Source organism: Tetrao urogallus (genome assembly GCF_951394365.1).
Source record: "Tetrao urogallus genome assembly, chromosome: 3".
NCBI lineage: Eukaryota > Metazoa > Chordata > Aves > Galliformes > Phasianidae > Tetrao > Tetrao urogallus.
The window spans coordinates 41,739,264-41,866,737 of NC_136815.1; the positions used below are offsets into that span (position 1 = coordinate 41,739,264).

Sequence of the window (127,474 nt, forward strand, 5' to 3'; positions counted from 1 at the left end):
GTGAAGTCACCATCCCTGGAGGTATTCAAGAAAATAGTGGATGTCACGTGGCTTGTGGACGTGGTAGTGATGAGTTGATGGTTGTAGTAGGTGATCTTAGTGGCTTTTTCCACCTGTAATGATTCTCATTGTATCCCTCATACTGCCAGCCTGCCTGCAGGACCCCTGTAGCGCATCCTAAGTTATTAGTGCTTCCAGAAGTGCACATGGAGGAGGTGTTAGGAGCACTATTAATGACTTCCGGGGACAGGATTGTGAAGGTATTAATGCACCTATTTCACTTGGTGTTACAAAAAAAAAGTAGCATCATAGCCAGGGTGAGGTGATTATATATGGATTTCCTAATGCTAGTCATGGAAAATCTGATGCAGCGATGCCCTTTTCTATAAGGTATTTACATCACTTTGTATTATGCAGAATGAGTGCTGTTCAGTTCAATACGGTAGCTCTTCAGTTCTTCAGAATTCAAGTAATTCTCTAGTAAATCTCATCTGTTATTCAGAGAAATTTCTACTGAATCCTCTTGGTTCCATGCCTGTTATCTACTCTGATTTCTACTGCTCATGGTGAGTCTGTGTGGTCTAAAGGGTTGAGTGTGAAGAACCAGAAATTAGATATTTTTACAGGAGGAAAAGTACATAAGTAGGATGTCCTTTCCAGATGCTGAGTTGGGGAATTTCATTTTGCTTAGCTAAATTCCCTTTGAAGTTTCTGGTAGGTGCAGTGTTCTTCTTTATGTTCTGCTATAAACTTGTCTTCTGCTGTTCACTGCTGAATACTTACCTCAAGCTATAGGCTGCATTTCAATGGCCGGTTGAGTCATGTTTGTTTCTGTTTCTATCTGTTTGTAAATGCTCCAAAGGCCTTCTCCGTAAAAGGTGCTGTATAAAATGCAAAATGTATTTTGTGCACTCTCATTTGCAGGGGGTAGTTCTCATCGTAGTCCATTGGCCTTCAAATCATTTCACCCCAGGCTGTACATCTGAAAAATATATTTCAGATTTCACTTGGTGCGTAGTGCCTCTAATACCTACCTTCTTCCTCACTTTTCACCTCTTTGAGACTGTTATTTGTGGTTTGTGAATCACAGCCGGACTTCTAGCCGATCCACACTGAATGTGTACCAGAATTACTCAGATTAGGAGCGGAGGGTAATGTTGGTGTTATATAAATAACTAAGGCGTGACTTCCTTTAGTTGTACACTGCACCGTTATACATATACATGGAATGTATGTGTGAAGAATGCTCTGAAATTAATGCCTTTTATTTTATTATGTTGGTTCATGATGTCAGAGGCAGATGGTGGTGGTATGGCACTTGAGGTTGAATCTTCCCACCAATATTCCAATATTCTTCCAATAAAAAGCAGCTGTGCAAAAGTGCAGTGAGTTAGTGTGTTACACAAGTGCTCATCATCCTTTAAATATGTCAGCTGTTTCATATACTGGTGAAAGCATCGACTCTACTCTGCCTATTCCCTGCAACAGTCACCATGAAAATGGGAGAGAGATTATCAAACTGGAGCAAGTTCAGCCAAAGCCAACAGAATGGCCAGGGTTGGAGTAGTTGTCCTGTGATAAGATGCTGTGGGACCACAGTTTGTTTGGCCTGGGGATTAGACAGATTCAGGGGACACCAGTGGCCCTCCATTACCTATACGGAAGTTACCAAGAAATCAGAGATGGGTTGTTTATAACAGCATATGTTGAGAAGGAAAAGGCAACAGGCATAAGTCAAAATCAAGCATCTTCATTCTGGACATAAGGACAAAAATTTCCTTGGGCATGGAATGAGAGAATAGTGCAGGCTGCCCATAGAAATTGTGGAGTTACCATTCTTGAAGATTTGTAGACCAGAAAAATCTCAGCTTAACCTGTCTGAAGAAGATTGGACTAGAAACATATTTTCTAATTTATCCTACGATCCTGTGGGCTGTGCAGAAAACCTCTTCCTCATAGAAGTAATGACACAGCTGTGTTAGTAATTGTGGCTAAATAGACACATTGTATTTATAAAAACTTGTCCAAGGTCAGGAAATTACAGAATAATTTTCTTTCTACAGCACCTTTTTGTGGCTTCAGCAAACCTTCTAAGAAGAGTTCTCCTATGGGATGAAATGGAAACTGTTAGGAAATTGGTTTGCATAGGAAGAGGGGGGCAGTTAGAAGAAAATCAAGCATCAGATACTCAGCAGGTACTAATTGGGTGGTTAGTTGTGAAGAAACTGCTTCCCCCAGGTGCTGGGATAACACAGCACAGAAATGACTTGAAATATAGATGTGACCCAATACCTCCCTTCTAATTCAATCTTTTTCCAGACCATTGTTGGAATTTACACAACGTTTTATTGACTATGGTATCAGAAGCTATCAATTTGCTGCAGCCTCATAAAAATAAAATAGTGATACAGAAGAGAAACTGCTGTGTCAGACACACTTCAGCTATTCCCAGCTTTCCTCAACCCCTTCCACCCTTTTCTCATAAACATCACTATTCTTTTTGCCTCTTGCTTTCTCCTAATCGTTTAAACTGAGAAACAAAACATATAGTTCAGAAGCTGCTAATACAGGACCCAGGAATGTGCCAAATATTCGACCTCTGAAATATTTGTTTGCATCAATAAGTCGGAAAGAACAAAGCAAGCAAGCAGCATCAAAACAGGTGTGTCTGCAGGGAAGAGAGATGAAAGCAAGGCAACATATTTAAAATGGTGCTAGAGTGTTGAATCATACCATGATCGCTGTGGTAATTACCAATTTTAACGCATATTAGTGCAAACAGCTGTGCAAAATTCATGTGAATGTTGGAATGTAAGTAATACACTTCAATTAAAAAAATTACAAGGTTGGTTCTTGGGTTTGGTTGATTGGTTTTTTTGTGTGTGTGTTGTTTTTTTTTGTTGTTTTTTTTTTTGTTTTGTTTTTTGGAAGGCTGAGTATATTTTGTTCATCTTGCTTACCTTTCTAACAAAAGGCCTCCTAAGGAACAGTAACAGGTGTATAGAGTAACTGTTGGTTACTCTCCTTCTGGTTGAATTGCACATGTATTGAAAATACTTTGAGCAGGTTCTGTAGTGTGTTGGAATGATACCTTCCTTTTGGCCCTGGAAGTCATAGGTCTTCTGCAAACAATACTATGTTTATTGTACGTTATGCATGATCACCTGTCAAAGTACCCAACAAAACATAAAATAGCTTGGTTTTGAGGGAACTATGATACTTCTGTTGTGACCAGGAAAAGTGGATCTGCTAGCAGGACAGTAGCAGGATCTGCAGGCATTCAGACTAAAGCTGTGGCCCTGAGTGACTTGAAGCCATGAAGAACCATGATGTAGCATTTTCAATAAATAGACAAAAATGTTTAGGAAAAAACCTGATATCAGAACATAAAGGTGTGATCTTGACCCTCAGGGAAGGATCCTCTGTAACCTCATCACCCAGGTGTGGGCTTGCAAACTTTGCCAGGAAGTTGAAAGCATTTTAGTGCACACTTTTGCTGATGAGAGTTGTTCCCTTAAGTATGCACTCAAAGAGATTAACTTTATGCTGTATGCCAACTTTATGATGTGATAAAAGTTTGTGTTTGAGGTACTTTACTGATTATCTATTAGGTGGAAGAAAAAGAATAAAACAACCAATTAAACAGTAGCTCTCATATCTGTATCTTAGCTAACCTGGTAATTGAAAAATGGCCCCCATTTTTCCCTCCCCCACCCACTTCCTTGTAGCATTTCAAGAACTCTGTCCAAGAATATCACTATATGAAAAAAAAAAAAAACCACCATCATCTCAAAATTATTAAAATCTCTGTGGGAATTCATGATTAATTTTAAGGCCTGGCAGATTAAAATACATTATTATGTACACTCTAGTGCATCCTTTCAGATATTTTCAGAATCTGATTTTGCTCTCTTGATACACACCAATGATTCTACATGTATCTAGTAGATTGCAAGGAATAGATTAGCATTAAAGAGGCAGCATTGTGTTGTTAGGTTGTTATGTGTAACTTGTGCTCATACATTAAGAAAAATGTAGCTGGCATTCCCTTGGACATGACCAGACCCCTTAAAAAAAGAGAGAATTATTAATAGTTGGTTGTAATGCATTTGTAGAGCACTTCTGAAATTTTGACCTTTAGTGCTTTAACTAGCTGTTTTTATCCAGCTCCCAGGCAGAGTAAGATCTACAGTAGCCTGCCTAGGAAATAGAAGTAACGGGCATGTTAGTGGGACTTGTTAAGCCTTCCTCTCCTGAACAGTGTCTCTTCTACCCTTTACTGCTGGACACAGCTTTGCAATGACTCTGTTGTGCTAATCAGTAGCATTAACAGCATTCTACTTCAAGAAGGTAGGAAAAACACCTTTATTCGGGACAGACTGACCTAACTGATGATTACTGAAAAGCCATCCATTCACAGTTTAACTCTGTAAATGTTAAGGCTCTAGCTTCAGCCCCATCGTTTGATTCTTCCGTATTTCTAACTAGAGAATGGGGGACCCATCTACCATCAGTTTTCCATCCTCCACAAACTTCTTTTCCCACACTCTGGCAAGGTAAGTAAATAGACCTCCATAGGTGTTTATTCTTGTTGTTTTCGTTGTTGTTGTTGTTGCTGGTTTTTGTTTTGTTTGTTCGTTTTTTAATTAAGCTGTATTTTCTAACATTTTTTACACTCTTTTGTGGTCCACATACAGCTTGATATCAATCTATCTGAGCCATGGGCACAAAAACACTGTGATGACACTGACAAAGCCAAACTTCTCTGTTACTGCACAGCCTCCTGTTCATACACTCAGTGACTGCAGCAGATGTCAGGTCACACTGGAGCTCATGCTCTGCTGACCATTTTTTTAAGTGCCTGTTTTATTAAGGAGACATCCCCTCCTTTTCAAGTATTTTTCACCTGAATGCTGCCTATACTGAAGCTGTTTGTGCCATTGTCCTCGTAATCAGACCCTTCTGTTGCAGAGATCTCTCCAGCTCATTATTTAACACGGCCCCAAATGTCACGTTATGTCATCTGCAAACTTTATCATAATTATTTTATGTTTTCTTCCATGTCGCTGATAATGTTAAATGATATACAGCCAAGAACCAATCCCGGCAGAACTCTATCAGCAACAAACGCAGACAGTGGCAATTGGTATTTATAATTACATTTTGAGGCATATCATTTAAAGAGTTGTAATGTATTTGACGTGTGCCACATCGTTTTTGTATTGTTCTATTATATTAACTAAAGTGCTTTGAAGTGCCGTACCAAATACTTAACAAAAAAACAGAGAGTACCACATCAATATTATTATCAACCAAACCAATAATTTCATTGAAATGCTAGAAAATTAGTATTGCAAGATGTATTTTCTGTAAAAATGACACTAATAACATTATATTCTCTATTAAACAGATCCTCTACCCATGACCCTATTTCAAAACTCTGGTCTGACATCAGAACTGAGAGCAAATGGCATCATCACATTCATTTATTTTTTTTAATACTGGCCTTTCTGTTCTACTCTGCAACATCTGGACTGTTTAAAAATGTACTGAAAAGTGATGCCAGTAATCTAGCAGGTCATTGGATAGCTCTGAATAGAATGTGTATTTGACATAATGGTCTTCAGTATCTAACCTTAGCAATGGCTGCCTATATGCTGTTGGATAGTTATGGGAAATATTTCATCAGCAGCTTCATACCATCTGAAGGTAACACATTTCTTCTCCATGTGTATCATAGGATCATAGAATTGCTCAGGCTGAAAAAGACCCGAAAGATCATCAGTCCAACCACAACCTAACCATACAACCTTAATTCTAAGAACGCTTCACTACATCATTTCTTGAATGCTTCCAAGATTTTGTCACATATTTTTATTCTACTTTATCCATTTTTTTCCTTAAAAACATGATTCAGTCAGAACCCCTTTCAAAGTCTAAAAATAACTTTTTTTAAAAAAATTATCCCTTAGATCTCTTGCTGTACATTTCCTCTTGATGTCCGCTAGCTTTATAATTCAGTTTTCTGTATTTTCTTGCTTTTAAAGTTTGTTTGTTGCTACTGACATCCCATTCATTTAACTATTTTTTTCCTTTGGTATTTATAACTATTTCTATTTTTATGCTTTCTTAGTTCATGCAGTCTTTCTTCTGGACTTATATGAATTTAGTAGCATAACTATTTCTCAAATAGTTTATAGTTATCATTCATATTTTTCTGCTTGCATTAAGTGGCTCAGATATTTAAGGTTGTGTAAAATAGACCCCTTCTAAAGAACCAGATGTATGTATTGAGAGTTCAGGTTGTGTTCTGTTTTCACATCATAACATATACAGCCAATTTACAGTCTTGAATGGCTGTCAGGCTTTATTTCAGGCATAATTTTCTGTTTTCTGTTCGATGAGCTCCTGCATAACTTTTCCAGTGTTGAATATGTGTAGATTTTGTTTTTTTTCTTTTTCTGGAACTTGTGATATCATCATACGCACTTTAAAGAAAACCCAAGAACCTTTTATATCTGCCAGTCAGAGATCACGTCAGTCAGATTGAAGCCTGCTTCCCTAACATAGCTGTTTTCCCCCTACATCAAACTGGATATGCTGTTTTCCTCTGTGACTTGTTAGACCAGAGGTGTGAATTATTACTTCATCTTGTTCCTTATCTGCTATATCTTTGGTAATCAGCAATTGTTATCACCTCTTTCAGAGCTGTCAGTTACCTGGAAGCAAGTACTGGCATAAGTGACATAGACTGCTTTTATTTCTATTCTTTAGCTCATCTGGTTATTATTTAAAAAACAAAAACAAAAACAAACAAACAAACAAAAAAAAACAACAAAAAAAAACCCAACAACAACAAAAAGCAGCATGCCAGACATGAAATCCAGTCTATTTCATAATAACCACTATGTGAAATAAAAGAGCTATATGATTTTGAGAGATGACTGGGATTTAAAATCATAAGGTTCTGTTGCTATTGATTCACAGAATTTTCTCTACAGCTTTACTATTTATGGATTCAAGACATTCCCAAACCAAAGGGGACTGCACAGTTTGTGTTTTGGTCTCAGTGCACAAAGATCTAAGAAGTAACAAAGTGAAAGACAATAGAGATTGAAGTTAAGTGAGAGTAAATCACATCATGTTTCCAAAACTGTATCCCTCTGTGAGTACTTCAGCCCCTGACATCTGATTGCAGCATGAAGTATCTGCCCTCTCAGGCACTGTACACCTCGTTCCCACTGTAGTTCATTAAGGTCTCTAAAGTGAGAACTCTTGGGCTGGATTTCATTACCCTGTCTCCCCATTTTAGATGCCCTTGGGATCAAGGTCAAACATCAGCCATGTGAACTCTACCTTCATTGCCTATCCATGAACCCCAACTAGAAACCCAGAAAGGAGTCTGTTGTTAGTGTGGCTATTTTACTTCCCTTGTTTCAGTGCATCTGTTTCTACAAAGCAGAAATGGGGATAACAGCAAGTGTAGGGAGACAACCCCTACAAGTGTTCAGTCATCTGAAGGGGTCAGCGCTATAAAAGTGTGACTATGGGACGTGATCTCACAGCTCCAGCAGTACCTTCTGATAAATGTATGATGTCATCTCCTGCTGTGAAAGCTAGGAGAGCCAATAGCACTTAGTACCTTCCAGGAGCTAACCTATTGTTGCCCATTATATTTACATTATATATATATACACTTCTTTCTTTCTTTCTGTTGCCTACGGTTTAAATCATGTCTGTATCTTAACCATTGCAGCTCTGAAGAAAATCTCTCCCTCCTCTGCCTTTTCAGTTGCCTGAATCTTGGAATTCATTGAGGTAGCTCTGAAATTTTGGAAGATCCTCACATCTAAGCAAATACAAGGGGCAGAGCAGCTTTATCTTCTGTTTTCCCCTCTCACAGATCAGATTGACTGTACAAGCAAAAGGAAATAGTGTACAGTTCTTTAATAAGCAAAATAATTTCTATATTCCTGAACAGGAGTTGAAAAGGGTAGTCTGTAAGGCATCAGGTTTTGGATTAGAAAAATTCATGACACCGCGCTCACTAAGCAGACCTGAGACTTGCATCCTTACTGTAGTCATTAAATGAAAGACTGAACAGCAGGTTGATGTGCTGATACAGTATCCTGAGCCCATCTCCTCACCAGCAACCACAGGAAAAAGAGCCAAGGAAAAGGCTGAAATGGTAGGGCAGTGATATAAGGTTAGTTTAGGCACAAGTAGAAAAATGGAATAAAGTCAGTGAGGAGATGTAGTGGTCACTTCTTTGGGATTTGTCTAAGGGTTTGATTTTCAGGTATATTGCAAATTGTGAAACTCCTGTTTTTTTTCTGCTCCTGGCTATGTGTGCCAGAAATGGGTCAGACACCACAGAAGTACATGCAAGATTTTAAAGGGGACAACAGAATGTAATCAGTAATGAAATGGAAACAAATCTTTGTAAGAGAAGCACATGAAGATCCACCAGTAATGCTTACAATCTCTTTGAAATATATATATATAGACATAGGTAGAACGTGTCATTTGTTCTTGATACATTTCAAGAAATATTTTTTATTTTCTTTTAAAAGCAATACCAGAAATCATATGTTTTTATAGGCAGAATCCAAAGAGTAGGCAGTCAGGATTCTTTCCTCCACAATTAAAATGGCTGAGATTTTTTCTGTGTAGGAGAACACTAACCAAAATACTGCATCATTTCTCTGCTATTTCTCTAGGACTCTCTCAGTTCAAACAGAGCTCCTCTTCCTGACAAAGCGGTGAGATACCATCTTCTCCACCAACTTGTCCATGCCATGGTGAGAGGTACTGTCATTTTATACTATTGCTTTGCACATAAACTGAACCTCAGTTTCATCTTCCAGATGGGAAGAAAAAAGTTTAAATATACAGCATCAGCAGTGACTCAATAGGTGCATTTAGTGTTTAGCATTTTAAATATCTCCACAAGGAGTTTCATCCTGGGTACTCATCTAAAAGTGACCCAAATGGCCTAGCGAGGTGGGATTTGGTATGGAGGAGGTCAGGGGGTGGAAGTTATGGTACTTGTGTCAGGAGGTGATCAGAAAGCTGATGCTGTGCACTTTCCTGCTCCTCAGTGAACTGATTCACTTTGAATGGTTCATTTATTTATGTGACCATCTAGGGGGAAAAAAGCCTTTAATTGCAGGCTCCATAATGTGTTCTTCACATTAAATTCCAAAGTGCTGATTTCAGTTGATTCTTTTTAGAGGTCCATATAGTTTTGGTGGTGAGCTATTCTTATGCTTTAATTCTGATTTTGGTGATATCATATTTTTTATAACAATACAAACCACACGTAGCTAAATACTGTTAACCCCTTTGTATGGAAAAGAAAGAAGGTATAAAATTAAAAAAATTAACATAGATTTGCCCCAGATGTACTGTGATATATATATAAATAAGAAGTGAAGTCTTTATTATTGAGCAGAGATCACCTTCTTAAGCCCTAGTGCTCATGGAGGAAGATCCATATTTAGGCAAAGGAAATATATTTCCTTCATTTTTCACAAGCTTGGGCACAATGCAAAAGCCTTGATTCTCAGAGGAATTCTGAGTTTGTTGCTTTGAGATTTCCTCCAACGAGAGCTTGAATATCCAGAGCCATGCAGCGGTGTTTTCTCATCCCTCTTGTCATCCTCTAGCAAATTGTTCATCAGCTCTCCAAAGAAACTGCATTTCCACGTGCTCCTGCAGCTGTTGTTACAATAACCAGAAATGCTTGTGCAAAAAGGACATCCAAATGTCTGCTTTCTTTCACTGAAGCCAAATATCAATTTCCAGAATGAAGAGAGACCTCCATGAGGAATAACCAGCAAAAATCAGTCCTTGCTCGGTGTTAGATGTTAGTTCTTCGGGAAACAAAAACCCACAAGGGATTGTTTTGACACAAGACTGTTTATTGATAAGCAGACTCACCCACAAGTCTTTTATAAAAACCTAAATGTTATATATGAAATGGGACTCACTCTTAGTGAATGTGAATTACATTTAACCCTCTTCCCAAAATTCTAAACTCAAGGGCAAGAAACAGCAAAGTGATTTTGCTGTGCAGCTCAAGATTTTAAAAACATAATAACTGTACTTTTTAGATAGTCAGGACTTAGTGAACCATTGAAAGTGACCCAGTTCATTGAGCAGAGCTGAACAGATGGAATTCCAGCCCTGCCATGCTTGGGCGACTCTCTGAACAATACAAAATCTTCTTTCAAAACGCTCTCCACCAAGCTTCCTGTCTCCTACACATAACATTTTGGGATGTTCTGATCACTTTTCAGTTCATTTCACCACGTCTTGGGTAGAGCAGTCGGCAGACTCTTAGCATCGAGCTATTTTGGGGGTTTTTCATTAGAGCTTTTATAACTGTTCCTGTTCTGTTCCAGATGTAAAAATAAAATCCTGTAGAATGTTCTCTGTTCACTGGAAAATGTCTCACCATGCTCTGGCCCCAAAAATACAAGTTATTTTCGTTTCTTCTTTCAACTTGCCTGCTACGAAACAGTTACAAAATATATTCAATGTGTATTTGCTGTTTTCAGCAAGCCCTCTCCTTTTCACAGGCTAAACAAATGACAAAATTCCCCTCATGTTTTTGTTAACCTTCTAATTGGCTTTTTATCTACTATATTAATCAGTTTCTACTAGAATGTTTCTATTTGGGGAAATAACAAAGAGAAAAATTACGTCATTTCTAATCTAAAATATTTCATCAAAATATTTGCATGGATATTCCCCATATTTTAAACAATATTCTTACATGTTTACCAAAATCTGTGAGCAGTTTGGATTGCCTCATCAAAAAATATGTTCATTGAATTTAATATTTGACCCCATCTCATGTTGTTTCATTAAAATTTTAATAAATGTTTCTAGAGTTGGAGCATAGTGTGATGCTTTTTTAAAATGAAGTGATTTTAAAATAAGTTCAATGTTTGCTGAATAGGTAACTGTTAAGGAGGAATTCAGTCTTTTCATTTTAGCAGGGTTAAAATTTAAGATTTTTTTAATTTGCTCTAAAAAATTTTATTTCATAAATGTAAGAAAAAAGAAAAGAAAAGATTACAAGAAAAAAATGGAAAAGAATTACAAAAGGAAATTAAAGAGGTGCAAATAAGGACATTTTGGATTTATTGTAATTGTTAGTAAATTGAAAGCAAGTTTTTCTACTTTATCGGGGGGAAAATAAAATAATTTTTCGCATAGTCCTAATTTAGAAACCCGAAACAAAGGCTAAAATGGAAATATGCCTTATACTTTTCCACCTCTTCTGTGAATGTGTAGCAGAAGACCTCCCAGCAGTCAGGGTGATCTGGATTCTCAGATGACACCCACCACTTTAAAGCTGAAAACATAGTCATGTTGAGCTTGGGAATAGTTGTTCACATATATGTAGAGAGCAAATAAATTGCCATAAAATTACAGTGCAAGTGAGAATCAAATTATGTTTCTACAATCTTTTATGAGAAATCATAGAAAAGGTCCAAAAAGTCACTTTAAGATTCAAGCAACTTCATTGGTTTCCCTATCAAAAGGTGCTTTCAAAAGAATAGTTTATCAGAGTTCTCACTCTTCCCTGATAAATTTCCCCATCAAACAATACAAAAGCAGTAGCACTTATCAAAAGATTGCAGCCAAAGCAAATCACAACTTCTGTTGCTTTGGTCTTAAGCAACTCAATTGAATTATCATGGTGCTTATATTGCCTTCCTTGACTGCCAGTTGAATGGTCATCACGGGATCTCACCCCAGCTCTGCATTGCCTGCCCTGCTCCCTCACTTGACAGTGTTCTCAGATCAGCATCTCCGAGAGACATGGCTGCCCCACAGCTGCTAAGCAGAAACTGCCAGCACCGGCTGTGGGCTGGCTGCCACAGTGGAGAGATGAGGGGGAAGGTAATGTAATTATGTGGAAGGTATGGATAAATGTGGCTGAAAAACTGCCATAACATCCTATGAGGTCAGAGCAAAGAAGATGAATGGAAAAGTTTGGGTAAGGTATTGATTTAATAAGAGAGACCTAAGCATGGCAGATAGAGACCTCCTCTGCAAACGCTCCTAACAGCAAACAGTGCAGGGCTCTGGTGTTCATGGGCTGACAGGAAGTGAGCTTGGATGAGGCAGGCTTCAAGCTAAGTGCGGGAAGTTGTGTACTGAAAGTCTGTAAGGATTTAATCCTCCTGCATGCCTGAATAGCTTAGAAAACTGGCTCTATTTTAGATTCACTTTTAAGTGCCCTTAGCAATTTCTTCACTTCTCTTGGTTAGAAAAGTCTTGCTGTTTGTATCTTTGATAGTAAAGTGGGAGTAATTGATTAGATATGATTTGGTAGGAGAAGGATCCTGCATACTGGTACACCAGAGGCTGTTTATGAATAAACAGATTGTTGGTGCCATGCAGCTTGGAACATACCAGAACTATTAGCTGCGGCACAGACAGAAAACCAGTCACACAGCTGTGCAAAGCAAAGGTCTTCTGAAATAATCTGAAATAGTGAGGTAACCGAATACCAAAAAAAGGAGCAAAGACCAGACAGATCCAGAACAGGGTTGGGTGGCTCGTTAGGAGAATGCAGATCATGTGGTATAAGAGACCAGAAGGTACTCATCTCTGTAAAAACCAAAGCATCCCTCTATCCACTGTGGAAAAAAAAAAAAAAAGATAAACACTGGGATGGAGAAAGGCTGTTTAGCCTAAAGGACAGTATTCAGAAGCACACATGGGTATAGGCTGGTCCAGAGCGTTCCTGGCCAACTGGAAGGTCATTCTGACCCACTGGATAAAGGCCACTGCCTTTGTGCTGAAGCAAGCAAGGCCACACAGAGCTCCATGGGTTTATCTGGCACAGCTTCACACAAGAAGAGACTGCCTGACCTAGGAGGCCTTCCACACCAGTCCCTGAATAAAGATGTGTACAGCTGTAGCTGGCATTTGGCATTTTTCCCAGTTAAGAAGTCTAGAAGAAAGACAAAATCTTCCCACTCTTCCACATTGGCTGGGTGGCTCAGCAGAGGCGACGCAGACCTGATTTTGATTCTATCCCTGCTATATCCTTGCAGGAGACAAAGGGCTTCTCACCTGCGTTGTACTCGCAGTTTTTTTATTAGAACAGGTCCCTGAAGTCTGTCAATATGGTAATGAGAGATAGCTTAGATACCTGTAACCTAATTAACCCCAGTACCAATAACAGTTGCTAATAACCATGACTAAGTCCTTGACATATGAGCAAGCTCCTAGCCTCCTGGAAAGGTTTTAATCAGCTTGTGTGAGCATCTCCTTGTCCTGCTCCGCATTCTGTGTGCAGGGCAAGGTCAGAGCTAGCATGCAGGTGGCTGCAGCCACAACTGTGCTGCACCATTCACACAACCCAGGCCAGCAGCCCCTCCTCGAACAAGCACTTGGTGTTGAGTCTGGAGCACATCTGCCCTTCTTGGGGTATTGGTAGGGATACCCACCTCCTGTCTGAACCAAAAAGGGAAATTAAATGTAGTGAGCTTATTGACTGTTAAAGCTGGTAACTCACAGGAGGGGAATGCTCCTCTGGTGGCTGTCAGCTCAGATTGCAAACACAGAAGGATGCTCAGGTGGCTGGGTGAGACTTGCATTCATCCCTTGAGCCCACCAAGTGCTCCTGTGTGGGGCACTCAGAGATTTACGAGCTCCAGGGGCAGTCACACCACAGCCCGGTGGTAAGTAAGGATCACAGAGGTTTGTAACACACATAGCTCTGAGGCAAAGTTGCGAGTGATGTGCCCAGCTGGGATGTCCAGAGGCTGGACTGCCTGACTGCACCCTTGGTGCCCAGTTTTCTCTCCTGTCTGAACCAGGATGCTTGATAACAGGCTGTCCTCGCTGCAGTGGGACCCTGTGGTCTGGAGGGTGAGGTATCACCTCCGTTATGCTTTACCTGTCAGGCAGAAGGAAGGGGTGCATTGCTGGCCATTCCTACCCAGAGTCCCTACCCATCTTGAGGCAATAACCTTTGCCAAGCCTCTGCCCAAGCCACAGTGGCATCCATTTAACTGATGGAGAGAAGCAAAAAGCAAACAGTTTGCTTGATCAAGGACAAGGAGAAACCATCCCCAGTATATAAATGCTGGCATGAGTCTAGTAGGTGTTATAATTAGGTGGCATTAATTAGTGCCGGAAAATACTGTCATGTCTTATAGCAAGCCTTTGGGTAAAAGACAGGAGCAGAATACCTATCCTTAAAAAATTCCATGTCTATTTTCTTGTTTTACTAGTAGGGATTTTTAATCAGTTGAATGAACTTGTATGTACTAGTTAACTTTGCTGGAGTTTAGTGGTTGTATTTAAAGCAGATTTTATCCTAGAATGATATTAATTTGATAGGATCCCTGATCTGTAAAACCATTGGTTATCTTGGTCTCTCCTGATAAGAAAAAAAAGTGCCGAGGGTTTCCAGTTGGTGAGCACATTTGGGCAGAATCTTTCACACGTCACAAATTGCAGATGGGAGGCAGTGATCTCGAACATGCAGTCACATTGCGTGACCATCTGACACCTTCCATTTAGAAAAATAATACTTTCCTCACAGCATACGCTCCCTGCTGCAACCAGCACCAAAAATTATGCCTGGGAGAGCTGTTCCTCCTAGACTAAGGTCTTAAATATTTCTTAGGCTGCTTTTAAAAGATTCATGCAGCAGCAGCACCTCACTCACATCCTGCTAAACCACAGAAAATACTGAAATTCTTCCCCAGACAGTGTTAATCACAAAATAGCTGAAAAGAACAAAAGGGGGAAAAAGACAGCAGGAAAATTATATACTCACACTGGCGACGTGAACAATGGAAGGCTCCTGTTGTATGTGTAATTCAAACATGCCCATGTAAAACACCGCATGGAGATATTTCCTACTGCTACCAGTTCCTCAGCTGCAGAAAATCCCACAGCTGTGGGGAAGTTCAGTCTCAGGCACCCCGCTTTGTGAGTAATTCCTTTTGACAATGTTGTGTATTGACACTCGTTCATTTGAAATAGTAATGACCATTTCAGGGTGTCCTTTGCTATATATTGAGGTGTCGGTAGTGATAAAAAAATATTTAATGTGTAAGGACATAACTATGTGAATTCAAAGGCTGACATCCCATGCTAGCTTACTGTGTCCTGCTAGTTACCATGTCCTAGAAAATACAGAGAATAAAAATAAACCTACGTGCATTCTTTCTACCCAAATTACAAGACTATCATGGATGCCATTTTTTAACACATGAAATTATCGGCAGCAGGCTGGTGTGACCCAAAGCAGGAGGCAGCTCCTGCCGTCCTATCTGACCTTACCAAGTATAGCTGTCTTAAAGACCAGTCCATGTTTTCCCACTCACCTGCCAAGGAGATGTGCCCCAGCAGCCAGACCAGCCAAGCGCTTCATTGCTGCAGTGCACCATCTTCTCCACCCACAGCCTCATCACTGCAGGTCTGCCATGTGCAGCACTCTGCACACCCCAGCAGGGCTCAGCCTGCACCCAGCACCCTGGCAGACCCCACCATCCCTAAGGGTTTTTTAGTGACACTATTGTTTCACTGTAAGTTTCTGCCTGCCAGGGCTCACCTGAGCCCACTGAGCAGTGTTACAAATGCCCATCATCCACAAATAGCAATTAGTGTCTGTGACTCTGGGCCAAGCTTGACCTCGTGAAACAGAAGAAAAAAGTTCCATCTTCTTCTATGCCCTCTGGCACAGCCTTTCAACACCCCAAGTCCTGGACTGGCTGCCAGTCTCTTTGAAAGCCAAACTGTGTGAAGACTTCATGCTGCTTCCACAAGACACGTACAACATCTGGGCACCATGTTACCCCTTCCCTTACTCCAGTTGAACTCATGGGATGGCAAATGAGAAAGTCTAGTCCTCCCTAGTGGCAGTGGCATGTGCTGCACCTGACTTGCATGTTCACAGCACTGATTAATCTATCCTTCTCACAGAGCAGGGGATACAATTTTAGGATGCTGTGAAACTGACTGAAGGGTCTATAAGACAACATTTTTTCCCTTGGGGCTGAAAGTGTCAGGTATAATGTATCTCCCTTTTGGGACATCTTAATCAAACATTCAACGGTTTGTTTTCAGAGTTTGTGGGTACCTACTGAGATCACCGCAGCCCACAACTGCTGCCTAATGAGGATTACAAGCCTCAGGTTCAGATCCTAAAAGCAAAAGAGACCAAGAATTCTCTCGGTGATCCTAATGTTTGTCAGAGGAGAAGAAGACCTTATGTCTTCCCAGAATGAGCCTTTCCCAGCCTCGTGGCTGACGTCTTCCTTTGCAGGAAGGCTCCACCTGAGCCCTCTTTGTAGGTCAGGGCAGCCTACGTTACCCTGGGGCAGGATACCTGAAAACCAGACTTAGCCCTCTTGAACCCTGCATTTTTGACCCATTCCCTTAAAAGCTGTGACTTGCTGCCTGTATCTCATCCTTGTGTCTGCCAGGAGTCATTGCTGTGTCTGCATCAGCAAGACAGAGCCAACTGGTGAACTTGTCTCATTATCTCCTTGCCGAAAACTTACAAACCGTTACTTATTCTTGGATACTTGTAGTATTTATGTTTTTCCTACCCAGAAGATTAGCTCAGGCATAGCAGAGCTCAGAACACAAACCCATCTCTTGGCATTATCTTAGCCTGGGCTGGCTGTCATTTTACAGTAGTTGCACAAAAAGAGTAACTAGCAACAACATTTACAAATCAGAGATTATATTGTATTGGTTTAGCTGATATTGTTTGCCTTAAATTTATATTGTGCTTTAAATGCTAGCCATTAAAATTATTAGGACAAGGTTTGCCCTCAGTTTACAGCCTCTCTCCCCAACAGCTCATAAGAGAAGCAGTGGTCCTGGTCTCTCTTTATTTTGTGCTGTAGAAGTCACAGAGAGTATCCAGAGAGTCATAACACAGCCTGGAGCTATTTCACTTTTTCACTTCCACATGACATTTGTGATTGGAAATCCAGGTACAGAACTAGGGAATGGGCTTTAGAAAGCTGCATTTCGTTTGCTCCACTTTCTCACCCCACCCCAATCCCCACCCCAAATCCATGGTGTATTCTGGGTACAGTGATGCAAAAGGGAACAGGGATTAAAAAGACCCAACTTGCCTTTGGCAATAGATTCTTTGGGGTGGCTACCTCAGCCTAAGGAGGACCTTTCTTTTTTCTGGGAGACATTTTCATTAATGTATTCTTTTTGACTGTCATTATTCTCTCTCATGTGTTGCTTTGCATTTCTCTAGACTGTCCTCACATTTCCTGTAAAACATAGTTTTTAAATAGCTTCAGTCATGCATACAGAACTTTCTGTGGATGTTCTTAATCTGTGGAAACAAGATTTGTAGCATAGAAACTAAGACAGTTTTAAGCACAGAGACATGAGTGACACTTCTTCAGGGCCCTTAAAACAATGAATATGATCTTATTTTGACTTGTGACAAATCCTAGCGATGAGATGTGAACAGAGTTTGCTCAGAAGTTTACCTAATATGGGCAGTGCAAAATTAACCTTTTCCAGCCCCACTACCAGAACAGAACACAGCTGCTTGGTCCTTTTGTAAGGATCAAACAGGCAGCAGAATCTAAAAAAGACATGATTTTTTTGAAATGAGGCAGAGTTCTTCATACATGTCTGATGAGAGCAATTGCAATCTGTCCTGAATTCCTCAATGGAAGTTTGAACTAAAATCACAGCTATTTTATAGGCTCAACTACAACATTACATGTGACCCCAGATCTTAATAATAGAATCAGAGAATAGCTTGGGTTGGAAGGGGCCTCAAAGCCCACCCTGCTCCAACTTCCTGCCACGGGCAAGGCTGCCACCCACCAAACCAGGCTGCTCAGGGCCCCATCCAGCCTGGCCTTGGGTGCCTCCAGGGATGGGGCACCCACAGCTTCTAAATGTGTGAGATACAATTGGGCAAAGTTTCCTCTGGAAACTTGAAATATATCTCATGAAGTAGTTCCCCAGCTGTTCATTAGCAGGGCACTGGGTGATCCAAGGCCATAATAAGGAAAAAAATTCTTTATTCAGAGGGTGGTGAGGCCTAGAGAAGCTTTGGTTGCCTCATCCCCGGAGATGCTCAAGGCCAGGTTGGATGGAGCCCTGGGCAACTGAGCTGGTGGATGGCGGTGCTTCCCATAGCACAGGGTGGAACTGGATGGGCTTTGAGGTCCCTTCCAACTAAGCCAGTCTGTGATTCTATGATTCTATGCACAGCAAGACACAATTCATCTCAAAGAGCAGTCAGTGGAAGAGAAGATAATATCTCCCTTCTGCTATATTGTCAGCTTATGTTGAAAATTAAACCTGTGATGTATGTTATATCACAGTGATGACAGAAATGTCCATGAAAGAATAAGAGAGTCTGCAAGCAAGGAGTGGATTGCCAGAGATGCATGGGCTGGTGGGTGGTGAGATGGCACAGAGGCGAATGGTAGAAAAGCGTCAGTATGTCCTTTGGGAATAATACAGCAAAAAGGACTATGAGAAGATGGGATTTGGAGATTCAGTTGAAAGAGAACCATGGAGGTTTCTAAATGAGGAGAGCTGATGGTGCGCCTGCAGGAGGCAAAGCAGCAGGTGGCAGGGCTGATGGTCCTACCTGAAGTTAAGATAAAGAGGCAAGTGAGAGAGGGAGAAGGCAGAATGTTGTGTGGAAATGTGGATGGGAACTTTTTGTTACTGCAATAGCAGAAATGGCGTATTAATGAAAGAAATGGATTTTAGGAGTATCTGAAAGGGGAAGGAGTAGAACTGGTCCTTGCATGGGTCTGGGGGAGCAGAGAAAGGACACCGCACACTTCTGCAGTAGGGATGCACACGGCATCAGCCCAGGGATTCCAAAGAATATCTCTCTGCTGTCTCGTGCCCTTTGCAGGGGATGGAGATGGAGCTCTGACAGTAGCTTCGGCTGGAAACTCTGCTGGAAAATCACCGAGCTGCTCCCATACTGCAGCAGGAACAGCTTGTGAAGTGTGTCACCCTGAGGTCAGGCAGCAATGGGAGCAGGGGATGCCTTGCACAGAAGAGGAGAAATTCAGGAGGCAGGAAGCCTTCTGCAAAGCTGATGTTTTATTGTTCCCAAATAAATTAGTTATAAGGCTGAATTGTAGGAATAGGCCAACACTGAGCTTATTTAGAAACACCATATATGTGATTCTAGGTTTTGTTCCTTTTTTATAGGCTCTGTCTGGGGCAATGAGGAATGCTAGCTGTGCCCAGGAAGCTGTGATGTTCACTGCACTGGTAAGGGAAAGAAGCATTAATCAGGAAAAAACTGCTTAGAAATTCAGAGTTATTATTCTGGCTTGTTCAGAGACTTCATTACAGCATCACCTTCTTTCTTCTTCCAGATGTGCTGAGCAACTTCTGTTCCTATGGAATTTTAGAGCAGGTTCAGGCATCTAGTCACTTTGAATATCATGCAGTATCACACTCCTTGTGTGTGCCCTGTCCATCAGTGCAATACAGACACAACTGCCCTATGCCTTTTGACTGAAATGCCTGCTGAATTAAACACAACCATTAAAGGTTGTTTAGGTATAGGCTGTGTCTCAGCCCATGCACTGGCAGAATGCAGGTATTTGCAAGTAGGATAAGGCATAAAGCTTCATAAATGATGCAAGACAGAATGAAAACTCAAAAAAGTATTGAAAAGAAAGAGAAAAATAGTAACAGGAGAGCTGTCAAAGAAAGTTGGTACGAAAAGCAGAATGAGTATATTGGGGAAAAAAAATGCCTTAAAGGGAATGGAGGTCAGAAAAGGGGCAATATGGTACTGAAGGTGTCTGCCTAAATGTCTCCCATACCCCTCTTACTCTCTGAACGTTGATGTGGGGTTGAATCATGTGGCTGGCAGGCAGGACAGGAGCAGCAGACCCCAACATTGCCTGATAGCTGTTGCACCAGTAGTGCTTCCAACTGGGTTGAGGTCAGGTTCTGTATATCAAAAATGTGCAAGCAATACAGCCAGCCGTCTTTGTACTATGACATCATGGGAAAAAAAAATGTTATAAAAATGTTATTAAAAAAATGTTATACTAGGCACAGAAGGCATCTGGATGTTTCCTGCCACTACCTTCCCTCTTTCCGGGCTTTGCTTTAGGTTTCAAATGTCCTTTACATAGAGAAAAACCATAGTCTTATTCCTGAGGCTTTTGAGCATCCAGACTTCTCTCTCCTTGCATTTTGGCCACTGGTTGTGCTCCTCGGAGGCCATTTGATCATGTTGTAAGGTAAGACAAGGCTGTGACCCAGATTCCTGTCTCTTGGGTGCTGTGGCTCAGCTGCATATGCTAGTGTTGCTTGGGGTTTCACTGTTTCCACCCTTCCTACTGTTCTTGTAAATTTGATTTCCCACTGCAACACATAAAGAGCAATAATACATGCTCCAAGGCATCAACTCTCACCTCTTCCTCTTCATCCATGAGCAAACGCCCCTTTTAACAGCACCTTGCTCATATTCCTTTGGCTTCTGCTCCTTTTCATATCATTTAATAATTTAACTGTGTTTTTTTTGTAATTCTTTCTGTTAGATTTTAGATAAACCGCAGAACACTAAGCAGAGCTGCAGCTGTTTTCCAGGACAGTAAAAGCTATGGGTCAAAGGAAGAAGAAAACATCTCTGCATGGTGGGCCTATAAAATGTGCATTTCAGGGGCAGTGCAGGAATCTGTGGTACACACTTCTGGCTAGCAGCTGGTTGCCACGTCCTACAAATGCTTTTCCTGCTGCAAGCACATTGGAAGTTGTTTTAAAGCCAGTGTTGACAAAAGAGTGTTGGCCTGGCAGGCAACTGAAGGACCACAGGGCCATTCAATACCAAAGGTCCATTCTGTGTGCAGAATAATTCCTGGAGAAGGGGCCTATTCTACTCCATGTATTCCCCGGAGTTTCATAGTGCTCTGTAAGAAATAATAGTACATTATATATCACAGAATCACAGAACCATGGAATGGTTTGGGTTGGAAAGGACCTTAAAGACCATCCAGTTCCAACCCCCTGCTCTGGGCATGATTGCCACCCACTAAATGGATTACCTTACATTATTCACCAGTTTCTTAGAGGGACACTTTGTAAGATAGGCTTGAGGAAGGATCAGAGTCTGCCTCTGTCCCTCTCTACATGTTTCCTTGGAGGCAAGTAGCTGGAATCAAACCCCTTGCATCTTTTTGCTGCTTTCTTCCTTACAGCACAAGAGAGGCTTCTGAATGTGTGCATCTCGACCCCACTAATAATTTTAAAAGACTTCAAGGCTCCCGCCCAAAACCTTCTCAGCATGCAATCCTTCATACAACCCAACAATACTTTGCTAATATTTTTATTGAGATCCCAGTGGCCATAGCACAACTGGCATTCAGAAGGATGCGAGTTCCTGGGCTGCAGTGATGGGAGGACTGGGCTCAGCCCCGGGCATGCTCCACAGTCCTGTGCCCTTGCAGGCTTTCTTCTGCTGCTCTCCTTGGAGCTGCCCTTTGCCTACAAGTTAAAAGAAAACCGAGGCCACATTGCAGGGCCAGCAGCAGGAAAGTACAGTGCAAGAAGCACTTGTCACCATGAATAAACAATGAAATGCATTTCTTTTTAAGTTGCTAATTCCACTTGGCATTTCTGAGTTCAGCATTGCAAACATCCATCTTGTTAAAAAGTGATGTCATTTGCTACACTAGTAGCATTAGAAGAGATTGCAAACATGTTCTCAACCTGTTTTAATAATGATTTAACAACCAGGAAAGTAGTCAATATTTTAGGGAGAAGTTTTCCACCATGCCTCCACCAGACTCCATCTGTGCCCACGCAGAGCAGTGTCTATGGATATGCAGGTGAAATTACCTGAGTGCATGTGTCAAACATGTGCATGTGGAATATTATGCTGGCAACACTTAACGTTCTGAACTGAATTAAAAATCCCTTCATCTTTCTCCAGTCTCTGATAAAATCAATCCCACCTATTTCTCCAATGAATCTATAAAATAAACCTTTATATCTGTTTTCTATTACATATTTTTGTGTTTAAATCAACACAAAATTGGGAAGATTTTGATAAAGTACAATGTGTAACACAATGCACCTGAATGTCATTTACCAAGGGAACAGGATGAGATTTGCATTACACTCCCTGGTCACAAAATGAGATCATGGCGTTCAAAACTGCTTGTGTAATTGTCGTGCAGACATATTTTTTTTTTTTAAGTGGCTAAGTCTAAGCTAAAGGGAGTGGGGAAGGGAAGGGAAGGGAAGGGAAGGGAAGGGAAGGGAAGGGAAGGGAAGGGAAGGGAAGGGAAGGGAAGGGAAGGGAAGGGAAGGGAAGGGAAGGGAAGGGAAGGGAAGGGAAGGGAAGGGAAGGGAAGGGAAGGGAAGGGAAGGGAAGGGAAGGGAAGGGAAGGGAAGGGAAGGGAAGGGAAGGGAAGGGAAGGGAAGGGAAGGGAAGATCTCAGGTTTCTTCCTTTTGAAAGCTGATTCATCACAGGTCTATGTCACTGAAAGTGTAAGCTTTTGAAATGACTTTGGGTTTTCTGTTTGGTTGGTTTCATCATGTTCAGCGAATTGTTCTTATTGTTCTCCTATGCAAAAGAAATATTTTTACAAGGCTTTTTAATCATAGGCAAAGTTCTTGAAAATGTCACAGGTAACTGTGGAATCTATGTCATCCTTTTTGGGGAGAAATAGAGTAATATTTTCTGAAGTATAATTAGATCATCAGTTGTCTTAAGTTAAATTCTTTGTTGTATTATTTTTTGTGTTTTTTTTTTTTTTTTCTTCTTCTAATGAATAGATGCTCTGAAATTTCCAAATCTGAGTCATCTGAATTCACTACTCCTCTCAGAAATCTTGGTTCTGTAGGAAAATTCTATGTACACCCTCATTTCCCTACAGCTATTTTTAATATATCACCTGGCTCAGGATCAGGAATGCTCATGTTACTATTGATAGTAAGTCTTACTGACATTAACAGTCATATAATGATATTTGTTCACTTATAAGAAGTTTTAATTAAACAGATTATTTTCAATAAAGGATATCCAAAGGGTGATATTATGAGGGCCTTATTCCATGTATGTTCAATTCACTGAGTTACATTTTCACTTTGAAGTTAACAGGAGTCTCTACCTATACCACTGTAACATTTTGTCCAAGACTGTGGGCACCATGATATGGATGAAGCACTTTTTCACCCATTTTCTACCAGAAAATTTGGCTGTGATATTTTAAATGGCAAGTTTTCTTTTTTTTTTTTTCCTGTTTTATCTTAGAGAACATGTGATAACCACAGTTTGGAAACATGCTTAGCTCACCTGCATCTTAGTCATTGCCTGTTATTAGTGGCAAGGCAATTGTACCTCACCAGATAGAGACTACCTTGAACTACAGACTATAACTTGATGTTGCATACAATAAAGTGTAAAAAGACCCAAACGACCTTCTGATTCTCTTCTTCTTCAGACCATGGTTTGGAGGTTGACCAGGTGTCGTAAAATGCAAATGATGAAGAGAAGATCTCATGGAAAGGCTGCTAGAGTCCAGACCTTAGGATACTGAGAAGGAAGCTTGTCACCTTGAGGGTTGCTCTCTGGCCCCGAGCTTCAGGGAGCAAAGACACTGCATGCCCCTCAGTCACTGTGATGTGGTTGGCTTTGTGAGAAAGTTCAGTGGAAGGAGAAGTCCCAAAAAGCTAAATATTTTCTCATTCCTCTAGTCTGTAGCCTAAATTCAGTCTATCACAGATTTCATCTCAAACAGGAACTATATAGAGAAAAATCTCCTCTTTTCAAACTGTTCTCCAGCTTTGCTTTCACTGGGATGACAGCTGTGACCCTATTAGTGTCTCAAGATATGATTGAGCCAGGGAACTTGTGTGCCTGCATACATATGTGCACATGTGTGAGCGGTGTTGTGAAACAGTCTATACTTCCATCTCTACCATGAAGCACCAACCTCGTACTTCTAACCTAACTTAAATCTGAGAATCTGTGAAGTAAAGAAAATTTTTTCTTGAGTGTGGTGCAAAGAGAGCGTTTTGGGAAGTACAGAGCTTTAGGTAGGATGTCAGAGGTATGAAGACAAATGTTTCAGTCATTCTTCTGAGCCTGAGTTGTACTGTTGCAAAGAAATACGTTCTAAACCTGAAGCAGGCAGTGACACTTGATTCTGGCAGACAGGCTGGTGCAGCTGCTAGGAGGTATAGATGGTCCCTGTGCCAGTCTGTCCTACTGCCTTTGGATAAGCAGCCAAGCTGAGCGCCCAGTCCACGCTTGGATGGGAGATGACTTGGGAATCCATGTTGTATTGTGATGCTGAGGAAGCTCCAATTTACTCCAGATGGGAGAGGGATGCCAGGTGTTGGGTGTTGTCTTGGTGGGCTATGAAAGCCATGCACAAAAAGGAAAGACTAGATCTTGGCTCTCCACACTGTGTTGGAGGGGCTGTCCAGCCAGCTTAACACTGACGTATGATGTGCCAGTCAGCTGGCAATGGTAAAGTCTTATTTGTCTCCCAAGAGCCCTGGAAGAAATTATACTGGAAAGGATCTGACCAAAACCTTCTGCCAGAGCATGTTTCCATGGGAATATATTACTTCCATGAGTTGGCATCCTCCTGTGAAATATACCCCTGTGGTCTTTACCAGTTTTTACGCTTTAGTTTCTGAATGTGTGAACTCACAGGCTCCCGAAGTTATCCATTTCCCTATGTTTCCTCAGTCCAGCAGGTGAATCACCTGCAAAGCACTTAGCCAAACAAGGGCTTTCAAAAAATGTATCCTCTGCAAGAAAAAAAATCCCACACTCCCATTTGGGATTTTTCACTTTTCTTTGAAATAAGAAGTACTTTGAATACGTAAGCATTCCTGCATCGCTCTATTACCAAGTTGGAGGAAAATAGTTATATTTTTTGTGTCTCTATTTTTATAGTCTCTATCATGCATGTGTCCTGAAAAAGAGGAGCATCACATCACACAGATCTAGCGATTCACTGAACAGCAAAGAATGCTATGGAGAAGAATATACAAAAATAAGACATTTATAACAGGCTAAGATTCAGGATGGGCTCCTTGTGGTCTGATTTTATTTAACACGTGGTGGGCCTCTGTAAGCCTGAGAAGTACAGGAGCAATGACAAACAGCTTAATAATTATAGGATGGTACATCACATCACATGCTCTTGGTCATTGACCCAGCCCAACTCTTGACCTGTTCTATGACTGTAAACAAATTCTTTTATTGTCGCAGACCAACCCTGCTGTCTGCATCCAGGCAAAACAGTCACTGTAATAAAATTCTGTCCTGCTGTATGTTTTATGACTAATCACAATAATGTTATTCCCTTCCTCTTGCCTACAGCAAGATCTTCTTGCACCATAGCCCCCTGAGGGACAGGGCTAAATGTGGTACGATTTGGCAACAGGCTGTGATCAAAATCAGATCTGAACATCAGTATACAGCAGTAGTGACCCACTTTCTCTCTTTACATCCTCCTCTCATCCATGGTTCTCAAAAATCACTTGCCTCTAGCATTGTCTCTTTTAACTCCCAACCTAGAAGATCTGCTGTGCCAGAGCACCCCATGACTCAGAGAGATCCAAAAAGCCTGAGCTTAGCAGCATGCCTACTGAACTGAGACAAATAAGATGAGCAGGTCAGTCTGACGAGCTAATCAGAACTCTCCTCTAGGAAAGATTATGCTTTCAGGACATATTCCACATATTGCAGAAAGCATGTGGAATAGAGCCAAGGCAGAGATACCAACTCCAGCATAACCCACGTTCTCTCAGACTTGCATATCCTCAAGGACAGTTTGTCTTTTGACCTAACATTAAGAACCCTTAAAAAGTAAAAGATCTCTACTCTTCCCTTCCTTCTTAGCAGAGATGTTTCTTATCTAATCACTTTCTCTACTTAATTTTGTCCAAAAAATGGGGATTTTATAGCCTCTGAAAAATTGTCTCCAAGTGCCAAAACAGAGTAGGTACAAGAGTCTACGAGATTCCTCACATCTCCTCCATGTGAATCCTCACTGCCTGCATTTATGACCCTTGGAAGGTTTCTTAGCCATGGCAATAGGTTTGACACTTATGTCTCTTCTCTACCTTAGGCAGGGACAGCCCATTTTGTGGCAGAACAGCTGCAGATGGTACCTACTGCTTTAGCTTCACAAATGTGTCTTCAAATTCGAGTCCAAAAATATTACTGCTAAATGCCCTCGAGCCTTAAATTCATCACTCATCTACATTTTTACACACCCTACAGCCTTTTTCTCCATCTTAAATGCATAACAAAAGATCTCTGTTGAAGAAGTAGGTAAGATACGTGTGTTTTCTGAACTGAGCTCCTCTTATCTACACAACCATATCAACAAAGTATTTTCCAGTAGTCTCAGTCAAGTATCAGAAATATAGCATATTAGCTGAATGGCACCCTGGGAGTGGCCCTCCGTTCAGACACGCTGGTGGTCATATCCATTCCACGCACGATTCAGTCTTCAGTGGCTTCAGAAGAATGGCAGATAGCTAATGAACAGCAGCCGCCTCTGCCACAGCGTGTGCTGATCCACAGCTCTAGCCACAGCCAGCACATTCATGAACTCCTTTAAAAAGCAAAAATCTTACAGCTCTTCTAAGAAAAGCCATAGTACAAACTCCAAAGGTTGCAATTTTGCTTTGAGGCACAAGTGAAACAGCTTTTTTTCATTTCATCATTCTTTATAATTTTTGCATTGAAGAGGAGTAGTAAGACTTTGCAGATCAATACATACATGCTAAGGGAAGACCTGTAAGAAGAACAATGCAGTTCTTATCTGCAATATGCTGTTTTAATAAGAATTACCCACCACTGTTCTTCATACTTGTAGCACCAAATTCACATGCAGGGTTTAACATCGAAAATAAATAAGCAGTGACTTACTCTCTGTGCACGTGCCTGTGTGTAGTATGGCAGATACTGGGGCAGATCGTCAGCTGGTGTAACTCAGCCTAGGTCCATTGACTTTAATGGAAACGTGCCAACTTACCCCAGCTGAGAATCTGATTATTGTTTTGCAAGTTCTTGCATTAAAGATCAGCATTCACATTCTGCTCTGTTACACTGGTGTAAGTGGGAGTAACTTCGCTGGAGTCTCTGGAGTCCTGCTTCATTTACATTATCAGGAAGGCAGAATTTAGTCCAAAATCTTAATGACAGTAAAGCAGTTTTTACTTCCACGGTGTTTCATCTCTTTCCTTTTCTTTAAAACAAATTAAGAAATAAATAATGGAAAGAGTGAAAACGAAAGAATATCAGGCTGTCATGGAAATTCTCAAATAAAATCTTTTTTTTCTCTGACTCTCATTTGCAAGCTTTGTGCAAGTAGTTTATTTGATTTGACACCTATTGCACAAAAGGCTTCCCCTTCTGTTCTATCAGGGCTGGTATCAAGAAAAGAGAGAAAAAAATAGCACAGCTGGTAATACAGAGAACCCAAAAATATACAAAGACGTACCAGAGGGAATAGTCATCAACATAAAGTGAACAAGCACCCAGACTATTGATTACATGCTGCTCACAGAACACCAGGCATTTCTGCCAACTTCTTTCCACTCTTACACTGAGCTGCAGACAGCATGTTGTACTTTGCATCATCAGTTTTGATGAATAATGCACTGATAAACACTGCAGCCAATATTCTGGAGGAGCTGAGAAGCCAGATGTCATCTGGACCTCCAATAGTTTTAACCCTGGGTCTCTGACAGACACAGAAATAAATACGAGACATGCACCACAGAATGGGAGATTCCTAAATGTGAGGCTAGGTATAGTACTAAGCTGGCAGGAATGTGGAAAATGGATGGGCACTGTATTTCTTTCACAAAATACTTCCACAGGTGCTGAGAAAGTGAGAAAGCTCCTGCTTCATCTGCTTCCTGGAAAGATCTTCCAAGTGCAATATCCAATTTGTGGTGCCCAGACAAAAGAAACAAGGTTATTTTCATCAACTCAGTCCTACATGGCACTGCTAGACTCCATGAGGAGGGGAAGGCTCAGTGGACTCACCACCTTGCAGAGTGAGGACCGCATTTGGAAGAGTGGATACATCCATCCCACAGCCATGATTTCAATGCTGCGTGTCTTAGAGATACAGCAGATCTTTTCTTTTCATGGGCAGCCATTTATGGCAATGTTTCTCAACCATTGTTTGAAATACCGTTTGGTATTTATCTCGTGGCTTAAATACCATTTGGTGTTTATCTTGTGTGTTTCCTCATCAGTGAGGCCTGGCTTTTACAAAAACAATCTGTGGGCCCACTGGCTCTACCCTGGTTCTGAGGTCAGTGCAGAGGGGACCTCGGATTCTGGAAGGGTTTCAAAAGTGAGTCTTATCAGCACCAGCTGCCCTTTAAAATCTCATTCAATTTACCAATATCATCAATGAAATTATGCAATTTGTGAAGGAAGCTATTCTACCCACCCCAGTAATGTGAGGTCTCAGCATGCTATATAAGAGTAAAATTTACTCTTTTAATGAATGAGAGAAAAGGCTCTTCCTTCCCCAGAATTATACTGTAAAGGGCTCATTGCTAACTTGAAATCCTGTTTAAGGAAGATCTGCTTATATAAAAAGCCAAATTAGGCTCTCAAAGGCTCAGCGTATGCCTAAGCAACGGAAGAGCAGTTTCTCTCTGCTGGCAGTGCAACATTGCTAGGGTCAGGAAGCCCCCTCATGGTTTGCTCACCAGGAGGAGGGATGTATTATTTGAAGCATCCTAAATGTTCTGCTTTATTTTACTGCCAGAACTTCCCAAGAAAAAACTACATGTAGAAAAGAATATATATGACTTAAGTATTGAGGAGAATGTTTTCCCTCTATTTACTTTCTCCACTTTCTTTTGCACCTGAGTAATCATTCCTGGCATAGCTAGCAAATGTTCTAAGACATGCCCCTCTCCTGCTTTGAGGGGAAATCCAAAAATAGGTAACACACTCCTTATACATGCTATTACTTTTCCATTCAGCTTGTCAAATATCTGACAAACGTGAAGCATGAATAAGGACCTCTTAAAGGTATGAAACAGTCCAAAAAGAAAACTGGGAAGTGCTTCAAACAAAGAAATAGATCGGGAAATGCTTACATAGACAAGGGGTAAGTGGTAAAAAGGCAGATGCAGTGACTACAGTGGAATTTCAATTATACTGACATTGATGGGCATAGCAGTAGTGGAATCATTAAGGATGGATGCGCGTTTCTAAGTGTGATACCAAACTGTTTTTTCGGTTTGAGGAGCAATCAACAAGACCAGGGGCTATTTTGGACTTAGTCCAAGGAAATGAAACTAGGTGAAATGAATAACACAGAAGATAATAAACCCTTAGGGCCAGGTTATAACATCATCAAATTGCAAGCACTTCTGAAAATATTTGTGAATGGTTATAAAAGTACAGTAATTTTGAGGACAGAATGAGTTGAAGAAAGTTGATTGGAATCAACTGTTTGTGGACAATAATGGAAAAGCATGCAGTATTTAAGAAATGGAGAGACTGCTATTTCTGTTCAGTTTATTAGAATTGAAGTCAAAATGATAGCAAAAACAAGCTAATGTGGCCTCAAAAAATGTAATAAAGGTATCAAATGCTTTCCTTATTTAAAAGGCCAGGCATCCTTGAAAAATGGGAAGGTTTGGCAGTTTGAAAATGAATGAGAAAAACATTGTGAGAATACCAACGATGAATAATATCCATTAAATATTTCAATCAAGACTGAAGCCAAGTTGCTCAAGTGTATGCATGCAATGTAAATGGTAAAAAAGAAGAATAAAAAAAGAAAGAATGAAACACGGAGCACTTGTTCATATCTATTTCCACACATCAAAGGACAAGTGCTCAGACTACAATTCCCACAGCAGTGGAGGGACAATACAGTGTGGTTCTCCGCAAGGAGTGGGCCATTAATGGAGTTGACGGCTGATGGGGACCTGCATAACAACTCTTGTACAGTAAGAATCTGATCCCACTTTTGTGACGTTGAAAACCACTTAGAAGTGGCCTTGTAAGAATGCGTGGTCTACACTGGCAACGTGCTAGTTATTATCACCTGCCATGACAACCTGGGAGATGAATGTGAAATTGTACTTACTGATCTATACGAAAGAATCCAGTGGCACAATCAAGTGATCAGAGAGGTGGATCAAACCCATCCATTTTAATTCCCTGAAAAGAACCTCCTACACACATAGCTGAGTTCTCTGCCTCAGCTGGGATAGCCACAGCCTCCAAGTGAGAGGGGCTCTGGAGGACTTGCTTCTGCCAGCAAGCTACCACAGTATCTTGTGTTTTACATGCATTTTCAGCTGACGCTTCCTGGCAAAATCTTGATATCTTCTCCTGAATGCAAATTAGTGACACCAGAAAGGGCCAGAGTTACCTGGCAGAATCTTACCCAGGGAAGGAAACCAGACATTACTTAGTAAGAGACTCTTCAGGGAGGTGAACAGGCAGCAGGATCTTGAGAAAGCAAGAGGCAGTGTGATTGGGAAGGAGAATGTGCTGAAGAAGTTACTTTGCGTCATCTCGGGAAGAAGCAGGATGTCCTTGGTGAGCGTGCTGCAGTCAGCAGTGAGCCTGGCCAGCACAGACGGGGCTGGCCACACCTGGCTGAACAGCAGTTCATCCTCCCGTAGGGACATGTTGTTCATCTGGCAGCATCTCCTGCTGCTGCACTGAGCCTGTTATGGAGACTGCTGCTCTCCCCAGGGAAGTAGGTGACAGAGCCTTGCTCCTTTCCTGCCCACAGCCCCATGCTTCTCAGCCTAGACTACCAGATAGATATGCCACGACATCACCAACAGCGTCAGCTTGCAGACTTCTCCAGACTCCACAAAGGCTGGAATTACTCATTTCCTGTCAACCTTGTAAAGTGGAGAGTTCAAGATCATATACCAAATTTCAAAGCAAGCCTTTTGCTTAACAACTCCAGGAAAACTCTTCCAATTTTTCAACTTGTAAAAGATAAAGATTAAATGGAGAATCTTTCTTCTCTGAAGATTCACAGCTGCAGAACCTGGAAAGGGATCAATTTAAATGAATTCTTCATTCAGCTACAAATGTTCATTTCACCATTTTCACCAGATACCTTCCGAACACAAGACTGTTGAAAACAGAGTAAGCGTTTTTTGGGAAACACACCAGATCTGACATGGGTGAACCTCTCCCTAAAATGATGAAACCACATGCAGACGAGTCTTGGAGACAGCTGATTTCTGGTTTTCATAGTCTGAAGAACTGCCAGTGGTTGAATTTCACAGTAAGCCCTGTACTCAGATTTCCACAGTGAGGGCCAAAGGCAAAAACAGACTGTGGAGGATCATGGCTGTTTTCTGGACCATGTTGTCATGGTTCTGTGGGAAGTATGAACAATATTATATTCAACAGTTTTATGCAGGAGTAAGCATGGAATAGGCCAGAGAAAGTAGGGAGTTAACCCATGGACTGGCAGAAATTGTGGTTCTGGCTTCAAAGATAAAAACAAAATGCAGTTAATTTTTTTTCCAGTTATAAGTCGTGGAAATGAACATAGTTCAAATTAAGCTTAATAAGTGATTCAAATTGTAGATTTGTAGATCTTGCAATTATAGGCTGAGGTCCAAACATGAGCAGGATCAATCCTTTGCATGCCACCCTTCACTCATCAGTGAGATTGTTTGCAAGTAGAGGATGGTCCTGAGTGGAACTGAAGTTTATTGTATGAATCCTCTCCCCTCAGGCACTTTGGCACCTACCAGGCACTAAGCATCCCCCAGCTGTCCCCACAGTCTGCCTTTCCCATGCCTGATGCATCACTAGTTCTCATGGCCCTGTGGAGCTCACAGACACCCTACTAGCCTGCACTACAAGCTGGCCTGGGGAAGATGGTTCATACTGTGCTTGCAAAAATCACAAAACTCCACAGAAATTTCAGCCCTGAAATAGTGGCCCAATTTTCCATGAGCTCATAAAAATTTAACATGGAGTGTAGAAGATCACACATACCTGTGCAGAATTACTCGTCACTTAGGTAGAGATACTCTGGAAAGTTCAGAGTGATGGAGTCAAAATCATCTGTTTGTAGAGAAAATGCATACTTCTTGTTTTATAAAGTGAAATTTGTAGAAAATGAGACTGTTGGTGATCCATAAAACCCTGGGAAGCTCAGATCAGGGTGTCTCTCCTTTTGTCTAAGCACTCATAGTAAGTAAGGAACAAAGAAAGGATTGCAGGAGTGTAGAAAACAGTAAATTTTTTTTGCAAATCCTACTGCACAGTCTGTCTGGGAGGAGGAGAGAGCCCCAGCCTTTGTGATGGGAAAACTTGCCACATATTTGCCCTGGGTAATGAGCTCAGAGGAGGAGATTTGCAAGAAGACTTTGCATTGTTCGTGGAGGCTCTCGAGCAGAGGGAGGGTGGAATTCCATCTGTTCACTCCAGCGCGGTTCAGTGAGCTGCTTCACTTTTAATGGTTCACTAGGCTGTGACACTTAGCAGAAATTACGGTAAATGTTTTTTAAAACCTTTACATTATCATTTAAGAAGATGCATGACAAGATCACTGAAAAGCTAACCCTTTGATCTCTGTCTCTTGTGAGGTTTTTTGTCTGATAATGGAGACAATGTAGCATGTGCCATTGAGGTTGGGTAATGTCTTGGAGTGCTTACGTTCATTTCACCCCCCATCTTCGGGACGCTCTCCATCATATTTTTCACACAATCACACTCATAGAAGATAGATTCTTACTCATGAAAGGTATAGTCACCTTAGCATTTTCCATACTGCTCTTAACGTGTTAGGAGTGCTGAGATAGGAAGCACCCTATGTTACTGTTTAGGTGGAATTCCACTTTGCCTGCTTGAGTGACTCTTTGAACAATGTAAATCATTAAGTCTTTGCAGTGGTGCAGGAAGGTGGCGGGGGAAGGGAGTTCTCTGAGTGATGCTTGTTCAATGCAGTTTCACAGGAAGTACGTTTATTTTCCATAAACCTTTGAAAAGGAACAAATGGTTCACAACAAAATCGGATTAACTTGAAAGACACGAATGGGAAGTCACAGTATTTCTTCTGCACCTTGGGGTTCAATCAACATTTAAGACATTTTTTCTCCTTACATTTTGTCCTTAGCATCACAGTTTTCAACAGTTTGTAATATAAATCTGTCTTTGCCATCTGGAAGAAAGTGTATGGAATGTCTGCAAAATTTCTAGAAACCATCCAGATGTCTTCACTGTTGTAGGAACTGGCCCTATAAGTAGCAAGAGAAAATCTTTATCTTTTTGCACAGAAGAAAGGAAATAAATATATATGAAGTCAGACTCCCCACACATTCATGGCTTGCAAAGCACTCTGTCATTTTTTTCCTAATCTAGGAATTGTTCATGGATTTTTGAGACAGATCACCCCTTCTTCAACTGCACTGACCAAGTAGTATATTTCACAAAGAGGCAACCTGAAAAACAGAGGCTGTGGATTCCAGCCATTTTCACCTTCTCCAGCATTCAAGAGTTAATTAATAAAGCCTGTCATTTTCCATGATTGAATGATTCTATGATTTTAGCCATAATAAATGAGAACTCTGAAGTAAAACATAGTTAAGCAAGCCCATAGAATTCTTGCTATAGTGCCATTGAGTTGGCCCTCTCATTGAAAAATATCTGTTTTCCTCCTACAAGATGGAATCTGCCAGAGGAGCAGAAGGATGCTGGGACAGTTTAGGAGAAGGCTGACAACTATTCACTGAGAAGAGCCAGAGAGGTCACCGGAGAGGGAGAAGAAAAAGTAAGGGCTGCAGCTGAATTCCAACCAGAATAACACAATACTTTGAATAAGTCAGTAGTAATGAAGGAGAAGAAACTAGAAGTGCTGGTTGGGATTTCAGCTGTGAGCAGCTTCATATGGTCCCCTCTAGCAGACAAATAGGGTAAGGCATTTCTGACCTCGAGAATTTGCGTGACACCTAAACAAGAATAAATAAACTTAGGAAATGCAAACAGCTGAATACTGGCACCAGAGACATGCCTTGCCTTGCTCCTTGCACCATTTCCATGCTGTTCTCTGCCAATGCTCCCAGCTCACCTGTGCAGCTGGTGAGGCCAGAGAAGCCCTCATACCACAGCACTCATACTGGTGTCTCCAATAGGATCTGGCTCATCTCAAGCAGGAGAAGAGGCAGTGAGAGCCCCCGCTCACCCTCCTCAGTTCTGCTAAAATGTAAGTCCAAATATTTCCTCTCAAGCAATACCCAAATCCCTCTTACGGATTTTCAAAAGCTCATTTGAATGCTGGTATCACAGCACTGGTGTAGTGGCCAGTGAATGCTTTATGTTGTAGGAACATGCTACCACTCTGCCTAAAAGTGAAATTCTTCCTGCAGGAATGTCTGTATCTCATGGAGCTGGAAAAGCACGGCCAATATCGAGCAAATAAATCTATTTGCATGTGGACTTTGACTGGTATCAAACTGGCTCATTTATTGCCACAACTCTTTGCTGGGAGATTTTTGTTCTGCTGTAGAGCTGCTAAATTCCCCCTGAGTACTATTAGTGTTGCAGCTTTTTATGTCTCTCTCCATGACACTACTCAATGCAAGTTATAATTAACTCAGAGGAAGTAGAAGGGGATGGTCTCTGACTGTAAAGGGGGAGATGGGTACAGAACAGAAAAAATAACCTTCAGGCCTTTTATTTTCTCCTGACCATTCAGACTTTGGGCATTTTCTTACTTCGTCTTTCTTCTCAGAGGCAGCCCAAAGCCTGTTTTCAGGCACAGACAGTGGCATCAGAACAAATTTTGGAGGCCAAAGGGGCACAGAGTGACTTAACTTGTGAAACCTTTGTACTGGCCTTTTGCACAAGACTGTGCAAAAGGTTTTAAGCCTTGGAGAACTGCAGAAGCCATCCTGGCTGATATCGCAATACCAAAGGTGACAGTGTGTATTTCAGCAACACTGGACAATCCAGAGAACAATGTATTGTTTAACTATTAAAGATTTAAATGTCAAATGCAGGAGCTGCCCAAGTTTCCATAGATTCCCACATTTGTTCATGTACATACAAGCTGGAGGGCAATTATAGGGCTGAGGCATGCAAAAACAAGCTGAGAGGGCAACAGAGCATTTCTGAAAGTACGTGAAGTGAAGTAGGATACTGGTGAGGCTTCTTGCAATTTTTTTGAAGTACTGCATGGTATAGAGTAAAAAAGTAGCACAGCCAGCAAACTAATGATAACATGGCACGTGCTCTGGACACAGAAATTACTTCTCTAGCAGCAAATAGTGTATGGTAATAAGATCTTATCATCATCTAGCAGGGTTCTTGGAAGTTGACAAGAAAAAGAAGACTGGGAAGCTTACTTGGACACCTCTCCTGCAGATACATCGAACCACAAGTAACTTTATGCAACCAAATGAACCTACAGAGTTCAGCAGGCCCACTCATATGCACACATTAGTCACATGGGTTTACATAATGTCAGCTCACAGTCTAAACAGTTCTTATTTTTTAACTATTAAAAAAGTGAATTTCTGAACCAAGAAGCCATTTGAATAGCTAGTATGCTATTTTGATCTGCAGTCTAATTTGAAAACTCATCATTATTTACATGCTAAACATAAATGGTGCATTTGGAGTTGTTATGGTCTACCATGTGAATCCTTATTTAAGCACTACAAAAAAGAGGATTTGTGACTCAATAGATCATATTAGCTTTAAACCAGATATTCCTGTTGATCAACTCTATTTTCTTACTGCCCAGCTTGCACAAATTCACGTGATAAAAAGTCCTTATGACATATTTACTGCTGTGTCAAATGATGTGGTCATTTTAAATTTCTTTGTATTTTTTCTATAATATTCTGTGCAGCTTGGCATTCTCAGAGGAGAGTAGCAGTCTTAGCCAAGGTGGACCTACTTTGATCTCAGCCCAGTGGCAGGTGGTAATGAGCTTCCACAAGTTTAAGAAGGATTCACAAAAGTATTTTCTCCTTCACCAAGTGATGTCTGTGATGCTCTCTGGGAATGTCTTTCTCAAAAAAAAAAAAAAAAAAGAAACCAACAAAAAAAAACATCCCAATGCTACAGACATTGACTACCATGCACAAGACAGAAGGTTTTTATGACATTTGGGATACCTTCATCTGCTTGTGTGAGACTGCCAACCTAAGGTACAGCAGAAAAATTGAACTGTTCAGTTCCACATCTCCCCTCATCACCTCCTATTTCCCCCGTGTTGAACCATTATCTCACTGACCCATCACACTTCCTCATCCTAGCCTGGTAGCATTCATAGTTGATCTCCTCAACCAGTGGGTTTTTTTCAAAACTGACTGAGTAGAAGAGAGTTGGGTGATCTCTTGTCCCCATTGCCCCATTGATCCCTGTGGCACTGAGTTCTCCAGTGGATGTTGATTCTTCAGCAGTGGCTCAGATAAGTACCAGATCTGTTCTGCCATCATGACAAGCAGTTAGAGGCAGACTCATTTTTCCTTCTGTTTCTCAGGTTGACAGTTCCACACAGACGGATAAAAGTATCTCCTAAATGCCATAAAGACCTTCTGTTGTGTGCTGAGCAGTACATGTTTTTTCTTGTTTCATAGGGGATGAAAATGACCACTTTTATTCTCCTTCCTGCAACATCACCAGTGTGTACTCGGAAAGGGCTGGAAATGTTAACTAGAGAGATGAGCCTTAGAGTTTTGTCACAAACAGGAATTTTTCCTTCTTGTCTCCACTCCAACTGCAATCAAAAGACATCTGCAATTGTCACAACCTTATTTATGTGGCACAAAGTTTTTAGGGACTGCTAACAACCTACACATTTCAGACCACTCTTAACTGCCACCATCCTGTATATATCTCTAGGTATACTCAGCAGGGAGAGAGAAGCAGATTTTTGTCCTCCTGCATCAGCAGCACTTCGTATTCTTTCTGCTCTCTCCACTTAGATCATATTTCTAAGGCTTCATTCACAGAAAAAGGGGAAACATAACTTTTGTCCAGATCATCAAATATTTCTGGAAACTGATCTATTTAAGAAAGCTGATGTTTCGTTATTATTGGTGGAGGTCAGCCCCTTCTCCTGTGTAACTAGTGATAGTGGCAATAGAGCTAATGGCCTTAAGTTGTGCCAGAGGAGGTTCAGTTGGATATTAGGAAAAAATTATTCTCAGAAAGAGTTGTAAGGCATTGAAATAGGCTGCCTAGGGAGGTGGTGGAGTCACTGTCTCCAGAGGTGTTGAAAACCTTGGAGAAGTGGCATTGAGAGACATGATTAGTGGACATGGTAGGGATGGGCTGATGGTTGGAGTTGGTGAACTTAGTGGTCTTTTCCAAACTTAATGATTCTATGATTCTAAGATAAAACTGAGGTTATCTTTGAAAGTCCTCATGGTTGTTGCTATTGGCCCAAGCTGGTGGAAGACCCCCACAAATCCAGTTTCTCTCTTTGGTGAGAACATCCAAAAGCAGAGTCCCACCTGCAGTGCAGCTGCACTTCATCGACCTACTTGGGTGAAATCTGTTCCAGAGTGAAACTAGAGGATGAGTCAGAGAGAAGTAAAGAGGAAGAAAAACGTAAGGCAAGTGACAATGTAAAATAAGGGGAACATTCTACCTAACAGATGTTCTGTACTCCTGCAACTTGTTACCTTTGGTTAAACGCTTGAATCAATGCTTTCAGTTTAACAAAGAAAACAGATGCACAAATTCTTAGGAGTGAGTGTCAGGGCACAGCAAGCAATCTGCGCATCTCCCATGATTGTGTTTTTCAGTCCAGGACGGGAAACCTGTTGTTCAAATTGTTCCCAGATCATATCCCACTGGCCCTGATTACCTTGATGTTGGAGAAACGTCTCGAGGGACATAAATTGCCTAGAAACATTTGAAACAGCTGCCAGCGACTGTGATTCTATGTTATTACAAAAGCAATCTCCCTTTCCAGGAATTTAATTTGCAAAAAATAAAAGAATTTATTAGAAATGGAAAGAAAGGTTTTGAAATAAGATCAATTCCCAGAATCCAGGTGTCCTGTGCTGGTTGTGCCTTTCTGACACAATTACCCCTTATGATCTCAAATGGGAATAAATGTGACTGCCACAAGATGGTACCTGCTTGTGAAAATAAATTTCTCCCTTGAATTTAGGCAGGCTCGAGTCAATATCTCTTGCAGAAGAAATCTCTCCTTTAAGCTCAGTATATTTTCTGGAACAATGGATATTGAAATGTGTCTGTTAATATAATCGCTTGACATCTACCGTTTTGTATATTCCATGTTCCAGTGAAACCTTCTCTGTATAGCTAATGAAATAATTTTTTTATGTCCTCAATAATCATTATTCTCTTTAATGAAAAGTTAGGGCAGATCTTTCAGCCCTTACTTGTGGGAATAATTTCTACCCTCACATTACTTTCTTGAGTAACTTAAGCCGAGTTGAGTGAATTAAAGTTTTGCAGGGATGGGTTGTTCATAACTTAAGTGCTAATTGACATCTATTTCAGAACACGACATTCCAGAATAAACCTTACTTTAAAACATTAATGCAATTATGGTTTTTATAACAATTAGTACAATTATATTTTGGGTAATAAGTCATTGTAGTGGAATGTAACTTAATGTTTCCTGACTGCTGCCTTCAAAAATTCCCTGTCCTGAGTCACATAAAGCATCTCCTACAAACACTGTGAAATAAAGAACAGGCAGCATCATGCTTCTACCTTTTAATTTTGAGACAAGATTAGTTGTCATGCTTGGAAATTTTAGAGTCCTTGTATCATACATGAAACAAATTGTCTCATTTCAATGACTTTGCATCAGAAAAAGTGTCAGGTCCAGATACAGAAGTCGGACTAATAAATGATTAATAGCTAAAGTGAGCCTCTGGTGCTTTATTTCCCGTCCCCTACTCTGTCTCCTCTTTAACACTCAGGTAACTGTCAGAAATGGACCTGGCTGTTATAGATGACAAGGGGTAAATGCCTTCGTGTTGTCCTCCAAAGGTTAAGGTTTACCAACCTCAGTTGGAAGCCACAATCTCCAATAACCATTAATCCACTAAACTCCAGTGCGAGTGAACATATTTATGGCTGCAGTCACTAAAGGGTGAAATAAAGATTAGTTTTTAGTTAGGAACGCAAAGCTTTTTAGATCAATACAGACCCACTGCTGAAATCAATCTAAAGTTTGGAATTTTTAAGTAAAGATTTACAGGGCTTCCTTGTACAGTTAATTCTCCAAAGGGGGAATAGTCTCAGCAATGTTACATAGTAATCAAACTGAGTAAACACCATCAGTTCGTAAACTGACCTCAGTTTTGCACGTAGCAAATGAGTGTACAGCAATAAAAATACCCATAATGTGGACAGTAAATTTGCCAATAAACAGGTAAAGCCAAAAAGCACATATAGATTAACACAATAAAATATTAGTAGCTACATTTGCCTATTTGAAAACATAAATAATCAATAGACATTAATAATGAAGCTGTTCGTGCGTTTCTTTATTACTGTGCATATTAAGTGTTTCAATTATTTCTACTTAGTTTGATAGATAAATGTATATGCACATTTTATGCCTTGAAAAGAATATAGGATTACTCTTCAAAACAAAAGCTACTGTTCAGATGAACGAACAAGTGGACTGGAAATTCTCTGCTTGTTATACCCTTCTGCTGTTCATGTTTGATGCATGTATACAATTTATTATGCAATTTCTTGAGATTTGACAAAGTAATTGTCTGGCAAACCATAGCTTTAATGATGGCTTTTCAGCTTCATACAGAAGGTCTGAAGGTAGTGTAGGGAAATGACTTAATAGATCAGTGTCTATAAATACCGTTAATGTGTATTATATATATATGTGCTACGGTAACCCAAGTTATTTTCTGAGTTACCGCACAATATGTTGTGAGATTCCATGTGGTAAATTTGTTTTTTGTCATCAGAGCCACTGCATGAAATCTTATATGTTGGGCTGTAACTTCCAAAATAACTCGGGTCACTGCTGTTGCTTTAGTCCCGATGTCTGTCACTGGCTGTTCCTGACAGTGGACCAAGGGCTGTGAAGGAGTCCAGATGTTATAGTATCACCATGGAAGCTGAAAAAAAGCCAGAATTTCCACTGTTAATCCCGTTTTAAAGGGCTTGTCGCTTGGCAGTTAAAAGCTGTTCAGGTCTGAAACCAAAGTCAAGGTGCAATACATAAATTTCCTTCCGATCATATTCGTTTTAAATCATCACCGCTATTCTTGAGATAAGGAGAATAGAAATCCTAAAGTTTTATTATTTTGAACACTTTCACAGCCTTTTGTAGCTAAAATACATCTAATTTAAAAAAAAAAAAAAAAAAAGAAATTTCTTAGCAGAGGGATGTTCTTCATTTTGCCTATCTCCCTGTTTTATCATCAGTAAATGACTACTGGCCAGATTCATGGCTTGTGTGAGTGAGTGCTGAGTCCACTAGGACCATCCCCTTATAACAGCAATGAACCTTTTCCTGCTGATGAGTGCTACATGAATGAAGTTAAAATGGAATCTCTCTCATTTCTCTTCAGGATCACTTCTCAGCCCGAGATGTTTATTTATACCTCAGTGTAAATGAATAGAAAGCAATGGGCAGACAGGGAGATGTTATCTCATGAGCAATAGGTACCTGAAAATCACCCAGGCAACTTGAGCCAAAGGAAAAAAATGAGATGAAGTTCTAGTGACTGGGCTCTGACACCAAGCAGCACTTTATTTCACTTTCATTTTTCAGAATTAATGATATCTACCCTAATGCCTACATTTTTACCTCTCATACACAGCTCATGAATTAGTTTGATTGTTGATAACGGGAAAGACTAAAGCTTCCTCTTAATTCTCCAGCAGAACAGAAACAGAGCTCATACCGACTTCATCACATTCTCCATTTGTCATCATGGAAATATCTGAAAAGGTGAGGGAGAACAACTTCCAGCTGTGACTGGCTGGTATTTCCTTTGCGCCAAAGCAGACCACAGATGATCTGCTTGTATTCCAAGGCATTGTCACTCACGCCAAATGGAGGGATGTTTCTATTATGTGAGATAGATGCTGGACTGAAGCAGCTGGCTGGTGACATGCAGGGCTGTGCCAGCCATTCTGTGATGACTTCTTTTGGGTTTCTACTGCCTGGGCCAGATGAGAACCAGGAGGCCAGGCACAACTGCCCACTGTTCTGAGTGGCAGAGAAACTCTCCAGCAAAGGAAAGGGATTATTTTCCTGCTCTCATTTTCTCGACAGGTAGAGTATCTGCCACAGAAGTTATGTCTCGCCTGATGAGAAAACAGGTTTGCACAGTTGTATGCCTGCCTTGGATTGCTGTTTCACAGTGGAAAGAAGAAAGAGATCCCTGTGTACCTGGTAGCTGGTGGGGGTAGGCCTCAGCTGCTGCTGGAGTTCACCCAAAGCACAGTGCCTAACTAGAGAGGGTCAGCTCCAGTTAGGGGAAGAACATTTGACCTTCAATGGCCACATGAAGTTAAAGATTACCTGGTTTTAATCTCATATAGTCCTGTCTCCAGGTTTTGCTTCGCTTTTTCTCTCAGCAAACTAACTAACTTCAGCAAGCAGTTTCTGACTCTAAAAACACATTTCAGAGTACAGGGGAGGAGTACAGGGAGAAAACAGCATTGACTGTCTCACAATGGTGAATAGCTCTGGTTACTGGGAAAGTGATGATACATCATCAACATGGAGAAATCTCCTTATGCTGCAGCATAAGACCATTCCATTTAGGCAGAGCCCTGTGGGGTAAAGCAAGGGGAGACTGTAAACCTCAAGTCGCATTTCCTTTACTTTTTTTTTTTTTTTTTTTTAATGCTTTTGTTTATTTTGCTTCTAAAAATCTTGCCAATGAAGAAATATCTTGGTAGTTAAAGTCAAAGCTGCATTTTATTTTAAATCATTACTTCTCCACCACCTTCATCTATGCCACATGCTAGGAGGATTCAGTCTTGGGCATTGGAAAAGAAGCACTGTGGGAAGATTTCCATCCACAGAGCACTTAGTACTGGTGGTGAACAGAAGTCTTTGTCAGCAGACTTTCTTGAAAGAGAATTAAAAATTCTTTGCAACTCTTCTCTCCCTCAAAAATGGTTAGTGCTCCTCTGGGGCTTGTGAGAGCCATGTCAAACCTGTGGATTATGAATTAGATCAGTACAAAAACAAGCTCTAAATCTAGGCACTGCAATCCAACTGACTTCTGTGACTCTGAAGCTTGCCTTTTCCGACTGTTTCCCAAAAATGCTGCCCCACGAAATCAGCATCTGGGAAGAAGAAACATCCCACCTCCTTACAAAGCCTGGCCATGACTTTGGAGCAGTCATGGTACCAGTGGCCACCAGTGCATCCTCTTCCCTGTTTGCAGTGAGTCCTGCATGCATCAGGATGGGAAATAAGCATCCCCTTTCAAGAGAGAACTTAAGTATATGCTTTGACAAATGCTTAAATGCTTTCCTGAACAGAAATGGACTTAAGCAAAAGAGAATATTCTTTAATTTGGACCATGGTGCAGACACAATCACTAATGCTCATATTATGTGCCTGAATATCAAGTCCCAGAGCGTAAGCTCTTCCGAGTGATGGTTAGAGGGTTCCTACTTGTAGCATGGTTCTGTATAGAAGGATTTGCTTAATCCACCTTGCTTTTAGATTGCAATTTCCCCAAGCTTAGCTGCTTCTTTTAACAGTTGTGAGTTCTGCCTCCCCAAAGTTATTTTAATAACTCTTTCAGAGGCAATACCTTATAGTCTGATTTTTCAGAAGCTACCGGTTTGCTACAAACTTTATTCATGTCTTTTTGATTGCACAGCATTGCGCTGAATTTTTTTTTTTTTTAATGTGATTTACTCTGTCGCCTATCTGGGGACAGGGGTAGGAAGAAGAATGCTTTGTCTTTCAATGTTCTTGTGATCAATCCTGTTTATCATCTCCCACATCTTCTTCACCAGAACTTTGGACAAGCAGGGCAAAAGCCTGAATACCTACTGGTGATATGACACTGCTACAGACAAAATTCTCCGCATACATTCAGACATGGAAACAATACTTCAGGACATGGTTGCATGCATAAATACAGTCAGCGGAGGAATCTCAAAGCACTGGGCAAGCACAGATTAACCACGACACAACACAGGTGATCAGAATGCCGGTGACACCTCTGGGGCCAGTCGTGCCAGCCTTCAGAGCCACACAGCTGCTGCAGCCACTGGCATAGCAGGTGGAATGGGAAACACTCCACAGCCCCAGCTGGGGGTGGAGCTGGGCAGATGAGCTCAGTAGGGCAGGCAGACTACAAGCTGGGGGAGCCTTGGACTGCACTAATGAAAATCCTTTTTAGCATTTATTAACTGAAGCACAGAGATACTACAGGATGCACCTGGGTCAGGGTTGTTACATGTATATTACCAGACTCAGGATAGCATTTGATTTTAGGACGCTCTCCCTCCCAGCCTTTGTTTTCAGGGAGAAGACCACTCAGAAAGAAACAAGGTACCCGTGGGAGTTGGCCACCTCTGTGTCAGTGTGAGAATTCAAACATATGGATTTGAGAGCTCTAACATCAGCCCAAGCTTCTCCTCCTGCCCTGTTCCTAAATATGCTATGGATTAAGTGGGTTTGTCTGTAAATAGGACGTGCTGCTGTGATGTCAGGCCTACCTTCAGAAGAGCAACCTTATAAACTTCCACATAAGAAACTTCACAGTGTACAACAATTTTTGGCAGGAGCAATGTTATTGATAACACCCAGTACTGCTGTGGCTTGTCTACTTGTGAAATACTTGCACTACAGTTGGGACTGCATGCTCAGATGCTGTCTCAATGACAAAGGGCAAGTTTTCAGAACTGACTCTTATTTTCACATTTAGTGATTAAGATCCTGTGCAGATAACTTGATAATTTTGGAGCTGTGCTGGAGTATCAATGTCAATGTACATTACAAACAAAAAATATGCAAAAAATCTCCCAGACCACATCATTTGAGGAGATACACTTCATATTTAAAGCACAGATATTATAGAGCGTTTCAAAACTTCTCTTTTTTTTCTTTCTAATTACTCTTACTGAAAAGTGTTGCTCACTTCTTTACTATTTTCCCTTGGATTTTAAAGACAATGCCTTACATTCTCTTGATGAAAGCCTCTGCATGAGGACCTCTTCCTTGAGAACACAGCATGATTCAGTTCCCCTTGTGGGGCTGCCCACCCTGATACAAGCCTCTGCAATGAGACTTCAGCAAACTGAGGCGCATGCATTGAAGGGAGGTGATGAGTGGGGGAAAACAAAAGCACGACTCCTGCTCACAACTGACTTTCGAAATATGAAAACAAGGGGTCTGTGGGAATCCTGCTTAAGAATAGGACCTCATAGCTACAGTAAGGAAGGCTCAGGACTTAGCATGTGTCCATTGCCTCAGGGGAGATGCTCCCTTAGTTTCTCTCAAGTCTGAAATGCTGTTAAACTTATAAAGTAGAGACACAAAGTCTTGCTTAAACCACGTGGCAAGTATATGTAGTTTTGCTTGATAGAAGAAATGGATAATTTTACATGATGTGGGACTGGAGTAATCACAGAAGAAAGAAAACACAGTTTTCTGCTAGCTGCTGCTGCGTGTAAGAGGTGAACTTTAATCTTCTACTTTGCAGCCATAATATGCAGAACTTTGAAAAGCACCCAAGTGAGCTAGGAGCTTTGAACTCTTCCTTCAGAAGAGCTCAAGTCCATTTAGAAAACAACCTACTCAGGAGTTTTGAGAATGTTTGTTCAATGTGATTTAATTCAGAAAGCTTCAAGGCAGAAAGTTAAAAATTTGTAATTCAATAGTGACCACAAATCACATAAATAAGTAACAGTGAACTTTATCCTAACTTCAGTTAGTATACCAAAGTTAAACAAAAATTAATCAAGTCTTTTCACTAATGATAAGGACACACTAATATGCTGTTCTCAGACACTTGCCACATGTTGGCATAGACATATATAGCAGCTTTCAATGGTGTGAGAGTGGGCAACATGCAACATATCACTCACTGAAAACTGATACAAAATGCCCCGAGGGTTATTTATAGACATCCCAGCAGCAGAGTTCAGCAGTATAAGCATGATATAAGAATTGATCTTCCTTTCTACTACAGCTGGGAGATACCTGGCATGGATGGGGTTGGGTTCAGGTAACTGTGACAAGAGGTAATGGCCTCAAGCTGTGCCAGGGGATGTTCACGTTAAATATTAGGAAAAAAAATATTCACAGGAGTGGTGAGGCAGTGGCACAGGCTGCTCAGGGAGGTGGTGGAGTCACCATCCCATGAGATGTTCAAGAACCGTATCAATGCAGCACTGAGAGACATGGTTAGTGGGCATGATGGGGATGGCTGATGGTTGGACTAGGGAATCTTAGAACTCTTTTCCAACCTTAATGATTCTGTGATTCTATGACCACTAGAAACACTAGCTATTATTGGAATAGAAGCATCTTATAATACACTCACCTGTGTGGGGCCAAATCTGGGTGTCCAACAGCACAGTTGGAAGGAAGGGGAGGCACAGCAGGGACAAAACAACAAAAAATGGTTTTAGCAGAAGCATTAAAATAGTGTCATTCTTTCAGAAAGAATACTATGCCCTAAAACACCAGCTACCTAATTTCTCTTGGAAATGTTTTGCAGAAAGAACTGACATACAAAGGAGGAAGCCAGGAGCTGTCTGGTGATGCAAAATGGCAAACTGTGGCAGAACTTCTTTTTTAAGGTCACCAGAAAGTAAATACAAATGAAACCTGTCACGATGCCTTTCAGTTCATTCCTTTGCATCCCTGCGCAATCTGACTCCAACTATGTCAATGCACTGGCATCTTTGGCCAAGCCGAAGAGGAAGACCATGAGAGCTGGCATTCCAAGTCCCACTCTTGGAGTGTATCTCAGTGACAAAAGCGTATTATCTGGGAAATAGGATGGATCTTATGGATTTCACATCAAGTAAAACTTCCCTTAAGTGCTCATTCCAGCCACCCTTCATGTGCAATTCTTTCAAGGGCACACATCCCACCTTTCATTTTTTCCCCTTTTTTGTTTTTCTCTTTTTTTTTTTTTTTTTTTTGACAATTGCAGGTTTGACAACAGAGGAACACAGCTATACATGTGAGGGTGCAATATATCATGAGATAAAGTCTGGAGAACATGCCCTGTACCAAAACGCCCCTTCGTGGAAAGAAAAAGCCCCAGATGTCTACCATGAGAAATCCCTCTGCTTGTTCCAGCAACAAAGGAGCAAAAAAAGCATGGGCTGCACATGTTTCAGGGTATCAGATCTGGCAGAAAGTGGAAAGGTTACATTCATGAAATAGCAGCTGCTTTCCTACCATTTGATTCGGGCTTCTGCATTGCAAAGTCTCGAAACTGAAAGACAAATCTGACAATATGCTAATCTTCCAATAAAAAAAGAAGTGACTTCTGAACCCTTATCTGTTGAAGAGCTGACAGTGAAGTTCAGAGACGGTTGTCTAACCAGACAAAACAATAGAGAAAATATGCCTTCAAACAAGATCATAAATCTTGAACAGTGCAGGGGAACAAATGGAAAGGGAACGTTTTGCCACTAACACCATGTAGGAGCCTCACTTTCTCTCTGTACCCTCCACCTCTTCAGGCTCACCCTGGTTGCTAGAAAGGAGAACACATCTCATCAGAGCAATAATATAAATACTGGGGGGTGGAGGGGGCAATATATCGGGTACTGAAATTAGACATTATTTCCATCACATCCAGGGTGGGGGGGGGAGCAGAAAAACAAACCAAACCCTGTGCAACCTGAGTACAACAGCCTGCCCCCCCAGCAGCAGCACACACACACACACACATACACACAAAAAGTTTGCATATTGCACAGGGTACTTGAAGATCATAAATCTATGCATGAGAAAGATGTAGTGGAAATTTTTGGGGGGATTAGAGTTTATTTTTGTCATCTCTGTGAGACAGCTACTCATTCATCCAGATCACAGCTAAGAAAAAAGCTGGTCACAGAAATTAGCAGTTTCAGCTCAGCAGCAAAGTCGCCAGCCTGTGAAGGCAGAGAGAAATTGACTAATTAGCAATGCGCACTAAAACTTGACGGTTCTTTATAGAGAGAGAGAAGAGAGAGGGAGAGCGGGAGGGAGGGAAGCAGCGAGGGGGGGGGGGGGCTCGCTTTTTCCCCTTCTTTCTTCCAAAGATGTTTGAAATCGCAGTCATTTACGCTCGACAATTTTTACAATAGCCTTGAGCCATAATTTTGCGAGTCTCTCCAGCATCCATCCCCCTGTATGGTCTCTCTCCACTGGCCATGCACGACCGTTTCTCTCCCCAACCGTGGATTTCCTATTACTCTCGTTACGACTCACTGAGCCCCAGGCCCAAGGATAATGATGTGTTGTTTCTTGGTAGCATAATTTGTCACACGTACATTTTTTCTTCTTCTTCTCTTGCAGAAAGCTCTGCGCTCTCTCTCTCTCTCTTTCTCTCTCTCCCCTTCTCTCTCTCTCGTACATTTTCTTGCTGTTGCTAATTCATGGTGATCAAATGATGTACGACAAAATAAATTGTAAAGAGTGACTGCTCCGAGTTGGAAACCAGAAGGTTTTTTTTTTCTTTCTTTCTTTTCTCTCCCTCTTTTTTTTTTTCTTTTCTTTTTTTTTTTTTTTTTTTTTTTTTTTTTTTTTTTTTTTTTTTTGAAGGAGCAAGCAAACCTTTAAAAAGGAAGGACAATTGATTTTTTTGGGGGGAGCTTAAGTGAACCTTTACTTTGGCAGCCGGTCGTGGAGCAGGTAAGTTTCTGGCCTTGTGCCTCCCCGTCTCGGCGCATTTTCTCCGTCTCCCGATGTGTTTGTTGCCGGGGTGTGTGTGTGTGTGCTGGAAGTGTGCGCGAGGGTGGGGGGGGGGCGGCAGTTGTGTAACAAACGCGTTGGCAGAATAAACTCCGGTTGCAAGAAATGGGCAAAACGAGGAAGAAAGAAGGGGAGGGAGAAAGAGGAGGAGTGTGTGTGTGTGTCTATGTATGTGCGTGTGTGCATGTATGTCTGTGTGTGCGCTGGGGAGGGGGGACTGACCGGGTCCGCTTAAAGGGAGAGGCTCCGGGAGCTTTCCGGAGCCGGCAGCGGGGCTGCGCGGTGCCGGGCAGGGGCAGAGCCGAGGGGAGCCCCGGCTGCGCCGATCGATGGGGCGGGGGGGGCCAGGCGGGCACGGGCAGCCCGGCGCTGGCGGGGAGCGAGCGAGCGCGCTGCAATGGCAGGAACGGGGTTCGGCGGGATCCCGCTGAGGAGGAGGAGGAGGAGGAAGAGGAAGAGCGGGATGCGGCCGGCGCGAGTCGGTGGCTGCGCAGTCCCCGCAGGTGCGGTCACGGCTCGGGGCTGCGGGGAGTGGGGCCCCCCCGTGCTTCCCCCAACTTGAACTTCCCGTAGTTACCGGAGTTACGGCGGCGGCCGGCAGGCAGGACGGGCGGGAGGCCTCGCGCCGGCCCGGGGCTGCAGTCTTCTCCTCCTCCTCTTTCCACGGGGCGCGGAGCACCGCAGCTCCCGGCTGGAGCGGAGCGGGGGCTCGGCCCGGGGATGGAGCGGCTCCGGGCGCTGCGGAGTTGCCGGGGCGGGGGGGCGGCGGGGCCGCCCGCCTTCCCGGCGGAGTTCCGGCCACTTGGTAGTTACTCCTGGCACAGAGAGAAGCCTGGGGGAGTGTTGGGGGGGGGGGGAGGCTGTGCTGTGTGTGTGTGTTGCGTTTGGGCTTGTGGTGGTGGTGGGTTTTTGTTGCTTTTTTTTTTTTTTTTGGCGGAGGAAGGGGGGGGGGTTCAGCTTTGAAAACGTTACGCTTCCTCGCTCCTCCCCTGGAGAGCAGCCCGGCGTGCAGGGAGGAGGGAGGAGAAAAGGGTGCTGTGTGTGTGTGCGTGTGTATGGAGAACGGGGGCAGCCCCCAGCCCGACCCCCCTCCAGCCCTCCCAAGTTGCTGCTGCCCGCCCGCCGCCGTGCGTCCCGCAGGCCTCTAAAGCTGTTTGTTGTTGTGTTTCCCCCGCCCCGACCCCCTCCCCACCCCTCTCCTCCCCACCCTCTGCCCAGGTCGGAGGAGGGTTTAAAGGCAGGTGCGCCCGAGGCCGCTCGCCATGTCCAGATCCGGGGACAGGACCTCCACCTTCGACCCCAGCCACAGCGACAACCTGCTGCACGGCCTCAACCTGCTGTGGAGGAAGCAGCTCTTCTGCGACGTCACCCTGACGGCCCAGGGCCAGCAGTTCCACTGCCACAAGGCTGTGCTGGCCTCCTGCTCCCAATACTTCCGATCCCTCTTTTCCAGCGGCGGCGGCCACCCCCACGCCCTGGGGCTGGGGCCCGGCGCCCAGGACGGGCTCGGGGGAGCCCCCCCGAAGGAGCCGCCGCCGCCGCCGCAGGAGGAGCCGGGCACGCCGTCCTCCTCCCCCGAGGACAAGCTGCTGGCCAGCCCGCGGGCCATCAACAACCTGGTGCTGCAGGGCTGCTCGTCCATCGGGCTGCGCCTGGTGCTGGAGTACCTCTACACGGCTAACGTCACCCTCTCGCTGGACACGGTGGAGGAGGTGCTGTCGGTCAGCAAGATTCTGCACATCCCGCAGGTCACCAAGCTGTGCGTGCAGTTCCTCAACGACCAGATCTCGGTGCAGAACTACAAGCAAGTGTGCAAGATCGCCGCGCTGCACGGCCTGGAGGAGACCAAGAAGCTGGCCAACAAGTACCTGGTGGAAGACGTGCTGCTGCTCAACTTCGAGGAGATGCGCGCCCTGCTCGACTCGCTGCCCCCCCCCGTCGAGTCGGAGCTGGCCCTCTTCCAGATGTCCGTGCTCTGGCTGGAGCACGACCGGGAGACCCGCATGCAGTACGCCCCGGACCTGATGAAGCGCCTCCGCTTCGCCCTCATCCCGGCGCCGGAGCTGGTGGAGCGGGTGCAGTCGGTAGATTTCATGCGCACCGACCCCGTGTGCCAAAAGCTGCTGCTGGACGCCATGAACTACCACCTGATGCCCTTCAGGCAGCACTGCCGGCAGAGCCTGGCCAGCAGGTGAGGGGGCCGGGCCCGAGGGGGTCCCCGCGGGGCGCGAGGCGGTGCCGGGCCGGGAGAGGCCTCCCGGCTGCGGGTCTCCCGGCGGGACGGGGCTGCGGGCCGTGGCGCGACCCCTCCCCGCTGGGGCTCCCGCTGGAGGAGCTGCCGTCGTGCTGCAGCTGTGGGGCCGGAGTGTGAGCGTGGGGTCACGCGGTGGCAGCCTGCTGTAATGACCCGCTCTGGGCCACAAGTTGGATTGTGTATCCGGTTTTTAGCAAGGAGGTGAGTCTTCAGAGCATAACAACACCCAGCCCTAAATCTGGCGGATTACTTTTATAATTTAGCGTTGTTCGTGCACACCTCGATACTGGTGATGCTAAGGTGATTTCCACACTGCGCCTGTAAACTTGCGCCTTCACCCTCTCTGTAGCTGTGACATGATGGTTATGTTCTTTGAATAATGCGATGAATCACAATGCCAAAGGTTGACAATGTGAGGTCGGTTTTGGGAACTGGAAGCACAGCATGGAGTTTAATGAAGAGTAAATACATCTGAAATGAAAGGCTGTTTTGTCTTTCCTTTTGAAATGTGTTCAGACCTGATCTCATTCAAAACCAGGAAGATAATGCCTTCCTCCAGGTACAGTGACACAGTAGTGCAGGAATCGGAGCGCACTGGTTGTATTATGCAGCCTTCTAACTAAGAGGCTAGTTAATGACTTAACAGTAGCAAGAAGAAATAATACATTGCTAAATACTTCAGAAAAAAAGTGCAGAGGGTTCTTTTTATCTCTGAGAGGTACCCTGGTGATTTAAGTTCATGAATGCTCGCCTTCTCTCATTACTCTGCTAGCTGCTCTGTTAGCGTTTTGTCATGCTCATCACCTTGCTGTCTGATCGATCTCACTCCTAAACCCCTACAACTAAAGGCAAACACCAGCGTTTTGCAGGGCAGAGTGATTCTGAGAGGCTGCTGTTCCAGCTGCTGTGTCCCTTCTGCATTTCAATATTCAGAGCCGCTGACTTTCAGAATGCAAACCCAGCACGGAGTTGTGAGTTAGCCACTGTGGGGCATGCTGGGGCTCATGTCCTGGCGGATTGCTGCGATACCAGCTGCTTGGTTCAGTGGAGATACCTTCCAGCTTCACTGGTCCATGTCATTTGAAGGATATGTAGTGGTGTTCTGACCACTGAATGCTTACAAGTGTCATGGATGCTGCAAGCATCTGATACTCCTGGTGCTGGAGGCTGGCTTGTCACATAAACGGGAGCGTGCACTAAAGGATCCTACTTTAGACCTAGATTAGATTCAAAGTTGCACTCACTTAAGGGCTTATGGGGGGAAGGGAGTTTAAACACCATTGTTATTTTTGTAAGAGATCAACATAGATGTGCAAGTGGTAGAATTTAAGATCCCTTTAACTGTAATGGGGCAACACAATGTCACCTATTCAACTTCAGCATGTCTTTAATGGAAGTGCTGTTACTGGCTTCTGTTTGGGTTCTTTGGCGTCGTTGAAATTGGAGTGAAAATATTGAAATTTCTGTTCTTTGTGAGCAGGCATCAGAACTTAGTCAGAATACTGGAGATGCTGAAGTACTCTGTGTGATAGGGAATACAACAGGTACATTTTAGTTTGGGTCTGGGTGATAATCTTGGAACTTTATAAAGATCATGAAGGCCTGTTATTTGAATCTTATTCATGCTTAGATTTCGTCAGAGTGTCTAGATGTAGAAATGCCTTCTCAAACATGAATGAAGAAACAAAAAACATTACCAGGACTATAGAAATTTCCAAACTTGGGTTTTGTGTCACCCATAGCATCTCCAAAGCTGCAATTCTGACAGGTTGGCATTCAGGAAAATTTTTGTTTCAAGGAAGAAAATCCTCAGAAAGCCTCTCAAGTTACTAATTTGCTGAAAGAGATCTTAAAAGTAACCGAGCAGTTAAGTATGTGTGCAAATAGATGAAGTCCTTCTCAGTGTAATAATTTTTAGCCCAGATTACCTTTTCTGTGAGCAATGGTGACCTTGGTAATTTAGAATTTAAAGTTTAATGAAAGGTCATTCACAAAAGGCTCACATGTCTTTAGGAAGAGATTAATTGTTCCTCTTGTGCAGCATAATATATATTGTGTGATATACCATGTGCTAGTGAGAAGTGCAGCAGCACAGAGCCACAGTCACCTGCTTACAGCCCTTGGAAGGAATTTGGAGAAGTCCTGGAATAATCACACTCAGAATCATAATTTGCCAATAACTTTTCTGCTTTTTTAAAAACAATAATTTTCCTAATGTGCTGCATTGTAAGAAATGTGTGTACATATACACACACTACCATTTTGAAATTTAGCCTTCTTATATTTCTCAAGCAAAGTAAGCATGATGGAGAGCACACAAGGTTTTGCTGCTGTCAAGCAATTTTGGGTCACGATCCAGTGTGTGCACTGTGAGCAGAGCTACTGATAGACGTGGTGCTACCAGTGCAGATCCTACAGTGCTGGCAGTGCCTGGGCTGGGAGGTCCTCATTTGTCTTCCGTGCCACATGGGCAGGGCTGTGCCAAGAAGGGGAAAGGGTATTTACCTGCAGGGAGAGCACTTTCATTTTTTTTTTTCCTGAAGATTCCTGAGAGAAGTTAAATGCTTGAATGTCCCCATGCATTCTTGTGAAATTATTTTTCAAAGTACAGCAGCTAAATGATTGCTGTCTAAAAAGTTGAGAAATAACATTCCCAACTTCTGAACACTCTTGAGTTTAGGCTGTTATCACGGGAGGTGGATATTTCAGCTCACGTTTAATCAGGCACCCCACTGTGCACAAGTTCTACTTGTTTGTCTGGCTTCCATGTCTTTCACCTAATGTGGGTCTCAGTGTATGAGCTGCTACCCCTGCTTCTCAAGACATGGTCAGCTTTGACATCACCTGAAGACATTCCACACAGAATTGTGGATTGGGCCTGTTAGGATGACCCCAAACATTAGACTTAAATGATTTTGGCCATGCCTGAAAGAGACTGTAACTTTGTGCTGCTATGCTCCGAGAAGAAAATACGTTTCGGTAGAATAATGTTCATCTTCAGGTTATTTATTTGACTCTTGGGACTTCACTGGAGTATTATCACAGATTAAAATGTTTGTGGTTTATTGTGTAATGAATGTATTTTATATAACACCTGGTATATGTGTTTTCAATTTTTAGAAAGTTCTGGGTTAGAGCATTACTGAGTTGCTGGAAAGAATTTCACTTTTGAAGATGAGCGAGCTAGTGAAAATTACTGCTTCAGTATTTACTTGCAACAACGAAAATGGTCAAAAACATCTCTCTGCTGTGTAGTGCCAAATTTTTACCTTTGATTTTGTTTGTGCTAATGCATAACACAGCTGCAGAGAAAAGATGGAGAAATATAGGTTACTTAGATGACAAGGCTTATCATGAAATCTTTCACATAAACATTTTTACTTTCTTATAGAACATTGTGATGATGCTATAGTTTTGCTCGCCTTTAACTATTTACAATGATTTGTGTTTCAGACAGATGTGATAAGGTACAGAGGGTGGGGAGAGGCAGCGCAGTACAGCCTCGGAGTTGTTTATCAGTGACAGAACACACACAACCCTTGTTAAAAATCAATAGGAATTTGGGCTGATCAGCTCCTTTCCGGATTTGCAGGCAGAGCAGCAATGAGAGGTCTGCATGGCTGTATCAGGTAACTGGAGGAGAGTGAGGAAAGCAGAGCTGGGTGAGAGAGAAAATGCAAGAAAAGGAAGGAATTAAGATACCCTGAGGGAGAAATGGGACATAAGTCATGGAAGCAAGAAAGTGCACGTGAGGAAGGGAAAGGGGGAGAGAAGTACGGTTTTGAAGGAAGAAGAGAGAAAGAAAAGGGTACCAAACAGGAAAATAGGAAAACAGGCAAGCAGGGAGATAGGGGAAAAAAGGCAAATAAAGAGAAGAGAGTGATTGAAACAAAACAAATAAAACTAATTCTTGGCAGAAACAGCATCTGTTGTCAATAACAACTGAGCATTTCAGTTGCTGGAAAACCTGTTTTAGATGTGCGGGAGGAAAAGAGGATGAGGATAAACCAACTGACCTGAGATGGAGCAAATCCTAGGCAGAAAATACGTAATTAGAGACTGAAAGTAAAAGGAGGAAAATAAAAAGACGAAGAGATAAGAAGGCTAAGCTTGACTGTACTGTCTGTTTTCTGGGTTCAGTGAAGTTCCAGAATGCACAGACCCAGCTGTTTTCTTATACTTTTGTTCCCTGAGTTACTAGACCTTTGAGAGATTAGAAGTGTGAATTCTGGTCCAGCTGAAGCTGATAATAGGGTTTTCTCTTTTTCTTTAGTTTCAGCAGAGAGAGGGTGTAATCCAGACTGTTCTGTATTTTGTAATATTAGTGAAAATGTCAGGAAATTAAAGTGGCAGGGGATTAAGACAGGATGACCAGTTTTCACTCAGTAGAAAGGTAGTAACTGTTGATGAAAGGGGGTAAAGTAAAGAGCAGCGTCAGACTCTAGCATTTATGTGGAAGATGTACATATCCAGTCTGTATTACTTTCTGCAGAGGAGATTAAAAATGTGGAGAAACTGGCTGTCTCTTGGCAATTAAATAATTTCCTTCTTGAATGCACTATTTGTCTGCATATTCTTTTTTACTCCAGCTCAACTTCTTTTTCTGCTAAAATTTTTGTAGGGTCTCACTGGAGGTGTTTGATAGTTGTTGAAAGATAGTTGTTGTCTTTTTTTTTTTTTTTTTTTTCTCCACTGACATACATTGTCATGTATGCTAGAAACTAGCCACCTGACTCTGCCTTTGTGATTCTTACACCAATATTTGGATTTTTAACTAACAGTTGTACTTGTTGTTTATTGTGAATGAGAAATGTTTCAGACTCCAAATTAACATCTGAATAAAAAAATCCATTTTATGATGAACTTGAATTATTAACGTTTGCATTACAACGTGAACAGAGTGAACACAAGGCTCAGGTTTATTTTGTTGGGCTTTGGATCGGGTCTTATGTGCCTGAATAAATATCAGTAAATTGTTCCTGTGCCAGGACTCTCTCAGCTGAGCTGCAGAACAGAGACTGACACATTAGAGGCTGCAGGGAAGCGAACCACAGAACTGTAGTCAGTTTAATCCTAGTTAGTCTCACCTACTTGCCTTACTTGCCTTATGTGCATTCATTTGGCTTTGTAGACTGGTGCTGAAGTGTAAGCAATGAGATGGTTGAATATCCAAGAAGAGGGAGAACTGGAGCCTAGGTATGGTCAGAGGCAGCGCTGTTGTTGTAAAACCACTGCTGTGAGTCAGGACCATCCCTTGGTGCCTTCTTAAAGTTGTGTATGTCCTGAGCATGAAATCTTCAGTGGCTGTGGGAACACGGGGGAGAGCCATAACTAATAGAATATTTAATGGTGTCTGTTGTGGGCAATCCTCTTTCTGAAAACTGTAGAAGGGGGTGCCAAGTGCCATGTGCACTAGTGTTCTGGTCAGAGGTACCTGGCTGGAGCGATTGTTGTAAACTGCCAGCCCCTCCTGATTTGCATCCTCTGGAAGTGCACAGCCCCAGTATCTCCGGCTCCTCGTTGCCCTCACACCACTGCCAGGTAGGACTCCCTCCAGATCCATCTGCCTCCTCCTGAGTGGTGCAGTCTGCTTTTGTTTCTTGAAGGGAGTGGACATGCAAGCACAGATTGCGTTTGTTAAAATTCTTCCAGTAGCATACTGAAGACAGAGTGGTAGAAAACAGAAAACCTGGTATGGTGTTGTTTGTACCCTTCTCCTTGTCTTTGTAGGTAGGTGTATGTAGATGTATCTGCCTGTCTAAACTTTTATTCCACTGGAAAAGCCAGGGAAATTTTTCCCAGCCCTCTTGTTTTAGAGGGAAAATGAGGTTAATTAAAAAAGTAAAAATACAAAGAAATTAAGCCACTCAAACTGAGGACAAAGTGCTGGGAAAAATGGGAGCTTCCTGTATTTAACAAAAGGTGCCCCTTTCAACCATCTATGGCAATCTGTGCAGTTCATTTGCAAATGCTATGGATCCCTAAAGGAATGCAGTTGTCCCTCATGAGATCCTGTGCTGATCTTGTCTAAGCTTTGCCAACACAGTCCAGGGCTGTTGTGGAAGGGGAAATACAAGCCACAGATGGTGCAGGGACTCCTAAATAAGGACATTGCCTAGCAAACAGTGTCCACTTAGTATGATTTAGGTGTGCCTTCCGCTAATTGACTGCTGTAGGATCAAGGTGAACAACACACACCTGTCTCTCAGCTGTCTGCATGTCCTCTCTTTTCCTGACACACGTCCTCCTCAAATGGAGAGAGGAGATGAAGGGGAGAAGGTCACGCAGACCATGTCTGCATTTAGTCCTTGAAGGCTTAGGTTCTCCTTGGTGGAAGAATATGGAGGTTCTGAATTTGTGACTGCTGACCAGTCAATGAAACAAAGCAGGAATGGTGTAATTATTTCAGTTTATACTCAAAGATAAATACTGAAATCTTTTTGAGCTTGCACTCAAAGAGAATGTACAGTAAGTTTTGGGGGGTGAGAGAAGTAAGGAGAGCAAGCAGCACAAAAATGAGAGAAAGTGTTTTTGCAGAAAGAAACCTCAAGCCAACAAACTTTCAGTTCTGATAAACAGATAATGGGAAAAAGTGCTCATAATCTGTAAAGACACCATTTTGACCTTTCAAATTACTCATTTAAAATAACCAAAGCAGTTTCATAATTAGGACAGTTTGTTAATATCCTTTTGCAAAATATGGTCTGAAAAGATCAAACATTCAAGTTAATTGGATTCCTGATTAAAAATTTGGGGCTGTCCTCCACTGCTCTGTAAACTTCTCTTTCTGTTGTTGGTTTTGTTGCTCTCCTGCCTGGTATTACAGATGCATCAATCCACCTACCGACTTACCCAGCTACTAAAGAAATTAGCCTTATGAGAAGAGAAAATCCATTATTAGATACTTTCTGGCATTGCTTTTCATATTTGTTGGCTTCCTTAAATTTTCTTTAAAGACTGTCGTGCCTAGTACCATTACTAGTCGACTGTTCTTGCTGTATTCTTGGAAAGCAGACAATGAACTTTGAGCAAATGTTACCAGCTGCCAAGTTCAGTGGAAACAGACGGCTTACACTGAAGCTGGAAGCAAACATAGGTTGATGCCGCAGTAGATTCCTCTGATCTTTCCCTGACTGCTGCCTTCTTTTAGAAAAATGAAGTGGGAAAGGTAACCAGTCACGGCTTATGTGAGGCAGCAGCAGGTTCTGTTTCTCAACAGCTTCTAACGAAAAGGAAGCTCAGCTGGAGAGAGCACAGCCTCTGGTGCGGAGACCTCCTGTAGTCATAGATGTCTGATATAGAATCAAAAAAAGAAAGACTTCTGACTTTTCACAGTGTGTGTGTCAGTAAGGAGAGCTGATTGAAATTTTCTAAGAGGAAAAATGCAGACTTGACCACCCTGCAGCATTCTATAAACATTTCATTTTACTGCTTCTGTCTAAGACAAAGAAGAAAAGGAAAGAAAAGGAGATGAGGAAAACAAATTTCAGCAGCATTTAGATTTGACATTTTCTTCGTGGGTTTTTTTTTTTTTTTTTTTTTTTTTTTTTTTTTTTTTTAGTATTCAGGATGAAGGAAGTGTAGGATTATTCAAACTGCCAGCAATATGGTAAATTGGTTGTTTGCAGAGTTTTGCCAATAGGGTTTATGACACAGGAGATTTTTTGACTGTGAATATAAGATTTGCTATTAACATTGCTGTGATTCAGATAGATCCCTTACAATGCTTCAGGTATTCACTGAGTTGCTAATAAGGTTATCTTGAGCATTCAGATCTCAGTAAATGTAAAGTTGTGTTCAGATGATCTGTTTGTGTGGGTATTATTGTTATAGGAAGTGCACAAAGCTATTAGACCTGCAGTTTTGTAATAAGCTTCCACAGAAAAATATTTGGTTGCAACATAACTGGTGCAAAAGAGATGACACTTTGATTAAGGAAATTTTCAGGGAGATGAGCTCATCACAGAGACAGCACATTTATTAAAGCCTGTATCAAGCTATAAGGTACAGCATTGTTGTGTAGAGATAAAGCAACCCTGACAAAACTCCGCTTAGAAACACTGCTGAGAAACTTTGTGAAGAAGTGGTACCAGTCTCTTCTCAATACAAGGAATAGGCTGGACACAGGGAGACAAAGAGGAAAGCACATTCCTGTGCGTTCCTCCCAAAGAAAAGCTGATGATAGGTGCCACTCTTCCAGGATAGTGGTCCACTCCTAAGACATCCACTCAGAGGGTTTTATCCCCAGAGGAAAAGGCATTCATTTTAAATATCCTCCAGCTAAAAATATTCCATAACTCTTTGAGGTTTACTTATTCTAAATGAGTAGCAGCAATGGGTTTGGATTCATAAAGAGAAGATGGGGTATTCAGAGCTCCAAACATATTTTAAATTATAGAAAAGAAACTTGTTTAGCAACTGTAGGTATAAAGTGTTCAAAGAAAACCCCGACTTGTCAGGTGTATGGGAACTGCGGAATCACAGCCTGAACCTCTGATTGATCACCTGAGGTGAGCCATGAGTCAGCCACGGGAGCACAGGTGAAGGCAATCCACCTGTGCTGCCGGAAGGGTTGGAGCCTGGCTGCACCTCTCCTAGATCCATTTAAGAGCTGGCTACCAGTGGGAAAGGAATCCCTCCTCTAGAGTTTCATAGTGAGCCCAGGATACGGGTAAGCGTTCTATCTATTCTGTTTTGGTATAATAACTGCATAGCCAAACTCTCTGGTATATTTCATAACTATAACATCTGTACGTTCGTTGATTATACACCAGGTCAATGTGCAACAGTTACATGTGGCCTGTCAGACAGAAAGTTCACCCACTTGTGAGCTTTTGCTTTTTAGATGGAGGCAGAAATGAAAAATTGCTGTTGAAGCAACCACTGACTCTTCTTCTTTCTAGTACCATTATTTTTTTAAGTAAAATACATTGGGGGGAAAAAAAAGAAGAGTAGATTCAGAGAGGGAAAAAAAATAACAGATCTCTCTCTGTGTCCGCGCACAGCCTGTCACTGGTCAGCAGGACTGTGCCTTGACTGTACAGCATGGAGAAAAAGTGAGGGAGCAGCTGTATTTTGGGCACCACTGAAGATATTTAGTGAATGTCACTGTGAGCTCTGCTGAAATGAGAGTGTGTACTGTGGGCTTTTTTGTTATGTAGGCTTTATAAAGCGAGTGAGGAGGTGAAAATGAGAATCTTTGTGATACTAGTGAATGGTCAGACTGATTTTTAGGTTTATGATTTCACTGGGAAGTTTTTCGTTGTTCTTTTGGGTGGATCTCCAGCAGAATGTATGAATAGAACAGCAAGAAAATTCAATTCATAAAGAAACATATGTTCAGTGTATTTGTGAACACTGTTTGAATCTAAGAACTAAACCATTTCTTGGTCACAATTTGCGAAGAGATTGAGGAAGACCTCGGTATGCTTTGGGTTCTGACAAATCTGAAATATTCATTTAGATTTGTACATTGCCCACAAGATCTATATTCCTGTCAGTTTAGAGTTGTGGCAGAGTTGCTGCCTGCAGGACTTGATGTGCTGATGGGGAGAGTTTAGGTCCTTCTCCTGGCAGTACTTGTGGGGCTTGGAAGAGATTCTGGATATCTGTCACCTACAGGTTGCAGTCTTCATTAGTTTATTGATGTGCTGCCATAGCCTCACAACACTTTTCTGTCCAAAGTAAAGCTTGGATTTGTATGTTATGGCTTTCATCAAGTTCATAGTTAAATTCCTGGTTAATGATATTTTTCCCACTGTTAACAACCATGTGTTGCTAATCATGACTGTCTTTGCAGTCAGCTGTGGAAGCCAAACTGTATCAAAATAAGCAGTTTTCATAAGATGTTGTTGCACTGAAATGCCTATCCAGAATTGGGAAAGGGAATTGCTAAAGATCTCATAATATGTTCTGTGATGACAAAACAGATTCTTCAGCCATGGGTGGATGCATGTCTGCATCATCAGTTCAAGTTCGCAGTCAGCAACTGGATTCTCCCTTTTATTTTTGTTGGACCCAAAAGTCCTTCTGAGGCCTCTTTGGAAGAAAAATGTGGAGCACCATTCTGGTTTCTGAAGGTTAAATTGAGTTGTTAGTGTTAAAAGAAAGGTCTGTATCTGAACTGCTAACCAATACAGATTATTTGTGTATGCTTTTTCTGGGATTCTTACTACTTGTTGCTTTGGTCGTGTTACAGTGTATCAGTCTCTATTTTCTCAAATCTGTGGGTGTTCCTAAGCTTTATCATCCATTCATGTGCTCTAGCTAAATCTGAGCTGGTCTTTTGCCTACTGTGTTTGAGCCTCAGTTTGGTGAGAAAACGTCTGAGGTTTAGTTTGGCTCTGCTGCAAGTAAGGTCAGAGCTCAAGCAGGAGTGAAGCATCGCACATGTACCACAAGTTTCCTGGTCTGAAGAGCCACCTGACTCCTTCCGTACTCAAATAGGAGTGACAGTGACTATAAGAGAATGAATGGTCCAGGGTTTTGGTGCTATTGTAGCCTTGAGTTAATCTGAAAGTGGAGTTGGAACAGCTTTTTCTTTTTCTTTTTTTTTTTTTTTTTCCCCATGGATCGCCATTATCACCTTTATGTCCAAGATGCAGTTTTCTTTCTGATGTAACCCTATACAGAATTTCTGAAGAAACACAGGATTGTCGTTCTTTGTTTTATTCTCTTGCATTCTCTTCTCTGTGCATTCACCAATGCAGAAAGTGAAGCTTTACTGCATTGTTTAAAAACTGAAGGAATCTGGAGCAAATCTGTTGATGAAGCTTATTTTCTTTCCTGTCTTTGTAGAATGAACTTCTATTAAGTGTCAAGATGGGGAAAATGCACAGCAGTGCAAGATTGATGGATAAGCTAATTTAAAAAAAAAAAAAGACAAGAAAAATATTTCCTATTAATGTGTTTTCCATTAATATGAGGCTATCGTGGTTGTAAAGGAGTTTTGGGTGTATGTGGCTGTAAGGGTTATTGAGATCTCTCGCTGTCTTTTCTGCTGATTATTCATAAGGTGATAAACTCTTCTGAGCTCAGGGTTTTGCTCAGTATGCTCACAGTTAAACTGTAGAATAAGCACCCTGAATTTCAGAGCTGATGCACATCTGCAGCCTTGGAGGTCAGTAGCATTTAAGTATGTGATAGGTATTCAACAGTTCTGACAGTGAAACCATTTATGAGATCTCAAATTCAGCATCATTAGGTTTTCTGTGCCTAAATGAAACAACACATGTTGACTTTAAAATATACTTTGGTTTACAGTCTTGTAATTACACAAAATAAGTTTCAGGCCACATAGAGTACCCAGAATCTTAATTAAGGTGAATTGTTTTAAAACCTTTGCAGAACAGAAACTGCGAAGTGTTTGCAGAATAATAACAGCACATGTATATGTATCAGTGAGAACCAGAGTTCTGCATTGTAGGTATAGGAAATGCTTTTGGGATAAGATATTGATAATTTTATCTCAGCTTTTTGTGTGACATTGGCCTGCTGGTTCATGGCAAGCATTATTTTAGCTTTCCTGACCAAGGCCTGCTACTGTTTATTGAACACAAGATGCTCGTAGTAGCATTGCTAGGGACACTGTAAACCGCAGAATGTGACTGAGAAGTATATTACACTGTGAAATAAGAACTATGAAGAGTGTTTCAGACAGAATACCAGGTGTTACTCATGATATTACTGAGTTATCTAAATAGCAAATGCATAATAATGCAGGGAGAGGAGAATCTTTGTCTTATATATATTTTTTAATTTTTCATTCATCTTAGTGTTTCACTGAATTACATTATTAAGATTTAGGAAAGGCTTCTATATATGCAGTGATCATTTCCAGATGTTTCATATTTTAGTATACGTGGTGAGATGTATGAGAAAGTTTTAACAGAGCTGCTCAGTATGATACCTAACACAGATCTAATGTAATGTAATGGAGCTAAGAAAAAAAAATTTTTTTTGAACTCTGAATGTTGGGATTCACACCAGAATTTAAAGAGCAGAATTGGTTTCAAGTAAACAGAATTGACTCTGAGAAAACATCTCTTTAAAAGCATACATATCTTCAGTCACTGTATTATCTTTATACTAGAAGAGCTCTCAAGACAGGTTAGTTAGATATTGTATGATCTTGAGTGAGGTAACCCATGTCTTGGTAGTCAAATGAGAATTCACTTTGCTTTTGATGGAGACTATGCTTGCTATTAAATACGTATTAAACTTCAACAAAAGGTTGCTGTTCATACTGCTTCCCATCTTAAGTATGTAAGAAAACTAGATGTTTTTAGAAATTCCCAGGTAACAGTTCCACTTCTTCTCAGGATATAGCAAATGCTCAGATTGTTTAGCTGGAAAAGTAATGTTAAGGATAGTTGCAGCTGCCAAAGTCTGGAAACTCTGAGTTACATCTGACATTTCATTCTTCACCTTAGCTATTGAGCCTTGGCCATTCATTGGTTTTTCACAGTGCTTTGGAGTTAGAAGGGAGTTTCACAGATGAAAGATGAAAATCAAAATAAACTCCTTTATCAAGTAAACCTTGCAAGGGCATTCTGTATTTTAGAATACACAGGGAGTTGATTGTGATATAACATACAACACGAGGGGGTTGGAATAAACAATTTATTCTCTATTGTTAGGGATGGCCATGCATAACTGACTTATGGCTCTGGTTTGCTCCGCCACTTGTTACATGTGTAGTCATCCCTAACTCGTACCAAAAATAGTTTATCACGCTCCTGCATTGCATAGTTTTTATCAAATGTTCTCTCATTAAAAACCTTACTGGGAGATTGAACATTTCAAGACGCTGGCAAATGTTTATGAAAGCTTTCCCCAGAGCTTGGTCTCAGTGAGTTGAGTCTGTGCTGACAGCAATCACGAGATGGCTCCTGATAGACATAGTCTAGTGGGCAGGTAACAATCATCATCTGACAGTAAATAGCAGGTTTAGTGCCAAGGTCAAAGGCTGGCTGCTCAGAAAGCCTGTAGGCTGTGGGGGCTGTCTGGAGCTGTGAGCATGGTGTGGTGTGGGACAGCTGTGGTGTCACTGCCCACACTGTGCAGTGCCTGTTCACACCAGGAGGGCGACTGTTTTCCTGCTGGTAATTCAAGACCTTCCATGAGCCCTCAATTCTTTGAAAAACAAACAAGGCCATCTGCCAGAGAATTCCCTGGCCATCACTGTGACAGATGAATCTACATCTGTAGTCATCCTCTTTATAGCCATTTGAAGGGTTTCATTTGTAAGTATCTGAATCAGGTATTCATCCTTGTGCTCCCTTCCTGAATTAAGTTCAGGGCTGTGAAGCCAGAGGGTCTGAAGTGTAAGTCTTAGGAGAAACAAGTGGCAGAGGGAACTGGGATTGTTCAGCCTGGAGAAGAGGAGGTTCAAGGGAAGTATCTCTACTCCCGGAAAGTAGGTTATGGTGAGGTGGGAGCTGGCTTTTTCTCCCAAGTAGCAGTGATAAGATGAGGGAGAATGGCCTGTTGCACACAAGGTGGTTCAGGTTGGGTATTAGGAACAATTTCTTCTCAGAAAGAGTGGCAAGGCAGTGGCACAGGTTGCCCAGGGAGGTGGTGGAGTCACTGTCCCTGGAGGTGCTGAAGAACTGTGTGGATGTGGCACTGAGGGACATGTTTAGGGGGTATGGTGGAATTGATGGTTGTACTAAGTTATCTTGGTGGTCTTTTCCAACTTCAGTGATTTTGTGATATTTTTTTTTATTATTATTATTTTGGGTGGCTGTGCACATCAAAAGCACAGCTCAGATCATTTTGCTCATTCCTCCAAAGAGCGGTTGCATTCCTGACACCAATGGGGGTCAGGCTTTCCCCACCATTTATTTTAGGCCATAACTGAAGGGAATCCACTTACACGTCTCTGTGGCAAAACATCTTGACTTGGAGTGTTCTGTAGGGCCTGGAGCACCTGGGCACCACTTGCAGGGTTGTGGTGATGGGCTTTGGTCAGCAGCATTCCCCAGCTTGCTTTGCCAGGAGAGTTTACTACAGACCAACATATTGATTGCTGCAGTGATATTGCTCTGATGGGAATAACATTGGTGTTTTGTAAGGGTGCTTTCCATTAAACGCTTGGTCCTCCTGCACATTTGTCCACGTTGGTGCAGATATTCCAGGCTACCTCACCTTCCTCCTTAACAGGAACAGTTTAAGCATAGACCTTATTTCATTGTTATCACTCTCTAGCTTAGTATTACCGATGAAAGTTCAATTGTATGTGAAGTGACTGTTAAAGCACTGAGACTCATCTGGGGGTCTGGGCCCTCCCTCCCCTCTTTGCTTCCAGTTGTGCTAAATCCCTTAATGTTGTGAAGAAAGCGTACATTCATCAGGTAGAGTGTTGGAGGCCAGGGTGCAGATAACCGCTTTTACTGCATATGAGACATTGCAGTCCTGTTCTTAAGAACTGCCAGGCAGATTGGGAATCACGGTCACGGTTAATAGCAGCGAATTGCCAGCAGTTGATGGGTGGGTAGTCACTCCTTTCAGTGGTTGCCCCCTGGGGGAGAAGGTAGAAAAACAGAGGGAGGGAATTAGAGTGACTTTGCACAGTTGAGCAGGTTCATGCCGCTGGATCAGTGGCAAGCATTGGCAGGGCTCCACTCTGGGGAGGCTCACAACAACATCACAGTCTCATTTTTACCAATTGGTGTTGCTATAGCCAGTGGTGCACAGGGGGAGAGCAAGGAGAAGGGGGGAGAGCTGGGGGAGAGGGAAAGCAAGAGCCTGGGCTAAATTAAACAAACAAAAAATGCTTGTAAGTAGTGTTTAACCCATAACCGTTAGCCCAGTGCTGCTAATTGTGCTAAACTATATATCTGAAGTTCAGTGTGTGATTAAAGAGTTGGCTCACAAACTCTCTGCATAACCTTAATTTTTTCAAGGTTCTTTGAGTGTAGAATGGCTTATAATAATGATTTTGACTAATACGATTTTTGACATGCAACTTTAATGCTTAACCTTAGTACAACTCCAGAGCATTTCATGTGTATTCAGCTGTAAAGAGTGATGATTTAAAGGGATAATATAAGAAAAAGGTCGTTCTAGAATGAACCTCTAACAAATTGCATAAAAGAAGCTTATTATTCCATGAGTAGAGAGATATGTAGCTTTTCTGATCATTTTTCTGCTTGGTTCAAAAAATTGTTGAGACATGATTGGGGAAAGAAACACAAAAAATGAAATGGAAAACTGCAAGCAGTGAACATTCTTTTGATGGTTATGATTTTGTTGCCACTAAAAATACTCTTCAGTAATGCGGTTGTTCCTCTGTCTTCTTGTTTTGGGTGAAGAATTCGCTCCAATAAGAAAATGCTGTTATTGGTTGGAGGATTGCCTCCTGGACCTGACCGGCTACCCAGCAATTTGGTTCAGTACTATGATGATGAAAAGAAGACATGGAAAATACTGACAAGTAAGTGGTTTATTTTTGTACAGTTGTCTTGATGGGTTTAAAAACATGGTTAATCAAATTAGACACTTTATTGATTTGTTTCTCTTCAGAGATTTGTTTATGTATCACAAGGGGCTTCACAATGGAGCAATAAATTGAGATTGCAGAAGATGCTAATTCTATAATAGGATAGGCCTAAATTAACACTGGCTTAAAATCATTCCAGTAAGTTTTTTAAGTAAACTTGTAAGTCTTCCATCCTGCGACATGAATGCATGCATATTTATGTAGATGTGAACAAAATCTAGTTTAGGAAAAAAATAAGACAGTGTTTTAGTCAGCGTTCTCACTCAGTTCCCTGGTGAGTCATAGAACTAGAGCACACCCCCAGTTCTCTTCTGCATTTTCATTTCCTTCTTCCAGCTTTATCTGTTGTCCGCAATCATTAAAGAAAGGTTTCCTTTGTACTGTTCTGCAACCACTGCCGACAGAAACATTGGTGGAATATGTGAGCTGCAGTAAACAGTGCACGGTGGCTTCTATCACAGAATTCCTCCCCACCTTCTTTTGAAGGTTGGTTGTGTTTTAGAGCATGTATTTTGCCTGGAGCATTGAGGACTTCGGAACTTATTGTTGGTTGCGATTTCCAGTCTAACGTGGTCATGGAATCAAATCATAGCTTCTTGAGTGCAGCAGGCTGTGTGTGCATTAGTCCCCTTGTGGCTAAACTGGCTGCATTGGTCAATAAAACTAAATTTTAACTGTCAAAATTGCCCAAAGCAGTATAGGTAAAATAATAAATGAGCAATTTTGATCCATAAATCAAAGACATACTTCTAAAACTGGGCAACTGGTAAAACCTGGATTTCCTAATATACATCCTTATTTTGAAATAAAATAGCATTTTACAGAATTCTGTTCTTCATCTGTTCAACCTTTTAATGGGATGCACTCATGTTTAAATTATATGCACAGATTAGGATGATATAGAATAAAAAAGAAAATGACTGTTATGATGCATTGAAACAACGCCTCTGCAAATTGCCTTATCCTATGAACAATTTAGGAACCATTCTCAAAAAGCTGCAGCATAAAGGCTTAGAATTAGGTGCCCTGGATTAATAATTGAAGACATTATTTAAGAATGGAAATTATAAAGGGAAATATGAACTGTATATTGGGGAAGTCTACAGCATCCATGCTAGGGGGTATACTATGCCTCACATTTTTTATAACCGTGGAATAGGGTACAGCTCTGAAAGTAAAAGAAAATTCTAAAAATGGTCAGTGAAAAATATTATGTAGGACCAACACATTCTGTATTTTTGAATTTGTTGTGTCTAATCCAATGGTTCACCCTGATATGCAAGAGAGATGCAACCCTCGCGTCAAGATCTGAACCCTCCGCTGCATTAAATAACTTTATTCTGAATCTCGGATACCTGTAGATATGTAAGATTTTGTTTGAATGAAATTTATTCAGTTCTTGCTTATTTACAATGTGATGCTATCTTCAAAGCTGTAGGAAAATGCACCTGGAGGCAAGATACCTAAATGTTCTGGTTAAAAATATTGACTTGACTTCACAGGTAGTATTTGAATAACAGCCATTTATGGTGGTGTAAGAAGATGTTCGTGAACTATTTTATGTAATTATTATCAAAATAATGTAGGCTTTTCTGGTACAAGTAGTACCAGCTAGTAAACAAAAATTCTCTTTCCATCCTGTTGGTCTGGGTTTGTGTTTTAGATATGCTGAAGAGAACGCTTATCTTTTCTCACTGAATAAGACTTAACCATAGCAAGAATGGTTCACTAGAGAATATTACTACTTGCCAAATATTAACAATAATTATTTTTGAAAAATTGAAGCAAGCATTTTGAGTAAGCAGATGTTTTATGCCCCTGCGTTGTTTTCCAATTTAATATAAAGAGAGCAGGAAGTGGGAACAGATTGGAATAGAGCTTTTGTCTTGTCCACTTGTAAAACATTGAACGACCCTGGTGTAGCATGTGAGTACATGGACTCAATGGTTTTAAAAAATGTTGTTGAGCTGTTTTAGGAAAGACTACAAACTAATCACAGTGTAACATGGTGGTAGTAAAGTGCACTTACGGTGTTGAATAAGCATACTGTGATGTTTAGCTGGTACCTGGAAATGTAAGGACGTTGTGCTATCTTTGGTTTTGGTGTATATAAGTATAGTTTTGTCCACTTTTTATCCTTTTGCTGCTAGCTCTATTCCAATCAACAGTTTTGGAAAATAATTGATCTGTTTGTCCTATTCTAGCTTACAATCAGCAGTGAAGGAGGGGGAGGTTATTTCTGCTTTTTTTTTTTTTTTTTTTTTTTTTTTCCACTTGTTCAAACAGCATTGTTGGTCCTGAGGTTGCAGATTACCCCCTACTCGTTAGGTTAAGTGAGGAGCTTGTTCCTGGAGAACAGAGACAGAGGAAAAACCCATGTCCTGCTCTGTGACTTTTAAGTGAAAACAGTATTAGTCCTTGTGTCTGGTACCTCAGGGTGCTTCTATCTCGTTATCACCTGAGGTGTATGTAATTTCCTCCTGTAGTAGCAAACATTTCCTCTTCCATCTGCATTACTTGTTTTCTGCTGTCCATGCCGGTGACACTTGGACTTAGGGATACAATCTAGCAAACCTGCTGCTGGGTGCACCCACTGAAGAGGTGAATGTGGTCTCTTCTCACCCGGTACTGAAAGGAGCTCCAGAAATTATTCAGTGGGGTCTGCGGACTCATGTGCTGACAGATGCTTGCTTCTTGTGTTTCTTCCTTTCTTTTCTCTTTGGAGTGGCTGTTGGACCTATTCCTTTACTTAGGGTTCTGTGTCCTGCCTTGTGCAATGCACAGGGAACGCAAAATGCCAGCCCTCAGGAACTGCTGCCTCCATGTAAGTCATAGCTCTGTATTTGGAGCCATGAAGATGGTTACAGGTGGAACAGCACAAGCTATTGAGTATGACAGCTCAGCAGAGTAGCAATCTCATTTTGTTCCCACTACAAGACTAGATCTATTGGCAGGGGATACTGCCCACCTCTCTCTGCCTGGCTTCCCAAAGCACCAAACGCATCAGTACTAATGGGAGTAATTCTAAAGGAATCAGGAAAACAACTTGCCTTGTTCATAGATCCAGAAGAGGAGGGGAAGCGTGCACCCATTTCCAATTTTTTAATGTCATCATCTATAGGCAAGAATGCTATGGCTCAAGGGATCGGTAGATTTTTCACAGTCTAGTATTACTGTGTATATTTCCTGTCTTGTATTTCTTATAGAGTTATTTTTTTCTATGTTGGCAACAAAGGTTAGAGACAGAAAAAGAGAAAACAAGTAGCATTTCGCAAACATTTTCTGCCACCTAATTTTATTTGATGGGGTCACAGTCCTAACCTGAGATTCATAAGGTGCAGATTTCTGTATAATTTGAAACATTTCTTACTGTATAGTCATGCCTGAGCAAAGTAGAGGATTTTATAGATGTATGGCCAAGTACAGCAGACAGATCTTTACTGCGTGATTTCTTTCTAGCCTTGCTTACGCATACACAACCCCGGTTCATTTTTTTAACTGAGTGCTGCCTATGTCATGTAACAGCACCAGGCTGCTACTGGCAGTGACACAAACTGAAGCTGATGGGTGTTTGATAATCCTTACAAACAGTGACGTTCTGCTCTCTGAAGGGTTTTTCATTATTCTATGAGGTTTTACTGTCCTTGTAACTACTTACTGGGTGCAGGACAATCAGGGGTCCCCATAACACAACCTTATGCCTCATTGGCCAGGACCAGCCACCACTACTTCTATTTTAATTATGAGCTACAGCTCTGCCAGGAATCGTAGGACTCCTTTGGTTGTTCACTTTATCTGCAACACTTAAGATTAATTAAACTTTAAAGATATGAAATAATGTTTTATTTGTTAGAATTATTCTGTAATCAATGCAAGTTTCAAAAAATGAAGCCTGTAAAGATTTTCTTTTTTGTGTGTTCAGAATTGCATAGCTTTCCCAAAAACCCTACTGCTAAGGCAATGATGTATTACTTTCACTTTCATTATATGTTTTTAATCAGAGCGTGACTTCACACTAGACAAAGCGATGCTTTATGCATGGTCTCACTTGTTTTTTGCTAAAATCTTTTGACATGATTAATTTTACTTTAATGCTTTTGTCTTGTTGTAATGGTAAAGATGATGGGTATAAACCAGGACAAAAAAATACATGCTTTTCTGTCATAATGCCTCTGAGCATTTAAAAAATATATTAAATGAAAGAAAAAAAAATCACAAGAGACTGATCCAACTGGAATTAAATTTCTTGCTACCTGAACAGAGAATGAAAGAAATAAATGAAAATGATGCAGTCCTTGTTTTATTTTTGGTGTTTTTTTTGGTATTTTTTCACAGCAGTGTATCCATCTGTCTGATTAGAAGTGATAAGTAGGAGAGAAAAGGTATCTTACACATTTTGAGGTATACTCTCAACACAGGACTTTCTACCTGTCTAATGCACAAAGGGGTAAATATTAGGAAATATTACTGAACGCTTACAGGGCACTTCCCATCTGTAGTAAGCTGCTGCAGATCTTTCCTTCATATTGGTACTTTGTTTTTTAAGATGATGCTAACTATAACATTCCTTTCCCTCCCTAGATATCTATGTTGTCTGTCTAAACCATGAAGAGGAACCAGAAATAATCCCAAATAATTCATGGGCAGTAGTGCATTTATGCTTAAGTATTGCACTTGGTTTGGATTTGAAATCAATGTAAAAGCCAATGCCATTGGCCAATGAAAAGTGTAGCATAGGCAATATATTTGGGTAGGGAAGACAAGAAATGCATAAAAGGTCACCGAAGTGAAGAGTTTTACCAGGATAACCAGCACGTCCTTTCTAGTCACCTAGATAGCCTTAATCTGATTTTAACTCTCGAATTTCTGTGAACTTCCTGCTCTTTTCTAGGTCTACTTCAGTCTGTTGTGTTTGATCAGTCTGGAAGGACAAATAATGAATCAGACACTTTGATATCCTTCTCCATCTCTCTCTTTCATGCCAGCGGCAATCACACAATATCAGGGAGTTGTCCTTGCTTGCTTGCCTGCCTCTGTCTGATGGACACGAGGCAGCCAGTAACCTTTCTGTGCTCCTTTGTGAGTGTGTCTTCCTTTCCCAGATCAGCTGTGTTTTCATTTTTACATGAGGCAACTTCTACTTTAGGTATCTTGGTTAGCATACAGCATATTTTTATTTCTGTCATTCTGACTTCTAAATTTTCCTTCAGTGCTTTTTGTGACACTGCAGCCTCTTGGGCAGCAGCCCTCCAACTTCAGGAGCAGTGTTCTGAGTGTCAACCTGCACTTAAATGTACTGGTGGTTTGACAAAACCTTTCAGAAGCACACAGGCATTATTTATTCATTTTTACCAAAAGAAAGTCATGTGAGAAGACAAAATGGTTTGCTTCATGTCATTGTCAGCATCAGAAAACCTGGGTCAGTCTCTGTCCCAGCCTGCCTTTTTTCTGCTGGCATAGTGGGTATTTCTTTTCTGTTTCTGCTGGCAGTTCTGTGGCACTTAATTGTGTCAGCCTTTCCTGTACAGAACAGTACTCCGTCCTTCCTGGGTAAGTTAATAACAAAGCCCTTGCTCCACTGTTTTCTGAAATGGCTTTGGCACTGCAGTTTGTTGGTGCTTCATGTGCCTTAACCATTTTCCCTTTAAAAAACAAAAACAAACAAATAAAAAACCAACCAACTCTGCCATATTTTTTCCCAGATTGGTTATCTACAAAAAAAGCATTACAATCTATATGCTTACACCACAAGTTCTTAGGAGAAATTTTCAAAGGCATTAATGTCAGTTTAAATACTACTGTATGCCTAGCAGATACTGTGGTGTTGGATGTTTTTACTTCTTTTAAGTAATTGAATTCAGTGTAGAACTTTTGCTTTCTAGAAGAATGTTAGTGTGTTAGAAGCAAAGTTTTCCTCCTTCAATTTACCTCTAATCAATTGGTAGATTGAATAAAAGAAGTGGTGCTTGCAAGAAGTGAGTAGAGTCAGATGGACAAGTTAAATCTCTTGACATGTGCCAGTTATAGTTTCTCTTTCATCACTTGTGAGAACAGTACATACTTATGTTAATCAAAAATGTTTCTTGATGAACAGCTCTTGGCAGCCCTGATAAATTTCTTCTCTTACTTCATTTATCCAGCAGTCTAGAATGCTGCAGTTTCTGCTTTAGTGCTGTATCAAGGATGGTTTCACCACTGCATTGAAAAGCTTGAACAAGTATTAGTGTATTACTAGGGCAGAAGTCTTGATATTACCTACTAGGCAAATTCAGTAATTGTAATAGGTATATGTGGAAGTTGTGCAAGTATGTATACACATATCCACATGCTCCTATTTATTCTCTTTCTTAGGCAAGTACTCTGGTCGCATTAAAAACTAATTTTAAACATAAATTCCATCTGTATTTCTTATCCTTACGTTTAACCCCTTTTAAGGAGTTATAAAACCGGAAAGTAAGGTCACAGTAGGCAAGGGAGTCATAAAAAGAAATGTTGACTGACTGGTGCGGCTATCCAACACTGGATTCTGGAGACCTATTCAATGCAGTTAGGCACACTGCCAATAAGCTACATGTTTTCACATGTGGAAAAATGAGAATATAGTGGTGAGAAACAGCAATATAGTACAGTATTTTTTGTGTGTGTTAGAGGTAGCCACAACTTCTGTTCCAAGGATGATGCACGGGAATTCAACCATGCAAGTGCCATTAATGATGCATGCTTGCATATCTAAGAGCAAGACAGAGCTTTAAGAATGAATGAAAATGTAGCCTGTTCTCACAGTGAATACTGTATTTGTTAAATATTATTTTCTTGTGCATTACTATTTGAGATAACTCTCAAGAAATGTCAGCCTTCCTTCCGTGTATTTTTCTTTTTGATTACAATGTTACTAGCTTCTCCTTTTACACACCAGTGTTATTTGACTTGTATGCTGTGATAACTTCCATTCTCTGTGCCTGGCTTGACCAAGCAGCCTGTTAAGTTCATTTTGCCTTTTTTCAGCTGAAACCCTCAGAGAATGAGGGGCTAATATAAATTATTCACATTTTTTAAAAACAATTTTAATGGAGGTTTTCTACTTATAAAGCAGATTATTGTGCATATTCCCCACTTTAATCATAAGTATGGTGTATCATAGGTAGTGGACACCTTTCTCTTCCTATGTTCTCAATTCCTTTATGTCTTTCTACACAGTGTCTTTGAAATGACCAGCCATACTAACATTCTAGGCTTTATTAAGGCCAGATTCAGTCTGTGCTGAAGCCCTCAACAGTCTTTCAGGTTTTCTTGGCTGCCTTCTGCCATTTGTTACAGACTTCTGAACACCACCTACCTTTCTGAAAACCCGGATGTATGAATTTTTTTCATTTTCTTTTGCATATGCAAAGATAACTTTCAGGATGTTGATCTTTCTCTTGCATATATGGTCCTGCCTGAAAAATACTCATCATCATCCTCAGAAGCTCCACAAGCAGTTACTTTCAAGTCAAAAAGTCTTATCGGAATGTTCTGCTGAGTTCTCGTGCTCAGCCAGGACTGTCTATGGATACAACCCTGTTCCTAAATATTCTTAGGCAGAGGCCAAAACAGTGCAGAGGTGAGGTGGGGCTGATCCAGGTAAGAAGTTGGCATGTGTAACACAGGTGAAATATCAGATGTGTCATTTGCATGGTGGTTGTGATGTGATTCTGTCCTTCTCTGTAGACATCTTGCAAAGAAAGCTGCTGATTTCTAGAGATGCCAGTCTCTGCTGTATCCTAGCAGGTATATTGGAACCTTTGACTCAAAACCTTCCTCCTGTTTTGTAGAACTTACCTTTTTCTACCTCCTATTTCAACTTCAGTTGTTCATCTTTACAGATCACTTGAGAATGAGTTTGATTTTGCAGCAACTTCTACAGCTTTGTTCTAAGGCAAAATGAAAATGTTCTCTAAAATGTTTTTGTGAAACCATAGTTGTATTAGAATGTCCCTTCTCATACCAACACTTTCTGTAGCACAGAGAAAAGGCAGGCAACTGAAGTTCAAGTTTCTGCATTACCCTGCTTTCCCCAAGTCAGAGTATAATTCCTTTGAGTCCCTCATATATGTCCCAATGGATGTTTCATAGCTTTGTCCACAGTTTGTGCAAAGCCAGTTGTGGATCAGAAGCAACATAGCTCCAAAGAGGTTGCCTTTTCCAGCAAACCCAAGTGAGTAACATAACATAGGTGCTTAGACTTAATGTAGCCTTAAAGGACCTTCAGCATTTCAAGTTATCTCAGCCTATGAGGATCTCGTGTCAGCTGTAAACACACATACTGTGTGTTGTCCAAGCAGAGTGGGGACTGAAAGCTATGTTGGCCTGGCATCCATTCAAAGCAGATGCCCCATTTGGCTAGATATAGTTTTCACTGGAAATCATGTGACTTTACCGAAAGGAAATATCACCAAAAATGCTCTCACCAGCTCTCTGTACGTTCCTTAAATGCTGTTTGGCCAGCGTCTCTAAAAATGGAGCTCTTTGGAATAGGTAACTTCCATGCAAAATCGCATGGTGTTGGATGAATTTAATGCTTACTGTAAACATGGCTTTCTACTAGTTAGATGATTTCAGGTAAAATGTATGTGTTTATTATCATCTAGTTGCACGAGGATTTATGTGGCATTAGTGGGAACCAGGCATGTATGGAGATGAAAATGAAATCTGGAGTCTTCCTAGTTGCTTGCTTCAGAAAGCAATGTCTTTTCTAGTATCTAATGTGATATTTTATTTATGTATAAATAGGATGCAAACAGGATGGCAAAGCACCACTAGCTGGGCAAAATGTAATCATAAACAATTCTCATAGAAATCCTCTGACTTCTTGAGAAATTGATAACACACTTTATAAATGTTCTCCTCTCAAATCTTCCTAAAACAAAAGAGAGTTTCTTTCCAAGAAGTTTGGTTTCCAATTGCTTGCAATACATATTTCAGAAACCTACCTTATTTTTCTCAGTTTCCTACTACTGTTAGTGGGGAGAGATGCACATTTTGTATCCTCAAGTTTATTTTCACTGTTGTATGTGCTGTATTGCACTGTAGTCTCCTCCAGTTTGTAGGAGGCTGTTCTCTTCTCAGTTTTTCTCTATTTTCTCACAGCTTCCTTTCTTCCTTTCCTTCCCTGTCCCTCCTCCCATCCCTACCCATATATCCTCTGCTAAGGACAGAAATAAAATTTATTATGGATTTGGATTTTTTTTTTTCTTAGCTTTCTGTCTCATACCAGGTGTTGTATGAGCTAATGTTTTCGTTTAACTGAATGCTGGAATAAGTACCTGCAGGAACAGACTAATATGTCTTTACAGGGATGGTTTTTGGTATGTTGTTCTATCACATTTATATATTGTGATTCTACTCCCAAATGGAGATTGTGCTTCTGTAGGGTATGCAACTGCAAAATGACTGTTCATACTGAGGAGAGAAAAAAAAAAAGTGTTAACAAATTGAATAGTAATGAATTAACCTGCAGAAAAAGCATTTTGCCCTAGTACACAGAAACCCTGCATAACTAGAGCATATAATTTTAAATGAAGCAGGCTCTAGGAATGCCTCAATGGGTGTGATGTCGACAGTAGCTCATAATTCATGGATATGAATTATGGCTGAGTATCAGGAAAAAACTTCTTGACATTGAGATCTATTAGGTTGTGGAATAATCCCCCATGGGAAATGGTGGAAACTCCATTGCTGCAAGCCAGACTGAGTCCTAGGAAAGGCACAAATCCTGACTTGGCCTTAACCTTTTAGGGAAAATGAATTAATTGGGTGGGTGGGTGCACAGCCTAATTAGGTGATGTTGGTCTGGGGCAAGCAGGAGAAGTCCAGTGTGGGCTGGTTTTGTCTGTAGTACAGTGCGTGGCAGGAGCTGTATTTTCAGCACAGAGGGGCAGCTGGTTTCAGGTGCCCAGCAGCAGCCAGCATCCATGTGAGGCCTGAGAGTGGGGAGTGAGCTGGGCAGCCCAGAGAGACCCTGGGGAGTGCTGAGAGGGACAGTGAGGGGGAGCTGGCTTCCCTTCTGCCGCATGAATGCTACCTCTGACCCCAGGTGCTGTAAGGGTTCAGCAAACACCCATAGCTAACAGCATCTGATGTGAGCCTGTAGCTCTCAGTGACTGAATGTAAAAGTTCCTATTTTGTTACAATTAAATACTGTTCTCACTGCACACAATTTTAACTTTAAAAAGCGTTCAACTCTGAGATGGCTACAAATAAAACTGTGAAGGAAATCAAGCTTGTTTTCTTGTGTGTAAAAGCAAAATAAATGTGGGTGAAGTGACTGTTTTGAAGTGATGGCAGTAACCAGCACCTTAGTGTATAAAGGCAAACCAATATTTTGAGATTCTAGTTTAAAAAAAAAAAAAAAAAAAAAAAAAAGAGAGAGAAGGTATGACTCCAAAATATGAAACGAGGAGATGGGAAATGTTCCTTCTTGGGCTAAACTGTAAAGGACAAAGTCAGACCTATGTGTGTATCACTTTCAGATGGGGAGGCTCAGGAAATGACATTAATAGAAGTCATTAAAATAGATTTTAACGGAATTATCGTGATAAATAGTGTAATAGGAAGAGTAGAAAGGCAGCTATCTTTCTCCTCAGAGAAAAGGAGAGCGGAATGTATGGGTGTGATCTTGACTCATCATCTTGCTGGTGGTCGGGAATTACAGCTGCTCTATGTGCGCAGCTTAACTAGCATATACACCTTACGTAGAAGATACTTTTCTGATTGCAGTGACATGAAAAGGATGTCAGTTACCGGATGAGAAAGAAACAGATTATTTTTTTTCTAGATGAATTGTTAAAGAGTAACAGAAAAGAAGTCCAATTAAAGGTCATTGAGTGGTTTTCTGCCCTCATACATGTGTAAGGCATTGTGTGGGCATAACTAATGTGAAATTTGACTCTCAAATTTACTCATTTGCCGGATGCAAAACTGAAAGGAAATCTTTATGGCCAGCTTATAAGGCTATATAATGAAAAATTACAACAGCAGAAAAATGTATGCGTATCATATCTCTAATTCAGCAAAGTATCAATCACACTGATGTTCAGCAGTGTGTTTAAATACATGCTTAAGTACTTTATAAAGTACTGACTGTAAACATCTTTATATGACTGTGCATTATCATATGACAGAGATCATCTGTGTGCTATCTTCAGAAAAGTGAGGTCATGTTAGGAGCCATGGCAGGCAGTACAGAGCTGGGTGACACATGGTGTTCACAGCCCAGTGTTCTGGCTAGCCCCCCATGCAGCCCTCATCTCCAAGAAGGAAAGCTGATGTCTTCACAGGCTCATTTACACTTAGTTTTATTCAGCAGGATCACAACTGTGGTAATCAACCGTGCATTTAGTGGCTCCCATTAACTTCTGCTCCAAGGAAGCTATGTCCAGGGCAGAGTCTTGTATAAGGGCTTATGTGCAGTGCTTGGGCCTCCATCCTAGGTCTTGTTAACACGTTTCAGGGGCTTTCTGTACCAGGTTCAGTTTCCCCCGATGAAGTTGGAGCTGCTATTCTCTTGTTAGCTCATGGGTACTCTCTCCAGCACAACCAAAAGGAAAGGATCATTTGAACACTCAGAAGTTTGATTTTTCTTAACTGCAAAGATTTACAATAGCAGTAAAACCCTTCTCCTGGAGCAATGGTTTGGCCTCAGCTGCTTCATTTTAACAGCCCGGCTTCTCCTAGCAGAGGATGACTGCCCTGGAAAGGGTTTGCCCCCAGGAAAAACACCATCAGTGTTTTTACATGTAACATGTAAATGTAGCGCCAAACTACTGCAAGATTCATGAATGCACATGCTTTGGGTATGAGGAATCTCCATTAAGAGTGCAGGTGTGATGAACTGGTCACTGACCTTGGTTGATTTTCTGCTGCCCAAGGAAGGCAGACACCAGAGCCATCTTCTGAGTCCCCAGCTGGAACTGTTCTGGGTAGGCAGCAGGGACTGGTGCAAAATTACCAGGGGAAAGCACAAGCTCAGGATAGTCTGAGCTTTTAGAGATAAGAAAAGTGAACTGCATGCACCAAATTTATACTGCTTTGTGAAACCTGTGAATGAAATGTACTTAAAAATGATTCGGAGCAGCCCAGAGACGCTAAAAATCTGGAGACGAGGATTTGATTTGACCATGTTGATTGTTCCTATGTGCCTTTATAGCATGTGGATACAGCACCTATTAATTAAACTCAGGCCCTGGACCCACTGGGACCTCTGAAACAAAGGAAAACCTGAGAGTGCGCTACTTTGAGCTAAGTCACAGAATTTCTTCAGGTATCACTGAACTGTACTGCAACAATTTTAGTACTCACAGTTCTACCCTGGGAGCGTTCCCACTCAGAGCAGCAATAATGCTGCCCTTTGTCATGAGCCTAAAGAAAGCCTGAGTGCCTGATTATGATTCTTTCAGGGAAGTTCCTGCTGAGTAAAATTAGCAGCACTGCCAAGAGTTTTATCTCTGATCTTGTGCATTTATGTATTAAGACAAAGCTTCATGATTTGGCTGATTGTTTTTGAAATGGGAGGGCTGGATCTCACGGTTGAAAATTAAAAGTAAATTGAAAGTAAACTGAAGGAGCATCAAGCATCTATAGTGTCCTGCAGTTAGCGATATGGACTGCAATTTTTAGAAATGTTTTGGGTTATCAGCAACTTGTACCATAAATACATGTTCATGAGTACTGTGAAGTACCTTCATTGAAATTGTGTATATGAACCCTATGTATTGCAATAGAATTGTATGCCTTTTTGTAATTACTCACAGGCTTTACCTATTGCAGAGTACCAAAAAATTATTATGTTTGAAAATGAAGCAAATAGAAGAACTTATGATTTGAAAGCCTATATATAGCTGATTATATGGTACTGTCTTATCAGACTCAAAGTCTGAAGTTCAACTTTAAGAACTTTTTGGATAGTAAAGGTATTTCTTCAGTAGAAACACCACTCTGTTTTGTGGGGTCGCTTTAGTCAGTGCAAAATTTCAGTCATATGGTGTGCAAATTAAGTACGCTGGCATGAAAAATAGGCTGATTTCACCAGCTCATTTTGTAGGTATTTGCAAACTGCTTGTTTGTTATCAGTGGATTTTGTGTTTGTTTGTTTGAGTCTAAAACCTTTGTAATTTGTTATAATCAAAGGATTGCAGGGCATCCAATTCACCTATTTTTCTTCAAGGCAGCAGCCACCAGTTGAGACACAGCACGTGCTTGTGCTCGTGTTCCTAGGAGGCTACAAATGTGAGGTAAAAGGTGCTCTTCTGAACGATTCTAACCAGTGTTTTAATGTAGGTTGAGCCAGTGGCTTTTTTCAACTCTTAGAGGCTATAAGCAGTAGCTGCTGCCCAGCTGATATGTAGATGAAAATTTTTTGTGTCATTTTTGTAAAAACACATTTATTTTAACCAGATGTGGACCAACAACATCCGTATGAATACACATGAGCAGATGCACTTATTTGGGATTATATTCTATCTTTAGTATTTTTATGGAGGCTGTGAACACATGAAACCAAATCGGTCTGTGTTAATGTCCAACAATGATGCATGCAAGAAGAATTGGGGGTATGCTTACTCCAGTCTGTGATGCAGATCTGTGGTGGGGATTCCCAGCAGCTGCCCTCTGGTATGAGTGGCTTTCCATTGCTGAGCGGGAGGAGGATGAAAAAGAAAAGACCAGCTTCAAAACGATCCTGGTTTTTTGCTCCTCTTCTCTTGACCACTTAGAAAAGGGTGAGGAGTTTGCAGGAGCTTGAAGGGCAGGTCTGGGACAGAGTGCTATAGAAGTGATCTGGAATACCTGCCTTTCATGGGAGACTGGAAGAAAGCTGGATGTTGGGAAGGAGTGCTCAGTTGTATTTGACTTGCAGGTTTGATAATAATTAGTGTTACTGGGATGGATGATGCTGTATACCTCTGTACATCACCTCTTTAGGGAGCTGAGACAATAGCTGTAATTATGGTTTATCTTGATGCAATCCAAGTTGGGATTAGCCTTGAAGACAGCTCTGTGTTTCCTCTGGCATAGAAGAAAGAACTATCTTGGAGAAGTTCTGTAGGTTATTTTTTTGTCTCTCAGAACCTCTTTCCCCTTCCCTACTCCTATAATGAGAAAGCACTCTTTGTCAAAAACAGGCATGTTGCTTCCAGATCATTATTAGAAGAGAGAGAGGGTGAGAGATTTGGCAGTGTATTGGCAGGGAAGGGAACTGTGCCTGCTGTATTTCACTGGGACTGGCGTGTGGAAAAGAAAAGCAGATGTGTGTGGACTGCCAGCAAAATCGCTGAGTGATTCTCACTGCATTCTATGTGTTTCTGTGTTTCGGGGAGCTAACTCAAGACAAGCCAAAGCAGGTATGACTGAAAACTGTGCCAGAACCTGAGCATTCCCAGAGCCCATCGTAGCTAGTGGAGATGGAGGGGCTCAGCATCCAGCAGGATCAATGCACAAAGCATTTATTGAGTTGTTTTTTGTTGTTGGTTTTTTTTGTTTGTTTGTTTGTTTTGTTTTTGTCTGTACTGTGTGTGATTTCCTCCTTTTCACACTGAATGTGAGGAGCAAACAGAAGTTAACTGCCTGGGAGGAAGCTGACTGTGTCTTTTTTAGTGCTGCATTTCACCTCTTTGTTTTTGGTTGGCTGTGAAATGTAAAGCCAAAATATGATGGAAATGGTTTTCCAGGGGGAGGGGGAAGGCGAGAACAGCGCACACCATCTAGTGGCTTAGCATACAACTACCGGCTGGAAGGGAGAAGGGCAAGGAAGAGATGCGACAGGATGAGGAGGACTCCTGCAACTCTTGCCATGAACTCGATGTGCTTTGGACTCCGCAGCCCCGAGATGGGTGATGCAGAAATGCTGGAGCAGCTGCGGGGTACAGAAGCCACTCAGCTGTCTGTCAAACCAAGAGTGTATCACACACAGATGAGTTGCGCTGAACACAGGTCACTTGAAAAGAACATTAGAAAGCTGGTGACATCAAGCCTTCTGAATTGGGAAATATGAGAATTAAGCTGCTTCTGCAACCTTAATTTGGCCTCTGTTTGCTTAAGCATTAAGATACAATCTCTACTGATAACGCGTGCTATTCTTTGTCATGTCAGTGCACAAAAGGGACTGTGCTGAATTTCTGCTCACAGTATTCTTTCTGTGTTGTTCAGCAAGTAGATCCAGTCTATCATACATGACTAAAATCTTTTTCCGAAGACGGAATTTTTCCCCAAGGTTTCCTTCCAGTGTTCACAACAACAGGGTCTGACTGATTGGCATTGGTTAGTGTATTTTCCCACATTCGCTTTGTGAAGAGCATAGTCAGTCACGGTTAGAATTTTGCAGTTAAGGAATAGAGGTGCAATGAGATCCAAGTCAGAGGTATCCTTTACTTCGAGGGGCGCATTTCAGGACCCTTTCAGACCTTGCTTTCCTAAATGCCAGTCTGCTTCAGTTACAACAGCACACACAGACCGCTCTGGCATGTTTGACACAAGGGTCAGACACACAGTGGCTGTTCTCAGAATAGGTGAAGTGGGTAGCTGTGGACAGCTAGCTTTAGGGACTTGCCTAGCACCGCAATCAGAGTGTGGCACAGGTAGGGATGAAGTCCTGTCTCTTCAGAAGTGAAGCAGCCTATTGTAATCTGAAGTCTTTTTCAGCATTGTGTGGTTCATTCATAGGGCAGCCCCATCCCCTCTATGGGGGCTATGGTTACATGGTGTGTTAAGCTGCTGCTGTTTTTTGAAGTTTCTTTGTACCCAAACCCCATCCCGTGTTCCTGTCTCCTTTATATCGCTGCTGAAACTTGTTCAACTCCCAAGTGAGCTGGCTTAGGGCATTAAATCAAAATGAAACTATCCTCTCTTGTTTTCTGTGTTATTTTTCTACCAGACTATTGCTTTGAAAGGGCTCACTGAGGAATGCCAAGGAGAAACTGTGCTGCCATGAAGGGGGCCCTGGATTCCCTGGTCTCTGAGAGGGGCAGGCCCACGAAATTGAATGGTGTCCAATCAAATGATTTTGTACCATGTGTGCTGGGGCTGTGGTTAATGCAGGCTTGCACTGTTGCTGATATAACAGACCTTCCCATATGGCCACATGTTTTGCTCCATCACCCTTTTGTCTATGGGTCTCTGGTGTTTATGACTGAGTCCTCAGCAAGATAGGCAACTGGAAAGTATCAGGGTTAGGCTGTATCAGCATAAATATAGAGGTACTGGAGAGGAACTGTGCACTGCTGCCTTTCATACTGGTAGTCCATAACCTAAGTGTCCCGCATCTGCTCGTTGTTTATGTAGATATGAATGTGATCTTGCTTTTTCAAGGTATGCTGAGAAACAGGCACATTGCCTAGGCTTTTTTTTTTAGATATGCTGTAGGCATTTCTGATTTTTTATTTAAGGCAGTTACTGAAGACAGTGGAGGCTAGGTGCCCTGGGAACCAGGGAATGCAGAGAACACAAGCTTTCACTAAGATCTGCTGACAGCAAAGGGGTGTCAGAAGTCCAAGATTTGGGGCTGTGGGTCAGTATGTGTTACTATATTTGTAGATGTGCCACCTCTTCCTCCAGTCCTGGTCCCTTTTGCCACATCTCCTCTGATGTGACCCAGCCTATCCCTGTTCTTTTCAATTTCATTCTCTTCTTGAATTTCATCTAGGCTCCACCAGGACCTTGTCTAAGCCATGGTTGCCAGCACAATGGGTCCTGGTTTTATTTTTGTCTCATCCTCACTTTCCTACACCAGACTAAGTTAAAGTCGCGAACAATAGCTTGCAAATGAGCGTCTTCAACAAAGATTGCAAGACACTTGAAAATACTTAGCTATGTATTTTTTAGGTATTTGTGATTAATTATAACAATTATTTTTGATTTACTATAATGTACATGTCCAATCCTGAACAATATAGTATTTAAATTAACCTGACCTTTCATCCTGTTCATCAACAGTCCACGACCACGCATGCATATGATTTGTGAATTATAGATGGTCCTGTGTGAACATGGTTCACTCCGTAAATTTTGACACCACTTGATTTGAATAGCAGCTGCTTGTGCTGTTTAGCTCAGTATTTAACTTCAAGATACATTGTTTTGCTTCTGTTTCCTGTCTGGAAAATTTCTAAATTCACAAAGAGTTTTTTGAGGTGACAGAACAAAATATCTGGTATGAATGCTCGTATTTAGTGGATTGTCCTTATCTTCATGATTAGGCATTAAAACACATTGTTAACAGCATTTTTTTTTTCCTGAAAATATAAAGCAGTGCTATTATTATAGAAAGAAAAAGAAATCTAATATTAATTTAGTCCAGATTTATTCCTGGATTTTTTTTTTAGTATACGTTCTCATTTCATTTTCTCTGTACAGATGTACAAAATAAGTGGTCTCAGCCAATTTTACATAATTTGCTACACACACCAGATTTCCTTCTCTGAATTACTCATGGGTCTGCTATTTGCCTTCCTTGGGACTCCATTTGTGGGGAGGGGTTTAGGAAAACATTTTAAATCTCATTTCTTTTGGAGAAAACACTCCTCAGTTTGCATGCATATTCCATTGTGTCCTTCTGTGTTTAGTACATTTTACAGTAGGCTCTTTTGTCCACTCTGAGCAAGATGAATGTTATAAATTATATTAATTTCTGTTTGACATGAAAATGCGTCAACACTAAAACACTTGATTTCCTGGCATCCTGATTTTGATGATGAGAGCATTCATTTCTTCCAGGGCAACTCTTAAGTACTGTTTTTCTCATGCTGTTAGTAGGGATTTGTAGTAAGGGGAAAGTCTGGGCTGCATTCCTTGCTCAGATGGGAACGTTTTTGCCTACAGGTGTGTGTCAGAGTTCAGTGAGGGCTGCTGGCTCCAAGAAGACAGGCCATAACAAATTCCATCCAGGAGATGAGGCCATAGGACTTGACACAAGCTAACATGTACCTACATAGCATCCATCAAAACACTGACTACCTGCAGCATAGATCTGAGATCAATCCAGGAGTCAGAGCCAGAGGTGGGGTTGGAAGCGAGCACACCTGCTGTATAACACAGTCCAGAACTGGGTGCCCAGGCTAAAATAGGGCTCCTTGGCCCAGGGCAGCTGTACTGGTGGAGACCTCAAGCTGGTCAGTGCCAGTAAGAGAATGTGCATGTCTTAGGGTCAGACAGAAACTGACTCACAAATGGATGCAACTGGACACAAGCAGTTGGGCCTTAACCTACTGCCCCTGGTGAAGGACTTTTTTCCCGTCGTGCTGCTGGAAGAGGGGGTGCATGTCCTTGAGCAGCCATCTTAGAGGATCTGAAAGTCTCCTTTGGGGCAAAATAGTATTTCTTTCTGGAGCTTTCTGGCAACTCTGCCGTGGTTTTATCCCATCAGGGACTGTTCATCATTTCCTCCATGAGGAGATTTTGTTGTGTGAAGTGTCACATATGAATGTTTCATCCTGAAACTATTACGATGTGACGAGATGTCATTCCCCAGTAATATATGTCGGGCTCTACTTTAGAAACCATAAATCCAGGCCTGAGTAGGTATACAGCATATTCTGTTGGGAAACAGCCGTCACTGAGGTAACACTGCATAACTCACCATAGTGGACAAAAAGTGTTGCATGATGAGCTGTGTGACACCAGGCCAGGAGAGTCCTAGAGAGGACCCGGGTGGGCAGCGGGTTGGCATGTGAGTAGGGGATAACAAAGCAAGAGGAGCTGTTCATGGCTCCTAAAACTGTCATTTCCAGTGTTCCCATAGGATCGTGTATTAGATCCCACTGCTCTGCTTCATGACAAATTGGGTGTATTCATTCAGATGAGCTTCTCAGGCACTGCATCAGCAGCTCAGCTGAAAGGAGTTATTTCCATTAGGGAAGAGAATGGGGAAGCACTGCAGAGCGTACATAGGTTTGCTGTGCACAGTGAGGATTGTGCAAGGACTTTGGTACTGGTGCTGATGTGCAGATGCAGGATTTTCCTACTTGATCAAGACAGTGTTGATCCAAATGGGCAGCCTTATTTTTATTGTTCAAATGAAATGCAAATATGCGCTTGCAGCTTTCAAAATATATGGGTAAAACTTGCTCTTGCAAATACTCAAATATGTGTGCTCCTGAAAACCCAGTTAAGCTTTCTGCTATAGGGTGAATTTTACTCATGGAAGTAGACAGGTCTGTACTTAGAACTTGCATCTCAGTAACTTTAAAACAATTTATTTTGAGAAGAGCTGTGCATGCCAGCTGTTCCTGATGCTACATTTGCCTAGTCTGGTGCTTCAACATGGGTTTAAATGTCTTCTTGTAGATGCTCACATAAGAAAAAAATTGTCTATCAAAACAATTAAAGTGGGAACCCTGCTGAAGAAGCCTGTCTCATGTTATTCTAAAGAATGTATCAAAATAATAACTTCTGACATTTAAATGAAAAATATTTTCATTAATGTGGAATACATTCAGAACATGAAATATCTTCATTAGTACGAAATATCTTCTGCTATGTTGTGAATTGTTCCAGGAACCTGCATCTGCTCAGATCACTTTTTCTTTGGTACTTATATAAATACTTCCAACTGAAGGTAGATTTTAAACTTAGGTTTTCATTTTACCTCCGTTCCCTGCAATCTCAGTTAAGTAGAGGCTTTGTCCTGGATGAACTCTTCTGGCCTCTGCCCATTGTATCTGTAATGGTTTGAATGGAATTAATGCAGAACTAGCATGGATATGAAGAAGTTGGGAAATGTCTAGCAGAGCTGGTGGAGCTCTCTATGGTATAGCTGGACCATAGATATTCTAGGTGGTTGCCCTAGGAGGTGACTGAGGCACAGTGCTGTAGCCTCACGTCTTACGATTTCTGCTCTTGATGACTGCTGTTGGATTGGATGTCCCAAGCTGACTATACTGAGTTAAGCTCAGGCTCCAGACTGGCACTGACGTGTTACTGGGAAAAATGCATAACAACTTTTTGCTTGAATTTGAGATGACGAAGTGCAGTTTGACTGCAGATATGTTAACAGAGGTGTTTGCCTTTTACTCTTCATTGTTCTCCTCTTTTAACATTTTTTTCATTATTTTTTGAGCCGAAAATACCAGTGGGTGAGAACCTGATGCCTTCAAAAGTCAGTTCAACGAGGCTAGAATTTCATAGTTATTGTGATCAGTCTTTCCCCACAGTTATTAAATAACTAACAGTTGAAGTGAACAATTCACAGAGGAATTCTAGCATTTATTTATATAACCTCTTGGTGAGTAATAGCAAGTAACATGCAGTAGAAATGTATATAGTCTTCATGCAAATGATTTATGAACCAAAGAACAGGCAAACAATATTACTTGCTCTCCTTACAGCAAGTAATTGAACCAACTGTCCTCTGGCTAACATTTCTGGGAGCGGATTGGAAACAAAATGTTATGTTTCTGCTATGAGCAAATCACATTTTCCTGCAGTGAGTTTGCAGGTGCCTTCTGTATGGGAATGGAACATCTTCTCACATTACTCTGCCCTCTGGAGAGATGGGGAAAGGCTCAGTTTTCAAGCAGCATTTGTTGAATATTATGCATCCAACAAGTTAGGCAGCTAATATTGTGGAAGGTCATTATTGCCTCCTTATATTTTCTGGTAATGATATCCTGGTCCTCGAAGCACTCTCTTCTCTTACATCATCTGCACAGTTCATTAGAGATGATAACCATGACTTTTCAGTGTGTGCTGAGTCTTGAAAGGGCTATGCTCAAGCTATGCAGCATCTTAGGAAGAGATTTCTTGGCTTTCATCACAGTACCTCCTATATCCCAAGCAGCTGAATGTTTCAGGGTTGTGAAAAATCTATGGATTTTTTTTTTTTTTTTTAATCTTTGAATAGAAGAATCCCATGCAGTTTCTGAGAGTTTTTAGCAGAGCAGGGGCATGGTTGTGGGCTGTATCACAACTTTCAGATCACCTGGGACCAGAGCTTATCTCTCTTTCTGTCTTTAGACATGTCATCGTTCATGTTCTCCCTTTTTCTCTGCTGGTTAGTTTCGAAGTGAGGAATCAGTGTCCCTTGGATAATGTATTGAGAACAACCAGATATCATTTCCTAAATGTAGAAAGGCTGCTCTGAAAGTAATGCCTCCTCTTTTATTGTGTTGACCTGTAACTAGAGGTGGTATGGCAATAGAGATTGAACCTTCCCACCAATATTCTGCCACATGTTGTTGCCATGTGACAGATGGCAGCAGTGGGGCAGTCTGACAGAACAGCATCAGACATGGAAGTGCTTGTGAAGGAAGGATGTGTCATTGAATTGGCAAAAAATGGCATCCTTTGACAATCATCAATGCACATTGAAAGTTTATGGAGGCCAACAAGTGGATGTGAGCACAATGAAGGGTGGGAGGTGCATTTCAGCAGTGGCGACAGCATTGTCAAAGACAAACCTTGTTCCAGATAGCTATGCATGTCACAAAATGAAGAGCGTCTCAGTCAGCTCATCCATGTGAATCAAGCAGATTGCAGTCAAGGAACTGCGTACAGAGCTGAATACCAGCTTCAGTACATTGGAAACAATTGCGTTGATGTTAGAGTATTGCAGAGTTTGTGCCAGGTAGGTCCTATGACTGCTCACAAAGGAACAAAGAAGGAACACCATATGCAAGTTTTTCAGGACCTCTTAAACCAGTCCAAGGCTGAAATTGGCAGTTTCCTGGATCGCATTGTTACTGATTAAGAGATGTCATGTCATCACTGTGAGCTGGAGTCAAAACAGCAGCCCATGAAGTGGTGACATGTGAATTCACCATTCAAGACATAGCCCTCAGCGGGTAAAGTGATGTGCACTGTCTTTGGGGATAGGAAAGAGGTGATCCTTCTGGATTTCCTGGAGCCCAGGCCAACCATCAGCTCTGACAACTACACTGTGGTGCTGACTAAGCCGAAGGCTCAAACTTCCAGAGTCCATCCAGAGAAGAAGACAACCTTTCTCTTGAATGCAGTGATGCTAGGCCCCATACCAGTTTGAAGATCACGAAGCACATTGCCAATCTTGGCTGGACTGTCCTACCACACCCAGTGTGTAGTTCAGACTTGGCATCTTCTGACTTCCATCTGTTTGGGCTGGTGAAATATGAATGGCATGGGCAGCAATTTCCTAGCAACAACACTGTCATAGCAGCTATAGAACAGTGGGTCACCTCCACTGATACAGACTTGTATGAGCTGGCATGCAGAGTCTTGTTCATTGCTGGCAAAAATGCGTAGCTTGTGATGGTGACAATGCTGAAAAATAGTATTTTTATAGCTGAATATTTGCTCTGTCAAATACAGTTACTGTACTCCTTGTATATGTTGTAGTTTCCATGGAAATAAACAGGAGGCACTACTTTTGGAGCAACCTACGTACAATTTTTGGCAGAAACGAAATAATACTGGAAAAGGCAAGCAGCACACATTATTGTTTGTGGTCTACGTGAGAGATATGATTCAAATTCTCACCATTCAAAAGTTGGAGGTGCCTTTGGAGCATGTTGGCTTCTGGCTGACCATAGCTGTTATGATTGAGAGGGTTTTGATTCATGAGCATTATTTTTGTCTCTTCTGCCTTCTGGATCATTCTCAAGTGTAGATCAGTGGTTTAGTTTCAACCTGGAAAGTGTTTCCTGTTGCATATATGTACATGAAAAAATCCTTCCCACCTTAAGGAGGGTCTAAATTGCATGAGAGAAGGGCTGGTTGGGGCACTGTCTTATCTAAGACTACTTGGACTTGTTTCTTCTCTTGGTCTGAGAGTGCACAAAACTACCAGAGTTTTGGAAAGTGTGTGAGGGGTGAGGGCTTAGGAGATGTGTGTTCTGCTTGCTACTTCTAATCCATTTATGCCTGTCTCAAGTCGTTCCCTGGCACCTATCACCTTGGTAGCTGAGCATGTTTCTCAGGCGACCGTGGCTTTTTTTTTCATCTTTTCATCTGTTTAATAGCCTTATCTTCTTCTTCTAAAATCTTACTTTAATAAAGTTGAGAATTCTCACACAGGATTATAAACATGTGTTATTAAATTTTAAATCTGTTTTGAAAGTGCCTCTATCCTACTCCCTCCAAGTAAAGTGACCTTTTTAAATGGAGGGAAGTGGGTTTAGATGACAGTCATGATAAATGCGGTCATGTTCACTCAATAAAATAAGGCCCAGTGCATTTGAGGATAAATCAGTGAAATGTACAGCCCCACCTGTCTGTCTCCATCATTCATTTCCACTGTCACTTTCACAGTGGCTGATGGATCACAGTTGCTGTAAAATTAGACAGCCTTTAATCTCATTTCATCCTGATTAGCTTCTCCTTACCCTTTCCCTCTAACTCACTGACTGACACGCTAAAAACTCACACTGGGCTCTGTTTGAGCATGGCGTACAAACTTCTCTTCAAATACCCTTTTTGCGGGGCAGGCAGGTGTTCCACTGGCTGGAAATGGAAAAAAGGAGAGATTTTCGCACGATTAAAGCAAAACAGCAGACAAAAGCTTATGCAGAAATAATGGAAGCAGCAGTCTGGGCAGTGTGTGATGGGCCAAATTCTTCCTGTTACATCCTGGCAAGTTCAGGGAGTTTGTGAAGATCTGCCGCTACCAGAAACTGAATTAGCAAGATCACTAGCATGTAATTTTGACTGTATCTATGAAAGTTAGCTCCTGTACAGATGTGTGCTCATAAGGAATTATAGCTTATGACAGAAGTTTTCAGGCGCTTTCCTTTTATAGCAGTCTTGTTAATTGCCCTAGTTTTAATTTCTGTGTGCAATTCATGATTGTGAGGGACCCTGAAAATGATCAGGGAGAAAGGCTGTGACGTTGATGATTTCCCCATTTCGGTGCAAAAACTCCCTCAGGTGCTGACAGCATTGCCCAAATACCACCCTCCTGTCCTGGGAAAGCTTCTCTGGGGCTTTTCTGTGAGCTGCAGATGTTAGTTCAGGTCATTTGGGCCCAATCCCCCAACAGTGGGAACGTTGCCATTCAGTAAAGTGGGAGCTGGGATTAAGCCCTTAGTTTTTGAGGTTTAATTATCATTGTAAGTGTGGAAGTCTTATTGCATAGTTTATATGCATGGAAACAGCAGAAGAGCTTAAAATATAATTTCTTCCTCTGCTGGCCCTGTTTGTGTCAATATGGAGGATAAATGAAGTATTTTCAAAAAATGGAAATACACCACACGAAAAATATGCATGTGTGCTGTCTGTACACAAGTCTTTGATGTATACTATTCTTCAGTCAAATTGACTGAAGGAAGAGCCTGACTCAACCTCTGTCTTGGACCTGATTTGAAAATACTGTAGCACACTGGGATAGGTAGGAACTAAAGACCCTGCAGACTGGTCTTGGGGAACCTCTTCTTGAGAGGAGTGATCCGAGAGGCATCAAAGGAGACAGCTGACTTCTTGTGGGAAGTCAGATTCATTCTTTAGTAAAAGCTTCCACAAAATCCTGGGAAGTTCAGTGGGTTTGAGAGATTTTAAGATGGGAAAATGTTTGAGATTAATGAGTGGGAAAAGCACGGTATGGGTACTAAGAAAATAAAAATCTCTGTCATTCTTTCATCCCACTGCGGGAATCTATAGGTAGTATAAATTCTTCAGCATTGCCTAGTATAGGATTACATTCCAGCTTTGTTAAGTTTGCATGTAACAAATAACAACAGTTAATGATCTTCCATTGTATTTAGCTGCCCAATTTAAGAATTGCTTCACTTACATGACTTTTAAGAGTGCAGTCTATGAAAATGATATTTGACCTTTACTAAAAATGAAACTTACATTTTCATCATTGCCTTGGCAAAAACTTCAGGAAGAAGCTTAAATGAGCCCCCTTGATCTTTAAGAGCATGTGTCCTAAATAACAAAGCTGTGCTCATTTCTTATTATTTTTATTTGCATGTGCTGTACTGCACAAATGCACTCTGAGAAAAATAAAAGATAATAAAACAAATGAAATGAGAGATATATCAACCAAAATAATCCAAGTGTGAGATAGGCTGCCTTTTTTTTTTTTTTTTTTTTTTTTTTTTGGCATTGGCAAAAGAGCACAAAGTAAGAGCTGGCCCTGAGTCATATTGATTTCCCACTGCACTGGTTTCCTAAGTGCTCTGTTGATCCGTGTCAAGCAATAAGTTCCCTGCCTGTACATGCACATCACCTCCCCATTTGTCCTCACCTAGATTTAAGGTACCCATATGATGAGCTGAACAAGGACATCATTTTTCCTACTGGTGTCACTGGGCCAAAACTACAATATGTGGTATGATAACTAATGCTGCCTAAGTTTTCATTTACCATATAGAATCACTGGTGCTGTATGCCACAGCACAATAATATATGCATATTATGTATAGATAAGCCCTTATTTTTGTGTTTTAATACTTATGATGGAAAATGTAAGTTGAAAAAAAATAGAATATTGTGACTGTGTTTGGTCTGCAGTAATTCCAGTGTCTCCAAAAAGAAAGGATGCCGCAAACCTAATGCCACAGTTTTGATCTTTGTTAACAAAGGGCTTCCTGATTAGATGAATAGGAAATGTGTGATTGTGCTGCTAATGACATTGTACAGGAAATTAAGCGTATACATTTGGAAAAGGCATTAAATCAGCAGGACCTTAATTTAAAAACTTAAAACTGTATGGAAATGCAGCTTGTTCATTGCTGTGTAATAGAAAGCTACTGAACACACTGACTCTTCTTGTGGAAACATTACCAACAGAACAAAGCTGGGCTGAGGTTTTTATAATGTTTCCTAGCATACCAGGATCCCTAACATCTGCTTATTCCAGGAAAATATCAGACAACTTCACTCATTTCAAGATTCATTTTAGAGCAGCATATATATGTGGGGGAGGAGGGTGGGGGTGAGGAACCAAAGGGCCAGCATTCCTGCTTTATTCAATTATCTACAAGATCAAATAATGTGAAGTTACTAATAAGCATCTGTTTCTGCTATTAATTCATCAGACATACATGCTTGGGGTGGATGCCTTCTGTTATTATACAAGTTATATAAATTATATACAAATTCCATCATGGTGTTGTATTTTGTACCTTTGGAAGTTTTTATGGAACCCATGCCCTGAGCTGATAAAGAACTCTCTCTCTGCTTGCAGTTATGCCATATAACAGTGCACATCATTGCGTCGTGGAAGTGGAAAACTTCTTGTTTGTACTCGGAGGAGAAGACCAATGGAACCCAAATGGTATGTACACTGTATTAAAAGACACGGGCAGCATCTGCCTTCCTGTGTCTGTCTGTCTGTCAGGTCAGCTGATGTGGTCATTAGTAAGTTATTTTGAGGACCTGTAGCCAAATTATTGAGCTACCAAAGGCTACTTTCAGATATTGATGTAATAAATATCTGGTTCTTCAGCATTAGCATCTCTGTCATTCATCAGCTCCCACGTCCCTCGAGAAATGCCACAGGCAGCAGAACAGACTCTTTCAAGTGCATGCACCAGGCAGCAGCTGTTAAGAATTTTAACCTTCATTTCCAGTCTCCTTCCAGTCATAATATAATAATGCAATTGCAGTAGATGAATGCTTACTTTCTATTGTCAAACCAGATACTCGCAGCTAAAGTTGTTAATGTGTTAATTATCTAGACTGAGATTCTTAAACTGGTCCCTTTTTTAGTCTTGTGCAAGAGCTTCTCATATAGATTATCTGCTGCTACCTTATTTGATTTGATTACTTCATAAATTTACTGCAAAGAGAAATTAAACAATTTAACAGGCTTCTGAGCAAAGCAAAAGGAGAGTACCATGCCTTGCAAAATTCACAAAATAGTCAAGACATTGTTAAAAAGCTTGCACATGAAGAAAGAGTTGTAGTTGTAGCAGCCTGTGTAACAGAGATAATTATGACTGAGAAACCATAAAACAGCTTGCAGGTACACATTTTTACTTTAAAACACCAGAGGATCCAGCTGAAATTACATATACTGCATATATTTTATTGTGAATGCCCCATTTCAGCATCTGCACTAAACCAAATTATAGAAAATTGTTACATCTGTTCACTTCCTAAAACCTGAGACAAACAATCCAGTCCACCCTAGCAACATATTTCCGGTGTAGTTAAAATATCACTAAGTGTTTTGGGAGAAGAGCCCTTCAGTTCTGCAGTTTGAATCTCCTTTATGTTATGCTATATTACGCAGGAAGTACAGGGGCATAATTAATGGTAATTATTATTAGGAGTATCAGCCACAGCCAACAACTGAGGGCCCCTGTTGTGCTTGGTGGTAAGCAGATAAAATAAGGCAGACCTTGTACCAGTCAGTTTTTAATTAAATAGCCATGTCATATGAAGGACGAAAGAAAAGACGAATAATTATACAGAATTTAAAGATGTGGAAACTGAGTCACAAGCTAATAGAGAGTTGTAAGAAGAAGTGAACGCCCTGTGACTGAGACAGGACTTGAACACGTGGTTTGTGACATAGATAGCACTCAAATTCTAAGGCTGCCTAGATCACTTCCTGAGCTGAAGGCACGTGCAGCAGACATCCAACAGCTTCCTTGATCAGTGAGAATCAGAGCTGTGATTTATCCGTAGTGAAGTTACAGTGAAGGAAGTGGGAACATGATTGATACTGATCTCTTTACAAACTTACCCCAAGTGAAATGGATCCTATTTGTCTCAAAAAGTAGACCTAAAAATCATAATTTACATTCAGAGATATTTTTGGACTAGTTCTTTTTTGAAACCGATTTGCTCAAAGTATGCAGCTACATGGGAACTGCTCACACATACTCACTTTTGCGTAAAGACCTTTCCCCGCTATCCTCATAGAACAGAAGGGTCTTCAAATGAACCTAACTTGAGCTTTCCTGCCAGTGCATTTCAAGGATTCCAATACAAATGGAAAGGTGCCAAGTGTTGTTTCAGTGGATAGTGTCAATGGAAGGAGCATTATGCATTTCTTTAGGCACTGTGCCAATTCTTGGGAAGCAAGATGTACCCCAAGGAGTGACCATGCACATTCTGTGCTGCTCCTCTGACTTCCTGACAACCTAGGGAGTGTGGTGATATTTCTTCTCATTTTTTACATCCTCCTATGGCATCACCTTTCCAGTCACAAGGGATCCTTGCATGAGTAAACGTTGATGAGAGCAGGTTGCAGAGCAATGGCATGGATTTAGGACAAACATTTGTAACCTTCAGAGCCCTTCACCTTTTGGCATGGGTGCAGAAAACTTGCTGTACAGAGCACAGCAGCATCTGCCTCCTTTTCTCTCATTATCTCAATTTACTAGTCCTGATTTCTGTTTACTTCTCACAGTTTCTGCATTCTGACAAGTGCTTCATGGCATGTGCAACCCTATTGACTGATGAGCAAGACAAAAATAATAGATACAGTTGTCTTTGAAACTGAATTCCAAAATTAAATTGGAATGAAACCATTTATACCAGGCAGCTTAAGGAGGTTATCGAATCCTTTTCCTGCCATCACAGGCATCATATAGTCCCATTTTGTAAATTTTCTAAGCTCCATTTGAAAAGCAGTTGGATTTCTAGCTTTCTCTACTCCTGTTGGAAAGCTGTTACAGAATCCAATTGCTCTCAATGACTAGGAGCCTTATTCTAATTTCCAGTAAAATGTATTCTTTGACTGTCTAAATCACCTTGTTCTCGTGCCAGAGTTGGCCTTTAGCTTAATAGCTTTTCCCCTCCTGGAGATTTGTTCCTCCGATGTATTACAGGCAGCGTTCCTCTTCCCTTTCAGCTTTTGTTTTGCTGGGTGCAACAAGCCAAGTTCTGCTGGAGTTTATCTCCTGCCATAAGATAAACGTCTTGTTCTTCTTGTCATTCTTGTGGATCTTCTTTGTGCCCCTTCCAGTTTGATTTCATCTTCTTTCCTATGAAGTGACCAGATCTGTATTGTGTATCCCACTCTATTCCCAATAAAATCTCATTCTACTTCGTGCTGCACAATCTTCTACATATGTGGGATTTATACCGAATATGTGCATGACACAGTATGTTAAGAGGCCAAGGTCTCCAGATCAGAGCTTTGTAAGACATGAGTGAAAAAGCTGCCATATAGCCAATGACTTCTGAAGTCCCAAGCAACTCTGAAAGATGCGGTAAGAGCAGAAACCTCCTCACAGGACTTGAAACTTGTGATCAATACTTACCTTGTATTGCAATCCCGCTTTTGTAGTAGAAATAGATGAATGCATGTCCTAAACAGTGAGACCTAGCTGGTCAGGTCCTGCTATTTTACTCTTCATTGAATTTGTAACTCTCAATATCTATTCTTCTAAATTGTCATTGTAGAGTAAAGGAATTCAGATAGGGACCAAGAGCAAAGTCTACCTTTTCTAAACCCAGTGGAAGAATCCCGTTTTCCTTTAGCTTATGGGGCTCTCACCCTATACTCTGAGATGCATTTGAGCAGTGCTCAGCATGCAGCAAGTTTGGTCCTCAGTAGGCACCATGCTGGATTTGGAACACGATACATGGCGAGAGAATGAGTTTGCTTCCAGACAGAGTACTCAATGCTTTCTTTATCTGTAATCTTGTAGAACGTGATCTTAAATGATTATGAAAACAGATGCTAGCTGTATAATTTTTCTTCTCATCAGTCTCCTGATGATCTATTTGCACATGCTGAACTAAGAGCAGAATGCAGCAAGTAAAGTGAACCAGTCCTACAGAGGCTTTTCCAATGCAAAAATATTCACCTTGTAGAATACCCAGTGACCATTTATAGAACTGTGACATACGCAGTTGGGTTATTCTGCTGTCCTTTGAAGCCTCTAATTCAATTTTTTAGTCACACTTACATAAACAAAGGTTTCTTTTTCAAAGGTCCTCATCTGTTGAAGTCTCAGGTGTTACAAGAAATTGCCGTACACTCTCTTGCTTCAGTTTTCTCGCTGTGATGTCAATCTGCATGTAAAATAAAATGAAATCTTAGTATCGTGAAGACATGCATACAGTTCTTGGGTTTGACAGCAAGGATAAGCTAGTTAGCCAGCGTATGTTGCTCATGTTTCACATTTTTGCTAACACATCTGGATAAGATTCTAAGAGTATATTCCCCCTTCGATGCACACGTGTAACTCCTAACTTAACACTGAAAGTACATGGTAGAATAAGCCATCTAGAGCAAATACTGCATACCCCATGCTGATGGCTTATGCACCTTCTAGTTATTTGCTCACTGTTTTTTACTGTGTTCCACATAGAGGTGAAGAGAAAGAAATGCATATGTTCTCCCTATGATATTTTACCTGACACAAAACACTCTAACCATAAAATGCTATAGGGATATTCTCTTTTGGGCAGTAATTTTGTATAGTGCTGTGATTTACTGTGGCTGTGAAAGTACCACAGCATCTATAAGTAAATTTAAATACATGTTTTCAAGATCTTATTACAGAGAGCAAGAATAATCTCTATCCACTTTTACTGCTAACAATTGCTAATTCAAACCTTGTAGTGCCCCATTTGTTGAATTATTACTGTACACATCGTGTAATCATACATTGTTGTAAACGGGGTAACCCTTCATAAAAGCTGGCAACTTGTGAAATATATGTAATTTATAATACAATCATGATGTTAAATACATGAAACAAACAGCTGAGTGTCAAAATAATCTATCTTCACAGGGAAGCACAGCACAAACTTTGTTAGCCGATACGATCCCAGGTTTAACAGCTGGATACAACTTCCACCCATGCAAGAGAGGTAAAAACCTACATGTTTTTCAATATATGTTTTATCATCCTAAGAACAGCAGAAGTTTGTCTTAGTGTGGGGAGTAAGGATGCCTACTTTACAAATTCTGAGATAAAACTGCAGCGTGCAGTTGCTTCCCATTTGTCTCCTAATTTTTTTAAACATTCCAGATTCAAAACTCCACATGCCAAACCCTGCAGTGCTAACTCGTGCAAAATAACCATGGACTTTGTGCAATTACTGGTTGTCCGAGTGCAGTCTGAAGGGTTTTGCTGAAGTCTCTGTAGTATCCTGTCATGTTACCTGACTGAAGTGTTATGATGAGTTTGCAGTAAACAAGCAGTAATTATAGACAGATATCGTACAGAGAGCTGAAACCTTCATATGTTGACCACATCCCGTCTCACCACACCAGCCATGGACATCTCTCCTCAACATGACTTACCTTGTCAGAAGACTCAGAATCCTGGGTGGTCCTTGAATGAAGTTGCTGTCAGCCAATGCATATTAGAGTAGCATACATTTTAATCATGCTGCGTACCGAAGAGCAGAGCTGCGTGTGGACTTGAGCAAGGGCGTGTAAAGATGGCATAGACTTAACTCTGGATCCCAAATCCTAACCTAACAGGAAAAAAGTCCCCTAAACCTGATCTGAATGATGTGTGTTTCATAGGAAGAATATCAAAGGCAGAAGATCACAAGTAATCATGTTTTTATGAAAAACTATTCCAAAGACGATCCATCTTTCAGATGAGCACCCGTCTTTTCATAGAACCACTGTACAAGATATCTTACATCACTCTCCTAGGACGCTCTCCGTATTTCCTGTGCCATCAGTATTACCATTTTTCAGTTGTCCACAGTGTTCAGGTGCCTGGCTCTCTGAGTATCTGCAAACAAAGTCCCAAGGAGCTCATGTGGCTGGCTGAAGGGTTGGGTTTGTTTGACAAAGCTCAGAAAGCAGGTAGGTGATTGAAGGTTGGAGAGCAAAGAAAGGAGTTCTTTCACCTCCAGAGTGGGCAGTTGTGTGGTACTGGTAAATGTGGTTGGTAATTCCAGGTGCTGAATACAACTTGTGTCATATCCTGCAGGGTGCTGCCACCTTTATCCAAGAGTTAGAAAGTCTGCTGAGCTTTATGGTTGCTTAGCAGCTGCCCAACAGCAAACTGCAACATGTTAGTGTCTTAGAGACATACGATCTATAATGGTTTAGGTTGGGAGGGACCTAAAAGACCATCCAGTTCCAGCCCCTCTGCCGGAGTCAGGAACACTTCTCACTGCATCAGGCTGCCCAGAGCCACATCCAGCCTGTCCCTGAACGCTTCCTGGGATGGGGTTTAGCACATTACAGTTTTAATTAAATGTAACAACCTATTCATACATAGTTCCTTCAGCTAGGGACTGTACTTTGTCATCTCTTCTATTCAGGATACATAGGATGTAGACTTGTCCATTATTTTTCTATAAAGTCTCCTTGGCATAGGGGCTGTTGTTGGAAAACAGTGATTTTCAAGTTTCTGAAATGCTTTTATAAGTTAATTTGCTTATCCTTAATGACTTTCTCAGAGTTGTTACAGCCTTTAGAGGTAGGGCCTGGCCCTGACAGTTTTTAGGTCATACAAACTACAGGGATCTTTTATGCAGTCTCTTTCCCAGCTCCTTAGTCAGATAAAGTTCTCATTAAAGTCAATAGGCTACTTTTCTCCCTCTAGGAGTACAGGGTCACGCCCTGTATCTGCTGTTATAATGCAGGCACCGTTGACAAGACAGACTGTTTAATGGGTTCTTCTGAGTCATTATGGTCCATCAAGTCAAAACCCACTTAGGAATTTTAGTCTGAGAATAATTGGCTGGATAGACTCCTTTGAAATGACTGCCAGGTAAATGTGGGTCTCATTCACAGGCAGTACGTTCTCAAGTTGAAAATCTGTATGAAATATTTGATGAGTAAACTTTTATTTCATATACTAAAATCCATATCTGATTGATTTTACTGTTTGAGCTATAAAGAAAAATCTAATCCCTGTATGGATTCAGAGCCGTCAGCGTGTTTTGCTTTAATGCCACGTTTGGCTTCTTTTCATTTGTAGCATATCTCAAAAATAGTTGCCTTTGAAAAGTGTGCAGTGTTTTCAGGTGTGTGTTGCTGAGAAAAGCAGCAAATGAGTCATCAGTTATTGAAATACTGATTGGCCCAACCATGCAATGAGAGTTGGGATACCGTTTGGAGAGCAGTCCAGTTACACTGACAAGTTTAATGGAGAACCAATCTCTGAACTTGTAGAGTGAGTTGCAACTGAGCGCCTCTATCCAGTGCTGTTCCAGCCTACCAAATCAGCCAAGAGCAGGGCAAGGGGTGGAGAAAATTTATAACTTTCTGTTCTTCTTACATTCCAATTAGAAGATTTTATTTAAAAAGACCCTATTCTGCCAGGGCATGGAGAAGCAAGCACAAGTGGATCTGATCCAGGCTGCTTTCTCTAATTAAGCTGAGTGGAGTGATAAAAGAAGCTGCAAAAAAAACCAACCAAACAAACAAGAAAAAGACAGAAAATAATTTTACGTTTTATTTTAGCCTCTGACTTCAATAATAGCATTAACCTTTGTTAAAATGGCTTTTGCTTTTTAAAAGCAAACCAAACACTCTAACAGTGACCGTGTAGTAAGATCCAGATTCTGTTGTGAATGTTCTGTCCTGTTCTGTTGATCACTCACAGTTTTATACCTCAGACCGTTATTTTGTGTTCCAGAGCATGGATTCATTTTTGGTAGAAACTAGAAGGAAGTGTTAGAAATGTTTCCCTTTTTGTGCATTATGAGAAAAGTTACTTAGGTTGCTTATTGAGGGAGAGGGTTGGAAGGAAAAGCATTTCAGAGACCAGAAAATGTCAGACACTTGCAAGCTCTGAAGAAAATCCCCAAATAATTGTCTTATTGTCCATATTCACATTCTAAGGTGCATTCCAGCTACTTAATTAGAGTGGGTAGTCTCTTCCCAGTTTTGTAGGAAAAGTTGTCTTGTGAAGACTGCTGCATTATGTTTTAATCTGAATTTATAGCAATTTAAAAAGCCTTCCCTTAACAGCACATCCCTCGTGTGCTCTATTACTGAGAAGTTAAAAACCGAAAACCTTAACATATCAGTGGCAGGAGCTACTGGGTAAATAAATATTCACCTCCAAGCAGAAGAGTGAAACATGCTGATGCTCTCATTTTTGCTCCTTATAGTGACACTGTGTGGATGAAACCGGGAGTACACCTACAGAGGGATGTTCACAAAATCTCGGTTATAACAGTAGTGCCTACCAGTAATACCTACCCCTTTGTTGAATTTGAACTGAAAAAATAATAATACTAAAAAAGAGAGAGAACCCGCTATTCCTATATAATACTATATACCTACTAATTGCAGTAGAGTTTGGTTTTGAAAATTCATTCTGTTGCACTTTTTATTAGGTTTGTTACTGAAAATCTGACTAAAATATGTCAAGAACTGCGAGAGCAGTTTGTTCATGGTTTGTCAAAGGAGATGGCTAAGGACAGATTGATGGGCACAAGAGCACCCCAAGTATGGATGCTGGTAGCGCTGCAGGTTTTTGCCAACAACAGCAGGGCCAGAGGAGATGTGAGCTCTAGCTGAGCATTTCTCAGCACATGCTTGCCTGTGTAGGATGTCTAACTGGGTGTGACCTCTGTAGCTTTTCCTGCTCCCAGGGGGAGTATGCGGGCTGTCTTGCCTGTCATATGCTCTCAGGAAGCATATAGGCACTTGGTTTCCTCTAACGCTTTTACCCACTGTCAAATTAGAGTGAAATCAGCCAGCAGGTTTTTGGTGAGGAGACAACATTCCGACAGACATGGATACACATACAGTATAATCAAATAAGCTTTGTTTCCATAGAAAATCAGGCTAAAAACATAGATGCACAATTTGCTGCCCGACCATGCAGAGCAATACATGCCATCAGCTTCTATCTACCCATTGACAGATAAATTAAATGGTCTTATTTAATTCGTCAGTGTAGTTGGAGGCACTTAGCAACATTCATTTCCTCCTGTTTGCATCCTTCCTTTCTCTAGGCATATTCTTGAGGAAGTACTCAGAAGCCAGAGAGCACCATGTTAGCTACACAGGTAGGCTTGTGACCCAGCCTGGCCTGACTGCAAGGCTCTGGGCTCACACAAAGTGAAAGGGTGGTGAGGCACTGACACAAGCTGCCTAGAGAAGCTGTGGGTTCTCCATCTGTGGAGGTGCTCAAGGTCAGGTTGAATGGGGTCCAGGGCGGCCTAGGCTGGTGGAACGTGTCCGCCTATGGCGAAGCTGGAACTGGCTGTGCTTTAAGGTGCCTTCCAACCCAAGCCATTCTATGACTCTATGACTTGTTTAGTCCAGGTTCTGGTTTGGAACCAACAATTTTGCTCAAATTCTGTGTTCAGTTTGGGGCTCCTGACTACGAGAAGGATGCAGAGTTGCTTGAGCGTGTGCAAGAGAAGAACAAAGCTGATGAGAGGACAAGAAAACAAGAATTACGAGGAGGGGCTGGAGGAGTTGGGTTTGTTTAGTCTGGAGAAGAGGAGGCTGAAGTGAGACCTCATTATTCCCACAGCTATCTGAAACGAGGCTGCAGCAGGGAGGATGTCCATCTCTTTTCTCAGGTGACAAGTGATAGGAAGGAAACATTCTCAAGTTGCAATACAAGTTTTGTGATCATTACATTGCGTATCAGGAAGAATTTCTTCATGGAAAGGGTGGTTGGACATTGCAATAGGATGACCAGGGAAGTGATGGTGTCTCCATCCCTGGAGGTGTTTAAGAAGTAGGTAGATGGAGTGCTAAATGATGTGGTTTAGAGGTGGACTTGGTAATATTAGGTTATGGTTGGATTTGGTGATTTTAAGGATTGTTTCCAACCTTAATGCTTCTATGATTCAAACCTAGTTTTTGTGCTGTGCTTTTTTTTGCCATTTTTTCTCATATCATTGTAACTTAGAATTAGAGGCCTCTACCCTGGCAAAACTACCTACCACTGAATAATCAGGGGAGCGTTCCCTGACCATTGCTTACACCAAGTAGGGTCTCACAAAATGATCTTCTGCTCTATTTTTCCTTCAGTAACAGACACCATTAACTTTAGAGTCACGAGAAAGACAAGCTAATATATGTCTAGTAGTCATAACCAGAAAAAAATAATTATTTCCCTGCATACCTGAGTTGCATGCAAAACCAAACAGGTGGCTAAAACTTTTCTCAGAGTTAGCTGGATGGAGCCAGACCTTTTTTGAGTTAAAGGGTAGAAATGTAACACTGTGCCCAGGTTAAGGAAAGTTGTTCTATTTGCAATACTGCAGAAAGAAGAAAAAAATGATAATTGAAGAAAAATTTTGATGATGTGGTTCTCTTAGTAAATTGGGAACAATGACCCTTGAAGGACCATAAAGAAAGTGAATGTCAAGATAATTTATTATTGTTACATTATCTACCTCATTTTTCACTGTGTCTTACTGAGTTGTTATATCCCTTACAAGGTATTGCCCCGAACATTAATGAGCACCTTTTTATCTTTCACGGGTGTGAAAAAGCAACGAACAGCTTTAAAAAAAAAGGAATTTTCTGTCAGACTTATGTGTGCTTAATTGTTTTGACACCAAAAATAAGGTGTAAGGTATTTATTTGACGTAGAACGTGTACTTGATTAGCAAAGCAGACAAAGTCTTTAGGATAAATACAAGCATGAGAAGCTTCTGGGCACTTCAGAAAGTATCATTTGGAATAGCAGCTATCTTAGTTGAGGGGTTCAGCTGGATTTTAAAGAGGGAGTGGCTCATTGGTTGTTGGCTCGTGTTGTTTTCTTTTGCCCTGTCCTCCAGGAGAGCCAGCTTCTATGCCTGCCGCCTGGACAAAAACTTATATGTAATTGGTGGAAGAAATGAAACTGGCTATTTGTCCAGTGTGGAGTGCTACAACCTGGAGACAAATGAGTGGCGTTACGTGTCTTCCTTACCACAACCTTTGGCAGCCCATGCAGGAGCCGTTCACAATGGCAAGATATATATTTCAGGCCAGTATCTTTTACAATTCCCACTATAGAAATATTTTATATATATATATATATAAGTTGAGATACATACATCTACATCTACATCTACATATATATATATATATATATACATACATACATATACATATATACATAAGAAGATATAAAAAAAACAAAACCCAGGGCTAAATTCCTGCTGGAGAACAGCATCTTTATTTACAATAATCAACAGAGGTGCATTTATTTTGCAGGAGGTGTTCACAATGGAGAATATGTCCCCTGGCTGTACTGCTATGACCCTGTGATGGACGTCTGGGCCCGAAAACAGGACATGAACACAAAACGAGCCATCCACACTTTGGCTGTAATGAATGACCGACTGTATGCCATTGGAGGAAACCATTTGAAAGGTCACATTTCTAACAGTGAAAAAGCATTTCAGTGCTTTTTTTCAGCAGCCATCTCCTGATAAAGAGTATTTTTGTTAGACAGTCATTGTTAAATGCATTAAAATACAGGCAACACAATTTAACAGGACACTTGAGCCAGCAATTTTAAAAACATTTTATGCAAATTATTTTAAAATTATAACAGTACATTAAATATATGAGTAATGAATCTTTTAGATAATAAAAATGGGAGCTTCCATTACTCAAAGGCACGGACAATTTGTCATTACCAAGAATTCAATGAAACAAACAGATTATTCTTTGACCCGAAAGTACCAGCAATATTTTCCTCTGTAAATCATTTTCCAAATTGTGCAGTTAGAGAGAGCTTTATTCAGAGCAACATACAAAAACAAGCTCCAGATTTAATGAGAGAAAAAAAAAAACAGCCATTAAATATTAGGACTAAGCTCTTTAGATCCCTTTTTAGTATTAAATATAGCTTGTTAATTATGATTCGTTTTAGAGATCTCTTGTTTTCATCTTCTGAAAAGATTTCATGTTAAGCTAACTACTGCTTGGGCACCTGGTACTTTTGTCTTAATACTCACATGCCGTAACTATTACTGTTGAAGTAGAGAGATTCTGTTATTCTGTTTAATCCAACCACTCAAACAAAAAACACAGCTCCTATTCATTGTTCTCTGAAAATATTTGACAGTATAATCACTTCATTTTTTTCCTTTTGCTTTCTTACTTAAGGAAAAGAAACAACTAGGAAAAAAAAAAAAAAACAACAAAAACAGCAAAAGAGAAAATTAAAAGAGAAAATTGTAACGCAAAAGGAATAGTAGGAATGGTGATGTTAACCGACAATGATACCATGCCATGTGCCTGAATGACTCTGGCACCCAAGTCCCAGTGAGACTGTGACATCTCATGCCGCTTTTCAAGATCTGAATGTCCATATAGGGAGCAAAGTCTACGTAGTTTCCAGTTAAGAGTACTGGGGCACAATCCCTTGCAGCTGGGCTGATGTGCCTCTGTTCCCCACACTCAGTTATAATGGGTCTTTGTGGGCTGAACTTCAAAAAGTAACAGGGGTAAAATCTGCCAACATCTGCAAAATTTGTAGAGGTTGCAGAGCACCACAGTGTTGGTTTTGTTTCCTACTCAGTTAACCTATTTAACACATCCCAGTCCTCCGATAGGTATAACACTGTCACGGAGTTGATCAGATCAATCTATGTCCGTGACAGGGGCGACAGGCCTCTGCCCTCCCCCCCCACCCCAGTCCCACAAAAATGGGAAGGAAGGAAGGGAGGAAAAGAGCAGCGGCAACAATCTATGGAGGAAAACTTATTTTACTATAATATCGGAATACAAGATAACACAATATATACAATTTAATTGAAACTGAGATTAATAAATCAGACGAGAGAGAGAGAGAGAGAGTTCCCGGGACCGATTCAAACCTGAAAAGCTTGCAACGGCTAGGAAAGCACCCTCCAGCACCCACTGCAAGGCAGCAAGAGAGCGCCCCCCCCACCCGGAAGGACCAGATCCTGTGACTGCTGTAATGTACAGGGATAGGTACTTGGAATTGGGGCAGTGACACTTTAATGCCCCGTACACTACATGATGTTTTGATGTGGAATACTGAAACCCAAAAATAAAAAACAAAAACAGAAAAACATAGAACCATGACAAACACTTGCCTTGATTTGCACAAGCTTGAATTGTTTCCATCTCCCTTCTTCACCCAGTTTCACCTCTGGGAAAACAAGCATTGCATTTTTGCCTCTTTAGCTGCTGCCCTGCATTGCTGCCCTTCGAATTGCTTGCTGTTTGTTGTGAGAGGCAGTAAACATCTAGACTTTTGGAAAAGTTGGTCTCTGGAAGGAGGGCCGTTCGGGAATATATCTTCTTCTGTAAAGTGAAGCAAAGAGGAGGAAGGGGGCTGAAGTGCAGATGAAATGTAGTAAGTTCTCCACTGGGTCAGAACTGCATGGCTCTGATAGCTCCGTGGCCAAGCACTTCTTTGTAAGGCTGGATTGGCATGCCTCTGTCAGCAGTGCATTTGCTGCAACACAGCTAGGCGTGTGTATGCTGCAGTTTATTACAGAGCTCTCTGACAGATTCTGGCACAGAGCAGTGGCCTTTCTATGGCTCCTAGAAAACATTGACAGAAAAATCATTTCATTACAGCTATTTGTTCCCTCCTACAAGAAACTTCATTTTGAAATACCAATAACACCAGATGCCCTTTTCCAGAAAATCAGACTTCTCTTTTCTACTTTGCCTTGATGGAGAACATAGCAATGTCAAGTAAAGCATCCTAACAGGTTAAGAAGACCATAATCTTCTTTCAATACCCTGATTTAAAAAAAAAAAAAAAAAAAAAAAAAAGGTTGTTTGAGCTAGGGAAATGCCTAAGTACTACAGCAGGAACCAGGACACTTGGGTTCTATGTCTGCATTCAGCTCACTTATTTGTTACTGAGCATCACTGCTTGAGAGTTTTGAGATGTATCTGCCCTTTGGTGATTACAAAGCAGCTGTTGCTTGGAGCCATTTTCTCTCTCAGACATGGAAGAGTGGCACCGCAGTTCTTTTGGTGACATTTCTGTTGCCTTGAAGATGTTGTCACATCACAGATACGTGCTTAGGGTACACCTTAAAACAACTTGCAACTGATCCTGAATACTAGGTTGTTCTGGGACCAAGTGGCATCAACTGTCTAAGCTCCACCTTCACTTGGGAGACATTGATTCCTGAGCAAAACTTAACCTGTTTTTTTTTTAATAGTTTATATCTGCTGACGTTTGGGAAAGACTGCCTGGATAGTCTTTTCCTACATGCTCAAACGTGCATTAGCACCGATGAATGAGGAGGAATATTGCTTGAATTTGCTTTGTTCATTTTTATTGAGTGTGCTTGTGATTTGTAGAAGACTGTGGAACTAATGGTAAAAGCTTTTAACAGATTCATTTGAACTGAAGTAATGGGATATTATCATTATAGAAGATGGCTTAGGTGTATATGGTAATATTGAAGAAAATTGAATAGTGATGTTGTAACAATGCAATTGCAACTATAAGTTAATACATTTAACAGTAAAAATATATATATCTAAAATAGTATGCCGTAATTCATGTTCTTCTTTCTCAATGCTGCTACCCAGGTTTCTCCCACCTCGATGTAATGCTTGTGGAATGCTATGACCCTAAAGGTGACCAGTGGAATATCCTCCAGACTCCCATTCTGGAGGGCCGCAGCGGTCCTGGCTGTGCAGTCCTTGATGACAGTATTTACCTTGTAGGAGGATACAGCTGGAGCATGGTGCGTACTTGCTTTCTGCAGTGATCTTTCATTCCTGCTGAGCTATTGCACCCAGCGTGTATATTTGTCACAAGGGACATAGAGAAAGAAAGGGCTGAAGAACAGGCCGCCTAGAGAAGTTGTGGATTCCCCATGCCTGGAGGTGTTGAAGGCGAGGTTGGATGGGGCCCTGGGCAGCCTGGTCTAGTTCCTGACTAATGGTTGGCAACCCTACTTGCAGAAGGAGGTTGGAAGTAGATGATCTTTTAGGTCCCTTCCAGCCCAAGACATTCTATAATTCTGTGAAAGTAGCTGCAGAGACAAGTTTTGGTTTCGTTTTCAACTTGTGGAGAACATGTAGTGCCTTTTTACCTCTGTGCTTTTCTATTTCAATGAATTATTATCAGATTATACTCACTGATAAGTAGTAATGTAAAAATAAGATGTAATTTGGTAGGGATTGTATGCCTCTAGCTCTGCTTATAAAGAGCTTTGTAAAGGAGCCTGGTTTTCAGAAGCTGGATGCTCTGCCCATAGGAAAACCAAACCTTCCTAAGGGTTCTTAAGTTAAGGCCCAAAACTGTGAATCACTTTCGAAAAAAGAAATAGCTTTGCATCTTTAATGTTCCCAGGTAACTTGGACTTCACCTAGGACACTTTCAGTACAACTTTTGGTTCTGTTTCAGGGCGCCTACAAATCTTCTACCATTTGCTATAGCCCTGAGAAGGGGACTTGGACAGAGCTAGAAGGAGATGTTGCTGAGCCACTTGCAGGTCCTGCTTGTTCCACTGTGATATTGCCAGCCTGTGTGCCGTACAACAAATGATAGTGGAGGAGCACTGACACGGACACTGATTGCATTTGGGAAAATAATGACGGGTGACGTAAATATTTTCTTAGAACAGGATTCCTGTTAAACAAATCTACTGCAATTGACCCTTTATTCCATATTTACGCTTTAGGAGCAAACTAAAAGAGAACAAAAAGAAAGCGTTGTCCCATCTCAGATAGAAGCCAGTGTCTTATGAAGCAAGTAGCTAAAACATACCGAACATTACATGCTGACAGACTGCCATTTCAGACTGATTTTAACTTTTTCCTGCTGCAGAAAGATTCCTCACGTCAACTCTAACTTTAAAAGTATGAAGGCTAAATGTTCAGACACAGCCTGAAGAGACAAGATCAGTATTGTGCATTGTATCTACCTGCATGTGATCTGTGTTGAAGTCATGAGGATGTTGTTTTCATGAATGCTTCAGAATTCAGATAGTGAAAAGCTCACTCTGCATTGCAGAATTGTGTCCTCCTGAAATCCTAATCTACAGCTACTACACATGCTCTGCAAGCAACACAGGATCAGAAGATTATAGAAGGTAAAGAAATGTCGTTCAGTTTTTGCACAGCTTGTCATCAAATACACTCTGCCTTCAAAGACCCCATGTGTAAGTGTTGTGTAAACCAAGACTACACTGAAACCCATGCTTTACAGAGCACTTCTTTCAGTAGCCAATTTGGGGATTAGGGTCAAATTCTCCTTGTCACATTTGTGTAAAGTCAGAGTTGTTTCACTGAAATCACATGGAATGACGACTTTCGTGTTAGTATAGCAGAAATTCGGTCCTACACCTTAAATTCTGGGTTCATAAAGTAAGTTATTTCCATAACCAAGTAACAAAGCACCAGAACCCTTCCTTACTTTTTCTCACCCCCCCACTAGGAGCACATGTGCTAGTTGCTTCCAAAGACAACAAGACTGCATTTAACTGTAAATGTATTACTTTGGACTATTAAATGATTGCACACAATTTTAGAGGGGGACTGCTGAGTAGTTAAAATACTCCCATGTGACTGGTCTTAAATGAAAGATTTGTATTAATGATCCAAAGTAACATGAGGCTGGACTTTCCACTGCCTTGTAGCTCGTGTAATCATTTACACAATGCAAAGCAAGTTCAGAGTGCTTTATTTCAGACTCGCTTTATGAACTCTTAGTTGCTTGCACAAATCAGACTGTCCTGGCATTGCAGAAGCAGTGACAAAATCTGAAGTCTGGTATTTAACATAATCATCTACACCTCAGCAAAATATATGCGGAATTCTTCTATTGTGGTTTACTGATGCTACATCCATTACTCTCAAGACCATCTTCCTCACTGATATAAAGTGATATTGCTCCATTGAAGCCAGTGTGCATTGATGTGCTTCTGGCTCGTGTCAGATAAGAATCTGGCCTTTAATTTGCTTAGTTTTAACTGGCTGCACCAAGTAAGAGGCAAAGCAATCTCACATGCTGCATTTTCAAGCTTGTGCATATCTTTCATGATAGGTTGTAATGCTAATGCATTAAGCAAGGAGCAGATGACTGCTGGAGGTTGGTTTCTACTGCAGAGGCAATAGACGTGAGGAGGAACTCATTATTTGCTTTGCAAAATAGAAAGAGGACGAATGTATTCAGAAATTACACCATATATTGAAGCTTGAGAGCAATATAAAGAATGGAGAGCAAATACTGCAGGACTGTTTCTTTCTGGCATCAGTCCAGTTTTATTGCAGTACAACTCCTGCAGAATTACGCAGATGTAAAATTGGAGTAATGCAGTGAAGACTGATAAGCATACACATGCAATAAACCAGTTGATGAAGTAGCTGCATGCCTGGAAAATGTTTAAACAAAATAATTATCTGAAGATGCTAATATTTGAATGTGTCGTTGGGGAATTTTCCAGTGAGCATCACTAAGGAACTCGTAAAGGTGGAGTGTATATCCTGAAATTTCAATCCATTTCTACTATATAGTGCAATCTTAGTTGGTTTTGTATTTATTTATATTGTTCAGATCCAAGGGATCCCTTGTAAAATATATTTGGTGCAATCATGACTTTTTTTTTCCTGTTGAAAGTATATAAATATAAATATATATTAAAAGGAAACTGTCAAGATACTAAGCGAGGAAACTTAGAACAACATTTAAGATCACGCTAAGGTCTGCCACTAAACACTGACTGTCACTTGTCTCTACTGAAATGCACCATCTTAAAGGACATTTGTTGTCCTTTTAAGTGGTTCTTTTTTTTATCAAGATAATTTAAAGATTTAAGAGGTCTCTATGTAAATCTTTCTATCCTTCAGGAAGGCATGACCAAGGAAAGTGCTAACTGAATAAGTCACAAAAAGAATGTAAATTTTGTACAGTATTAGACTGTGTAAATGAAGCTTGCTCGTAGGGGGAAAACTTTAAATAAAACTTTATGTACTAATTCAGCTGTCTGCCATATTCCTACTTATAAAGTGTATGTATAAATAATAACTACATTAAATTCTTTGGAACTTTTTTATCATGTAGATGTGTAAACTTCCTTTATTTTGTGGCCATACGTAACAGTCTTGTTGCCTCCAAGTGCCGTTGCTCAGTGTTTCTAAATGGCATCGTGACAATACAGAGAAGCAGCGCCTTCCCCCGAGCGCAGTGCTTGGCCTCAACACGGAGCAGAGGCAAGGCAGACCTGACCCCTTGGTTTGGAGCAAGTGAGAGCTGTGCTGGGGCATGGCTGAGGGTGTAGTGGAGGAGTTACAGTCACAGAGTCTTAGCATCGTTATCATTGGAAAAGACCTGTAAGATGTCCATCCATCAGCCCATCCCCACCATGCCCACTAAGCATGTCCCTCAGTGCCACACCTCCATGTTTCTTGAACACCTCCAAGGACAGTGACTGCACCACCTCCCTGGGCAGCCTGTGCCACCGCTGCCTCACTGCTCTTTCTGAGAAGAAATTTTTCCTGATATCCAGCCCTGGTGCAACTGAAGGCCATCACCTCTCATCCTATTACTGAATGAAATGACAGGAGGATCTGCACCGGCTTTCTGCTTGCTGTCTGCTCTTTCCAGGCACTCGCCTTGCCTCTCTAAGCAGGCGTTCTTTGGATCCCAAAAGGTTAGGTCAGGAGAATACTTGGGTGCTACAGTGCTCAGGTTTACAATGCATGAGTGCCCTGCATTTCTGTGGTGTGTGGGCTGAGATGAGCGTCAAGCTGAAGCCCGCCTCTGTGACTGTGGAGGAGAACTCCCACTGGCAGTAAGGCACAAACAGAGCAGATGTGTCTCAGGTTCCGGCCCCGATTGGGCCAAAGGGAACATCTTTTCCGTTGCTGGTCCATAGATGAGCATCTTCTGCAGGAGTTCCACACTGAGCCTGCTCCTCTGTTCTCCTCTTGCCCTGCCACCCTTCCTGCCAAGCATGAATCTCCTCTTGCCCCTCAGGACAATGCTCTTGCCTAAGCACTTCTGTAAGCTGGGCACGGATAACCCACTGACCAGTGAATGAAGACATCTCTTCGCTCCCAGCCGTGAACCCCATCCGTGACCCAAGCAGTGTGAGATGGCCAGATAGCTGCTGACATGCAACTCATATGCCTGCCCTTAGGGAGGGCAGAGATTTAGAAATCGCTTTTCACTGATGATAGCACTGTCTTCAAAGGTGCTGTGCCCGTTTCTCCCTGAAGCTGCCATTGTTTTCTGTTATATTTGCTCTCCTTCCTGCTTTTAATACAGTGATTTAGTAAGGTTAACTGCATTTGGGAGCCAGTTTATGAGAAAAATCCATACCAAATCTCTTTATATGCCCTTCTTTATATTGTAATCTGTCACCAGTAAAGTACCATAGTTGCTTTGTTTTTAAGGAACAGACCATGTTTCAGCTTCCTATTTACATGGAGCTTTCCAGGTACAGACAAAGGCAGAAATCACAATGAGGTGATTGCTGATGAGGGCAAGATAGTAATGCTCGGCAGCACTTAAAGATATACATTCTCATTTCTGTTGTTAATGCAGCAGCAGGAAAACATCAGAGCTTCGGTCTCTTGTGTTCAAGGCAGGGATGGAGTGACAGCAGTGCTGGAGGTCAGAGCAGGAAGGAAAAGTACACTAATGAATTCTGGTGGGTTTGTAATGCCATAAAAGATTCAGTTAATCTGCAGCATAGATGTTGATCAGCAAAACTGAACCTAACTCTCTGGACCTTGTCAGATGTATTCTGTGCATGTCAGTGTTCCACACCAATTACAGATTTTAGAAGATGCTCTCATGCAAAACTATATGCCCTAATATATAAGTCAGCTCATATGTAACTAAAATTAAAATCTGACTGTGGCAAATCTCTGTGATCCTGATATATGAAAATCCAAATAAATGATTTGTTCCCAGAAATGAAAAATAACTTCAGCAGGAAATTTCAAAATTACTTATGCAGGATTAATCCAGTTCAATGAATGCATCTTGCGTTGATTAATAAAGCATTCCTGAATTGCAAAGTAAAAAACGAGAGGAGACTTCTGGTGCTGCTGTATTTGTGTATTTCTGAAGCTAGAGAGAAATCTGCTTTTACAAGAGATGTGGTCAACCAGTGTAAACAGAAATTAAATACAAATAGTGATTTTCTAATTGTCTGTTTTCTCCCTGCAGCAGAAAACTTCCTTTGTGTCATTGATCCTTTTCTTGAAGAACACAGGTACTGTGTTACCTGCCACAATATTGGATGAGCATCTAACACGGTTCTACAATGACTCCAATTAGCATCCAAATGACGTCTGTGGGTTTATCCGGAGAAGAAAGGCAGAACTGGAGCTATTTTCCCCCCAGTTTCTTGGCACATGGAGTGCTCCCTCTGCCCAGAGCCCTGGTCAAGTAGCATTTGATTTTAGTTTTGATTCAAGTTGCACTTGAATTTAGTTGTCCTTACAAGTGAACAGATAAGAGGGAATCTATTTAGAAATTAAAAACAAGGGAAGGAGATTCAAAAATGCAGCATTTTCCCAAGTATTTCTTTTCCTTCAGCATCTGCACACACACACAGAAAATCAGTTGGATTCATTTAAAGTGGTATCAGCACTTCATCTAAAAGGCTCTTCTTCCATTTGGAAGATCCTTCAATCACTGCAGTGTTTTCTAAAAGCATTCATTGCAATTTCAAAAGTTGTACTATGAAAAACACCTTCAAAATCCTTCTGTTTCCAACTTCTTTCCAGCTTCCTTCTCTGCCAGTACAGAGAAGATCAGGAGATTTCTTTCAGACCTACAGAACTGCAGCCTAGAGCTGCAATACGTTGAAGCTTTGCACTGGGATCTTCCCTTCACCAACAAGCCTTGCCCCGGTCAGGATATGATAGAACTGATATTCTGGCACTGCTCAGGATGGAACATACTCTTCTTAACAGTTTTTGGAGGGTGAAAGCCATCATCTGGTTATGCAGGATTTGGGTGTAAAGAGTACAGCATGATAAGCTTTACTGAATGGTTTTTACTTACAGGCTGCACAAAAGATTCATCAACTCACTGCAGGAAAGTAGTAGAATCACAGAATCATTAAGGTTGGAAGAGACCACTGAGATCACATAGTCCAATCGTCAGCCCATTCCCACTATGCCCACTATCCATGTCCCTCAGTGCCACATCTACAAACTTCTTGAGTACCTCCAGCAAAAAAATTCTGTTGTCTTTTAAGCTCTTTTGCTTCTTTTAGTGGAAAGACATTAAATGCATTTGTGAAAAACACATTTGCCTGGCACACTTCTTCTTCCACGTCTTGTGAATTATTCTACAACAGTACACTTTTGCCACAATATGTTCTCCATCAGTTTCATAAGCAACTGAACACTGTCAGTACCCAAAATGAAAAGACAGAAGATTCTCCAGCTGTGCTTTATTTTGGCTAGAACAAAGGTGCCATTCTCTGGATTCCCTCTTCTTATTTTCAGAATGGGCCTCAAGTGAAAATAAATCTGGGAGCTATAGGAATTTGTCTTTCTGATCATGAAAACACCAGCTCTTCCCTTTGCCCTGTGAGGAATGTGACCAGAGATGAGCCTTGGTTGATTCCAGTGTGGTTGTTTATTCTGATATTGTTTACCATGTCTGTGCCCATCCCAAATTCATCCTATGAAATGTATAATGTGCAGCCTGGTCTAATGGTTGGTAACCCTGCCCACGGCAGGGGGGTTGAAATCAGATAATTTTTGAGGTCCTTTTCAGCTCAGGCCATTCTATGATTGATTGGTTGATAGTACTGCCATGGTGCAAATAAAGCCCCTAGCACAGCCGCTGCCAACACCTCATTTCCCCAGACCTGTTTTCCCTTCTTTGTTCCTCCTTAACATTGCCACTTCTTGATCTGGCAATGGCAAGACCAGATACTTCTGCCTCATTGCATGTTTCATGTTGGCAAATGCCATGCACTGGCTCTATAGTTCAGAGTGTAAATAGAGTGTAATCAGACAGCTGAGCACTGTGTGGCTTCCCACTCTCTTCCCTCCACTGTCTGCAGTGTGCAGCTCACCCCAGTGTTCCCTGGGCCACAGGACAGGTACTGACAGAGAGGACTCCGAGAATCATTTTTTAGATCTGGAGCAACACTCGGTGGATGACATCCTCTACTCATTGGTTCCAATTAGAGGATGAACTGTCCTCTATTTGCCAAAGCGTGTTATAATTTTGAATGGGTTTCTCATGGGCAGTGGGCTACCATAGGAAATCTCATTTTGACAAGTACTAATTATGGACAAGCCAGTGGCAGACTGTAATCTCTGTCATGAGAGCTATCAACAGAGATGCAGTGAAGGCTTTAACAGTGGGTGGCAGTACTTTGGGTCAAATTAATCACTACCATAATGACAATGAAATCAGTAGAGCTTTGGGATGTTAAGTTTGATAAAAGAAGCCATTCTGTTCTCTGTCTGGCTATTTACATCACAGCCTGAGCTAATCTTTTGTTAGGCTTTTCAGGGCTGGGTCTTCTGGGGGGAGATGGAGGAGAGAACAAAGAACAGCCCCTCTTGCAGAAGCAATGCTTTCATGTCCAGATCCGAGCTGCTGCATGTGGATTAAGGAAGTGTAAAGCAGACAGCCCCAGATTTGCACAGGCAATTATTCAAAGGCACACACAAAAATGTAAGTGGCACTTTTGGGGGTGCAATCTTGGATGTGCCGATGTGCATGGTCAGCTCTGTTTGGCCTCAGCTTTTGCCAGAGAGATTTAAGAACATCTCTTCCACCGCATTCGCATCCTTCAGCCATGCCGTAGGGCCTGAGGTCTGAAGAACCTCATTAGCACAGGGTATAGGCAACTGCCAGACACAGTGTGCAGATGCAGTGAGGGGCAGAGGTGTTGGGAAGCAGCCAGGTGAGCAGATTCTGCACGTAATGGTGCTACACTAAACCATGTCAGATTTTAACCCGAGTACAGCTATGAGCTCACTTGCTGGGAATGATTCATTCTGCTTTACTCTGCTTCAGACACATATTTCATGATTTGCTACTAATGGCTTTTTCTGTAAAGCCAAGCCTTGGAACTTTCCTTAGTTCCCTGCATTCACGAGGATGCTCCATCAAGACCCTGGGGGACCCAGGAAGGGCCCATGCAGGGGCTGGGCAGGAGCTGCCACCTCCAGCATCACCCAGTGCATCCCACCATGTCTATGTGGACACAGACACAACAAGAGGCATTGCAGCTTGTATAGGGCACAAGCACAAAACACATCTGCTTCTTTCCACATAGGACTCCTCCATCCCCTCCCCTATCCATTAAGGGATATCTCCCCATGTCCTCCGCATCTTCTGGCAAGCTATCAAATACTGCTGTTGCAGACAGCAGCCCAGCCTTCTGTTCAAGGCTACAATGGACAGTTTTCATTTCTACATCTGTAGTCCCACACCTAATAGGAAGAATCAAATGTAAAGCAATGTCGTTCCATCCACCTGCTTAAAATAAGAGTGGTCACAAAAACACCAAGGTCCTAAAATCCATATAAATTGCTAGCCAGTGTTCAGGATCTATTTTGTAACTGTGCAGATTGATCTACTCTTTTATTAGAATGGTTAAAGGAGATTTAGAGGGAGGAAAGAGCATGGTGACTTCCAAGGGAAGAGTGAGTGATTCAGTGCAAAAAGGGTAAATTTCATCTGCACATTCTTAACGGCGAGGACATTCTGCACATCTCAGGAGTGCACTAAGTGGTGCAGTAAACCAGTAAATTAGAAGAATGTAAATTCTTTAGTAGGAATTACACGCAAGGGAAAAATGCTTCCTCATGCTCATATTTGTTTTCATGAAAATAATGTACACTCTTCCTAAAATCAAACTGGTACAGCGCTGAGTAAGACATCAAAACCAGTAATAGATATTACACTGGACTAAGAAATGGCAATGACACAATTATCTTTCGTGTTTCTGATGATCACTGTGATAAAGCGAGGAGCTGGCATATTCAGAGCCTGGCACAGAGCGAGGAGCATTGTGGTTCCCTTCCCCTCTCACTCTGTCTGTCTTATTTATCTCTCATTAAACTAAATTGTATTCTTATTGGCTGACTGACCTCTGATATTGTTATTAATTGATTTATATAGTGCCTTTTGCAAGCCTCGAGGCACTTCAGAGAATTGCAAATATATACAGGGATCACTTCACCAGTCACCTAAGTGCAGCCACCTTTAGGGTGGAAACAGCAGCCACTGCAATAGCACTGGAAATCTTTTGGGTTAGCAGGGAAGGAAGACTGATGGAGTCGACATTTCTGCAATCCTACTGCCCAGGAGCTGCCTTGGAATCAGACTGGAGGTGAAGGAAATCGTAAAGAAAAATTACCAGTTCACGCCAATTATGAGTTAACAGAGTGGATTTGAAAACGAGTGTGAGACACAGAAAACCAGCCTCGTGAATTCAGTACCCACGTGAGCTGTGGGGAGGCCTGTATTTTCTTCTCAGAGTCCTGACGGCCACATACACCTCACAAGTATCATTGTCCATGTCAGACACTTGGAAAGCTGGCACAGATTTCAGTCTGGACACCATGTTTAGTATAGGACCAAAGCATCTCTAACAGAAGGTTGAGCATCCAACCTTTTGGCTTTCCTGGGCCACACTGAATGAGGAGGAACTGTCTTAGGCCTCGTGAAAAATACATAATATAGTTAATGTACATAATTAACAAAGCTTATTTTTAAATATTTTTTATTAGAACAAAAGAGAGCGACACAACATAAAACCAGTGAGATAGGTGACCGTTCTTGTGAAATTAACACATCATCCAGGTTCAGTGGCGGTGCCTGCAGATCTTAGTGAATTCTCAAGATGTTTGCCAGAGATTTTTTATGAAATCTTACCCTTCCTGTACTTCTTTGACAGGAACCCCCAAAGGCCTCAGTGAGGGGAAGGGCAAATTCCTTCACCTGGGGAGGAACAACCCCAGGCACCATGACATACTGTGGCTACGGAGCTGGAAAGGATCTAGCAGTCCTACTGGACTCCAAATTGAACTGAGCCAGCAATGAAACTAAGAAACTGGAAACTAAGGGAAATGGTGTCTTGGGCTGCATGAGGTCAAGTGCTGACAGCATGTCTGGGACAGATCCTGTCCCTCTGCTCAGATCTGAGGAAGCCACATCTGAAGTGCTGGGTCCAGGGCTGGGCTTTCCTCTGCAAGACTGACCTGGTCACATAGGAGAGAGTCCAGAGCGCTGCTAAGATGCTAAAGGGCCTGGAATACTTCTGTGCAGAGAGGCTGAGAGCTGGGACTGCTCAGCTTGAGATGAGGAGGCTCAAGGGGATACCATCCATACACCTGAATACCTGAAGGGAGGAACAGAGAGGTTGGAGCCAGGCTCTTGCCAGAGCGCTGTACTCAGGGGCTGCCTGAGCAGGCCATTTGGACAAAATGGACTCCAGATAAGACAAACAATTTTGTCTCCGTACCTGTAGCTGTAGGGGGGGCTGGTACATACCTTGACCCTGGGCTACCTGTGGGGTTGATAGAGACTCTGAACACTTATCACTGTAATAGTGAGGGTAGGGCACTGCGAAGAGGAAGCTTACAGAATCCTGCTTCACTGGAACAAGTTGCCCAGAGGCTGCGCATTCTCTTTCTTGGAGATCTTCAGATCCGCCTGGATGTGGACCTAGGCACTAAGTGTTCCTGACTGAGCAGGGGCTGGGCTTAATGGCCCCTTGCTGAGTTCATGATTCTGTGATTCTGTGGTTCCGTGAGTGATGAAGAGAGAAACGCTACAGTACGCTAAAACACACATAGAAGGTGGCCACCAATTATGGCTGTGTCTCGCACAAAAAGCAGCACCAACCTCCTTTATGGAGGGCACTTTGTCCCATGGCAGTACCACATCTATGGTCCCTTCACACATCAGCGCTATATTTTCAAATGTAGGAGATGGCAATCATGTAGTGTAAGTTCTTGAGCATTTGCAATAAACATTTCTAAGATTTTTTTTCTTCAATTATAGATGAAAAGCTTTGTGGGTGTTTTTGTTTTTTGTTTTTGTTTTCTTTTCAGAATATTATAGTTTTGTCTTCATTTGAAACATTTGAATGCCTCTAATTTAAAAAAAAAAAAAGAATTCTGCCCAAAGGTGCAAAGAATATCAGAAATACCTTGAAATGCTAGGTCATTCGAGATACTTAGACCAAAGTGAAATGTACTGCATGTATCTGAAGGTTTCCTACCCTTTCTGTTAAAATGAACCCTGAATGAGAAAAAGTGCACCCCGCTTCAGAACAGCATTAATTTTACTGGCTACATTAACAAGCAGGTCTGCACTCGTCTTATCTTTCAAGAATTGTATGCCTGATTGCATTTATGTTCTCATTTAGCATCTCAAAATGGGCACTTTCTTTCAAGAAGGGGTTAGTGCATGACTCACCCGCTTAGTTAATCTGACTAATTAGCATACTGTCGCCCATTAACAGCATTAGAACAACAACTGTAGCTCTCACTACCTCGCAGTCTGGAAAACAGATCTCTCCTACTTCGCAAGGACATTTGTTGCTCCCTGTCTTCTGTTAACCACGAGGTTATTTATCACACCAACGCAGGATTTGCAGATAACGTTGGAAAGGGCAATATAATTCTTAATACCCTGCAAAACCTCACAGCCCATAATCTTTTCCAGTGACTTACTGGAAATTATTCTAAAATTAAGTCCTTAACTCTGCAAGAAAGCTCTCTGGAATCCAAGCTGCTCTCATGCATCTCTTCAAACTTCATTGAATTAAAAAATGATGGTGGAAATCAAATAAGTTATTCTTATGTAGGGTGATTTTCACTAAGAGCATTGCTATTAAAAACTTTTGCATTTCAGCCAGCCACTGTGGTCTTGAACTTACTTCCCACTGGTATTCCATGCTCAGGAGCAGTCATGCTTGGACGGAAGTTAGTGGGCATGGTGGTGGGTTGGCAGTTGGACTAGATGATCTTAGAGGTCTTTTCCAACCTTAGTGGTTCTGTGATTCTATGACTAAGATCTGTGTCTTTAGATGAACAGCTCTTCAGGAAGCCGCACTGCATGCCAGCAATGGTTTTATTTCCAGAAGCGATGCTGAGAACAGCAAGTTAAAAGACTGAGCTAGGGAAGCCAAGGTAGCAACTTCCAGAGCTCCTGAAGGCAATTGGCAATTGCTCAAAGCACTCAAGAAGATTTACACACCTAATTTCCCACTCTCACATTAAGCCTGCCTCCAAACAGGGTGGAAAAAAACCTGCAGGAGCAAGATTGGTGTGAATTTCTATTATTTATCTGCAAGGGCTGTTCTCAGAAAGCCTAATTATGACCACCTAAATGCCAGGACACTTAATCACTCCACTGCAGTACCCCAAGAGTGCCTAACTAGCACATATCCCCAGCGTCATCAGCAAGCAAGAGAAAGGCGCAGGTACCACATGGGAAATATTTAACCTCCCTTGATCTAAGTATGAAACTGGTGGATGTTCATATTTGGATACATTCTGCTTTGTATTACTCAGGAATTGCACAGAGCCAAAAGGATGGGCTGATGCTGGCCCTACTCAGTGTCTTGGAGCCAGTGCTGGAGGGGTGAGCTCCAAAGGTTTCCCAAGTTCCCCACCTCCTCCTTACCAGCGCAGATACAATACATGAAAACATGGATGTATGTAATGATGCAGGCTCTAGCGACCTGAAATGTTAAGGAGATCTGCGGGTTTTTCCTGAGACACTCCATTACTTAGGGAGGCCTTTGTTCATAGAATCACAGAATAGCTTGGGTTGGAAGGGACCTCAATCACCTAGCTGGTCAATGATGGAGCTCACACTGAGGAAAGCTTCCCCCTGCCCTGGGCAGAAGTGGAGCAATAAATTCACTGACCAAATTCCTCCTGCAGAGTGCAGGTTTCTGCAGCACATGGTTGGGTCTCAGCTCACTCCCATGCCATGGCCCTGCCGTAGGTGCTGCTGGGCAGTGAGAGCTCCTAGCAGAGACAGCAGCACCTGTACAACTCAGGATCTCCAGCCTGGCTTCCAGAGTGTCCCTGGTGAGACTGACAATGATTTTACATTAGCAGCTAAACTAGTTTCAGGACCAGCGGAGAGCAATATTACTTTGGCGTCCTATAATAGGAGGGCCGAGGCAACTGCTCTGGTGCAAGGCAAAGTCCTTGCTTTGGGCACAGACTGACACTTTTCGCTCTAAAAAAAGCAGCCCCCAGGGAGTACAGCCTTCTGAGCACCATCACCATCTTGGAAAATGCCTGGCTCCTCTGACACCAGCTTGCTGTACAAACTGATGCTTTTGTGCTATGACCCAGAACAGTGCACAGGGAACAAACAACAGGGGTGGAAGCAACTCCAGAATGAAATAGTTCTGTGTGCACCAGCTGCAGTCCCCATACAGACTCAGCACAGAACAGCAGTGTCACGTCCTCCTTACAATTTACACCCTGTCCTTACTGTAAAGGGCCTTACCACAAAAGGAACCATAGGGAGGACTCTTCCTCTTACAGCTTTTGTTATTTTCCTCATTATGAATTTGACTCAGCACTGAAAATTTTCCCACTTCTGCATTTAGCACAAGTTCAAGTCTGACTAAATTTAGAAAAGAGGTCAAAAAAGGGACATGTAGACTGTATTTTGTGGAAATAAAGTCTGCTTAATTCAGGATCTGAAGTGCTTCTTCTGGCCAGAGTGAAGGATAAAAAAGGAAAAGTATAAGCCGTGGAAGCAGGAACAGGGGGCCTGGGAAGAATATAGAGATATTGTTGGGATGTGCAGGGATGGGATCAGTAGAGCCAAGGTGCAGATGGAATTGAATTTGACAAGAGATGTGAAAAGCACCAAGAAGGGTTTCTTTAGATACACTGTGCAGAAAAAACAGGCAAAGAAGAGTGCACCCCTTCTGATAAATAAAAAGTGAGACCTGGTCTCTTCAGACACGGAGAAGGCTGAGATTCCTAATGAGTTCTTTTTTCCTCAGTCTTTGTCACACATCTTGTGCCCCTGAAGCAGGTGAAAATCGTTCCCAGCGTAAGAGTGGAACAAGTTTGAGACAATCTCATGAGTTTGAATGCATACAGGTCTATGGGGCCAAATGGCGTGCATTCCAAGGTTCTGAAGGAACTGGCTGATGTAGTTGCCAAGCTACTTTCCATCATATTTGAAGAATCGTGTCTGTCAGATGAAGTCCCTGGTGACTGAAAAAGAGAAACATAATTCCCATATTCAAGAAAGGGAGAAATGAAGACCCGGAGAACTAAAGGCTGGTGATCCTCACTTCTGGGAAGATCATGGAGCAGAACCTCCTGGAAGAGGTATCAAGGCACAAGCAAGATTAGGAGGTGATCCAAGACAGCCAGCACAGCTTCGACAAGGGCAGATCATACCTGACAGATCTGGTGCCCTTCTACAATCAAGTGTTGGGCTTGTTCAGCTTAAAGAAAAGAAGGCTCCAGGGAGACTTCATGGCAACCTTCCAGTACCTGAGGGGAGATACTGCAGGATGGAGACCCATTTTTTACATGATCTGATAGTGATAGAACAAGAAAGAATGGCTTTAAATTTTAAGAGGGGAGATTCAGGTTAGATATTAGGAAGAAATTCCTTAGAGGATGGTGAGGCACTGGAACGCGTTGCCCAGAGAAGTTGTGGATGCCCCACCTCTGAAGATACTCAAGGCCAGGTTGGATGGGATTCTGGACAGTCTGATCTACTGACTAGCAACATTGCCCATGGCAGGGGGGTTGGAACTAAATGATCTGTGAGGTCTCCTCCAACCTAAGCCATTCTATGATTCTATGATTCTCTGACTTGAGCTATGTGTTCAGAAGGTGAAAGCACAGAGCACTCAAAGGAAGCAGGGGACTTAAAACCAACTGCGAGATTAGTTCAAAATTGCAAAGAAAAGTAACACAAAATTTGAACTTGTGCCTGAAAACGGGGCTATTTTTCCAGATATCTCAGTAATTATTTTATTTTATTTTATTTTATTTTATTTTATTTTATTTTATTTTATTTTATTTTATTTTATTTTTTCTTCAAAAAGCTATTACTTCTTCCAGAAGCTTGTGCCTGTGTTGTGGTTTAACCCTGCAGCTGACTAAGCACACAATTGTTCACTCATTCCCCATCTTCCAGGGGGCTGGGGGAAGAAGATTAAAGAAAAAAATCCAAAGTAGAACTCATGGGATAAAACTATTTATTAGGATAGAGAAAAGGGAAAGGATAATAGCTATAACTGTATATATATATATAATATGTATATAAATGTACATAACAAGTGTTGCACAAGCAATTGCTTACCACTCCCTGATTGATGCCACCTAGCCCTTAGTGAGCAGAAGAGAGCCATGTGAACTCCCACCCCCTTCAAAGCTCTCCTTGCATGATAGTATATGGCATGGAACGTCCCTTTGTAAGTCAGCTGTCCTAATTCAGTCCCCCTCCCAGCCTTTTTGTTAGTATGAACTGAGAAACTGGAACTGCCTTGGCTCGGTACAACACTACTTAGCAGTAACTACAAACATCAGTATGTTATCAGCACTGTTTTTCTTCTGTAATCAAAACATAGCAACATAACAGACAACCTGAAGAAAACAATTCCATCCTAGCCAAAATTTAGTCTGTCATATCTGTAGATCATTACAGCTTCAACACTGCTACTATTTAGCACATGTCTTAATGTGGCAGACCTGTGTCTACTGTAAGGAATATTCTTCAAGAGTCCAAAAGTTGGGTACGAAGGATGTACCTCAGATCATTTTTGAATTGTGGCCTGTACGTGTTCAACCTTGTATTTTGGTGGAGTAGAATCTATTCATACAGCACAGAAAAAGACAGAAGATGGGAACTGAATACTGGGGAGCCTTAACATGCATTTGGGGTACTTTTTGCATGAGAGAAGCATCTATGTTATTTATATTTAATTATTAATGATAGGACTGCAGCAAAGTGACTCAGGAGTTTCTCAAAAGAAATGTTTTGATAGAAATATCTCCACTTCATCTTTAACATGTGACTGCAAAGCTCATTCCTCTTATAGATCCATAACAAATCAGTCTTTCCCAGAGAGTTTTGATGTTAGAAATATTATCCAAAATTTTAGTAAAGACCTAAAATCTTTAATCACCAGATGAGTCCCTCAGAAACCTAAAATCAATCCAAGCTTTCAACTTTTTGTTTGTCCACAAACACAACAGGGACACAGAGGAACCATAAGGCTTCAGCAGTTTTTCAATCCTTCACTGCAATACTCTGGCACAAGGAGTACCATATGATTGCATTACAAACATGAACAATATTTGTGGCTACGAGACAAGAAAGAAGTCTGTTGAAAAGCCTTCACCTTGTTTAGAGATGAGAGGTGCTAGGGTGACTGCTCAAGCAAGTCTACTGTATGTATGAGGACTTGCATCTGATAAAAATGGGGAGTGCAAAGGGGCTACACAGTTATATGACTGTTGGAACACAAGACATGAGCATGTGTTTTTCTTGCTGTACTGAAACCTGACAGTAACTCCATGCCTGTTCATCCACCTAAGCTCACATACCTGCCAACAGCCTGGCAGAAGTCAGGATGAGCACACAGGCATGAGTTTGCAGGGCTAGTTTAACTCCTTTGTGAAAAGCTGAGAAGGAAAATATTATTCTCTTCTATTACATTTACTGTAACATTACCAAAAATATTGAATTAGGACTTTATTTAGATAGAATTATTAATTGTCATATGGGTTTTCAACTCATTATATCAGTGCATCCAATTATCTTCAATTCACAATCCAGTTGGCTCATAACAGATGATCACAAGGACTTCATTATACATCCTCAAATTCTCTCTTGAGATGTCTGTATTCCCTAGACAAAGATGACTAGCCAAAGAATTGCTGAATTTGTACTGCTGAGATAATCACAGAAGGCTTACTAAGAACAGTATCTCTCATTTCTGTAAGGATGGCACAGGCTTCTCAACATAATACAAGCACATTTCTAATCCTGCCTCAGGAATAGGAAAGGGAAAGAAAAGGACAGTGCTGGGTTGGAGCCAAGGTTCTGTTATGCCCTCTTCTTCCAGAGGACAGAGGTGGTGGAAGGGTCCTTCAACCAACATAAGCTGGGTGTAGCTACCTCGCCCTCTCCAAACTGAGTTTCCTTCTACGAGTAAGCAGGAGATAGAAGGACTGGGCTGTTTTGCTGGGCTTGGTGTCCTAAAGCTATTATAAACAGGAAGGGATTTGGAAAGGCCGTCAATCCACTCATCAGCTACACCTAATCATTCCTGAGCAATCTTTTCCAACCAGATCCTAATCCCAACAATGAAGAAGTCAGTATCTTCCTAGATGACCTATGATACTGTCTCACAGCTGTTGCTTTCAGATATTTCTTAATATGAAAACCAAATCTCCCATAATGCAGGTAGACTACTTACTGCTTGTTGACTTTATTTTTGCCCTGTTTTAGATTTTTTCCTGCCCTCTTTGCCAGTTATAATCGTTTATGTGCTTTTAAAGATAGTTTATGTGCTTGCTTCAGTTCCTCTTTTCTTTAGACAGAACAAACCAAGTTCCTTTAATCATGACATAGAGACAAAAAAAAAAAAGAAAAAAAAAAAAGAAAAAGGCTGGACCTAGCTCCCTTCATCTGCGTGGGCTCAACACCAGACACTGTTCTCCAGCTGACACCACATCTGCATTGAGCAGAGGGAGAAAGCATCATATATATTGCAGACAAAGAGCTCTTTTTTATATGCAGACCGCTACAGTGTTTACCTTTTTGCTGTAACATCCATCTTTAACTTCGAGATCTTCTCCATAGCTTTTGTGTTTTAACAATAATTCCCAGTTTTGTGGGTTCTGGAGTGCAGATTTTCCTTGAAAAGTGTGGAGATTTTCCTTATGACCCTGCAGAGTATTTTGTTCTCACCCCTTCTCCAAGACACCAGTATAGTCTGAGTCCTAATTCTGACTTTCAGAGTGTTGGAGTTCTCTCAGCTTGTGGTCTTCTGCAAGTTTAACAAGAGCTCTTTATTTCATCAGCAATGTGGTTGTTGAAATTTATTCTACACAAATATTCAACGCTCAATATTACCAGGTTTGTGACAGACCACTGGGTCATTCCCCCCTGAAACAGGCTCCAGTTTGGCAGTGAACCACTATCAACCACTCCAGCTGGTTTTCAGAATGGTTTTGAACTCTCTTATCTAGACTATATTTTCTTTATTTACTCAAGGGGATTCAGCATGTAGCAATGACAAAAGACTCCCCAGTGCTGTGATTTATTTATTAGGACTCTATTCCTTCTTCCCTAATCCCCAAGTCCTGTTATCCTGTCATAGAAGGAAATTAGGCTGGTTTAATGCAATTTGTACTTGACAAATCCAATTTGCCCTTGCAGCTAGTTTGATTATTTGTTCTATAAGTCTCTTCCTTTCCCTGCTTTCCAAAGAGAAGCATTATATTTGTCATTTTCCAGGCTTATCCAGTGTTACTTATGTGTCACACATTTCCATACTTGTTTTCATCCCTAGCTCATTATGAAGGTGAGATCTGGTCAACATCTCCTCAGCACCCTTTTAAACTGGAACTTTTATGTGCTTTGAAATGCAGGTGATCAATAGCTCCATAAGAGCTTTGGAGCTCTCTCTCCAATAGTTAGTGCTAACTGTGATTATTTTGTTTGGAAATACAGCAGATAAGCAGCTCATTTGCCTCAGTCTCCACAAACCACATCTCCACCATCAGCTTGTCAGCACTGCTTTGGTTAGCCACAACCAGCAGTAGTCTGAGATACTTTTGTTTCTCAACCTAAAGAGCCACAATCTCAAAATTTTGAAGTCATCTGTGAGGCGGGTCTGAGATCTTGATTTAATTTAAAAAATCATGCACTCAGCACAGTGCAAACACCTAGTCCTACCTCAGCCTTGTGCAGCACGATGTTGGAGAGATAAGCAGGGTAAATGCTCCAGGAAGGGGTGAAAGATGACAGATGAGGCAGCTGTGAAAACAGCATAAGCAGAGTTGTATAGAGCAGCAAAGAGAGGAAATGCACGCAACTGAGCAGCACTACATCAGCCCCCTTGTCCATTCTCCTTTAAACAGTGACTCTGAAATTCCTAATCACCAAAGGCATGAAAAATTGAATGGTTTTCCCTCTGAAAGCATCAGTTTGATACTTTTGGAATATGATGTGGCAATATTAAAAATGCCCAGGTAAATTGCAAGTGGAAATATTTTTGAAATGTAAACTTAATTATTTGTTTTATGTTGGAAAGGGAAGTGAGTATGTCACACAGTTGCACAATCTCTGTGATCCACTGTAGGATTCTGTTTTGTAGAACAATCCACATGGGCCTTTGTCAACATTTTTTTTGCCTTCTCTCCAAATAGCATTCAATTGTTTATTCAGTATTTCAAATGATGCGCCATATCACTCTTCCACTTCTTTTTTTTTTTTTTTTTTTGTGGGTGTGTGTAGACCTGGATGGTGTTTTCATTTGTTTTGATTCTAAATCAAAGCAAACGTTCTTTAAAACAGAGCTTCTTCTTGTGAGAGGCATGTCTTCAAGATGATGAAGAACTGTTAGATGAAGATGATGAACTGAGTTCGAACTGAGCACCGATCACTTCATACCTTTGTGACACAAATGCATCCCTGTTATGTCTGTCTCTTCAATGGGTACTAAATGTTCAAGTTCATATAGTTTTCTTCCCTTCCACACTTTCCCGCAAGGTTTTTTTTTACTTTTTTTTAGAGGGGAAGGGGAAGATAACAACTGTGTTTCTTATGAAGCTGTAGAAGCCAAAAGACTGTATATTTATTCTTGCTTGTTCTACAGTTACTGTTCAAATAGCTCATCAGAGAGTGTGAGATCCTTAATTACATTTCACGTTCACAAAGTCGTTTCATTTCAAAGAACATATGAGAATGTTGATACCCAAAGTAAGGCTAACCAGCCTGTGAATCAGTGTTACAAAAAATATGACATGGGGTGAACATTTTCATCTTTCACCTGCTCCCAAAGAATATTCCAGGCACTCTTACTCCAGATTCCCAAGAAAAGGTAACCAGACTCCCAGAATTTGAGACTTTGGAACTGAGGAAATCTGGGAGACTCTGGAAGTCTGTATACTAGAACTGCCTAGCCAAATTTCCACATTGTTCAGTTCCAAAGTTTCTTCTAGTCCGTTCCTGGCTATTTGAACAATCATGAAAAAGTCATCTACAGCAAATACTGGCTTGAAAATCTTTTTGTGGAAGAGGTCTGCCCCAACCCAGCTGGGGTTCAGTCCTTTTCTGTGAGGCTGGGCTTAACACAGTTGATGAGATCCAGCTCCTTGCCTCCAGTTGGTTGTCTACCCACCTCCTGTGCTCCCTTTGACAGCATGCCGTGGATCAAACCCCTCAGAACACTGTGTCATACAGGGATGCACCTGCAGTGTGCCCTGCCTACTGCAACAGTTCCTGCAGCAGTACCACCACATCATGACTGAGAGCTGCCTTTCTGTGGGGTTGTATTTCATGACCTGAAGAACGTCAAGGATTCAGCACAGTCCCCGAAATCAGGTCATGGCAGCTCAATCCCCTTCACTGTTAGAACCCTGCGGTTAAATTACTGCCAATAGTCATGCTCTTAACTCTGGCAGCATTACCATGTACATCCTGCTGGCTCCCATTTGACAACCTGACGAGGTATCCAAATGGGTCTTGGGAACAGAATCAGAAAGAAAATATTTGACATGGATGAATGTGTGCAACATTATTGCATTTCACCAAGGCAAGATGGAGGCAATCCCCTATCCCAGGCACTGGCTCTAGCCAGTACAGCTGCATAAAGGACAGTAAGAACAAAAGATGCTGGGACCAGTGACCCTCTCAACTGTTACTGGAGCGCCACAGTGGCTCAGCAACCTGCATATGAATCAGAGCCCGAGGCCTGTAACCCTGACAGAATTCCAAACACAAGGAGATCCCTGCACTTGCGCTGCTCATTGCAAGCAACACATTGTTATGTGACATACAGAAAGCTACATCCATTTTGAAAAAATGCTCAGCATACCTACATTATTTTTTTTCAACTTGCAACTTTATGTCATT

The 127,474-nt window shown here is 41.5% G+C and overlaps 1 protein-coding gene across 1 annotated transcript; it reads left to right on the top strand.

Moving 5' to 3' along the window:
• Positions 1-49,154: 49,154 nt before the first annotated feature.
• On the top strand, positions 49,155-106,930 carry KLHL14 (kelch like family member 14; the record flags this gene model as incomplete). The annotated part of the gene is made up of 8 exons (XM_079533986.1): positions 49,155-50,083; positions 65,461-65,582; positions 91,774-91,863; positions 96,287-96,365; positions 102,225-102,415; positions 102,646-102,804; positions 105,967-106,124; positions 106,790-106,930. The coding sequence occupies 8 exons, from the start codon at positions 49,155-49,157 to the stop codon at positions 106,928-106,930; spliced, it is 1,869 nt and encodes a 622-aa protein (XP_079390112.1).
• Between the last annotated feature and the right edge of the window lie 20,544 nt (positions 106,931-127,474).